Here is a 144,179-nt window from a genome sequence, read left to right on the forward strand (position 1 = left end):
GGCTATGGCTTGGGACCGTGACTCCTTAACTCACGTCTACGAGATAGGTGACATCCGGCTACGGCTTGGGACCGTGACTCCTTAACTCGCGTCGACGGGATAGGCGACATTCGGCTATGGCTTGGGACCGCGACTCCTTAACTCGCATCGATAGGATAGGTGACATCCGGCTATGGCTTGGGACCGTGACTCCTTAACTCGCATCGACAGGATAGGCGACATCCGGCTACGTCTTGGGTCCGCGACTCCTTAATTCGCGTTGACGGGATAGGCGACATCCGGCTACGGCTTGGGACCGCGACTCCTTAACTCACGTAACGGCTTCAGATGGCTTCACTAACTAAAACTAACTCTTTTGATCCACGGCGAGCACCGACGCCTGGGTCTACTCGCGACTTCACCTTACCCGATCCCACGGCGCGCACCGACACCAAAGATCGAACTCTGTTGCATCCGAAACTAAGTTATTTCCATTCACTGCGCGCACCGACGCCAAGGTTTGTTTCAAAAACTAAAAACTTCCTCGTCCAATCCCCAGCGCGCACCGACACCGGAATCATTAAGTTCTGTCTCAATCCAATCCCCGTGCTTAAAAACACCTCGGCTGCACAATGACGCCATGGTTAAACAAAATTCTGTCTCAAACTAAAAAACATGCATACACGCCTGCTGAGACAACACCCCCAACCGGTTCGGCCCAAACCGCCTGGGGCTCGGGGGCTACACCCACGGGTGCGCTCGCGCGCACCCGCCGGCAAGACAAAAATCCCCCAGACGATTCTGTCTGAATCGCCCGGGGGCTTGGGGGCTTCTGTCGGGTTCATAAACCCGGGGTCCCTCGAGGACCGGCTTCCACGCCAGGGCTCGGCCCAGAAGAACGGCCTTTTCTTCTTCTGGACCGGCCCAAGAATTTGAACTCAACAGACCAGAGTACTCGCTTCAGGCCCAGGCCGCCTTCGGCCCATCTCTCCGACCGGAGAACTAGCTCAGGCTCAGGCCAGCTCTGAACGGCCTCTCCGATCGGAGCGCTAGCGTTAGACCCTGGCCGCCTCCACACAGCCTCCACTCGGAAAGCCTGATCCGAGGACCGCCTCCGACTCTGACCCCGTGTCTCCGATCGGGATTCATAGAAAACCATGCTCATCGCTATTCTCCGACTGGGGACCATCCGACCGGGGACGCCCGCTCGGAAAGAACCAGAAGGCGTGCGAAGAAAGGCAAGGCATGGCTCACAAGTCAAAACCACTATACCAGGGACCATACCCTACATGAAGCAGTGCTCTGCAGCCACCCTGACACAAAGTATTGTAGGGGCCGCTAGAAACTCCCATATGGTAAGCCCCCTCCGCGTGTCTCTAGACACCGATTGCGGTATGGGCTCCAGGATCTGCCATACCGAGTGAACATAGCGCGGCTCCTCACATGCCACCAGGCATCTAGAAGTGTTTGCAGGTACCGGCGTCCATCCTTCCTGAAGAAGATATCTCGACCCCCCGTACATATCTGACATCCTACAGCGACATCGACAGTATTGGGAGGCTTCAACCATTATCTAGTTTTCATCACCGTGGCCGCAAGGCTTAGAAATATCTGTACTCTCCCCCTCTCACCTGTAAAGCATCCCCTTCATCTATAAAAGGGGATGCGCTCCCTCCAACCAAGAGAGATCGACTTCTTCAAGTTCAGACTCACTAGATCGACACCAACCCCTTACAACCGCAGTACCACCGAGTTCCGACCGCAACCCTTCCGGTCGGAGCCTTCCGAACCTCTTGTATACCCTCTCCTTTCTCCTTCTCGTTTGTAACCCCACTACAGACTTTGAGCACCTGGGCTCAGGAATAAAGTCGCCGATCGACCCCGACTAGACGTAGGGCACGTTGCCTGAACCAGTATAAATTATGTGTCATTGAGTGCTAGGACACCTCCGATCACAATGTACAGCAAAACTACAAATATTTACTAGTTGGTCACTTTCTGCACCGACAGGGCGGGATTGGACGCGTGCGTGCGTTGCGCGGCGTCAGCATAACGGAGGGAAAGAGAGAGAGAGAGAAAATCCATGTGTTTTTTTTTGCTAAAACACATGTGTGTTGTATAGCATTTCTGTTTTATTTTGTTGGTTTGCTTTGATGGAGTAGTGGTAGTTAAGTTGTCCGTTTACGCTCTTGCCAAATGTCATGCTGGGGTTGTCACCTATTGTGCAAAAGATTTGAGTTGTTGCTGTAAAATGCTTGCAAATTGAGCTATGCTGCTAAAAACTGCAGCAGCAGCAGCAGAATCCGTCATAACAGTAAGGCGTGTGCTACCTATCATTAACTAGGACTAGGGATGAAAACGGATCAGATACAGATGGATATCACCGATATTACATTTGTTTTCATATTTCTGTCCGGATTCGGATTCGAATACGGATAGTGTCAACTATGTCGGATAGGATACGATTGGATATCGACATCATAAATATGCGATTTGAGTATTCGGATACGGATACGGTATCGGATGTTGGATATCCGGACTCGAAGACGAACAGATCTCAACCCCTCTAAACGGATTCGGTTTCGAATACGGTTGAAAAATATCCATACCGTTTTCATCCCTAACTAGGACTGCCCATGCGCTGGTATAGGAGTTGAAAGGAGGGTTTGGCTGGATGCCTAGCGAGCGAGAGTTAGCTCAAGTGGTTCCGTCCCTGTCGTGGAAAGGCCCTGGTCGGGAGTTTAACTCCCGGCTGTCGCGGGCATAGCTGCGGTAATGTGTTGTTTGTATAGAAAAAAAAACCTCCTCGCCTGTCCTACGTCTCCAAGCACAGGTAAAAAGATTTCGGCCCACTCACAGGGTTACGGGCCCTTGTGTGAGGGCGGGGCATGCGGTTCGGGGGTTTTCTCGGCCTGCGTGAGAGGTTTTCTTCCTAACGCAAAAACTGCGGGGGCTGCCTGCCCACCGTAGGCCGAGTTTTTTTTTTGGCTGGATGCCTAGCTGTGGCCCCGCCGAAAGTTCGGGGCCGGAAAGGTCTGCCAGAACCACGGCAAGATTTGAAGTAAGAATGAACTCGACTGCCATGGGGAGGCGGGGAGGGGGTTGACGTCGACAGAGAGCTATGCGAAGAAGGGGAATCAAAGAAGATTTGGGAGACATGATGGCGGGATGGAAATAAAAATGGCAAAATTCACCTTGGGCTAAGTGCATAGATAGGGTTCGTGAATGTTCAAATTGCATTTCAGATCAAATTACGTTGTTCACTATAGATACAAATACAAGTTCAGGGCCGCTGGTATGTCAAGCTCAAGAAAAAATAAGACCACCAATCTAGGATAGGACTAAAAAACCTTTCTAGTTATATGCATAATCAATACCTACCAGTTGAATTGGAAACGTTTCCTTAAGGGTAGTGGTACTCCATCCATTCCTATCACAAATACTACCTCTTCAAGAAACTCTAGTCAAAATTTTGAAACTCGACCTTCAACAGCTTTCAAAATATTTTGTTTGAACAAATAAAAATCATAAGGTTTGTCTTAAAAAGTACATTTATTAGATATTACTCGGTGGACAAAATATAGCCGTCAAAATCAGACTTTGGTGAGCAAAGAATGTCAAAAGCGTAATTTTTTTTTTTTTTTGATCGGAGGCGATACTTCCTCGACCTCAAAGTGAACAAATAATGCCTTCAGTAAATACCAGACCGACTGGTAAGAGGATAGCATCATCAGTCATTGCCTCACTGGGGTAAGGAGCTCTACAACATGCTACCAAGTATTGCAACCAGTTTTTTCCCCTAGGAGGTACCTATGCTATGCTCGTATCATACAAAAAGTCGGCCAACTTTCCTATGCAGCAGAACAGTTCAACTTTAGCATGCGAACCTCCCATGCATCTATGCTATGTAACTCACCTAATAACCAAAATAAACAAACCTATAGCATTCTCTATCTACCTTCTACTGTTTTACCCTTTTAGCAGTTCAGCTTCTCGTCTTTCAAAAAGTACTTCGGTTTCTTTGGCAGTGGCGAGTGGCAATCAGTGCCTTCCATGTGCCGTTTTGCAGGGTTGCTGTGGCTGTGATTCATCAAATCATCCTTGGGTGGAGCCAACTTTTCATCTTCAATGTCATACCTGACGATGTTTGTTACAATTCCATGAATAGATGTCTCAGCTCTTGGCAGGCTCTCTCTTTCCAGAATTTCTTGTTGCCCAGCGCAAGACTCCTGCTCTGCAGCAGAGTGCAACTCCCGTAGGACTAGAGCTCTATCTCTGACGAAGCTGTCTTTTTGCTTCTGCATTGATAAGATTTCTCATTAAATATATGTGATGTAAAACAACAGATCGACATGGTGATAATCAACACCTTCAAAAGAGTCATAAAGAACGAGTCTAAAAGGTAAACCGAAGAAGGTACCATACTATCAAGGATGGAAGGAATAACAGAATTGCTACCCAAATAGGTCAAATTGCTACCCACATAACTATAGTTTGCCCCTGTGCCAGAATAACTAAGATATGCAGTCCTAATGAACGCACCCAGCCTATTTTATTTCATCTATTCTTATGCAAGTTGGGTCATTAAATTTGCACTACAATACAATTATTTGTTTTGCTGTGTAGTGTACACACTGGTCCTTCAAATCTGGACAGGGGTTTCACTAGCGGCACAGGAACGAGGCACTTTAGGTTTATCAAATGAAATAATGGTGCCAACACATATATAAGATGTCAAAGCACACACACACAAAAGAAAGAGGCACATCGTATACGGCAAGCACTTGGGGTACCTAGATTTCCAGTTAATGCCAGTAAGCAGAAACCTTGGGAAGAAAATCATCCAAATATTTTCCGTTTAAACAGGAATTCCAATTTTTCAACAAAATAATAAATGCTTCCACAAGCCACAAGCATTTTCTAATTGCAAAGAAACAGTGTCCAAGTACAAAAGGCCACATTCTTATGTTTGGATCCTTCAACCATAAGGGAAATGTTGTTTACAAAATCATTACAAAGGTGCACATGTTAAGAATCACAAGAGTGGCAGGAAAGATGGTGGGCAAACAGCAGACTCCCTTTCTTCCTGGCAGAAAAATTTTAGATGGGGTTGTCATCTTACACGAGGTCTTGCATGAGTTGAAAATATCCGAAGTCATTCTGAAATTGGACTTTGACAAGGCTTACGACAAGGTGAGCTGGAAGTTCTTAGAGGTAATGAAGAAAGGTTTTGACTCAAAATGGATTGAGTGGGTGATGAAAGTGGGTTTCAGGAGGAAGAGTGGCGGTGGATGTAAATGGAGAGAGAGAGGGAGGAGAGTTCTTTAGAAGTTACATAGGCTTAAGGCAAAGGGATCCCCTTTCCCCGATCTTGTTTAATCTAGTAGGGAAAGCTCTATCTACTATGCTGATAACTGCTCAGAGAAATTGTGAAATAACTGGTTTGGTGCCAAACCTAGTCCCCGGTGGAGTGACTCGTCTCCAATATGCAGATGACACTTTGTTGTTTCTAGCGTTGGAGGATGGTAATATCAGAGTGATCAAAACAATTTTGGTGTGCTATGAGGCTATGTCTGGCATGAAAATTAATTATGGGAAAAGCGAAGTTTTTGTCATGGAAGTTGATGTAGAGGAGAAGCAGAGATTAGTAGACCTACCACATTGTAAAATTGGTCAGCTCCCAATCAAGTACCTTGGTTTGCCCGTTAGCAACATCAAGCTTACAAAGGCTCAACTAAATTTTGTCAATGAAAAAATGGTCAGGAGGCTCAGAAGTCAGGACATGGAAAAGTGACACGCTATCTTCTGTTGGAAAGATGATTTTGATAGAATCTTGTCTCTAGTATATTCAATAGGAGTCTATATGCTCTATGAGGGAAATTATCAACAGCTGGACTCTGTTAGAGCCAGATTCTTTTGGCAAGGAAATGAAAAAAAAGGAAGTACCACATGGTCAGTGTGAAGGTTAGCCAAACCCAAAGATTTTGGTGGACTGGGGACTGGGGTTCACTGATGTGAGACAAATGAATATTTGTTTGCTTTGTAAATTGATACATAGACTTGTAACTGGTGAAGGCAGTCTAATCTGCAATTTGTTTAGGAAGAAGTATCTTGGGGACAAAAGTATTTTTCAGTTAAAATCAAGGAAAGGGTCTCAATTTTGGACTGGTGTTCTAGATGTGTGGGAGTATTACACAGTAGAGGAAGGAGAATGGTTGTTTCAAGTGGCAAGCAAACTAGATACTGGGAGGACACATGGCTAGATGATTGTCCACTGAAAGTCAGATTCTATGAGCTATACAATATCTGCAGCAAATCCTGAAATCTCCATTGAGGATGCCCTAGGGGGTGGTAAGGTTCACTTGCAGTTCAGAAGAAGCTTCAACTCAGCAGACATCGGAATAATGGAAGAACTGATTGAGAGGTTATCTACTGTTCAGCTTGCAGATGGGCAAGATAAAACAGTGTTGTGGACTCGTTTGTGGGCCGCCAGCATAGGCGTCGCCCCAAACAAGGCCTCAGCCCAGCCCGTGGCTAATAAGCTGCTGGCTGTTTAGATAAGGCAGGGTGGAGTTTTAGTAGATTGGTTTCTATTAGTAGATTGGTTTAATTATGGAAGTGCACCTGGACTATAAAGGGGCACCTTAGGAGATTGTAATAGGTATCAAAGAAGGAATAAACCTCCCTGTGCATCGGGGTGGGGTTTTACCCTTCGACGGTGGCGTCTGGCGTTTCAGCCGCCGTCACCGGAGAAGCTCCCACCGCCGAGGTTCCTCGCTACCCTCAGCGTTCCAATTCCCAGTCCAGCCTCCTCCACTCTCCTCTCCGCTCACCTCACCGCCGGCGCCATATCAATTTGGTATCGGAGACCACCACGAGTGCATCCACAGCCATGTCTGGCACTCCCTTCGATTATGCGGCCCTCGAGGCAAAGCTGGATCGCATCTTCGGCCAACTCACCACCATCACCAACCGCCTCAACTCCTACGATTCCAGGCTCGCACGCGTGGAGAAGGGCAAGCCCGATTCCGGCAAGGGCGGGGAAGACACGCACAGCGGCGAGGATGTCCACCGCGACGACGGGGGCGTCCACCGTGAGGACCGCGAGGACTACGACAGGCGCGACACCGAGCGGGATCGCGCCTAGGCCGAGTTCCGCGACCGGGCTCTACGCGATCGCGAGTGCTATCTACGCTCGCACGGTCGCTCTGATCGTCGCGACCACAGCGCTGACTGCGACTACGAGGCCTGCTACGACCGTGACTACGAGGCCCGCCACGACCGCGACTACGACACCCGCTACCGGTCGCGACTACGAAGGCCGCGGGGGTCGCGACTCTGACCGCGGCCGCGACTACCGGCGCGGTGGCCGCGATTCCGACTTCGGAGGCCACGCCTTCGTTCGTGGTGGCCGCTTCCGCGGTGAACCCGACGGCCAACGAGAGCCCCACCAGCCACCTAAGATCCCGTTTCCCACCTTCAACGGCGAAACAGACCCTCTGACTTGGCTCAACAAGTGCGACAACTACTTTCGAGGCCATCGCGTTCCAGAGGATGAGAAGGTGTGGATGGCTTCTCTACATCTGGACGGCACCGCTGCGGAGTGGTATTACCAGATGGAACGCGACTTCGGCATGGTCTCTTGGCCGCGCTTCGTCGAATTCGTTAACTTCCGCTTTGGGCCACCCATCTGTTCCAACTCCGTCGGGGAGATTAAGGCACTGTTTCGCACGGGCACGGTCGAGGAGTACTCGCGGCGCTACCTCGCCATGCTCTCTCGCTGCGACCACCTCAGTACGTGAACTAAGATCGATCTGTACACTGGTGGCTTGGGTCAGCCACTGGCTTCCGACGTGGAACTGCAGCATCCCGTCGACCTGCAACACGCTATGAGCTTGGCACGGGCTTATGAGCAGCGCCAAGTGGAGGCTTGCACCGTCAACAGTTCGGCGGCACCCGAGTCTTCTACACACCACGCCACTGCTTCATCTAGTGCTGCAGGCTCTGGTGCCAGTCTGCAGGACGGCAAGACGGACGTGGCGCGCTCTCGCTTTCGCCGCCTCACGCAACCTGAGATGCAAGAGAAGCGACAGAATGAGCAGTGTTTTTTTTCTGCCTGGAGCCTTATTCCAAAGATCACAAATGCGCCGCGAAGGGCGTCTTCCTCATGGAGCTTGCGAAGGCGAGGAGGACCCGCTCGGTGAAGACGTCACCAACCTGGAGATATCCTTACACGCCCTCACCGGCCTTGGGCCTACTAATTCCATGATGTTGCAGGTGGTGATCGGGGGTGTTCTGCTCAAAACTTTGGTTGACACGGGCTCAACTCACAGTTTCATCCACTCTGAGGTGGCTGCTCGTTTGGGATTGGTGGTCACCGAGCGCGCTGGGCTCTCAGTGATGGTGGCCAACGGCGATCGGTTGCACAGCTCCGGCGTATGTCTCGCTACGGACGTCTTCATCCATGATTTACGCTTCTCCATCGACTGCTTCGCTCTTGATTTGGGCGGGTTTGATCTCGTCCTCGGCGTCCACTGGCTACCAACCTTGGGGCCCATCGTCTGGGACTTCGACGCCCTTTCGATGGCCTTTTGGTTCAATGGTCGCTCCCATCACTGGAGCGGCTTGGGCAGCCGTGGCATGGCTGCAAACGCCGTTGCCGATCCCTGCACAGTCCTGGAAGAGTTGTTGCTGTCCTACAAGGACATCTTCGACGAGCCCCATGGTCTGCCACCAGTTCGGCGCCATGACCACCGCATACACTTGTTGCCGGGAGCCCCTCCAGTGGCGGTGTGGCCGTACTGGTATCCGCAGCTGCTCAAGGATGAAATTGAGCGCCAATGTGATGATATGCTGGCCCAGGGGATCATCCGGGAGTCGACATCGCCCTTTTCCTCCCCGGTGCTCCTGGTCCGCAAGCAGGACGACACTTGGCGTTTTTGTGTCGACTACCGGGCGCTCAACGATTGCACAATCAAGGACAAGTTCCCTATTCCAGTTGTTGATGAGCTTCTAGACGAACTTAAAGGTGCCCGCTTCTTCACCAAGATTGATCTCCGTAGCGGGTATCATCAGGTGCGCATGCACCCCGAGGACGTCGCCAAGACCGCGTTCCGGACGCATCGCGGCCACTTCGAGTTCTTGGTCATGCCGTTCGTCTCGTCCAACGCTCCAGCAACGTTTCAGGCCTTGATGAATGATGTGTTGAAGCCCTTCCTCCGGCGTTTCGTACTTGTTTTTCTTTGATGATATACTAATCTTTGGTCCCACGTGGGCTGAACATTTACAACATGTACGAACTGTGCTGCAGCAACTCTGTGATCACCACCTCTTCGCCAAGCGCTCCAAATGCTTCTTCGGTGAGCCGACGGTCGCGTACCTTGGCCATATCATATCGGCTGATGGAGTCTCCATGGACAGCGATAAAGTGGCTGCGGTGGAGGCCTGGCCACGTCCCCGTTCGGCTCGGGCCTTGCGCAGTTTTCTGGGGCTCACCGGCTACTACCGCAAGTTCATCACCGGTTATGGCGGTGTGGCTGCACCATTGACAGCCCTCCAAGAGGGAGGCCTTCTCCTGGACCGATGAGGCGGAGGCGGCCTTCCTCCAGCTCAAGGCGACGCTTGTGTCTGCTCCACTGCTGCAACTACCTGACTTCAGCAAGCGTTTCTTTGTCGATTGTGATGCTTCAGGGGCTAGGTTTGGCGCAGTACTTCATCAAGGAGATAGCGCAGTGGCCTTTTTCAGTAGGGCAGTGGCAGCCCATCATGCCAAGCTACCGGCTTACGAAAGGGAGCTCATTGGCTTGGTCAAAGCTATATGTCATTGGCGGCCATATTTATGGGGTCGTGCTTTCACGGTTTGCACGGACCATTGGAGTCTCAAGTACATCCTCAACCAGCGCCTTACAACCATTCCGCAGCACACATGGGTCACCAAACTCTTTGGTTATGATCTCACGGTCGAGTATCGTGCAGGGAAGCTGAATACAGTGGCGGATGCCTTGTCCCGCCGTGATTCGGATGCGCTTGCTGTCCGGGCGGTTTCAGGCCCAACATTCGCCCTCTACGATGACCTTCGGGTGGAGCACCAGCGTGATCCACAGGCACAGGAGCTGCGGGCACAGTTGGCTGCTGGTACAGCGCCTGATGGCTGGGTGCTAGTGGATGACATGCTGCTGCACCGCGGGCGTCTTTTCATTCCGGACGCCTCGGCCCTTTGGCCGCGTCTACTGCTGGAGGCGCATGGCAGCCATGAAGGAGCGCAGAAGACTCTTCACCGTTTTCGGGCATCCTTTTATAATGCTCGTGCACACCGACGGGTCCGTGATTCGTTCGTGGCTGTGCTATTTGTCGACGGAATAAGACGGAGCATCTACATCCGGCTGGGTTGCTGCAGCCTTTGCCCATTCCAGAACATGTGTGGAGTGACATCGCCATGGATTTTGTTGAGGGCTTCCCACGGGTTGGCGGGAAATCAGTGGTCCTTACTGTGGTGGATCGGTTTTCCAAGATGGCTCATTTCATTGCTTTAAGTCATCCATATTCAGCAAGTTCAGTGGCCTGTGCCTTTTTCGATAATATTGTGCGCCTTCATGGGAAGGGCGGGCCTGGTGCAAGCGGTAGAGTCTTACCGCCTGTGACCGGAAGGTCCCGGGTTCGAGTCGCGGTCTCCTCGCATCGCATAGGCGAGGGTAAGGCTTGCCACTAACACCCTTCCCCAGACCCCGCACAGAGCGGGAGCTCTCTGCACTGGGTACGCCCTTTTTTTATTGTGCACCTTCATGGATTTCCCTGCTCCATTGTTAGTGACCGTGACACAGTGTTTACCAGCAGTTTTTGGGAAGAACTCTTTAAGTTGGCCAATGTCCGATTACTGCACAGCTCGGCATTTCATCCCCAAACTGATGGACAGTCTGAGGTGACTAACCGCATCATCGTGATGTACTTGCGGTGTTTAGCAGGTGATCGACCGCGTTCTTGGCTTCAGTGGTTACCATGGGCAGAGTTCTGTTATGCCACTCCCTTTGAGGTCGTCTATGGCAGGCCACCGCCGCCTCTTGTGTCTTATATTCCTGGTTCGGCCAAGGTGGCCGCGGTGGATCAGCAGCTTTGTGATCGTGATGTTTTCTTGGCTGAGATCCGTGACAGGCTGCAGTTGGCTCAGGATGTGATGAAAGATCATCAAAACAAGACGCGTCGGTCAGTGGAATTTGCTGTGGGTGATTGGGTTTTGTTACGCCTTCATCACCGCACGGTTGTGGGCATTACTACTGCTTCGCCATCCAAGCTTGGGCCTCGCTTCTTCGGGCCATATCAGGTGCTTGAGCGCATTGGAGCAGTGGCATATCGTCTGCGCTTTCCTCCCAAGGCACGCATTCATGACGTCTTCCATGTTGCTCTCTTGAAGAAGTTCGTGGGGGAGCCGCTAACTGCGTTGGTTCCATTGCCTTCAATTCTTCATGGTCGGGTGGTTCCTACTCCAGCAGCTGTGATCCGTACTCGCCTCAACCGCGGACGCTGGCAGCTTCTGGTTCATTGGGATGGCCGCACTCATGCTGATGCTACTTGGGAAGCTGTAGAAGATTTCAAAGACCGCTATCCAGAGTTCCAGCTCGCGGACGAGCTGTTTGTCCGGGGGGAGGGAAGTGTTGTGGACTCGTTTGTGGGCCGCCAGTATAGGCGTCACCCCAAACAAGGCCTCAGCCCAGGCCGTGGCTAATAAGCTGCTGGCTGTTTAGATAAGGCAGGGAGGAGTTTTAGTAGATTGGTTTCTATTAGTAGATTGGTTTAATTATGGAAGTGCACCTGGACTATAAAGGGGCACCTTAGGAGATTGTAATAGGTATCGAAGAAGGAATAAACCTCCCTGTGCATCGGGGTGGGGTTTTACCCTTCGACGGTGGCGTCTGGCGTTTCAGCCGCCATCACCGGAGAAGCTCCCACCGCCAAGGTTCCTCGCTACCCTCTGCGTTCCAATTCCCAGTCCAGACTCCTCCACTCTCCTCTCCGCTCACCTCACCGCCGGCGCCGTATCAAACAGTTTGGGCCTAAGAAAGATAAGTCAATTTCTCAATGAGATCTTTGTACAGGGCTTTAACGTTTGGAGGAGCTATTGATCAGCAGATGGTAGAAATATGGAAAAGTAAAGTGCCTCTAAAGGTACAGGGCTTTAACATTTTTGTGTTGATGACTGTCTGAATGCAGAGAAGTTCAGTGTGTTCGTAGTTTTGCTGGAGTTAGCTTTTGAGTTTCGTTGATCCTCTTTTGTCTTTTCTAGCCTTTTTGGTTGGCTCGGGGTGGAGGTTGAGTTGCTCAGCAAGCTTGCTGCAGCAGAGTGCTTGAACTGTAAACTGGTCTCCCAAGTTGTAAGACTAAGTTAAGCTTTCAATAAAAGCTGGACCATAATGGCCTTGAGTCTTAATATACATCAGAGGGCCACACAGCAACAACTGAACAGAAAGGAACTTCAGGAGTGGGATTTACGGCTTAGTGTTCAAAAATCTTGGATCCTACTGGTAAGGCTGGTTGCAGGCAATAACTGCCATCTATGCAAGAGCCTTACCAATTAAGGTAAATCATACACTAATTACAAGGTAAATCATACACTAATTACAAGATCAAGTGTGGCCAATGAAAACTGGAAGGGTATCCAGTAGGTACTCACCTGAAAATCAACAGGCCATCCGATTGATGAGCTCAAGCAGCTGCAACCATCACTGAAATTTAATGTCAACAGCATGAAAAATGGTTTATTCATTGATGTTTCCCTACAAAAGTAGACAATTTGCCTCTGTTAATCACATTTTTTCCCTCGAACGCGCGAGAGAGTTGTGTATCACTATATTAATAAGATAAAAGGGGAAGAGCCACACCAGGAAAACTATAATATAAACAATACTAGATCAATAAATAGATTGGAAATCTTTCCCTTCTACTTTACCTCTGCAAAGAGAATGGTTGCTCTTTAAGCACTACAGATTTCATGTCAGGTCTTTCTGGAAAGGAAACCTGTTAATAGATTATTAGAATTTTTTAATCAGATATCTGTGGAAGTGTATTTCGTTAGAGCACATAAAGATATGTTGACAAATCCTATAGGACGAGGTCTCAAGAAACTTCATTTAAAGTATAACTTTTAAGTGGGTTGACCAGTAGCATCTCTATAGTTCCATCTTAATGCAATGACATGTAGTTCTCCTGTGTGTTCGTCTGTACGAGAAAAAGAAAAGTAGCATCTCCCTGACATTGCATAGAAAGCTATGGCAGTGCAGTTACACTATTAGTCACTAGTTCATATTCAATTTTTTGCTTCATATAACATTGTATGCAAGGACTCAATCTTTTAATGACAACAAAGCACACAAAGAACACGGTAACATAAGAATGTTCACAAATTGTATGTGTCATAATGGCACAACCTTGACAGATTGAAGAAATGGCAACGGTGCTCGGAGGCCATGAATACTTGTTACTCGAAGAGTCCATCTAACACATTTCTCTGAAAAAACAAAAGTGATAATACAATATAAGGGGGACTGGAACACATTTGCATAAGATAAAGGAAACAAACATTTAATTCTCACAGTACATTATTCAGAAGACATTGTTACATGAACAGCTGGTGAAACAAAAAATCATTTCGAAACATGGTTGAATAAATTATACAAGTTATTATTGCTTTTACAGCATAACTGTGACCATGTCACAATGTTTGCAAAATTATAAAAATCTTTTCCTGATAAAATCATATCGACAGGCAACTTTGATCATGCTAGCCATTTAATGTGATTCACTTAATTGATTTCTTTTTCTCAAACAACGCAGGACAGTAGCGTGTCATTTCATTTAAGAGAGAAAAAGTACACAAAGGGGTGCTAAAGAAGCTCCTCCCAAACACTCATGAACTTAACTGATTTCTTGCATGCAAAAGTATAAGAAATTTCGAAAGCTAGATAAGAACAATGTTATGAGAAATTGTAAAATGAGCTCACTTTTCACTGAGTGCCTGAGAGTGAGCTGAACAAAGTCAGTACGTATATATGGAGGAATTCGTAGACTCAACTTGCTCATGACTCCAGCAATGACCTGTTTTTAACACATTGTCAAATAGATCGCTGTCACATATATGAGTATGATTATAATAGCATTTGAGATGTTAGGATTAGTCAAGAATAAAATTTGGTCCAGATTTCTGAGGTTTACACCATACTGCTGAGGGGTGGTAGGCTATTATCATAAAGTAAAACAAGGGTTAGTCATTTTCTCGATCCAAAGGTTATATATCAAATATGGCCTCATTACTCTCTTAATGTGCATACTGCATCCCTTGGCCCTCAGTGTGGTGTTTACCCTCATGGAAGAAAAACAAAGATAACAGGAACAATGGAAACCTCAGGTCCTCAATGATTAAGTAATACTAGCTACCTTATCAACAAGTCCATGGATGACAAGGCTTGCCTTTTTATCCTTTGGAGTTGCCTGAAAGTGAAGGGGAAAACCGGAAAATTACAGATTTAAGCATTAGATTGCCAGGGTTTTCTTAATACATAAAGAAACAGCCAAAAGGAGCAACAATCAGAATTCAGAAATGAACAGTTTTAATGATAACAATTGATCAATGGTAAATAGGGGCATCTAAGAGTGATACAAAGAAATTATCTTACTTTAAGGCAAGTTTAAATTTGAGTATAATATATATTATATTTAGTTAGACATGTAATCTAGTGTTTATTTACAATATCCATGTACCGCAAGATAAGAAAGAATACACTTCTATTAAGCAGCATGTACCTGAAGATTTACAATAGCCACCCTCCCCCCATTCTTGATTGACATCAGAGGCATATTACATGCAGGAGTAATCTGCAAGCTGCGTAGTATTCGATATTAGGAATGAAAACAAGAACAAGGGGCATATTGGCATAAAGTAATTCAACAAATAAAAGCAAATCGGATATTTAGAAAGCTAAAAACGAAGCTAAAGTAACATAACGAATTGACGACTTGACGTGAGCAAAATTAATAAAATTGGCCGAAGAGTGATGATACATGATGCCTTCAATCAGATGCTAAAAAAAAGGGCCCGCGTACTTTTTAGTGGAAACAAACAGTTTTCTTACTCATAATGAAAACTTTAACAGTTCCCAAATCAATCCTTTTATAGTTACACAGTGTGTGTGGGTTGTATTCTTATGTTTTCTCCTTAATACAATGATATGCAGCTCTCCTGTGTGTTCGAGAAAAAAATGGAACCTAGTAAGTTATCAGGAGCAGTGTAGCTCCCAGTGAGAACTTATCATTTTTGGGCTGTTTTTAGCATAGTTGTTTACAGTTAGATATTCAAAAAATGGAGGAAAAGGAGAGAAATATCACATGAGAAAGATGGCCATTGGCTCCTGGCTAAGGGCCAGAATTTTAAAAAAACAAACGTATATACATTCTGAAACCTCAAGCAATAGAATTAGGATGCTGAAATTGGTATTAATCAACCAATCAGAGGTCCAACAGGAGCTTTCAGTCATCATCCTTTTCATGTTACCTAAGAAAAGACTTAGCACAGGTTCAGCTGCTTGCAGTTTCCCTAGGACGCTAGGAGACAGTAACTAGTACCAGAATTGCAAAATGCACATCCGCCCTATAGGCAAGCCTTTACAATGCCTCTCATGTAACCAGCTAGGATCATGCTGATTGAGTCGCTGTCCTCTTCTTACTTATCTTGTCAAAAGGGCAGACCCAGTGCCGGAGGCTCCCACATGAGTGGGGTCTGGGGAAGGGCAAAACCGAGGCAAGCCTTCCCCCCGCAAAATCTGCGGAGAGGCTGCTTCGAACCCGTGACCTGGTGACTCAGTGAGAGCTCTCACCACTGCACCACTTATTTAATAAAGTGACACCATAGCATTTTGGAAAATGTGACGTTGCCAGGTCCAACAATTAACTGACTTACCATTGACCAGGGAAATGGTCATTGTTCGCGTAAACAGCTGTTCAGACCAATCAAAGCTGCACACTGTTTGCCTTTTTTTTCTCGAACACACAGGTGAGCTGTGTATCATTTCATTATAAGAAGAAAGTCTGAAACATAGGGAAAGAAATCCCCAACAACATTGACACACACACACAAACATCCACAGCACTCTAGAAGACTAGAATAAAACTGAAAAATAAAGACTGCAAGAAAAACGACCAGAACAACCACACTACGGTCCTGTTTAGACAGTTTAAACAGCATTTAAACAATAAACGAAGGCCATCCATGTTGTTTAGGCCCTAAACGGTACATTAAATGATTGAACCATTTAAACCATCAAAGACGGCCTAAACAGAATGGAGTTAAATGTGATTAAACGGGCTAAACTGCCATTTAATTCACCATTTAGTTGATATAAGAGGATTACAACTACCACATTAGCACCCAACTAATTAACATCTTAAATATATGATGTGGAGTGGGATTTAGTTTCCATTCCAAAAATTTGTATTTGCTAGAATAATGAACTTTCCATGCATAAATATGTATATTTTCCAGCATATTTGGCTTTCATGTACACAAATATGTATATGTAGTAGTACTATACAAAACCGTTTAGGCCGTTTAACTCCGTTCAAACACTGTCTAAACGGTGAAAAAAGGGGGTGACTGACCTAGCATTGTAGCTTTGTAGGTGATTCTAAAATCATTCTTTTCCATATTTCTCTTGAAAATAATAAACGCTGAACATCTCATGTTTTCAGAAATTTCTTAGTTACTATGCTATCTGGAAACGGACATGCATGCATGTATTATTGTCCCTCAGATCTTGCACCAGCTTGACTAGCTTTAAATCCTGCATATATATAAAATATTTCTATTCTACCCTTGTACACTAGGAATTTCTATTGTCCACTGGTCAACTTCCTGACAATATGTCCAAAATCAGTAAAGAAAATACATCATTACAGCTTTGTTACCATCAACGGCTGCCTCGACAATGGCAATTACAACTCCAGATATCTCACCGTCCACAACTTTCTACCATAACTCCAGCAATCTCAATAATCCACAGAATAGCACTGCTGAAGACACCCCCTCACACCCACAGCTCATAACCAAACTTTGCCAACCCTACTCGCTGCCAGTGCCACCATCCGAAATCCGCTTCGTACCCCTTTGCCTAGGGTTAGCAAGCCGGTGGTAGAGATATCAAGACAGTAGCTTGGCAATGGATAACGCACAATCATGCAGCACAAATCACCAAGAGACACAAAATTAGGACTTTAGTTCAGTTAGTGCAGAAGAAAAGAGTTAGGCACTGGGGCTACGAAGGTAGGAGCCTACGCAGAGAAGGGAACAGGTTGAGGGAAAGGACATTCAAGAGGGGAGAGACCAGCTGTATCTAATGGTTGAGGTCTTGAGGAAACGAAGTGTGTGATGTTATGGGGGTCAGCAAGGCAGCATTGAATCCATATAGTATCAGAGGTCCACAGAGGTTTTCTTTCTTGCCAGCATGCAGTCTCAGAAATATGGCAATGGTCAGTTGAACACACTACAATGTTTCCTCATAATATCTGTGGACCCAAAGTTTGAGCAGTAGGTTTGCAAATGGTTCAAACTGAGTTGTATATGAACTTTTTCTCACGAATATGCAGGTGACATGTGTAACTTTATTAAAGAATAAGAAAATTTTCGATGTCCATTGACAAAAGCAATTGGACAGATATAGCACCCACCACTCTTTGTTTGCTTCTGGTTTAGACAGATATGAGAAATGTATCACCAAAGTATTAAAGGTCAAAAAAGTTTAAAATACTAATTTCAGTGAAGGAACTTGCAAAAACAATTCCCACTATAACAAGAGAATAATATGGCCAATACCTAGTTCCTAGACATAAGACAAGATCAGCTGATCGACAATGCTCCTTGGCCGAATTCATCTCCTCAGGGGGTAAAGCATCCTGAAAAAATGTGTTTAATAATCTGATATCATTGATGAAACTTGCATAACTTCAAATAATATACAAGATGGCATTCAGCAACCATCACTAAACTGATATAAGTCCATCTACTGCTAGGCGCAACATACCAGTTCTCACAAAAAGCATCGCTTCTTAAAAGGGAACATATACAGTGTCCTAAGAAAATAGATTGACACTTCTCAAAAAAAATATTTACTAAGCACACGGTATTCTAGGTTCTGATCCTTAAGGAGCAACATAGTCAACTACAAACAGAACTTATACTAATGCATAATCTTAAGCCACAGGAAAAACACTCAAGTAATGCTGCTACTCATCCCTGAAAACCATTAACACTTCTCAATAAATATTTTGCTATGCATGCCACTATTCTAGGATTCTGATCCTTAAGAAGCAATGGAGTCAATCAGTCAACGACAAGTAGAACTTAACAGTGATGCATAATCTTTTGCCACAGGAAAACACTAAAGTAGTGCTGCATTGCTGCTACGCATACATGAAAACCGAAAAAACAACCCCCAAAAACAGTACTTTTGAGCATTGGTGCAGTGGACTGTTCCAATTTAAGCCACCAACACCTTTTAGGCCCTGTTTTAATCAGTCCAAAACATCTGTAAATTACAGCCCGTAATTTTTTTCCAGCCCACAACAAAATTTGCTGTTTGGATGACCGGTCAGCCTACTAAAATTACAGATGTTTTGGGCTGAAACCGCCGGAAAAAAAAATAAACGTCCCTGGAGGCCCGAAAAGAAATACGACAGCTATCGGGCTCGCTCTCGCTTGAAGCGGCGGCGCAGCGAGCGCAACACCAAGCGGCGGCATCAGGGAGAGCGACGGGATCAGGGGAGAGCGGCGGCATCAGGGAGAATGGGCTCAACGACTGCATCAGGGAGACTGACGGTGGCATCCGCAGCGATGAGGAGCGAATCTGCGGCGATGGTGTCCAAATCCACGGCAGCGGCTGGGAAGAGAAGTGCATCTGCGGCGATGGCGACCATGGCAAGCACACCTGTTCCTCGATTCTCCGCAGGTGCCTTCCTCTCCTAATCCCCATCTCTTCTTACATTGGATGCTAAATGTGTGAAACCTATCTGAATGAGGAGCGAATTTGGATGTGTTGCACATGCTTCTTTGCCTGCACTTGCTGATTATGTGTGAAACCTATTTGAATGAGGAGTGAAATGGCACGGTTGAAATTGAGTAATTCAGCTCTGTATGTTTCCACGGCAGCTCTGTATGTTTCCCCAATGCACGGTTGAATAATTGGGACCAATCGATTTTGCTGATTATGCATTAGACATGTATGTTAGATATGTTTGGTAGATGATCTGTATGTTGAAGTTGCTCCCATGGCATTGTAGCCGTATGTTAGATTTGTAGCTGCTGCATTAAGAACATGTGAACTCCGATCAAACATTGTCGACTTCAGTAGGTATTCGCATGGATGCCAAGTATTTTGGTCCGGACAGAAGCATGCAGCTTCTCATGAGAAGAACAAATTGAAGCAACATGTGTGCAAGCCATCTGCAGTGTGCGTGCATGACTGCATATACGTATATGCGATTAGAAGAGGTGGAAGGGAAAGAAACTGAGCTAGAGTGCAAGTGCACACAGAGCAGAATATCTGTCCTTTGTGACAAATGCTTGGACTGCTTTGCTAAAATTCATTCTCGATGAGTAGCACCCCTGTCCCTCCTGTTGCTAAACAAACTAGAACACAAGTAGAATTGAGGCTGCCAGAGGGCAGCTTGGCCAACAGGCCGCTTGGATTGTATTGAATTGCAATGACAACTTAGATACAAGAAGATGCTAACCACTGCATATATAGGCAAGTGGTGTACCTACTCCTTAGCATATTCTAACTGCATAAAGCAGATGCTATGATTCCTACTTGGTTGCCAAGGCACCATGATCAACTTGGTTGCCAAGGAACCTGAAAATTACATGACAGTGAATAGTAAGTAGCTGTAGTAGGTAACTGGATACATTGAGGTTCAGTACTAGGCTAACACCCTCATTTCTTGCCCTCCATTTTCAGTTTCAGATATATATTATGAAGTAATTAGCTTGTTATAAATGTCATATATTTGAAAACGCAAACGGAGGGAGTACTTGTGCATTTTGTGTAAAGCCGCATTAGCCCAGGATAACAGTATAACACTGCAGCCTGCATTCTTGTTGTTTTTGCATTCACATGTATAACTTCAGAGGAAGTGTGCTACATATAGGCTGTTTGGTCATGCTTTGCTTTGCAATGTTCCCTTTTCTCGATTCTCATGGCCTGGTTCGTTAGGTAATTCAGATAGATATGTCCGGTCAGTGGATATGGATTACAATAAAAGGTTTGAAGAAACTGAATCTCAGGAAGAAGAAGAAGAAAATGAAATGATGATGCTTGTTTTTCCGGCGCTATATTTAGCTTATCAAAACCAAAACAAGAACTCCATGTTACACTTCAAAGCTTAGTGGTTCAGAATATACACTTGAACTTCTTGAGGGCCATCCACATCGTTCTTATCATAATTTGCGTATGGAGCCACGGATTTTCAAAGCACTTGCAGATTACCTTAGTTCAAGAGGGCTTTTGCAGAGTACAAGAGGGGTTACTGTAGAAGAACAACTAGCAATGTTCATGTACATGCTTGCGCGAAATGCAAGTTTTACTGCATTGTGTGATAGGTTTCAGCACAGTGGAGACAATACATAGGCATATCGCAGCAGCCTTTGATGCAATCTCTTCATTGGCTTTTGATTTTGTGAAGCCCCCATCATCTGAGACCCATTGGAAAATATCGACCAACCCACATTTTGCACCTTACTTTCAGGTACATGTAACAAATAGATGTACTGTTTCAAAATTCTTACCTTTTTCTTACGTATATACTAATTAGAAATACCACCTCTTCTCTCCCTTGCAGAACTGCTTAGGAGCGATAGATGGGACTCATGTTCCAATCACAATCAGTGCAAGTAAAGCAGCACCATATAGGAATAGAAAAGGAGCTCTTTCTCAAAATGTGATGCTCGCGTGTGACTTTGACCTGAACTTCGTTTATGTTTCCACTGACTTTGACCTGAACTTCGTTTCTGCGTTCTGCCATTAGGTCTAGGTTTCACGTACCTATTGGCAAGTATTATCTAGTTGATGGGGGATATGCAAACACAACATGCTTCCTTGCCCCTTATCGAGTTAAGATATCATCTTCAAGACCAAGGCCGAGCAAATTGCCGACCGAGGGACTATAAGGAATTGTTCAATCTTCGCCACACTCGCATCAAGAATCACATAGAGCGAGCCATTGGCATCTTAAAGATGAGATTTCCTATCTTAAAAGTAGCCACGCACTATCCCATTGAAACCCAAGTGAAAATTCCAGCAGCTGCAGTTGTGTTGCATAACGTTATCAGACTCCACAATGGTGATGATGAGTGGCTAAGCAGCCAAGAACCTCTAATTGACCCTCGTAAGTTTGTGGTTCTTCCTAGTGACAGTGAGGGGTACAGAGATGATGTTACACAACTAAACAGTCAAAGAAATGAGGCCAATGCTATGAGAGACGACATTGCGAAGAGGATGTGGACAGATTATGAAAGAAATAGGAGGCGAAGAGGATGAGGACAATTGTTTAGTTCATAGGGCATATTTATGTGCTGATGCTTCAGTGAGAGATGGAAATTTGAATATTTATGTTGTCTTGTTTTGTAGAATCACTGTAATAACACAGACATGCAAGTTTCTAAGTTAGATATTTATGTTCCTTGACTTGTTCCTGGTTTAATGGTGATATTTATGTTTATTTGTAGATGCATAATGTTTAACTTTCCATATTTTATTTCCATCTCAGATTTGATTTTCATCTCATTATTTATTTTGTAGCTATCATAATTGTTCTTTTCATCTCAGATTCGTTGACACAGAGCAAAATGGACCTCTAAATATGAAAAGGGGTTGGTTGATATACTTAATGAGTATAGAACTTCTCACTACCGTGGGCAAAATGGTTGGTGTACGGATGGATGGAATAGAATCGTGAAGGACTTCAATGACAAATTTCCTGAAGCAATGTTCAGTAAAACTAAGATTCAAGACAAAGAGACTCAGCTGAAGAAAGATTATAAAGCAATCAAAAGCATCCTGAAGCACAGTGGTGTCTCTTGGAATAATGATGCATCAATAATTAACACAACAGCTGAGATTTGGGATGAGATAATAGAAGTAAGTTGAATTAATGCAATTAATTCAGAAGTTGTTCTAACAACTAGTTTGGTACTGTACAGCTTGTGAGATGAGTTCTAAAATAGTTGCATTGTTAAATAAAGATTGTACTGTACAGCTTGTTAAAAACTGCAGTAAACAATCTGTTTAATGAGATTACTTAACCTGGCTGTAAATAAATTTATTATCACGAGGATTCAAAGTTAAGGAGGTATGAAAAGAAGAGCTTTCCGCTATTTGATTCCCTGGACCTGCTGTATGAAGGTAAAAGCTACACACATTTTCATATTATCATGAGAGAGATTTGTTAGGCTAACTTTGATGTCCTAATAGGACAACTTGCTGAAGGGAAGCTTTGCTTTACTTCTAGTAAGCCTAAACCTACACCATGTAAAAGTTCTGAAGTTGGATTATCAGAGAAGACAGTCATAGACTTCAGACAGAGAAATCCATGGACTGTACCAATGAATGTAGGAAGTCACTCTTATTCATCAGATGGTGAGAGAGAGTCTCCATTAAGATTTGATGAGACTGGACCTCATGGTTGGGAAATGAGTCAGTAGAAACTCAAGGAATGGAGAAACAATCTACTCATCACCAGAAGAAAAGATCATCAGATCATATGCTGAAAATTTTTGATAGGCAAGGTTTGGTCACTAAACAGCAACAACATGATCATGACAAGACAATTAATCTTTCAGACAATGATGACGATGAACAAGAGCAGCAGAGTGAAGACCGTACGAGCTCAAGATCAGGGACAACTGGACCAGCCAAAGGAAGACCAAAGAGAAAAACTGATGAAAAGGTGGTGCCACGCATCGAAGAAACCATGTCAGACTTCATGCGTTTCAAAAGAGAACAAGCTGCTGTGAAAGCACAAAACATAAGTCAAGGACAAGAGTTTTCAATTACAAGATGCTTAGCCGTGTTAAAGGAAATGGATGATGTGCCAGATGATGTCAAGATTCTTGCATCTGAGGTTTTTAAGGATTCCATGAACCGAGAGATATTTCTTGGTTATGAGTCAAGACTCCGTGCTATGTGGTTGATGAAGGAAGTCAGCAAACTTGGAACTCAATGAACTGTAAGTGTACTGACTGTTATTTATGTCTCTGTAGACTAGGACCTGTGGTTTCTTGACCAGTGTACCTCAGCTTTACTTATTGTGTTAATCGGCTTTGAGGTACACAATATACAATGAGATAACAAAGGCTGCACCTCTAGATCATGTGGTTAATGTACTTTAATTTTGTATCCATGAGATTATGCTTACTGCTCCACCTCATTTTGTTCACCAGAGAGTCCAATTTATTTTCAGAAAGTGTTGCATTTTAAAAACTCGACCTACGGGGGGTTATGACGGCCCCCGGGTTTCCCTTTAAGAAGATCTTCTCACACAGATCGAGAAAACCCCCGAACCCCCGTCCCACATCCTGACGCAGGAGGTGCCGTAACCCTGTGAGAACCGGGCCGGAGCCTACCACTGCGCTTTGGCACATGGGGACGGGCGAGGGGATTTTTTTTAACCTCAGCCTGAAATCCGCTCCCACGGGGAGTCGAACTCAGGACCTGAGGAGTGTCGCTGGGTCACCTAACCGTTAGGACTAGGCACCCTTTGGCGTGTTGCATTTTAATTTGTCCATATTTTTTAGAACAAGTAGACAAGCTCATTGCTTATATTTCTAAAAGCGCTTATTTCTTTGTAATTTTAACAATGTTTCATGCTCAAATTTATAACGTTGTGCTGCAGGTTAGAGGCTACAAATATGTGAAGATCTTGAAAGGTTATGGCCTAGTGTGAGTTCTGGAGAAGTTCTTTTTGTGTTAATCAGATTGGTATCTTGTTCGTATCTCTGCTAGTGCTTAAATTATGATGTTGGATGTATCTCGTCCTTTCTATGTGATCGCCGGAGGAGGTTTCATGCGAATGATTTTGTTCCTAGGATGATGTGTTAGTATCTATTGATATATTCTAGACCTTGATGTGTTTATTCTAGACACTGATGAGATACTCAAATTGCTGCATTGCTCTTCTTTTCCCAAGATGTGTTTGTTGGCTATACACTTGTATCTGAACTTCGAGGTTCAGTCTTGCAGCAGCTGTGAACAGTGAACTGATATGAGAAGTGTCACTTGGTTTGAAGAAATGGGGGATGGCTTGTATAATCATGTTTCTGAATTTGATCATCAGAATGGTGTGCCTAGTTACTGATGATAGAATCTTATATCGATCTTGTCCTTGTGGTTTATGTGATTGTGCATTTCCATATTTGTTAAATTTTTAAACTTGGTGAGATTTGCAATGTAATTTGCTGAGAAATTGCTATTTGTGCCTTTGAGATACAAAGCACATCAGAGAAGCAAGCGACTCGGTAGCTGACACAAGCCGGAAGCTAGCTGTTACCCAAACAGCGTTTTCCAAGTGTAAGAAAATTCGGTTGTATTCTTGTGCACAGTACATTACAGGCGGAAGTGATTTACATCTGAAAAACAATACGTTACTCCCAAACAGGGCCTTAGAGGCATAAAATTATAGAAGCTGAAGCACTACTAAAAAAATCTATTACAACACAAATGGTTTGCAAGAAAGAATAGCAAGTATGTCAAGAGTTCAAGTGACCTCATCAAATATTGTGTTGGCTATGGATTATTAAAATAACTTCTGAGGTACTAATGACTTCAGCGATAACTAGGGTTCAAAATGGGCATTAATCCAACTATACCATAAGGTACACAACAAAAAGGATATAAAATTTCTGTAGCAGGGACTAATAGGCGTGTTTGGTTTGATACCTGGCTGGCAGGTCAGCTGCCAGGCAGCAATCCTGACCACCAGGCGACCAAATCCGACAGCTTGGGAAAGCTGCCTGGCAGGCAATTCTGCTTGGCTCTTCAACAAACACGCCCACAACACTATAAAAGGGGGCATACCCAGTGCAGAGAGCTCCCGCTCTGTGCGGGTCTGGGGAAGGGTGTTAGTGGCAAGCCTTACCCTCGCCTGTGCAATGCGAGGAGACCGAGACTTGAACCCGGGACCTTCCGGTCACAGGCGGTAAGACTACCGCTTGCACCAGGCCCGCCCTTCACGCCCGCCCGCAACACTATGGAATATGAAAATCTGTAGTGTTTCATAGAACTTCCATTTGCCAAAGGTAATATTTCACAGTACTTCCTATTGCCAAATGAAAATATTTCGGAAAAAAAAAATTTGTAGCTTAACATGTTGAAGATGCAGGTACTTACATCCCAGTCAAGAACTGTATCTTTTAATCTAGCTCCACAATTCTTATCAGAACAACGCCTTGGAGTATCCTTCAGTCCTATTGTCTCAATCTCAAAATCACGAAGGTACCTTCAAACAGAGAACAGCCTCTTGAATAAACTAAGACGAGAAAAAGGAACTATATGGATAACTGATACATACTCCTGAATAAGATGTAATATAAGTAAATCATACTCAGTTTTACAGCATGGGCAGATCTCCTTGAAAGAATTGCCATGTAATTCAGCCAGCTTCTCCCTTGGGAAACCAGAACGGAGATGTAGGCTGTCAACATTCTGGAAAATACAGACTACTCAAATTAAATGGGTGTCAGAAGCAATCCATTAATCACACAGAAGAATACTGTAATAACTAATAATAAATAAAAGATTGCATTATGTATATTTTAATTTTACATATTTAAGATTTTGTACTTTGATAAATTATTTCATATTTTGATATGTTAAACTCCTTAGCAGTAAGATGAATAGAATGGAGAATATCTGCAGGTACTGCACCTAGAGCACACCTGGCTTATGACGAACTTTAGAAATCCTGCTCTTTCCAGTTCGACTAGTGCCATATGAGTCAAACTTGGAACAGCACGATGGAAGGGAAGTGATGCATTAGGAACACCTTTTCCTGCACGCTATATATAACATGTAAAATTATAAAACTGAAAGTGTTTATTCAAATAACTGTTCATCAGGAAAGTAGTTTCTTCCTACGGGGAATAGCAGGTATTGATTATTGAAAACTATTTTTTTCAAAAATAATAAAAAAAATGGAAGAATTTCATAATATCATCCTACAGTCAAAAATACCTGACACTTGGACATGACATGGTCTCCAATGTGAAAATTTGACCACTACCTTCTGTTAGGATATAGTTATAAAATCCAACAAACTTATAGAATGTACTTTTTTAAAAAATAAATCTATGAATGTAACTTTTTTGTTTCCAAACTAAATAGTTGGTAGTTACTGAAAAAAGTTTCTGAAGTTTGACTAGATCTTATCCAAAACATCAAGTATTTGTGAAGGAAAATAACTTTTTGGTGGGCCCCAAAGTCCAATATTATAACCGTATGGGAGCACATTTCTGTCATTATATCCCCCTTCTATCAAACATACACTCAAATGTGGATTGCATGCCATGCAAGTACATGCAAGGATGTCTAGCATGCAACCAAGCATCAAAAATCACTTAAAATAAATACATTCACGTGCTAAAGGGGTCCGTACTCAAGGCAAGTAACACAGACACCAGTACTACCTGCAAGGTCCAGACACCCTTGGGCCCTCGAAAATCAGGTATGCCTGACGAAGTTGATATCCCGGCCCCAGTAAACACCACCAAATGCTTGCTCTGCATTGTAAAGGCCAATTAATGCCATCAGTATAAGGAAATCATGATTAAGAGTTGAAATGGGTACCAACATGGTAGCACAACCTTTTGCACCATGGCAGCAAGCTCTTCTATCTGCATCAATAATCCAGGAAGAAAAAATAGAATGTCAAAATACAGAGATTATTTAATGTGCCTCTATTGGTCTACAAAACATTAACCACAACATGTTGCTTCAAAAAAACATTAACCACAACATGGATTTGCACAGCTATAAGTTTCATTTTAGTACATTTTCCAAAAAGGTACCATAATATGGCATATGAACAGAAGTGCTCTGGTTGTCACCATGACATTGTCATCACTGACGGGGATGGATCTTAGAGCCCGGGCTGGGGGGGCTGCAGCCCGGGTCCAGCCCAAGTAGAAGCCAAGACCCCATGTAGCAATACCAGCCCATAGAAGAAGCCAACAAGGTCCAGCCCAGGTTAACACAGTAAACTTGGCCCAGTACCAGCCAAACTCACACCATTCCGAGACTCCCATGCTCCGTTTCATCCTAGCGGGCTTGCAGCCGGCGTTCAACCAATCCCCATCACGAGTAGGCCGTCCTGCTGCTCCCAGCATCCTTGCACCCAACCATAGACAGCCGGCGCCTCCAGTAGATCCGCCGCAAGCCAGCTGGCCGGCCAACCAGCCGACCAAGCCCAGGCCCCAGGCATGCAGCCGCTGGTCCTCCATCCCAATCCGGCTGGCACGGCTGCAGCTGGCGGCCTGTAGGCATGGAGGCACCAGCATCGCTCCTGTTCATCAAACAGGCAGTGCTTGTGGCCAGACCGCCAGAGGCCTTGTACAAACTAGCCGACTAGCAGTACTCCGTACTCATATGCCTCAAGTATTAGTGTCGTGTTCTCTCTTTCTAAACTACTACTCCCTCCAGGTCTCAAAAACATGTCGTTTTGGACATAATCTCCAATACCAAGGAGTGTTTAATTAGGGTGCCTATTTCCTGCTTTGCCCATATTAAATAGGGTCTCGTTAGTACCTTGAAACAAAACAAGCTCTCCGCTCAGGTCGTAAAGGGCACTACTTTTCAAGTTGATGAGCTGAGTTCGACTCCTGGCAACCAGTTCTTTTGCTGCTGCGATTTTGTAATTTTTTTCGGCCAGCCGCGCATATGAAATTTTCACAGTCGCGTGCTGTAGCAAAGCACCATGCAAAGCTACCGCGCCAGTTTGCGGCTGCATGTGAATTTGGAAGTTGGAAGCGCATGCGGCCATATATGCGCACAGGAGAGGAAGAGAGCCGCCTGCGGTTAATGCAGTCCATGCGCAGTTAATGGGCAGCAGGGTTAGTTTAGTCCAAATTGATGCCACAACTACAAAACGACTAGTTTTAGGATCCTTTTGCTCCAAATTGATGCCACAACTACAAAACGACTAGTTTTAGGATCCTTTTGCTCTTCCCTCCCAGCGGCACGTTTTTAAGACCTGGAGGGAGTATGACTCTATGAGCACTATTATGTCTTGAAGATTAGCCCCAGCGTATGTTTTTTAGTACTAGAGACAATATTGTTATACGCCTTCAAGGCTTCAACCGTCAAAAATGAGTGTTACCGTAATTTCAAATGACAAAACATGTTCCGTACTCGGATGTTTTCCATGTTGTAGATGCGAGTCAGGCGAAGCAAGCTAAAGTTTCCCGCATGAAAGACTACTAGTATAGAGGCCTACATGCATTTTAAATTAATATTGTTACTTGTTACTTATTTTTCTTGTTATACCTATTGCACCATTTAGTTTAACTACAGTAAAATCTATAGTCTTCCGTTGTTAGCCCCCCTCGCACCCCGTTTCTGGATCCGCCACTGATCACTGATGGCAATATATGTTCCCCCAGCACCCTGGTGCATGGTCAACTACCTTACCAGAAATTCTCACATAGGAGGACTGAAGTTCCCTACTGTTCTTTCCAAATTTCAGTTCCCTTTAACAGCTAGCAGATCAGCCTCTGAACCAGGTTTCTATGTATAAGGAATTACTTGGTGTGAAGGACGTAATTTATGCCTCATGTTCCATCAATCAAACTGAGGATCAAGCTAGAACTCAGCCACACCAACTGTAACGCCCTAGAGTCCAAATCCAAACAGCTCAAATGAGTGCCCATCAACCCACTTAAGCCTTCATTCTCGCTTCGTGTATCCAGGGTTAGTGACATGTGCTCTATAAACCTTATATGATGGTCTAACCCACCCTCAACTAGCAAGGCGGGATTAAACCCCACAATCTCACATCAACACACACATGGGCCACCAAGTGTCTAATTCAAATTGGACGGGATGTCACACTGATCAAACTGTGAGCCAACAAAATCTCATGAAAGCACCAATGATACATCCCAAAAATTGTCTTTGCTTCATTTAATCTTTCCCACAGCTAATCTCACATCAACACGCACATGGGCCACCAAGTGCCTAATACAAATTGGACTTGGATGTCACACTGATCAAACCATGGGCCAACAAAATCTCATGATGATACATCCCAAAAAAAAAAATGCTCCATTTAATCTTCCCCAAAGCCAATATAACAGTAACACAGTAAATCTCCCTTTGTAGCATCGTTATTCTCGACTTAGGACATTCTTTGCTAGAACATATCTAACCTCACCATATCTCACAAAACTAATTTTATAAAAAGGACAGCAACTCTAAAGAGGAGGGGGACACACAACCTACCATTCATTTGTGTTATGAGCATCATCATTTTCCAAATATATTCCAAGCAACATGCACATGCTTGATCCAAAAAAAAACATCACATAATCTTAAGCAAGCACCTAAATACATGATTAAACCACGACCTGACACGACCAAAACACTTGTGTAGCTCATTTACAGCCTAAGGAAACAAATGTTTCAAAGTTAATATCATAATTAAGTGCAAACATCTCACAAGTATTTTGCTGGCTTCAAGGCATATTGAAGCATTTGTATCTAATAATAAATCCAAATAAATAGGCCAGAGAGATTAACCTTATTCTGGACTAGCTCAGGGGGCTCAAAGATCTCAGGCATTCCCACAGTACCCACATCCTCCCTGTAGGACAGCTTCTCAGCATAGCCCAGTGACATCTCTCAGACCTTTTCAAGCTTTCCTGAGATCTTCTTCAGTCTAAGACACCCTATAAATTGGTTCCATTAGTCAGTGGCAGATCTTGATAATTTGCAATAGGGAGTATGCTAGGTGAGAAACATAACACCAATGCCAAACTCATTGTGCCACAACTCCCAGTGGTGGACCCAGGATTTAAAACAAGGGTAGTCCTAATCAAAAAATTTAAAAACAATACGGTAGAATCCAAAAAATGAAGTTCAGTATACATGACTTAAATTAACCAAATTGTAATAATACATTTAAAAGGTTCAAAACTTGCATAAATAGGTCCGAAACTTACATAGATCATACATAAAATAAGGCCTTTACATAAATAAGAGACTACAATACTAGTTCTAGTTCGAGGATTTTGCTTTCTTCCTGAAAAATGACAAGAAATTTCATTCCATAAATTCACTGCCCAATAACAATGAATCACACACCAAATTCACATAAACACAATCCCCAAGCCCAAATTTACTGCCCAGTGCTCACTGCCCAAACCCTAGAGTATGAGATTTGGCCATTTGGGATAGCTCAGAACTTCAGAAATCAGAAGCACACTCACCGGTCTAGGGCGCTGGCGCGCTGCTCTGCAGCTTGGCGCACTAGGTGGGCGGCGGGCGGTGCCGGCGGCGTGCAGCTTGCTCGGCTGCTCGGCACCTCGGCCACGCGCACAGCCCGGCTCGGCGACCAGCGCCAGGCGCCCAGGCCGAGGCGGGGGCACGGGGTGGCGGCCGGCAGGGTGCCTCTCGGGCGGTCGGGCGGGCGAGCGGCTAGGCCTCGGGGACTCGCCGCTCGGGGCGGCGGCGTCTTGCGTCGCGGCCTCGGGGGCTCGAGGTGTGTGGGCTTCCGCAACGCTGCACTGCCCTCCGGCTGGGCTTGCTAATGTGCTGCCGAGCCAGGCCGGCGCGCCCTAGCACCGTGCTGGACTCCTTCTGTTGGAACGCACTGAGCCGGAGGGTGGCCGGCCGGTGGATCCGTAGATGTGAGGCCGACGGTGCGTTCGCAGTGCCAGCAGGTAGCGGCGGTGTAGGGAGTGCGGCCCATGAAAATGATCCATTATTATTTCTCGGTTTCCATTTCCATTTTCTTTTTTCTTCTTTCTTATTTCTTATTGTACCATGACACATTGGTTCTTTTTCTTCTCCTTATAAGTCTTTTCTCCTTTTTTCCATTAGCATAGGGTAAAAATTGTTACGATCTTTTGAAATTTGTGTTCTAATTATTTTTATAATATTTTATTTCATATAAACATCATGGGCCCTGTTCGCTCGAACTTATCAGTCATGGTACAGTGTTTTCCTCTCACAACAAATCAATCAATAGTATTTTTCAGTCTGGCTTTTCAGCGAAACGAATAAGGCCATGAATATTTGTCTCCCAAATCTAAACATTCTTCTTGTGATATGGGGACATTTTTTCCTCATGATGTTGGAATAAGTTCCTCATAAACATGACACTTTTTGGTCAAGAAATTTTTTTATTTACGGTGCTAGAACATGTTTTTAGTTTAAGAAAATTAGTTTTTTTTCCTTAATTTGAAACATTCTGTGGTAAACAATAAAATCTTTATGTTGTATCTGACGAAAGATGTTGTCCTCATGAAGGATAGTCTAACGAGAAGAAATTGGTTTGGAAGTAAAACATGTGTTTTTAATCAGAAAAAACATCCAATGCCTTTTAATTTCATCATACTAAATTTATTTAGCATGCCGTTTGTTCACTTTTGAAATTAGACCACCTATATGATTTATTTAACCAGTGGAATGTATCGGCGGGTCAAGATAATGTCCTAAAGTTAGTGACAGATGTTTTAGGCCTCCAAAAATTTTCACCCCAAACTATCACATCAAATCTTGCGGCACATACATGGAGTATTAAATATAGACAGAAAAAAACTAATTGCACGGTTTAGTTGGAAATCGCGAGACGAATGTTTTAAGACTAATTAGTCCATGATTAGCCATATGTGCTACAGTAACTAACATGCGCTAATGATGGATTAATTAGGCTTAATAAATTTGTCTCGCAGTTTCCAGACGAGTTATGTAATTAGTTTTTTTTATTAGTATCCGAAAACCCCTTCCGACATCCCAAAACATCCGATGTGACATCCAAAATTTTTCATTTCATGAACTAAACACACCCTTAGCAAATTTATTAGGTGCTATGCATGGCTATCAAGAAACAATATTGTTTTTGACTGACGTTGACCAAAAACTTTGTTGCAAGTTTATACAGGAGTGTGTACTGAGTATGGCTCTGGACACCATTACAGCAACCTGAGGATTAAGAGCCTCTTTGGCAGGGCTCCTGCAGGGGCTTCAGCTCCGGCTCCTGCAGAAGCTGTGCCAAACGCCTGTTTTGGAAAAGGGCTCTGCATGGGGAGCCGGTCAAGAGCCGGAGCCATTTTTTGTCTGCGCAGATGAAGCCTAAAAAACGAGCTTCGCGTGGCTCCTTGCTGTGGGTTCACGTCGTCTAGTGCGAAGGAACCGTTTTGCTAAACGTTTTCCAGAACGGCTTCAGCTAGGAGCTGCTCCTTTAGAGGAGCCAGAGCCGAAACCATTTTCAGAGAAGCCAGAGCCCTACCAAACAGGTCCTATCAAGAGCTGCAAGTTTTGGCCTATTAGAACTTGGAGTCAATAGCTAGGTAGTTTTTTGCATTCTACGATGGCCGCTTATATTCATAATTGGTCAATAATGTTAAACCCTTTTTCATGATGTTTTTAGAATTATTGCGAGTGAGTTTTGTAAAAATAAATTGTGACTTGAGTGAGTTTTGTAATTATGGGTATCTCGTCTTTCCTAAGGTTGAAACCGGAATAATTTTCTCTGTCTAAAACAAAAAAAAAAGCTTTGCCAAATTATTGTAAATCATATAAGGGTTGCTTTAATTCTGAAACACTAATCTGCATAATAAATACGAAACGTAGAACAAAGCTCTTCTGTTTGAATATACTCTCTGTACAAACAATAACACGTAAAGGCATGATTAGTTTCCCTAGAATCAGGCCTAGCATTACTCAGGCAATCATATAAGGGCATGTTTGGATGTCTAGTGATTTTTTTTCACCTGGAAGTGACTTCCGAATGTATTCTGGTGTGCACAACAAAACCCTTGTAAATCTTTTCCATTGGAAATTTGTGTTTGGTTTGCATAAATTATTTCTCAACCCTGAAAAAAAGAATGGAGAAGCAGTAGTATATTCTCTACTTTGCGAGAAGGGATCTGAGAAATCAAAATCCAAACGCAAGTAGTAGACGCCAAAAATCAGCCACCATTTGCTAGTATCTTGTGTCCAGATCTGAACATAATTCGAATGAGCAAAGCTGAGCTTCGTCAATGGATGCTCTTCTATTCGGTACCTCCTGGTCCCGTTGAGCCGGCGTTGGCCACGGGAGCTCCGTGGACTCGTCTTGGAGTTAATCAGCGGCGCGAACCAGAGTGGTGATTTTGCCGCCGCGCCGAGCAATCGACTACCCAGACTTGACTAGCTGGAGAAGTTGTTAGGGGCCATCCGGCCATGGCGCTGAGCACGTCAAGGAGTCGGCGACATGTCCACCACTCCGGAACTCCGAAGAAAGGCGGCGTTACCGTATCGCACCTGAAGTTGTGCGCACCAGAGGAGGCGAGGACCACGTCCCTGCAGCTCCGCACCTTGTCCTGGGCATCTCCACTGCCGCGACGCGCGATGCAAGCGGCGCAGTTCCACATCTCGGCACCTGAGAGGTATGTGACGAGGCCGTAGACAGTGTTCCCCCATCGGCAGTCGCTGGAGTGCCGACAGAGTCTCGGAGGCAGAGGAGGTTCGGCGGGACTCGGTTGCAGGGGCCGACAGGATCGAGCCCCCTACGGCGGCGTTGCGCCGTGTGGATGAGATCTCAACAGCCTTGGAAGAAGATGACGCATGGGTGAGATACGGATCGAGACCTCCGGCCCCATATTTGTCGGAAAAAAAAAGTGTGACCTGCTCACACATTTTTATTTCTCCGGTTGTAATGGCTCAAAACCGGTGTAATTTTATTAGGCTGACCAGACTTCCAAGAGAAAATCGAAATTTTGTCCATACCGGAAGGGGATTCGCCTAAATGCCATTAATTTTGTGGGCTTCGCTGAAATGCCCTTATAAAACGAGTACAACACGTTATAATGCCATTTTGAGTTTTAAGTCTACTTTAAAAAAAATCAGTAAAAATTTTAGTCTTCAGTGACCATTTTACCCCTGAGCTCGTTACCTATGCCCTGCGCTCTCATCTCTCCCCCTCTCGTTGTTCTCTCGCTCGAGTGAATGGCAGAGCGCCGCCGCCCTAGGCCGCCCCCCACCCCCGCGATGTGCCCCCGGGCCGAGCCTCCCCGCCTCCAAGACGGCTCCCTGCCCCAGGCGAAGGCTAGCCCGCCGGCGCCGCCACGAGCAGGTCCCCGCTCTCTCCGTCGCTGGATCTTCCCCTTCATCATCTTGCATTTCCTCAATCCGTAATTCATCCAAATTAACGACATGTCCCTGTGGTTGTTCTAGAGCACCCGGACAGCCAGGAGCAGCGGCCGCAGATCCAGCGACGAGGAGAGCGAGGACCTGCTCGTGGCGGCGCTAGCGGGCTAGCCTTCGCCTGGGGCAGGGAGCCGTCTTGGGGGCGGATGGCGGCGGTGAGGCTCGACCTGGGGGCGCGGCGCGGGGGTGGGGTGGCCTAGGGCGGCGGCGCTCTGCCTTTCACTCGAGCGAGAGAACAACGAGAGAGGGAGAGATGAGAGCACAGGGCATAGGTCAACGAGCTCAGGGGCAAAATGGTCACTGAAGGCTAAAATTTCGACTGATTTTTTTTAAAGTAGACTTAAAACTCAAAATGACGTTATAGCGTGTTGGACTCGTTTTATAAGGGCATTTCAGCGAAGCCCACAAAATTGATGGTATTTGGGCGAAGCCCACTCCCCGTAAGGACAAAAATATGATTTTCTCGACTTCCCAGCACCATTTCTTCTTTCAGCATCCCATAACCTATGTTGATGCAGTCCATACTTCTGTTGATGTAGTCCAGCTCCCGCGTGCTCAATACGTGGGCCTGCAGCACATACACTGTCGCCCTGCGTGCCAATCTAAGCATGCAGCCATGCCATCGGCATAATGATCGCGTCGGTTGTCTCCAAGATCTTCTCATAGAAGTGGAAGTATATCTAACGGCACCTACACACACATTTTTGCCGCATTCTGATTCATAATTCAAATTACACACACATGGCACCATTCACTGTCATGTATTCATAATTCAAATTACACACATACACATGGATCCATTTTGACCATCTAATTTGTAATTTGCAATAATATAAAAGTCAAAAAGAAGCCATAATTAATTCATTTACTTATATATACATTACAAAGCATTGATACATATACAAGGACCAGGAGTTACCATCATTGTTTGGTTTGTCAAGTCTTTAAAAGGTGTGCTGCAACCGTTATTTTTAACAGGTTCCATGTACCTAAGAATGACTAAAACATAAAAAGATGAATCATAAATGAAGCTTATAAAACAAGTTGATCAATGACTGGAACATAAAAGATGAATCATAAGTGAAGCTTATAAAACAAGGTTGTTCATATATAGTTTCGATGACTTCAACTTTATTTGTCTTTATAATCATAGAGGCCATACATTGGATCTTATGTGTTAAATGTTAAATAAAATAAATCAGCATCATCTCCTCCGGTGGCATTTGGATGGCAGGTTAGAAAGGAAAAAAATGATATCTGCTGGGTTATGGCTTGGTGGGTATGGGTAAAGGTTAGAGGCTTGTATCACGAGCCTTTTCCCTGTGTGCCATTATGAAAGATGCTCTAAGCCCACTGGCCACTAAAAAGTTTAAACGCACCATATTGCCATGACACTTTTTTTTTGCCTCCCAAGCCATTCCGTCCACCTTCCGTCTGGTTTTTGCCGTTTGTCAGCCCTGACACGTGGGCCCAACTAATGAAAACATCTAAAATGCCCTTCTCACGTAACCTCATCCTCTCTCTCCGCCGGGTGGGGCCAAGCTATCAGCGACTCCAACACCTTTTTCCTCCTCAAGACGAGCAGCGCGAGCTAAGGCCTGGCGCCCGCTGCTTCAGCCAACGCGAACGGAGCATGGGACGACGACGGGGACGGGTATGGCACCGAGGAACCGAAGGCGCTCGTCGTCTGACTCCTCGCCCTTGCTTGCGCTCGCTGAACCGAAGGCGCTCGCCGTCTGAGCGCACCCCTACCCACATGCCAGTCGCTAGCATGAGCCCTATCCTCAGACGCCTGCCTTGCTTGCATCTCTTGTCGGGTGCTCCGATGCCAACACGAGCGCGTGCTCACCGTTCTTGGGGCCGACCGAGAGCCGCGTCACGCCCTGCGGGACGACAGCCGCACGGCGCCCCTAAGCTGGCTGTGAGCCACGCCTGAGGTTCGGCCATGCCACGCCTGGGGTCGGCCATGCCATGTCCTGGAGGACGGCCACGCTGTGCCTAGAGGCTGGCTACGCGCCACCTTGGGGCCCACCGCGCCTCGCTGAATGTCGTGCGCACGGGCGGTGTGGTCGGAGGGGTAGGGCGCGGCTACACATAGGACGACGGGGCAGGGCACATCCATGCGTGCGGGTGGTGTGGCTAGCATGGCCATGCGCCTCCCCCGCCGGTGGAGCCATCTCCTACATGAGGGATACTGAGACGATGACCAAGAGAGGGATGGAAAAATCCTGAAAGTGCAATCAAGCCCTAATTGTGGGTTTTGGTTATAATGACCACACAATTAGAGAACTAATGAGATTTATCGAGATGACAAGCAGGGAATTCATGTTTGAGGATGCTACACGAAACGAAGGAGCCCCCAATTACAAATGTAGATGGCTTCAAACTCAAAGAAGGTTTAAATTCTTTTATATTTTGAATTTGAGTATAGAAAAAGCCGTACTATAAACGGGGACACAATGTTTAAGCTAATATATGCTACCAAGTGCTTAAACATACACATGCATCCTCAGATTCACAGCCAAGACAGTCTACACTTCACTCTTACCCTTGCTGTCTTGCGTGGTGCGGCACTGCCGCACTTAAAGAGAGGCACTGCCGCAGTACGGCATTGCCGCACTTGAGCCGCGGCACTACCACGACTAAAGTGACCGTTGGGGGCTAGGGGGTATTTATACCCTTCCCCTTCCTCCCCAACGACTCTCTGCCTCTTCTTCCTCACTCCATCTCGTCTAAAACATAAAGGAGCCTCTCTCTCTCTCTCTCCATTAGTGACCTTGAGCCCTTAAGCAAATCCATTGATTTTCCCATCAAAGAAAAGGGTCCAAAACTCGATTAGAGAGCAGCTCCATTGATTCCTCAACTCAAAAGAGCACTTGATTCATGTTTTGGCTAGCGGTTTTGTTTGTTACTCTTGGAGCTTGGCTCCTAGCCAGCTAGAGCGCCACTCGTGGAGCTTGCCAACTCGTGTGGCTGCCCTAGGAGGTTTGTAACCATCTCTTAAAGCTAGTAAACTCACCACTCATCACAAGAGTTAAGTCTCTCGACTTGAGAACGAGGAAGGGTTGGAAAGCCCTGTTGAGAGCAAAAGTGATTTCACCAAAGAGACACCACTGAGAGAATACGATGAAAGGAAAGAAGAGTGGCCAAAATGCATGTATGGTGAGGACTGCCTAGTGCAGATGTTCACTAAGGGAATAGATGGAGGTCGTCGTTTTTTCAAATACCCACAAGCATGGGTAATTGCTATTACTATTTGTTTCTTCAATATGTTTCTCTTGTATATAACTTACACGACATACTTATTGTAGTCTTCTTTGGCCAAAGAAAAATGTGGGTTTAGTAGGTGGGTCGATCCTCGACCTATTTATCCGCATGCAGAGTACATCTACTACCTACAGGACCATATCTTCGGTCTAGAAAGGGAAGTTAGCAGCGGTTACAAGGACGACGAGCATGACAACAACAACAATGGTGTCGATTCACAGGAGACACTCTACAATGATCCATATTGCACCTGCCCTAACCACAAGAACAAGGGGCCTCCCCCATCACCCCCGCCACCACCAACAACAACAACGGGAGGCTACTATGGAGAAGGTGCAACACAATTTGCTATGTGGCCACACTACTAGGATGACTTTATCTTTTTCACATGCCACATCTATGTGTTTTTCACACTCTGTACCCAGGTTCGGTACATGTTCTCACATGACATTTCATGTGTTTCGTGTGTTGAATTATATAATGTCGTATGTCATTAGGTTTTATTTGCAGCACGTGTTCACATTTCAATATGTCCGTAACATTAAGCGAAATATTGAGACCATAAATAATGAAAACAACCAGATAATTAAAAGTTCAATACTATGCCACATTAAACAACATAATAATACTAGAAGTATGTGCCGACAGTACACATAGGGGCAAATGCACATCTAAATCCTCAATCTGAAACATACTGAGTAAACAACTCATCATCCGAGTACCAGTCCTCTACTACAACCCTGTTGCTGTGGCTAGGCTCACCTACGTTGCTCTGACCTGCCTATCGCCTGTAGTAAGTGGCCTCCGCTTCATCTGCGGCCGCTATAGCCTGAGTAAAGAACACGTCATCATCATCCTCAGCATGTAAGGCCGCCTCTGCTAGACCGATGAGCTCGCTCAGTCTGCTAGTGTCTTCCTCAACCTCCTCCGCCTACAAGCCCATCTCTGTTAGAGCAATGAGCTCACTCAGTCTGCCAGTATCATCCTCAACCTCTTGTGCCTACAAGCCCGCCTCTGCTAGAGCAATGAGCTCACTCAGTCTGCTAGTGTCATCCTCATCCTTATCCCCCTCATCAGACAACACAATCGGTGATTGAACGGTGTGACCAACTCGCGATCTATGCTCATCTAACTTCTTCTCATACCTTGCACGAGCCAGCTCTGTAGCATGTTCCTCGTTGCAACCAATCCCTTCATGTATGAAATGCAATCAGTTAGCAACATGATTATATCACATTTAAAATCAGGCAACGAAAAAAATGCTTTCAAGCACTCACTGGCACATAATACAAAAACATGCTCGTTCAAGACCTGCATCTGTACTCTTGTCTCCTCCCTTGCCTCATTCCTTGCCCTCTCCTCCTCTAACATCATCCGTCTCTCTAATCCCCATTTGTTAAGCCCAACATCAATCGGGTTACAAATATCACGTTGTCTAGCAAACTCACGTATCTTTTCTTTGTGATGTTTAACGAATAGGTTGACGTAGTCATGTCCATATCCCCTCTTTCGTGCAATTACTTGCCTCTTCTTTAGTTCATCAAAGAACTTAGCTTGACCATTATAACATTCCCACCTGCATTTCCTAGTGCTCTGTTCAAATGAAAAATTATATCATATATGTCTTTGCAAAAGAAACAAAATACGATTTCATGTTTACCACAAAAATAACCAACCTCATCATACTCAACCATATGGCCACAATAATAGCCTATTCCAAGCTCCGAAGGGACTAGGCCATAGTTGGATTTAACACCACATCTGCACAAGATAGGAGGTGCTTTGTAAATTACCCTTTCTTTCTTCTTTTCCTTAACCTTTCACGGTTCTTCCGGCCATTGGTTCTTAGAACCATACAACCACTCCTTGAAATGACACTTCGCCATTGAAAACATCTAAATAAGTAGACATTACTACATAAACATATATAGCTCAACATTTCAACACATACACTTTGCACTTACTTCATGCTTGTTTGGACACACAAACTCCAACGTATTATCAGGGTTTATCATAGCTCGATCTCCGCAATGGCACAGAGGAGGTTCCTCGAGTCGTCTAACTGCGGCTAGGTGCTTCTCCTTAGCCGTCATTGGTGGAGGGTTAGGGGGTGGAACCCACCGCTTGAAGTGCTCATATGGATGTCTCCCTCTAAACCAATCGTCGAAAAGAAGGTACCTAAGATCAAACTTGTCTGCACCATCGATCCACTGAAAGAAAAAGCACCTCTCATGGTCCTACACAATGAGATTCCAACAAAATATTAGTACCATACTTACACAGATAAAGAAAAAGGATAGTGGAAATAATTTCTTACATTAAAACGACTGCATGTGTAGAAGCAACGTGCTGCTGTGTCTGGATGTTTCAATTAAAGACATGGGCCGGGAAACCACAGTCATAGTTAGGAACAGGGAGGTCAGGAGGGACGAGGGCATCTTTGCTAGACGCGTCAGGGTATAATTCTCGAGGACGACCCCATTTTCGCTAAAACTCCTCCCGAAACATTTCTTGCATCTAACAAAACGGATGTAATTTAACAAATATAAATTAAAACATCACAAGTAAATGTCAATGAGAAGCATAACTACAATACAACCAATTTCCTTCTAAAAACCAAAAGCAGTTAACATTAAACCCTAAACCTAGGGTTTCCCATTTGATGCACAACAATGAACCCATAATATAACTGCATCATCCTACGGTTGTATAATACATATATTGAGGGATAGAATAAAACCCTAAGTGATGATGATTATTACGTTAAAAAATCCGACTAATATATACCGAATCGATATGAAAAAAACTAGGAGGGGAGCGAGGATACCTTGCTCTCGAAGATCTACGAATCAAATCAAAGTTTTAAGGTCCAATATGCCGATTCGTGAGGTAGGGTGAAGTGGGGAGAGAAAAATCCGAGAGGGAGGAGAAAGAAGAGGAAGAACGCTCGGGCAGGAAGGTTGGGCTGAGGTTAAATGGCAGGGAGCTCGACGCCAGCCACTCTGGCGCCGAGCTTGGCACCAAGATCTACGGCGTCGAGCTCGGCGCCTACCATGTCACCTACCGAGCCTAGGAGCTCGACGCCAGGGATGCTGGCGCTGTGACGTGTTAGCTCGACGCCAGCATCAATGGCACCAAGCTAAGGGTCCATTTTCTAAAATCTTTCCTATAAGGGTCTATTTGTGAGAAACTTTCAAAAAAAAGGCCAAAATGTAAAAAATTCGGTCATTAAGATGACCAAAAATTTAATTGCATATTCAGACCTGAGGGTATTTTGGACTTTTCACAACCACGGTTTCACACCGTTAGAGCCAAATCTGATGAAAGTGGTGTGGAGGACAAAAGAGTTTGTGTCACATGTGAAAACTAACTTTTTTTATGACTTATAGATAATTACCAAGTGTCTAGAGTCTTCTCGGTTTATCCTTATCCTCTCCACTGCTTCGCTCGCAACGGCATGATGGTAGAGGTGCTTTCTGAACCTTGTTTGCCGGCCGCCTCCATCTTCACCTGTGGCGCCAATGACCCTCGTCCTCCCAACCCTTTCCTCGTGGTTCAACTGGGAAGCACCAGCTCTGAGCTCTGAGCTCCGCCGGCGTGACGCGCGCAAGACAAGTGCGGGGTCTTGCAGCCCCCACGCATCTGCGGTGAGGGTAGCTCCGACGAGCAGCATCCTCGGTGCTTGCAAGGCGAGTTCAGCTACAGGGACGGCGACCCAGCATCGAGCACCATAGGCGGCCATGATGTGCGGACGGGGTCTTGGGAAGAAGGCCTAGTGGGCAGGGGGGCACCGATGTGGAACCAGTCAGAGCAAGCCACCGTAGGAAAGAAGGCCAACCCACGCCGACCTCATCCCCTCCCGCATCTGCGTACCTCAGCGGAGGCGGAGGCCCAAGGTGCTGCAGCCGCCACGGCGCTAGATCCCCACGTCGCCACACCCGGCACCCTCACTTCGAGGTATCGCTTATCCTTCCTCCCAAGTCGGAATGAATTGTCATTACGTAGTTTAATTTTTGTTCACTGCTAGATTTTGTGTTGGTTAATGATACTAGTCTGGACCCCAGAAGTTTTATTTAATTCATTTGTGATAGTTAGTAGCTGCTATTTCTAGTAATGTTTTATTTTAGGGGAATATTTCCTGTTGCTGTTAGGCATTGCTCAAATTCCCTTTTGTTATTATAGATAATGCATCAACAATCCTGTTAGATAGGAGATGGCCGTAGTGAAATCATATATAGCTTTACAAGTAAGTTTAACCATCCTGCACCTTCTAATTCTTTATACTTGTCAGTGGATGGAAGATAATGGGGAGGGGGATTCAATTCAACTATGGTTTGTCATGAAAACATTTTTGCAGCATGGAACCGCACAGAATTGGCACTAATGGTTCCTGTCACAGCTCATGCGGGCCACTGATGGACTACTCCATCCCTAATTACATACTGAAGTCGGACTCTGAACAAGTCACTGTTGATAGTGCACCATTGTAAGGAAAATGGACCCTAGGCCCATTTACTTTGGATTTTGGTGTTTCATGACCAACACAACCAAATTGGACTAATAAATTTGCAAGTGATTATTTTATAGTTCAATAGGATGCAAGACGTGACTTGAACGAAGGCGACGTGATGATCCGATGATCAACACCATAAGCAAGACCTTAGAAGCACAAGAAAAGACCCAAGATATCAAGCAAAGTCCAAGCACGAAGATAGAAACCAAGTCGGACACAAGATCGTAAAGAAACAAGCTCACAGAGGTGACCGGACGCTGCACCGGACGCTCCGATGCACAGGACGCTGCATAGGACGCTGAGTGCCAGAGTTCGGTCAACATCAGTAAGGTTCTAGAGATCCGTTTTCGTGACCGAACGCTGGTCAAAGTCCGATCAGTAGCAGAAAAGCGGGATTTCATCCCCAACGGCTACTTTCTTAGTGGGGCTTATAAATAGACCCCCAACTGGCCATTTGAGTAGTGTGGAGCCAAGGAAACATACCAAGGGTGTTGATACACCATTTTAGTGATCTCTACTTGCATAGTGCTTAGTGTTTTATTAGGTGATTAGCGTAGGTGCTTAGGTTGATTAGACCACCGCTTATGCGCTTGCTCTAGGTTTAGGCCTAGTGTTTAGCAAGGTTTGCATACCTCTTACCACTCGGTCCTTGCGCGCACCATTGTTGTACATCGGAGGGGCTTGTAGTCTTGCGAGATCACACCAACCGCGTTTGTGGTGTGGCTGCCACCGTGTACCGGAAGGAACAAGGCCCACTACGTTTCGGCCAGAAGCTTGATAGTGAAGATGGTGGGGAGCATCTAGGAGAGGCTTGCCGGAAGGCACATTAGAAACCCACTTGCGCGTGGGGAAGGCCCGAGGCTATCCACGGAGTTACCCGACCGGGAGCTTGGCCCTTGTGAGGGATTCCTTGCGAGGGGCTCCAACGAGGACTATGGGGAAGCTTGCGTGCTTCTTGATACCTCAGTAAAAATACCAGAGTTGTTGATGGGAGTTTGCATATCTCTACCTTGCTCTTTAGCTTCCGCATTTATATTGATTACATTACTCCTTTTGCAGTAGAGATAGCAACATATTAGCAAAACCATAGTTGCACATTTAGATAGTTTATCTTTTGCATAGGTTTTGCTAAGGGTAGAAAAGGAAGCCATAGTTTAGAGTTAGAATTTTAAGTTGCCTAATTCACCCCCCCCTCTTAGGCGTCACGGTCCACTTCAATTGGTATCAGAGCCGGTTGGCTCATTTTGGACCTTTGACTTAACCGCCGTTGAGCCGACGCTATTTAGAGTGGTTGGGATGGATACCTCTAGGCCTCCGCACTTTGACAGCACTAACTTCTCTTATTATAAAGCTAGAATGGCTTGCTACCTTGAGGCGGTTGATTTGGGTGTTTGGAGAGTCACTCATAATGGGATGAAACCCATTAAGAATCCCGAAAAACCCATAAAGAGTGATGAAAAAGAAATGCATTTCAATGCTAGAGCTAAGAATTGCTTGTTTGAATCATTTAGTATGGATGTGTTTAACCAAGTGTTCACTTTAAATACGGCACATGAAATTTGGTTAAAACTCCAAGAGCTCCATGACGGCACAAGTAATGTCCGTGAGCAAAAATATTGTCTAGCTAAGCAAAATTATGATTCCTTTACAATGAATGATGATGAGCTTGTTCGTGATATGTATTCTCATTTTAATCTAATTATCAATGAGCTCCATTCTATAGGATTAACAAAGCTAGATGATGCGGACATCGTGAGGAAGATCATCTCCATGCTACCACAAAAGAAATATGTAAGCATCATCACCATCCTTCACAATATGGAGAACTTGATCACTATGACGCCGGGCATAGTCATTGGCAAGATAGTGGCATTTGAAATGTCATGTGAGATGGGTCAAGAAGAAGCCTCTTCATCAAGCAAAGGCAAAGCTCTCGCATGTAGCGAGAAAAAGAAGATGAAGGGCAAGCAAGTTGAGACAAGCTCAAGCTCAAGCTCCTCAAGTGAAGATGAAAAAGAAAATGAGGATGATGATGATGATGAAGGTTCAAGTGATGATGATCAATCTTCCTCCTCCACCTTTGACCTTGATGAAGAATCAATCAAACTTATCAACAAGGTGGAGAAGATGATCCAAAGGCTCAATGTCAAGGGTGTGCCCATCCAAATACAAGATCTCATTTTCACTAATCAAAGAAATGAGCAAAGAAAGAGAGGATGCTATGGATGCGGCGAGTTGGGGCACTTTGTGGAAGTTTGTCCAAACATGCCCACACCCAAGACAAAGAAGAAGGCATGCAAGAACCAAGCCCTCACATCAATAAGGTCATGTGATGATTCTTTAACTAAAGAAGAACACCATCACAAGAGACGAGGGCGCAAGCACTCATCATCAAACTTTTCTCGTATGTGCCTTATGGCACAAGGTAACGAAAGTCCATCCTCTAGTGAGAGTGATAGTGATGATGAAATATCTTCTTATGATGAAATTGTGCAATAAAATCTTAATTATGCTAAAGTTTACACTAGTCAACAAAAGAAGCTCAAAAAATTAAAAGGGAAGCTAGATAGTTCACAAGAAGCATATAAAACTTTGCTTGAACAATATGAGAACTTTGCTAATCTCAATGTTGAACTATCTACTAAAATTGAGCAACTTAAGGCTAGTGCAATAACAAATGCATGCACAATTAATGATGAGCAACTTGTGAAGAAAAATGAAAAATTAAAAGAAAAGTTAGCTAGCTCACAAGATGCTTATAAAATTTTCTTGCTAAAATGGAAACCATGTGCAAACATTGTGATGAGCTAACTAACAAAGTTGCTAAGCTTGAAGCCATTAGTACAACCCCCACCATGGCATCTAAAAAGAAAAGTTCTATCTTTAACATGTCTAAAAAGGATGCCTCTATTTCTTGTAATGATTTATGTTTAGACTCATCTTTGTGCAACCAAGTTTGTGTTGAGAAAGTTGTTGTAGATACATGCACACAAGAGGTTGCAAAGGAGAATGAGCAACTCAAGCAAGAAGTAGTTCGCTTCACCAAGGACTTGACTCAAGTAAAAGGCAAGACAAAGCAAGCCTAGCTTCATCAAGATAACACCATCAAGGGAGTGAAGAAGCTTGATGAAGGACAAACCATGGTTTGCTACGTGTGCCACAAGGAAGGCCACAAGTCCTATGAGTGTAAGGTGAAGAATGGAGGAGGAGTAAAGAAGAAAGAGAAGAAGCAAACAAGCAAGCTCTCCAACACCTACACCAACAAGGTGGACAAGAAGGCCTCCACACCATACTTGTTAAAGAAGAAGAAAAATGACAAGGTGGTGGCCATCAAGGTGAACAAGCAAGCTAACAATAGGGTCAAACGCTTTTGGGTGCCAAAGGAAATCATTTCCAACATGAAGAGCACCAAGAAGGTTTGGATCCCAAAAGGAAAGTGAGAAGTCCAATGGATTTTGGGGAATTTGGAGACTTGGCAAAGTATGGATGCATTTCATGGGGTGCATCATGATGGACAAAGTCATTGCCATTTGGGTAAGTGAATACTATGGACCCAAATTTCCCTTCCTATGTTAGGTAACTAGATGTTATTACTTTCAATTGGTATTTCCTACAAGTGGTATTTGTTACAAAATGGTATCCTTAAGCGTCTAGTTGTTTTTCATGCCTAGGTTTGCATTTGCATGCTTATATCTTTTGTCATGCATATACTAGGTATATCTTATGGTAGGCTTGCTCGGTTTCATTCTTAACCCTTGGAGCAAACCTACATGGTTTAAAATTGTTTAGGAGCACGACACATAGCTTGTCTTACAATTGTTCATCTAATATGTGCCAAAGTCCAAATTGTAGATAATCTCTCCTGAATATCATCTTCGAAAATGACTCTCACATTCATGTGATGTCATCTTTCAAGTGGTATTTTGATCCTAAAATCAATGTGTATGATTCTTACAAGTATTCCACACTTGTGTGTACAAATTTAGGGAGAGGTTACTCTACATGTTAGATGCCTTGAGACTAACGCCTTTTCAAGCTTATCATATGTGTAGTAGTCTCATTGCAAGGAAAATGGAGTCCCCAGAGTTAAGCATCATACTTCAAATATCCACCATCTATTGCAAGCGGTAGAAATCAAATTGGGTTCCACATGTGGTACTTCTAAACCAATATCATCATGTTGATTTCATTTTGATATTTATATGCTTTCTATATGCATTATATAGATTAAATTCCCTTGAGCAATAATTTGCCAATTATGCATATGTTTTGCCTTCTACCATATGTATGTATATATTTAGGGGGAGCTTAATCTATATAATGTGAGAGTCAAATTTGGTGACCTATTCCACTCTACACACAAAGGATCACAAAGTTTGACCCTCTCTTGTGCTACTAATGTCTTCCTTTTCGATGTTTGATTCCAAAGGGGGAGAATTTAGAGGACCAAAAACAAGCATTAATTTGTAGGAGCAAAAGCTAGACTATAATGGTCTACAAAGTGGTAATGATCCGAGAAAGGGAGAAGAGTGGATTATGGATTGCCTATGGAATGAGGAGAATTTATAGAAAGCAAGGCTTAAATCCATAATGCCACGTGGGAACATTTGCAAGAGCAAGATAAGTTTTTATGTGATATTCCTTAATTTTACAAGAAGTATCTTTTAGCATCATATAATCTTGCCCCTTGCATTGTATCCTAGCAAGTAGGTAGTTTTTAAATTTCAAAATTCTATTATTTGCTTGCTTTGGTCGTGTTGTCATCAATCACCAAAAATGGGGAGATTGTAAGGAAAATGGACCCTAGGCCCATTTACTTTGGATTTTGGTGTTTGATGACCAACACAACTAAATTGAATTAATGGATTTGCAAGTGATTATTTTGTAGTTCAATAGGATGCAAGACGTGACTTGAACGAAGGCGACGTGATGATCCGATGATCAATACCATAAGCAAGACCTCAGAAGCACAAGAGAAGACCCAAGATATTAAGCAAAGTCCAAGCACGAAGATAGAAACCAAACCAGACGCAAGATCGCGAAGAAACGAGCTCACAGAGGTGACCGGACGCTGCACCAGACGCTCCGATGCACAGGACGCTGCACTGAACGCTGCACAGGACGCTGAGTGCTAGAGTTCGGTCAACATTAGTAAGGTTCTAGAGAGCCGTTTTCGTGATCGGACGCTGGTCAGAGTCCGGTCAGTAGCAGAAAAGCGGGATTTCGTCCCCAACGGCTACTTTCTCAATGGGGCTTATAAATAGACCCCCAACCGGCCATTTGAGTATTGTGGAGCTGAGAAGACATACCAAGGGTGTTGATACAATATTTTAGTGATCTTCACTTGCATAGTGCTTAGTGTTTTATTAGGTGATTAGCGTAGGTGCTTTGCAAAGTGCTTAGGTTGATTAGACCACCGCTTATGCGCTTGCTCTAGGTTTAGGCCTAGTGTTTAGTGAGGTTTGCATACCTCTTACCACTCGGTGCCTGCGCGCACCATTATTGTACATCGGAGGGGCTTGTAGTCTTGCGAGATCACATCAACCGCGTTTGTGGTGTGGTCGCCACCGTGTACCGGAGGGAACAAGGCCCGCGACGTTTCGGCCGGAAGTTTGATAGTGAAGACGGCGGGGAGCATCCGGGAGAGGCTTGCCAGAAGGCACGTTGGAAACCCACTTGCGCGTTGAGAAGGCCCGAGGCTATCCACGGAGTTACCCGACCAGGAGCTTGGCCCTTGCGAGGGATTCCTTGCGAGGGGCTCCAACGAGGACTAAGGGGAAGCTTGCGCGCTTCTCGATACCTCGGTAAAAATACCGGAGTCGTCGACGGGAGTTTGCATATCTCTACCTTGCTCTTTAGCTTCCGCATTTACATTGATTACATTACTCCTTTTGCGGTAGAGATAGCAACATATTAGCAAAACCGTAGTTGCACATTTAGATAATTTATCTTTTGTATAGGTTTTGCTAAGGGTAGAAAATGAGACCATAGTTGAGAGTTAGAATTTTAAGCTGCCTAATTCACCTCCTCTTAGACGTCACGGTCCACTTCAGCCATGTTGCCCTGTTGTAGTCTTCGTCAACTTTAGAAGTGGTGGCCAACTGGGAAGCAGTCTGATCAAAACATACCGAGAACTTCTCAATGAAGTGCACGTAAATAGGCTAGCAGTTTGGCAATGCTGTAACAATGAAAATATGCATTCCTTGCATAGTTGCACTATACTATAGTAGTACTCCAATTCATCTTCTCATTGTTGTATCCACTCAAAAAAAAAATTTCAAAGGTTTTTGATCTCTCAGAAGAGGAGGCTCTTGATAAGGTTCTACTAAGATTATACTGCAACTTTGAAAAGCTCAAGTCTAACGGTGACCTTGTTGCTACTCAAATTCAGAATAGCTCAAGGCTAATTGTGAGAAACCTTTTGAATTTATGCATCCAAAAAGAATTTCTGGTTGGATATGTCCTTTTATTAGCCAGTGATCTTTGAAATATCTTGCTGGTGGTGATGGCACGGCAAGTTGGCTGCTTGGAGTAGTTAGTGACCTGAAGCTATGACATCCCCCTCTATACCTCCTCTTTCATTTGGATGGGTAAGTTAACGCCTCTTTCTTATTTTGAGCATACTGATTTCTTAATTATGATTATTAATCCTATTATGATTTTTGCAGGTCCTACATCAAGTCTAAAGCAGTGCTGAAAATAATGGAGTACCTCAACTTGCCCTTCCCACAAGTCACCATCTTCCTCAGGTTTGTCCCTCTAATCTCTCTCCTCTCCCTGTTCAACTTAATTTGTGTATGTGGTATGCATCTTATGTATACTATGATATGGTACTTAGGCTTTGGAATATATGTGTCATTAAGGTTTAAGAGAATTAAGGAACAAATATGAATTTTTTTCTGAAACAAAACCCAGTGATTGATGTTGTGATTTTGAGAAGAAACTCAGACTGGTGCCGTTTTGGTTCAGGATTGGTGCCAACCGCGCCACTTCTTGCTTTCTTGCAATGGGGAGGGAGGACCCACTTCATCCTGGCTGTTGTCCAGCAAATTCCCGAGGTGTGATGCTTGGATTGGGTTAAAAGCTATCAGAGGGATTCCTCTTGCGCATATATATAAAAGATTCAGGTTTTGCTAGGGTTTCTGTAACGTTGTTGTGTTTCGCCTCCTGGAGAGTTCAATCCTGTCTGATAAGTTTCAGTTAACGTTTGGCAACTGCAGGTTCAGAGCAGTCCATCTGTGTTCATAACATTTATAGCTTGGAGCATATCTGAGGTGTGACAGAAAGACATTCATTTCATTTTCTTTCTGTATTGTGTCTTATTCTCGCCAACAATTGCAAATAGTGTTTAAAGTTTAAACTAATTGCAGTTCATATAAAGGTAGAACCAGTTCATATTTAGGGCAAAAATTGCAGTTGTATTATTAGTTCATATAAAGGTCATTAGAACTGCAATCACTACAGACTATATTGATAGGATTAGGGCAATTTGTTGATCATCACTTACCCGTGACTTGTCCTCCCTTTTGTACAGTCAGACCGAGAAGCAGATTGTCGTCGATGTCGGGTGGCCACTTTGACGGCACCAGACTTGGCGTCGACGGCTTGGAGTAGTAGATAGCTGCTGACGTCAAATGGACACTTCAATAGGAGTACGGTACTTAGTTTTTTTTTTCTGAAACAAAACCCATTTTGTTTCCAAAGTAAATCATGATTAACACAATTTTCTGTTCTTGGAGCCAAATGCAGGGTTCTATTATTAGTTCATATAAAGGTTAAATCGTGCGTTAGAACTGCAATCACTACAGGATTAGGGCAATTTTTTGAGCATCACTTACCCGTGACTTGTCGTGCCCTGTGTACAGTCTGACCAAGGAGCAGATCGTGAGGGAGACGGCGGGAACAGGAGAAGCAGCTTGTCGTCGATGTCGAGTGGCCACGGTGACGGCACCAGACAGGCGTCGTCTGACCGGGAAGCAGATCGTGAAGGAGGTGGGGAGGAAAGGAGAAGCAGTTTATCGTCGATGAACGCTGGTCGCGGCGACGGACAGGCGTCGACGGCCTGGAGTAGTAGATCGCTGCAGACGTCTAGTGGCCACGGGGCGATCTGTTGATGTCAAGTTGCCACGGGGCGTCGGAGGATTGGGGTAGCAGATCGTGGCTGACGTCGCGGTGCCACGGCGACGGCACCAGACTTCGCGGCGGCGGCGGCGGCTTGGCGGAGATCGCTGTCGATGTCGACGTCGAGTGGTCATGGCGAAGGCAGTTTTATTTTCGAGGTCTTTATTTTCACGCGTGCTGGGGTCGAGGGAGGCACTAATAGCGATCCATGAGATCAGACGCTGATTGTTTGCTTCCTTTTGTTTTGCTTGGAACAGATTGCGGGGTGGCATTCAGCGAACAGGGATCCCGTGGGGCTGTCGAATAGTGGCATTTTGAGGGAAGTTTCTATTGGATGTCGGGCTTTCCTTGTGTGCGTGATGTGGGATGCGGGAGATGTCGTGGACGTCGGGCTTTCCTTGTGTGTGCGATGCGGGATGCGGGATCGCACATCGTAGGTAGAAAGCGACCCGATAGAATGTCGCACAAAACGATAGAATGTCGCACGAAACGGTGGTCTTACTTTCTTTCTTTTTAGTTGTAACAAGAGATATGCTATCTAATCTATTTGATTAATTTACTGCACAGAGTTATGTATCTAACTTATGTTGTCATGTGTACGCTATCTAACTTATTTGATTAACTTGTTATACTTAGTTTCATGTTTATCATACTATGTTAGATAATCGTCTTAGTTTTGCTATTAACTTGTGTGTTTCTTGTTGTCTACTTTGTTATTTTTATTTATTATTTTAAATATTAAATATTTTTGCAGATCTTAGTGAAGACACAGAGATGCTGATGGTTATAGAGATACTGATTAGCTGCTGATAAGTTATGAAAGTTTATTATGGAACTTGTTATGCAAGTTTGCATTATCTTATGGAATTCGCTGTGTACTTAGGGTGTAAAAGTTACTTATATTTTGCTTCCCACCCTTTTTGAACCCTTTTTCATGTTTCTGAATGATTAGTTTCTGAAATAAAAAAAATGCTGATAAATCCTAAAGAGAATGTTATTCTTGCAGTTGTTCTCAAAATTTAAATTATGTGCAGGTCTCAATTCGTGAAAAAAGGAAAAGTAATGTTGTATAACTTAGTATGTTTAACTTGTTCTTTGAAGTTATGTTGTGTAACTCAGTTACTATAACGCACTTTTCAAAAAGAAAGAAAAAGTTACCAGTGAATGATAAAATAAAATGCTACGCGCTTTTCAAAAAAATGTGGCGCTATTCGTGCCAGAGCGTGCAAAAGAGAAGGAGAGGCGCGCGCGTCCGTCCTCCCAAAAAGTGACAGTCTGCACGCATGCACTAGGCTATCGAAAAAGAAAATAGGCGGGAATGAATCTATTGCCGAAAAAGGAAAGCCTGCAGCGGGTGAACGTTCGCTGATCCACAGGCGGGTGAATGTTCGCTGATTAGTGGCGTCGGTTACCACCAAATATTATCCTATGGTAAACGAGCTATTGTCATAGTGAATTGGTATTCGGTGTTTGAAATTATCAAGGAGTTTAGCCACAAGATCTCTAGTGGATTACTCCTATATTACTAACCGTAGCTGCCATTGGTACTTGATCTTGATGGGTTCAGCAGAGGTCGCTTAGGCTTGATGGAAGGCTGGCCTCCGGACAACACAGTGCCTTTCTTAGGATCAGAGTTTAGTGGGAAAATTAACTCCTGTGCTCCCACTTAGTGTTGGCTAGGCAGTCCTACATACATGAGTAATGAATATGCAGCTGTTTTCAATACCGCAACTTCCACAAACTGATTGGCAATAAAATTATTAAGCATGTGAACCACATACATAAGGGCACAATCACGTTCCCCAGCGCTATATTATGTTAAGGATCGCTATGAGTCATATTTGGTAGCTACCAGGGGATCATTCATTCTCCATAATGCCCCCCTTCTTAATATGAACTTATGCACTTAATATATTAAAGTCATGTTTGGATCCACCTAACTAAAAACTAGTTAGTCCATAAGGATCTGAGTTAATGGGATGGCTAATCTTTAGCTAACCCCCAACTAGTTGTTAATCCACTCATTGGCAAAACATAACTAATTGAGTCTAATAGGGGCAACCAATCTCGAAGAAGTCAAACAATAGTATTTGCGTGGAAATAATATTATACATTAGTCCTAGGATCCAAACAACATTGGACTAATTTGTAGCTAGCTAACTATTAGCCAACTAATAACTCCTTGTAGTCCTAGTCCTGGTCCGGACTAACAACTTCTTTTTTTTGAAAACAAAGACAAGTCCGGACTAACAACTAGTCCTAATCCATACAAATAGGGCTTAAGTTATGTTAATTTCCTATACCCGCCTTTATAAAGTGCTTCGGATCATCTGTGGTAGGAGAGATTTAGAGATATATACATAACCAGAGTCAAAAGTTATTAAGGTAGTGGAAGAACTAGAAGTCTACCAATGTCACAAAAAAGAACTACATGTAGCATCGAAGCTTACAATTTCTAAAAGACTCGAGCTCTTTGAGGCTCCTCTCTCAATTGTTTGACATAATTTTCCTTGATACAAGATACGAATAAGAGAAGTATTTACCATTAGTTACAGTCTCATTAGTTATACTTCTCTTATATTTACCATTAGCTTAACACGTAATCATCATAGAAGAATCATTCATAGGCAATATGTACATACCTATTGTTCCCAAACATACAAATCAACTAATAAAGAAACTCAATTAACGTTCCTTTGTGCAGGGACATAAATTACATTATTTGACAAAACATAGCAATGGGAGAGTGTAGCGGCCACATCTTCAAACTTGGCAATTCAACACTCCAATCATGTGTTCCCCCATTGCTAACCTCTAGATAGTAAGGATACCCTGTAAAGAATTAGTAATATGCACATAGCACCTGAATTAATCCTCCAATATCAACATAAAGTATTCACAATTGAAATTACATCAAAACTCATAATTACCCCTTTTTTATCAAGCCAATCCATAAAGCCATCATTGTCCTGCACATGCCCATCTTCCCAGTACCTGCAAAAGGCACACAAATGCAGATCAACAAGTTGTTTCAAAGTTCATGCAACGACGCCCAACTGAGGCACAAAAATCTTGTGCACTTCTGACGTCCACCATTGGTGCAAGAATGCTCCACAGTGTGAACGTGTGGCACAGTCTTTATTTCAGAGAGGGCCCTGCAGTACTATTCCAGCTCAAAAATTACAATTTCATTGTCTTCTATGTAGCAACGAAGCTTGAGAAGTGAAAAAACTGTAAAACGGGGCCAATTCAAAAGAATGTCCTATTTTATCATGTAAGTGTGTACAGGAAAGATGGCACAAATATTAAAAGGCTGATCTGCGCTCAGTATCATGCTACTAGCCTTGCCTTATGGAGAATAGATTGATGATAGAGGTATTTTTCAAGTAATACAGCTTTCCACCAACCAGGACTACAGCCCATCCCTTAAAAATCCTATGGCTATTGTCTTCAACCTGAATCTGAGTTTTCAAGCTAGCTCCCTATATCACCAGAATTGAAGGCAGCATATTTAATATGAATATTGAACATTGAGCTTTGTAGGCTTGCAAGATTTGACCAAACCTTCACTACTGAAAGATCTATCATGCCAGCATATCCAAAGAGTTGGCTCATTTAGAATCTGAGGTAGTTGCGGGATCATCAGCAGTGGTATCTTCATTGCTGATTTTCTCATAAGCAACTCCCTCACGGTTCTTGAATAAAGCAACATGCTTCTTGTAATCTTCAAGCTCCTTCTCCAGCTTCTCAATAAACTGGCTGGTATGCTCAAGCGATTGTAGATATCTATATTTCTCTAAAGCCTATGGTGAACAAAAAAATATCATCATTACATAAAGGCCTTAAATAAAACTGAGTAAATTAGATTGATGTATATATACAAAAAAAAACAGGTATATTTGGACATCAAGCTGCATAGGCCACTGTAGCACAAAAAACTGGTTTTAGTTACCTTCTGCTTTGAAAGAGTATCAGCAGGTGACATCACCTTTGGTTGCACATAGTTCTTCCCCCGATAAAAGATAATTGTATTATTGGGTTTAATATCAATGACTGTGCCTTTGCTGAGCCTTGTCAATTCCTCAGCATACTCGTAAACTTGGCCAGGCCGACAAGGCTTGCAAACCACCTTCACGGTCTCATGATTCTTCCAATGGAGGTGCATGTTGAGAACCACACCACCAAAAACCCCTCTCCTCCCAACAGGAACATAATTCTTCTTCTCCCCAATTCGCTTGAGATAAAACTTCTCCTCCTCAGTAAGAATCTCAGGGTCATGAACTGGCTCCAGTGTCCTCAGGACCTCATACTTCCTCAGCTTCTCAATCAGCCATTCCTCCTTCCTCTTAGCCTAAATTTCCACAAAACAACTTGTCAATGCAGCTATTAATCCTAGTAAATCAACAAATCCATTGGCGAGCTAGCACAAACAATGCACCAGAATTGAGTGAAGTTCAGACCTTTTCAAGCTTGTATCTGATCCTAACTTCGGGGTTGGGTGACTTCATCTTCTTCTTGGCCTTGAGACGGTACCACTTGAGTTGGTTGACCTTGGCCTTCCTCGACATCTTCTTCTTTGGAGGCGACTGCTGCCTCCCCTTCTGCTTGGCGACGCCCGTGTCGCCCACCCCAAACCTCGCAAACCTGCCGTCCGTATCGAGCGTAATTGCCGTGCTCCCGCACCTCACGGGCTGCTGGAACCACGGCCTCCACCTCCACCCGTGTGCCTCTGGCCCAAACCATCCCCACAAACACTCGAACGACGCTGCAGGAGATGAGGAAGAGGAGCCCCACATTCGATGCCATGAATCACTGAAAAGTAAACAGCCAGATCGGCGGAGATTAGACCGAGCACGAAAACGGCGATTGAGCTGGAGAGGGGGCGAGGGGACTAACCGAATCCTAATGGAGGCCAGAAACGCGACGGAGCCGAAGGGTCGCTGCCGTAGGATCCGCGGCGCGAGGGTCGCCATGGCGACAGGCACTAACCCGGCGGCCCCGAGGAGGATGGGGCCCGCTGGCCACCGGCCGCTGATGGTTTTAGGCCTCGAAATGTGAGGTTTGCGTGCGCTAGGTCGGCAGCGAGGTCACGAGCGGCCGCGGCGGCGGAGGGCCAGGCAGCAGGTGGCGCGGCGGCCGCCGGGGCGCAAAGAATTAGATTTTTTTTAATCTATACCATTATAATTTTTAAAGTTTAAAGATACGCTATTACAATTAGTTTATTTGAAAAATTGCTATTAGTTTATTTGAAAAATTGCCATTATAATTTCATCCCTGTTCCTACCATTTTGTACGCTTGCCGTGTACATGGGCCCGTATAGGAACGCGTATGGACGTTAAATCCTCCGTCTCCTCCATAAGAACGAGCCTGCCCGCAGCAGAGGAGCGCTCGCCGGCGGCGGCCTGCGCGCGAGGTGGGTCTGCAAGTGATGCGCATCCCAAGATGGTATCCGTCGGGTGCCAGAACCTGTCCAGAGGTGGTGTTGGAGGAACAGAGCAGCGACGCCGGCGTCCTGGAGCCTCTCGCTGCGCCCCTCGAGGCTGTCGGTGTCCGGCACCGCCGAGTAGCCTTGCGGGCCCGCCCGCGAGGTGGGGTTGGAGGATGAGAGCAGGGGCGCCACGACGACTGCGTTGAGGACGCGGAGCTCGCCGGTAACTGTGAGCGTCGAGGACAACGGCAAGGTCGAGGTGGCCGGCGCAACGCTGCTCGCTCGCCGCCGCAAACACATACCCTCTTCAAATCCCAGAGTCTCAGTGCCAGGAGGGAATATCAATCAGACATGAATCATGAATGTTGTCCGCGACGACCTCATGCTGCAACGCCTCACCCAATCGCCGAAGAGCAAACTTGCTCGCTGAGTACGCGGCCCGACCCGCACGTCGGCCGCATGGACGCCAACATCGTCGCAGCCCGAGTCGCGCTGGATGGCGGCGCGCGCCTCCTCGAGGTGGATGAGGTTGCGGGCCAGGATGGAGACCCGCGTGCCCTCCCGCGCCGCGGCCGTGGCCATGGCGAGCGTGCCGCTGGACCCGCCCGTGATGAAGACAACGGGATCTTGCACCCGGCATACGTACGTCAGCAAGCCTGCACCGGCGAGGAGGCCGAAGCAGCAGTCACGGAGGGGGAGTAGTCGAAGGAGAGGCGAGACAGGCTGGCTTTGGGCGTGGCCGTCGACGACGCCGTCGTGTCGGCGTCCGACAGCCGCTCCTCCCCCGGTGGCGCCTTGCGAACTCCGCGACGAGACCGGCGCCACCATCCAGCACGTAGCCGTGGCCGGGCACGCGTTGGCCGTGGTGGAGCGCGACGACAGGAGCGACCCAGCCATCGGCCGCGTCCTCCCCACCGGCTCCTGGCTGAAGGACTACTCCCTGGTGCTGGCCGCCCACCTCGCCGCGGACTGCCGCGCTGGGCGCCGCCTCCGTGGCGCCACCGTCGTGGAGCTCGGCGCCGGCGGCACGGCTCTTCCGGGCGTCGCGCCCGTGGCCTGCCTCGGCGCCGCGCGCTGCGTGCTCACGGACGTCGCCACGCTGCTGCCGGGCCTCAGGGCCAACGCGGACGCCAAAGGGATGAGCGCCGCACAGGCCGACGTGCGCGAACTCCGGTGGGGCGACCGGCTCCAGCTCGAGGACGACAACGAGAGGGTAGCGCGCGGCGTCGATCATGGCGAAGGGGCGCGGTGTCCGTGGCCATGGTAGCCGGAGCAGTGCCGACGCCGCTGAGAGTGGAGGTCCGGGGCACGGCGAGGCGAGGCGTCCGTGGGCAGTCGGTCTGACGGAGAGGCGAGACTTGACGTCCGTATACGTTCCTAGATGGATAGGTAGCTGACAGTGGGTCCCTACGTGCGGCAAGTGTAGAAAATGGCATAGATAAGATATAGATAGAATTATAATGGTAGATCTCTAAATAGATGAATTGTGATGGCGTTTATATAGACTCGTAGAATTACAATGGCTTCGGGAAAAAAAACCCCAAAGAATTAGGCCTGTAAACATTCTTTTCTAGTCACCACCAATCTCTCAATCGCCAATTTTAGGCATACAGAAACCTTCGTCTCTAGTCTCTACTACCGTCTACCAACTACCGAATCACGTTTCACAATCGATCGATCACCAATTTCAAGCGTATAAATATAAATAAATCTATAACTAAGTTATACATGATCCAATGAGTATAAATTTTTTACTACAGTTCAATCAAACAATAATTAGCCAACCATAAAAAATTCATCATAATTGGACCATAGAACTGCAGATATGAATTATTCCAATTAATTACACAAAAGCATAGATATAAAGCCACAACAAAAACTTTATACTAAAGCATACTATATTATATGTTCACTGTGTAGATCTACTCATGTGGAGTCTAATAAAATTGGATTTTTCATTTTATAATTTTTTATGATTTATTATGATTTTTCAAAGATTCAACCGAAATCAATAAAAAAGAAAAAGACAAAACTGCCTTCAAACCGCTTATAACCGGGCCAGTGAGGTAAGATGAACGGTTTTAAAAGTTGAATGATGTGTTTTGCCCGGTTTTGGAGTTCAAAGATGAAAAGCGGACTTTCACGAAAGTTAAGGAGGTAATGAGAACTTTTTCCCTTAATTATTGCACAAGTTAGATTTATACTTATGTATCTCTTAACTAGGAACCTAGATTATTAGACTCCCCCAACTTTTAACTATCCAATTTACCTATAACAATTCTGAAAGCGATTTTAGCTAATGTGACCCTATATTAGCCGTCCCATGTAGCGCCACGTCAGCCATGAGGAAAGTAAATCAGATTTTCGTGATAGTTCATGGAGGTTAATTAAACTTTATTAAAAATTATAGAAATATTTAAAAAAAATATCCAAATATTTTTAGGAAAAAGTATAAACTGAAAAATACTAAAACCCCTTCTTGCTTTATCATGTGCTTCCGGTGCATGCACAGACCAATGAAGGTGACAACAAACGAGGAAGCGGTCGCATCTGTTCAGATTTGAGTATATATGGTCATAATTTTTTCCTTAGTTAAATGTTTTCATGCATAATGAGTTAAGCATTTCCATGCTTTCTATGAAACCCGCTAAATTAAATAGCCACTGCTATAGCTTCCTATAGCTTTTAGAGGAAGAAATCGCTAAATGTGATGGCCCGCTAAATGAGTCAAGTATTTTTTTTATTTGGAATTTCTCGTACATGTCTCCGGTGGTCAAGCAAAGATATGTCGCTGAGGATACCTTGTTTGCAGATTGCACGACAGGTTGTAGGGCGATTCACACTGCGGTCTACAACGATTTGTCCTAGCGTTCATCCTCCTTTTCATATTTGACCTTGTTTTAGATTTTAGGAGACAATATAAGATTCGAATAATTCTAAGCAAGGAGCAAAAACATCTAGCATGATTTTATAATATATATATATATATATATATATATATATATATATATATATATATATATATATATATATATAACTAGTTTCATATTGTTTAAGTTAAAATAAATTTTCTACGAATTTTCTAAGGTTAAATAATACATGTTTTTCCTGAAAACAATATTTGGATAGATTTTTAAAAAAATGTTCTACATATTTTTGGTAAAGTTTAATTGTCTCCCTCAACTATCATGGAAGTTCGATTTACCTCCACCCTCGTGGTTGACGTAACGATGTAGGACGGCTGATGTGGCGACATGTTAGTAAAAATCACTCGGGAAGGTAAATTGAACGGTTTCTAAAGTTAGGAGAATCTAAAAAATCTACTTTTATAGTTAAGGGAGGCAAATCAAATTTGCACAATAATTGAGGGAGGTCAGATGAACTTTTATCTATCCAAGGTACCAAAAACATTAGATGTTGTTTGGTTACACATCAATCCACCCTAGCCTACGTGGGTTAGGACAGATTAGTGTGCAGCTAAATAAGCCCTAACCTACTAGAAGTAGGTTTATTCAACCTTTTGAGACTTGCGAAAGCTAGCTTATGAAGTTAATGTATGTTTAGATACCATCCCAACTTCCACAAGCTAGACAGCGGAATCTAATAATCACCCTCAGATGCATGGATGGAAAACCGCTTTCAAAGTTAGAATACGCGGTCATTGCTAGATGTTTCAAAAACAAAGGACAGTTCATCTACCCAACAAACCGTTCAAGCAGCTATCCAAAACGAATTTGTAAGTGCATCTATTAGTGGGTTTTGGTGAATAGACGACGATGCATATAAAGAGGCAAGGACGTTTCATGAGATTTTCAACTATATATTAATGTCTCAAATCTTACTCGAAACAAAGATGCGGCATTATGTTTCAAAGTAAAAGAAGTTCAATTTTATTTTAAATTTGTTTGAACTTCACTTGAGTATAGGACCCCGTACGACTAAGAGGGATGAAGTCCCATTACTTGCAGGTGTCCTAAGTGCTCAATGGATCGCTAACTTAAAACCTTAGATGATATAAAATAGCAACCTTGAACTAAGTTAGCCTAGGGCTGTTTTCACAAAGCTGCCCGCATATCCCGGACATGGCACGGAATTTCCGGACCTTGGCAATATCTGGGCTAAAGACATAGCTTTTTTCGACTGAATTTGCCCTGAATTCTTAGGGAGTATTTACCAGATATTCCAAGCCCCACCTCAAAAATATCTGGGCTAACCCTAGATCTGAGAAAAGAGTTGTTTCATACTCTAGGGCTAGTATATTGATTAAACTTCAAATTGTTTGGCTTCACGAAAACTCAGAACTACGTTTTTTTATAGATTGATATGGTTTTTACTATGTATAATGGTATATAGAAGGGTGTACAGCATATATCAGTGCACGTGTTTGGTTCATGGCTTTCCGAACAGTGCAGCTGTGAGGCAGCAATCTTCAATGGGTGTTACTGGCGCCTGGACGTCTGGAGCTACCCAAAATATCGGATGCCTCTATCCATTGCGTGGGAGGGGGTGCCGCACACGAAAAGAAGCCCACGCCATTTGTTTTTGCGTGACCAACCGCGTGGACCACACACTGCTATTTTGCCTGACCACCATGCCCACACGTAGAAACCCACATGGATCCCAGTCACCTACTCCCGCTTGTGGATGCTGTGCTACGGATGTGTCTGCCGGCCTCAGGCTCCCCCTTTGTCATCTTTTCACTATCTTTGTGCATTACTTCTCCCCCTTTGTCATCAATGACCACAAGGTTCAATTTTAGATAGGTTAAGATTATCAATGTCAATCAATGGGGTGAGGATCATTTTTCTAAATTTGGTCTAATCTAGAACACTTGCCAAAGATATTTAACTCAGTTTAATCCAAGGACAAGCTTCTTCACACCTCATTTCAAGGGTTATCTTATACCATGTTGAGTTAAATACTTATAACTCATTTTCTAGATCAAACACTAAGTTCACAAGCCCACAAATATGTCATATGCTACCACTAGATCATTTCAAACATAGAAGCAATAGTGGTACCGTACAAGCATCAAATTTATTTGATTTTTATGAATGAGCCTATAAGACATGAGGAATGACTAGATGCACTAAACATGTCCTTAGCAAAGGATGTATGCATGCCAAGCAACTTTTACCTTGGTTGCTCGAAGAAGAGGCATGTCATATAAGTGGGGGATGCATCAACACATATTTGAGAAATCCAATATGTTCAACTCATTCCTTAGCTTACAAAACCTTTTCTCATCTAGTGGCTTGGTGAATATGTCAACAAGTTGATCTTCGGTGCCTACACTCTCAATGTAAATGTCCCCTTTTTGTTAATGATCTCTAATGAAATGGTGGTAGACATCAATGTGCTTTGTTCTTACATGTTGAACCAGATTGTTGGTAAGCTTGATAGCACTCTCATTGTCACATAGCAATGGCACTTTCTTGAACTTGATTCCAAAGTCATTCAAGGTGGCCTTCATCCAAAGAATTTATGCACAACAACTACTGGCAGATATGTATTCGGCTTTGGTGGTTGATAATGCAATACTATTTTGCTTCTTTGATGACCATGAGACAAGTGATCTTCCTAATAGTTGACAAGTACCCGAAGTGCTTTTCCTTTCAACCTTGCATCCCGTATAATCCGAGTCAGAGTAACCAACTAGCTCAAACTTTGCTCCTATGGGATACCATAAACCAACATTTTGTGTATGCTTCAAGTACCTCAATATACTCTTTGTAGACTTCAAATGACTTTCTCTTGGTGAGGCTTGGAATCTTGCACACGTGCACACACTAAACATGACATCCGGCCTTGATGCGTTCACATAGAGTAGCCTTCCAATCATAGACCGATATAACTTTTGATCCACCATGTTACCACTTGCATCACTATCCAAATTGCCATTTGTTCCCATTGGTGTACTAATTGCATTTGCTTCATTCATACCAAACTTCTTGAGCATATCTTTGATGTACTTGCCTTGACTCACAAATATACCATTCTTCAATTGTTTGATTTGAAGACCAAGAAAGTAACTCAACTCTTAAATCATGGGCATCTCAAATTTATTAGCTATCATCTTCATAAACTCTTCACAAAAGTCTTGATTGGTTGATCCAAATATGATGTCATCAACATAGATTTGCAACATAAACAAGTCTTTGCCAATCTTCTTGGTGAAAAGAGTGATGTCAACCTTACCCATAATGAACCCTTTAGAGAGTAGAAAGTCACTCAACCTCTCATACCATGCTCTAGGTAATTGCTTCAAGCCATACAATGTCTTCTTCAACTTGTACACATGGTCGGGCTTCTTTGCAACACCCTTGGTGTTACACTGTACAATTTTTGCTAAAACATTGCATATGCATCATGTTTTATATGATAGTGTATGAAATATAACGTGTAAATATATTCCTGTGACTTGAAACGTTTATCAGAAATGCGAAATGAATCTTATATTTCATGTCGCGTTTTATCGCTTAGAGTTCTAGACAAATTTTTAGTGAAAGAAAATGCTATAGAACGCATAGGCAAAACTTTAATAAAGTTGGTAGTATGAACTTCGTAGGTGGCGATGAAATACTCATGGTCGAGAGTGGCATTCGCTAGCTAGCTTATTTGGTAGCCTGGAAATCAAAGTTGACTCAAAATCGATCGAAACTTAGTCACTTTTCTTAAGTCTGAAAATGGGTCGACGAAGCTAAGTTCGACAATGTTTATAGGAAGATCGGGTTAACTAGTGGCATGGTTTGAGGGTTTGTTTTAGTAGCTTGATACACCATCTTGAACGTAAAATAGTGCGTGTAGCAACTGGATCATTGAGTTGGAGTTTTGAGCAGCTTTAAAAAGCGTGCATGGCACTTTTCCCGGTCGAGTGTAGCATCTGGCCGTGGTCACCAGGTTCTATTTGGCTTGGCACGCGGCACTGGCCTGCCCCTGGTGTACACACGTGCGCTGCCGCGCTCATGCACGCGCTCGCGCACCCACACCGCCGTTGTCACGCACGCACCCACACAAACGCGCACGCCATGTCGGCATCCTAGCCGCTCAGCCAGCACCGCCATCGTCGTAGGCCCATTGCCCTAGCTTGGCCACTGGCACCATTTCACCATGTCGCTAACCCCGCATGTCATGCCACTGCGCTGCTACTGGCCGTGGCTGCTTGTGCGAGGTCACCTGCGCGCTCTGCCATGCCATCGCGTTCACCTGTTGCCCTGCTGCCTCACACTTGTCTGTGTGGTGCCGTGAGAGCATGGCCATGTTTGGCCCTGCCCGCACATCACCTTGTCGTGCATGGCCTTGCCATGTCTATATTGCCAGCGCATTTGCCATGATGCGACTCTTGCGCTGACCGGCGCCATGCCACTGCGGCGTAGGACAAAGCCATCGTCGTTGGTTGCGATTTATGGCCGTGCAGCCCACCGTCCTAAGCATGTTTCGTCGATTCCCCGTTGTCCTATAGTCATACTTGTTTGTACACCGATTGACACCTGCGTCACGCCACGGCAGCAACGAGCCAAGCCTCGCCTATCCTCCCTTGTCTCCGCTGTCGCTATGGTCGACGGACCCACGTTTTCAAATTCACCCTGGTGGAGCCACCTCAATCCAATTAGCTTGGTCCATGGCTCCGTTGCGTAGTCCGCCAGCCACCTGACCCTAGAGCGCTATGAGCCTTGCTGCGCCGTGCTCTAATTTGGAGTTTTCCTCTCGTCGGGTCGTTAAGACCGTCATGGCGCGCGTCGTCGGCAAAGTCTCTATTTCAGTGCTGCTCAAGTTCAATTAGTTACACCGCCAGCTTCGCCTCTACCCACTCATTCCCCTATGCACCATTGCCTAATCGCTACCGCCGCCTAGCCATCCCTGACGCTGCCTTGCCACCGTCGTGCGCCACCGCACCATCCATGCGCACACGGCCAGCTCGGCTCAGTCTGCCTCCGGTCAATCTGCCACGTCTGGTAGGTTCGGGGTGAGTGGTTGATGCCCATTCTAGAGCTTATTTACATTGTCTGTGCCTTGGCTCACGGGAATGTGGTCGCCACCGCAGGGAGGAGTCTGTCGTCGTGGAGGGAGCTCAGGACAGCAACTCCGTTCGCTGCTTCGCTGCCCATTACTTTAGGTTTATGCCTAGGTGAGCATTGGCTCGAGATTGGGGGCGGGGAGGGGCTGGTCTGGGCGGCCTAACCGCTCGGCGCCAGCGCCGCCACGCTGGTGCACGCGCCGATGGCCGAGGGTGTCGCCGTTGTGAAGACGGATTATTTCGAGGGCTTGTCTGCAAAGTAGTTGTATGTAGAAATAGTGCTGTGGGTCTTAGGGTGGTTCGTTAGTAGGTCAGGGGCGTTTTTGCAAAATGTCCGTCGCTTGCAGGCCTTCCCGTCGTGGGCCGACGTCGCTCGGCTGGGCCGCGCCCCCGCATGGGCCGCGCCGATGGAGCGCAAGCACGCGCGCGCCGATGGGCCGTTTTGAAGTTTGGTTTTATATTTCCAACGAATTAATAAATGCTTATTCAATTTCGTTTTGGGCTGAACTTTGATAAATTGTAGTAAATCTTATAGATGTCCAAAAATAGTGAAACCAAGTTTGTGAGAGTCACAAAAATGCCATCTATCTGTTAGTGTAGTTAGAGTACAGTTAGCTGTGATAATGATAGGTTCATAAATTCAAATTAGAGAGCTTAGTATTACATAGATTAATATTTATAGGAATTTTTGTGGCAAATTGATGATAGCTTTAGCCATAAAATTTTTACAGTAAGACCATTAGATTATTATGTACTCACTGTAATTTTTGTAGCCCTAGAATAAGTTGATAAATAGAGCAGCTAGTACCCCTCATTTTATCATATATAAAATAAATCAGTATTAGGAGTAGGAATGCGTTAGTTGCTAAGATAATATGTGGCATGCTTCATACTTGTTAATGGTAACAGTAGGTAACTTAGCACCTTAGTCGATAGGACTCACTTAGTAGCTTGATAGATGTATTTTATTTTAGGAGCTGTTGTTGTCGTATTACTAAGTGTTGCATCATCATTTCATGCATGTAGATCACGAGTTGGTAGAGTTCATGCCCATGGACGAACAAGATTATGAAGAGGTCGTTTAGGAGTACGAGGAGGAGATCCTCGTGCAGGAGGGAGCCTCGAAGTCTTTTGGTGCTGACTTTACTGACCCGTCGCCCGCCCAAGGCAAGCCCCAGTGCATAACCCCTATTTTATGACCACTATATATATATATATATATATATATATATATATATATATATATATATATATATATATATATATGATGTGCATTTAAGTTACAAACATTTTATGGAAACTACATGCATAAATATATCTACCCACGAGTCCTACTAGTATAGGTCGAGTAGTTGCTATGCTCATCATATCGGTAGTATGAGTAACCTACCGTTACTCGCAAATAGGTGATAAATATGACCACTCATGATAAAATGATGGAAAGGAAAATGGTGACTGAGCAGGGATATGGTTTGGGTACTGGTGGGTGTAAAGGGTTGTGTCCTGTGGCCAATAGGGCATAGCTCGGTTATACTTTTTCTCTGTCTATGTCAATTAAGGACCGATCGTTGCATATGGCTCTAGGCAAGTCATAGACTTATTATCCTGAGCACATACTTAGGTATGGGCGCAGTGAAGACTTGTTGCTCTCTTGTCGTGGATCCGGCTCTTTCCGAACCGACTGATTAGAGGCGGGGATGGTGGAGGTCCTTAAACTACACTGAGTCCGGGACTCAAGAGTGGGGGCTAGGAGTCCAAGTTTGGATGGGGACCTAGACACCTAGGACAGGAGGGTGATGGGTTAGTCCTACTTATACCAGGGGTACAAGCCAGACGTGTGTTTTTGGGGTACCCAGCTGGGGGCATTGATTCGCGAATCGCCGGGTAATCCGGTACGGCTTGTCTATGGTTTAGCACCATAGTAAGGACTAAAAGATGAAAGATGATGAAATGGAACTGATTGCTCAACACTTGCTTAAAAGTAGAATAGGTGCTTATATAGACTGGATAGATAATAACTTAATACGGCTGATAATAATAACATAAATAAGGACTCACTATTAGTTTTGCTTTCTGCTAAAAGAAAACCAGCAAACCATAAAGTTTCTCATATTCGTTGGAGTCGGAAAATTATTCCCACTAGTCAGATAAGCCTTACGAGTACATTATGTACTCAGGGTTTATTTACCCCTGTTGCAGGTGATGCTTGAGAAGTACCGTTGTGTGGAGGATTCTTCTGGTGGGCTCAGACGGATCCTCGTTCTTATCGTTAGATGCTTATTTTAAAATTCGTTGTTTATCATTCCGCACTCTGACATTTGGTATTGTAATAATGTAATTTTTAAGAAACTCTGATGTATGAAATGGACAAGTATTGTAACTCGTTCTCATTATTGGATCCTTGGGAAAAATGTGGATCTTTCGGATTCTCCCTTGGGGTGTGCCCGACGGATACCGTCTGTTGTTGCTCGCTTTTGGGGTGTTTAGTGTCTGGTGGAAGACAAGCACCTCCATAAGTGTGTTATTTCGGGCGGTTCAGCCACAATTGGTACCAGAGCCAATAATGGTTATGAGTTTCATCACTCTTTTTCAAAACTTAAAAATTTGACCAATAAAAGTTTTGCGAAAAGTAGGATGCGATTAAGTTAGTTAAATAAGTATAAGCCCTAGCAATATGGTCTATCTAGGATAGCGGCACTGGTTTTATCTAATCAGTTTTCTACAGGTACACTGACTTATGTTGCGTAAGAAATTATCTAACATACGAAAAGTGAGTGTGCGATGTGTCGAAAATTTTTGTGAATGCCGCTATATTCTGGCTTGAGTGAACGTATAGGATGATACATGCATCATGCTAATAGCATTTTGCTTAAACTAAAATCCCCCCTACACGTATAAATGGATTAGTAAAGTGATAGGATAAATTAAAAGAATACTTTAATTAAATGTGCTGTCATTTCTCTAAGCCCTTGCTTCTGATTGGGAAGGTTGTTCTAAATGGATGGTTCCTCTCTCTTATAAATGAATCTAAGGTTTGAACATGGGAGCACCAGCGCTGGGGCGGCTCACGGTCTTGGCGAGGGCCAAGCCGAGAGTGGCCAGGCCAATGAGCATAACGGGGAGAGCCATGGGGCTCCACTTCTGGCTCCTCCTCCGCTGCCATCACTACCTCTGATAACTCAGGCTGAGATGATGGTAGAACTATTGGCTGCTCATCGTGAGTCAGCCCGTGCCATGGAGCTAATGGCACAAGCTATCGCTGGCTTCGCCCGCGGAGGCCACGGGGGCAATGGTGGGAATGGTGGTGGTGCCCACCGTCCTGAGGGACCCTCCTCTTACCAGGATTTCCTCAAGACCCACCCACCCACTTTCACACCAATAGATGAGCCCCTGGATGCAGAGCATTAGCTTCGCATTCTAGAGCAGAAGTTTCTATTGCTCAATGTGGCCGACGAGCAAAAGGTGCGCTTTGCAGCGCAGCAGCTATTGGGGTATGTAAGTGCATGGTGGGATACCTTCCATGCCATGTAGTAGCTAGATCATCTAGCAACCTAGTAGGAGTTCACCACAGCATTCAGAGAGTTCTATATTCCTGTAGGTATCATCAACCAGAAGCTGACTGGGTTCCTAGAGCTGCAATAGGGGAGTACGATAGTGATGGACTATGTTAATAAGTTCAATCACTTGTTCCAGTATGCTGGTATTCATGTGGATACTGATGAGAAGAAGAAGGACCGGTTCTTTTGCTGCCTCTCTTATATCCTTCAGGAGAAGCTGTACACTGCAAACTATCAGACTTCCGGGGCAATGATGAACGTTGCCATCACCATGGAAGGCTTACAACGGGATTCCCAGGCAGAGTGGAAGAGGAAGCGGGTGGCTACGGGGTCTTCTAGCCACCCTTATACTCAGAAGGTATAGGTTGTCCAGCAGGGGCCCTATCAATCATCAGGCGGGCCTTCGTTTCGATAGCCCCAGCAAACTTCTCAGACTTCTTCCACACAGTATCATGCTCCCATGCAGCAGGTGCAGCCCCAGCAGCCTCAGAGACAGCAGGTCCCACCTCGTCAGGGATTTGGGAACAAGCCTGGCGCTTGCTTCAAATGTAGCAAAGATGGCCACTATGCCCAAGCATGTCCCCAGAACCAGCCAGCTCAGTCTGCTCAACCATCGGCAAACTCCAGTCTAGTCAAGCAGACCATAGTCAAGAGGAAGGTGCCAGCTAGTCGATCTAGACAGGTGAATTTCATGGATGCTGAGCAGATATTGCAGCAGGAACCGGTGATAGCTGGTATGTTTACCATCGATTCCCATCCAGCTTATGTGTTGTTTGATTCTGGTGCATCACATTCCTTTATGAGCATGGGATTTATAGACCGGCACAACTTACCCCTTATGGCTATACCGTATGCCTATAGAATCCATACTGCGGGTTTGCAAATGTTCATCAATACCCGAACGAACACAGTAAGCTTGGTATTAGCCACCCACACTTATCGCCTATAGTTCATGGTAATGCCTAGGCAAGGCATTGATGCTATTCTTGGAATGAACTGGTTGTGGGTGTATGGGGTAGTCTTGGATTTGAAGCGAAGAAGTGTTGAGTTACAGCTTCCTTCTTCTGAGGATAGGATGTCTCTGCTTGTACCCTCAGACCTAGTCTTACCTGTTGTTGTCCATGCTGAAGCCTCTCCTGATCTTACCCCCATCCCGGTGGTATGTGAGTTTCTGGATGTTTTTCCTAAAGATCTTCCTAGGTTGCCACCGGACAGAGAGGTAGAATTCTCTATTGAGCTAGAGCCTAGTACTGCCTCTATCTCTAGATGCCCATACCGCATGGCTCTAAGGGAATTAGCTGAGATGAAGAAGCAGTTAGAAGAGTTGTTGGAAAAAGGTTTCATACGTCCTAGTTCTTCACCATGGGGTTGCCCAGCCATTTTTGTGAAAAAGAAGGATGGTACTCTGTGGACGTGTGTGGATTACCACCCTCTTAACATGGTAATAGTTAAGAACAAGTATCCTTTGTGCCGCATAGATACTTTGTTCGATCAACTAGCCGGTGACAAGGAGTTCTCAAAGATTGACCTCCGATCAGGCTATCATTAGATCAAGATCAGACCACATGATATACCAAAGACGACCTTTTCTACTAGGTATGGGTTGTATGAGTACCTAGTGATGTCTTTTGGTCTCACCAATGCTCCTGCCTTCTTCATGTACCTGATGAATCCAGTCTTTATGCCAGAGCTGGACAAGTTTGTGGTAGTATTCATTGATGATATCCTGATATATTCCAAGAATGATGAAGAGCATGCCCAACACCTTCGAATAGTACTGGCTCGACTTAGGGAGCACAAGTTGTATGCCAAGTTTAGCAAGGGTGAATTTTGGTTAGATCGAGTGCAGTTTTTTGGGCATGTGTTGACACCTAACGATGTTTCGGTAGATCCCAACAAGGTACAAGATGTGTTGGATTGGAAGTCTCCCAAGTCTATGCATCAAATTCGTCAGTTCCTTGGTCTCGCTGGGTACTATTGGCGTTTCATTCTAGATTTCTCCAAGATAGCCCAGCCAATGACCAAACTGCTCTAAAAAGAAGTAAAGTTTGACTAGAGCCCAGCCTATGAAGAAGCCTTCCAAGCTCTGAAGACATTTCTGACCACTGCCCCTGTGTTGGCCCAACTAGATATTAACTGACCCTTTAATGTATATTGTGATGCCTCGAAGACGGGGCTAAGGTGTGTGCTTATGTAGAATGGGCGTGTGATAGCTTATGCTTCACGTTAACTTAAAAAGCACGAGGTAAATTACCCCACCCATGACTTAGAGCTGGCTGCTGTGATCCATGCTCTGAAGAATTGGAGACACTATCTGTTGGGCAATAAAGTGCATATCTTTACTGATCACAAGAGCCTCAAGTATATTTTCACTCAGTCTGAGCTGAATATGAGGCAAAGGAGATGGTTAGAATTGATAAAGGATTACAACTTGAAAGTCAATTATCACCCAAGAAAGGCCAATGTAGTGGCTGATGCTTTGAGCCGAAAGTTACACCAGATTGAGGAAACACCTTTGTCTCTCAACCATGCAGAGGTGTTGGCTCACATTGCATTGACCTCAGAATTACTAGAACAGATTATTCGGGAGCAAAGGGAAGACTCCAGAGAAATTCCCCACATCAGAAAATTGATTGCCGAAGGATGTGGCCCTCACTTTAGTATTGATGAGCATGGTGTAGTGAGATACAAAGATAGACTGGTGGTTCTATTTAGTAAGGAGCTGAGAAAGAAGATTTTGAGTGAGGCCCATCATTCAAAGATGTCTATTCATCCCGGTAGCAACAAGATGTATCATGATCTACGCCACTCGTACTGGTGGTCCAACATAAATCAAGACATCACCCGGCACGTCGCGGAGTGCGACACTTGTGGTAGGGTTAAAGCAGATCATATGCATACCCTAGGATATTTGCAACCCTTTCCCATTCCTGTTTGAAAATGGGAAGATATCTCCATGGACTTTGTGGTGGGTTTGCCCTGCACATCCAAGGGCTATGATTCCATTTGGGTCATTGTGGATCGCCTAACTAAGTCTGCTCATTTTATTCCAGTGGACACTAGATATATAGCTAGGAAGTATGCCAAAATATATTTTGATCTGATTGTGACCCTGCACGGAGTTCCCCTTACTATCATATCTGATAGAGGGTCAATTTTTGTCTCTCGTTTCTGGGGGCAACTCTAGGAATGTCTTGGTACTCGTCTTCTTAGGAGCTCAGCATATCATCTACAAACTGATGGTCAAACTGAAAGGGTGAACCAGGTGCTTGAAGACATGTTGAGAGCTTGTGCTATTTCTTTTCCTGAGAAGTGGGACGGATGCCTGAAGTTAGCAGAATTTTCTTACAATAATAGCTACCAAGAAAGCATCCGCATGGCACCATTTGAAGCTCTATATGGAAGAAAGTGTAGGACACCACTCAACTAGATTGAAGTGGGAGACCGCGGGTACTTTGGGCCTGAGTTCATCAAAGAGGCTCGAGAGCAAGTAAGCATTATTCGGAGTCACTTGAAGGCAGCTCAAAGCCGATAGAAAGCTTATGCAGACAAGCGGAGAAGGCCCTTAGAGTTTGTAGCTGGAGAGTATGTGTATCTCAAGGTGTCTCCTATGAGAGGAGTGCATCGGTTTGGTATCCATGGCAAGCTAGCCCCTTGATATGTGGGTCCTTATCAGGTGTTGGAGCAGTGTGGCCCAGTTGCTTATTGTCTCCAACTTTCTGGTGTTTTATCTATGATACACAATGCGTTCCATGTATCGCAATTGAAGAGATGTTTACGGGTTCCAAATGAAGCTGTGGAAATTGAAAGGCTTCCACTCCAGCCAGATTTGACTTATGTTGAGCACCCTATCAAAATTTTGGATGAGAAAGAAAGAGTAACCAGGAATAGTGTGGTAAAGTTCTACAAAGTGCAATGGCAAAACTATTCAGAGGATGAGGCCACGTGGGAGCAGGAGAGTTACCTATTGAAGCATTACCCCCACCTCCTTGGTGGTTCTGATAGTTAGTTGCTGCGTCAAAATGTATTTCATATCTCCTTCTCACACTAGGCACATGAAATCTCGGGGCGAGATTTTGTTTTAGGGGGATAGATTTGTAACACTCTCGGTGTTACAATGTACAATTTTTGCTAAAACATTGTATGTGTATCATGTTTATATGATAGTGTATAAAATATAATATGTAAATAAATTCCTGTGACTTGAAATGTTTATTGGAAACATGAAACGAATCTTATATTTCATGTCGCGTTTTATCGCTTAGAGTTCTAGATGAATTTTTAGTGAAAGAAAATGCTATAGAATGCATAGACAAAACTTTAATAAAGTTGGTAGTACGAACTTCGTAGGTGGCGATGAAATACTCGCGGTCAAGAGTGGCATTTGCTAGCTAGCTTATTTGGTAGCCTGGAAATCAAAGTTGACTCAAAACCGATCGAAACTTAGTCACTTTTCTTAAGTTTGAAAATGGGTCGACGAAGCTAAGTTCGACAATGTTTATAGAAAGATTGGGTTAAGTAGTGGCATGGTTTGAGGGTTTGTTTTAGTAGCTTGATACACCATCTCGAACGTAAAATAGTGGGTGTAGCAACTGGATCATCGAGTTGGAGTTTTGAGCAGCTTTAAAAAGCGTGCAGGGCACTTTTCCCGGCCGAGTGCAGCGTCTGGCCACGATTACCAGGTTTCGTTTGGCTTGGTGCGCGGCACTGGCTTGCCCCTGGTGCACACATGCGCGCTGCTACGTGGGCTTCGCGCCCCTCTACCGCGCTCGTGCACGAGCTCATGCACCCGCACCGCCATTGCCACACACGCACGCACACGCACGCACACACCATGTCGGCATCCTGGCCACTCAGCCAACACCGCCATCATCGTGGGCCCGTTGCCCTGGCTCAGCCACTGGCGTCGTTTCACCGCGTCGCTGACCCCGCACGTCATGCCACTGCATTGTGCTGGCCGTGGCTGCTTGTGCGAGGCCGCCTACGTGCGCTCTGCCACGCCATCACGTTCGCCTACCGCCCTACCACCTCACGCTCATCTATGTAGTGCCATGAGAGTGTGGCCATGTTTGGCCCTTCCGACATGTCACCTTGTCGCACATGGCCTTGCCCTGTCTGTATTGCCAGCGCATTCACCTTGATGCAACGCTTGCGCTGACTAGCGCCATGCCACTACGGCACAGGACGGAGCCACCATCGTCAGTTGTGATTTATGGCCGTGCAGCCCACCGTCCTGAGCGTGTTTGGTCGATTTATAGTCCGCCAGCCACCCGACCCATAGCACCGTGAGCCTTGCCGCGCCGTGCTCCAATTAGGAGTTTTCCTCTCATCGGGTCGTTAAGACCGTCATGGCGCATGTCGTCGGCAAAGTCTCTATTTCAGTGCCCCTCAAGTTCAATTAGTTACACCACCAGCTTCACCTCCACCCACTCATTCCCCTACACACCTTTGCCTAATCACAACCGCCGCCTAGCCATTCCTGACGCCGCCTTGCCACCGTCGTGCGCTACCGCACCGTCCGTGCGCACACGGCCAGCTCAGCTCGGTCAGCCTCTGGTCAATCCGCCATGTCTGGTAGGTTCGGGGTGAGTCGTTGATGCCCATTCTAGAGCTCGTTTATGTTGTATGTGCCTTGGCTCACAGGAACATGGTCGTCGTCGCTGGGAGGAGTCCGCCGTCATGGAGGGAGCTCGGGACAGCAACTCCGTTCGCCACTTCGCCGCCCATCGCTTCAAGTTTACGCCTAGGTGAGCATCGGCTCGAGATTGGGGGCGGGGAGGGGCTGGTCTGGCCAGCGTAACCGCTCGGCGCCAGCGCCGCCACGCCGGTGCCGCGCGGGTGGCCGAGGGTGTCGCCGTTGCAAAGATGGATTATTTCGAGGGCTTGTCTACAAATTAGCTGTCTATAGAAATAGTGCCATGGGTCTCAAGGTGGTTCGTCGGTAGGTCAGGGGCGCTTTCGCAAAACGGCCATCGCGCGCAAGCCTTCTCGTCGTGGGTCGGCGTCGCTCGGCTAGGCCACGCCCCCGCGTGGGCCATGCTGGTCGAGCGTGAGCACGCACGTGTCACGTGGACGTGGGCCGCATCCCTAGCAGTGGGTCGTGTTTTGAAGTTTGGTTTTCTATTTCTAGCGAATTAATAAACGCTTATTCAATTTAGTTTTGGGCTAAACTTTGATAAATTGTAGTAAATCTTGGAGATGTCCAAAAATAGTGAAACAAGTTTGTGAGAGTCATAAAAATATCATCTATCTGTTAGTGTAGTTAGAGTACAGTTAGATGTGATAATGATAGGTTCATAAATTCAAATTAGAGAGCTTAGTATCACATAGATTAATATTTGTAGGATTTTTTGTGGCAAATTGATGATAGCTTTAGCCATGAAATTTTTATAGTAAGACCATTAGATTATTATGTACTCACTGTAATTTTTGTAGCCCTAGAATAAGTTGATAAATAGAGTAGCTAGTACCCCTCGTTTTATCATATATAAAATAAATTGGTATTAGGAGTAGGAATGCGTTAGTTGCTAAGATAATATATGGCATGCTTCATACTTGTTAATGGTAATAGTAGGTAACTTAGCATCTTAGTAGATAGGACTCACTTAGTAGCTTGATAGATGTACTTTATTTTTGGAGCTGCTGTTGTCGTATTACTAAGTGTTGCATCATCATTTCATGCATGTAGATCATGAGTTGGTAGAGTTCATGCCCATGGACGAACAAGATTATGAAGAGGTCATTGAGGAGTACGCGGAGGAGATCCTCATGCAGGAGAGAGCTCTAGAGTCTTTTGGTGCTGAGTTTGCTGACCCGTCGCCTACCCAAGACAAGCCCCGGTGCATAACCCCTATTTTATGATCACTATATATATATATGATGTGCATTTAAGTTACAGGCATTTTATAGAAACTACATGCATAAATATATCTACCCACGAGTCCTACTAGTATAGGTCGAGTAGTTTCTATGCTCAGGATATCGGTAGTATGAGTAACCTGCCGTTACTCGTAAATAGGTGATAAATATGACCACTCATGATAAAATGATGGAAAGGAAAATAGTGACCGGGTAGGGATATGGTTTGGGTACTGGTGGGTGTATAGGGTTGTGTCCTGCGGCCAATAGGGCATAGCTTGGTTACACTTTTTCTCTGTCTGTGTCAATTAAGGACAGGTCGTTGCATATGGCTCTAGGCAAGTCACAAACTTATTATCCCGAGCACATACTTGGGTATGAACATAGGGAAGACTTGTTGCTCTCTTGTCATAGATCCGGCTCTTTTCGAACCGACTAATTAGAGGCGGGGATGGTGGAGGTCCTTAAACCGCACTGAGTTCGGGACTCAAGAGTGGGGGCTAGGAGTCTAAGTTTGGACGGGGACCTGGACACCCAGGACGAGAGGGTGATGGGTTAGTCCTGCTTGTGCCAGGGGTACAAGCAGGACATGTGTTTTTGAGGTACCCAGCTGGGGTATTGATTCACGAATCGTCAGGCGATCCGGTATGGCTTGTCTACGATTTAGCACCGTAGTAAGGACTGAAAGATGAAAGATGATGAAATGGAACTGATTGCTCAACACTTGCTTGAAAGTAGAACAGGTGCTTATATAGACTGGATAGATAATAACTTAATACGGCTGATAATAATAACATAAATAAGGACTCACTATTAGTATTGTTTTCTGCTAAAAGAAAACCAGCAAACCATAAAGTTTCTCATATTCCTTGGAGTCAGAAAATTATTCCCACTAGTCGGATAAGCCTTGCGAGTACATTGTGTACTCAGGGTTTATTTACCCCTATTGTAGGTGATGCTTGAGAAGTACCATTGTCTGGAGGATTCTTTTGGTGGGCTCAGACGGATCCTCGTTCTTATCGTTAGATGCTTATTTTAAATTCCGTTGTTTATCATTCCGCACTCTGACATTTGGTATTGTAATAATGTAATTTTTAAGAAACACTGATGTATGAAATGGACAAGTATTGTAACTCATTCTCACTATTGGATCCTTGGGAAAAATGTGTATCTTTTGGGTTCTCCCTTGGAGTGTGCCCGACGGATACCGTTCGCTGTAGCTCGCTTTCGGGGTGTTTAGTGTCTGGTGGAAGACAAGTACCTCTGTAAGCGTGTTATCTCAGGCGGTTCTGCCACATTCTTATCATCTTCAAAACCGAGAGATTGCTCAACATAAACTTCTTCATTGATGTAGCCATTAAGAAATGCACTCTTGACATCCATTTGATAGAGCTTGATGTTGTGGGCACAAGCATAGGCTAGCAAGATTCTAATTACTTTCAATCTAGCAACTAGGGTATATATTTCTCCAAAGTCAAGACCTTCAACTTGTATATAGCCTTGTGCTACCAATCTTGCTTTGTTCCTTACTACTATCACATCTTAATCCTTCTTATTTCTATAGATCCATTTGGTTCCAATCACATTATGGTTCTTTGGACTTTCTACTAACTCCCATACTTGATTTCTTATGAAGTTGTTCAATTATTCATGCATAACATTCACCCAATCAATATCCTTCAATATTCCATCTATCTTCTTTGGTTTGATGGATGACACAAATGAGAAATGCTCACAAAATAAAGCCAATCTTGATCTAGTTTGTACACCTCTAGAAATATCTCCAATTATAGTGTCCAATGGATGATCTCTTATAATATTGGTTGGTTAGAGTATTGGAACATTGTTGCTTGCACTTGCTTTATCATTGGGTTGAGATGATGTGCTAGCCACATGATTTTGCACATTATCATGAGAGCTACTTGTGCTAGCTTGATTTGTATCATCCTGTATATTTGAGTTAGAGAGCACTTGCACTTGATCATCTTCATCATCATTCAATTGCCTAGGCCTTAATTTATCAACATCTATGTTCTTCATGGCATTTGAAAGTTGAATGCCTCTTACATCATCCAAGTTCTCATTCTCATCTTGAAAAACCCTTGGTTTCATCAAATTCAACATCGTGCACTTCTTCAAGAGTACCACTTGCCAAATTCCAAACTCTAAATGCTTTGATAGTGGTTGAGTATCAAATTAAGAATCCTTCATCACATTTCTTGTCAAACTTGTCCAATCTAGTGCCTTTCTTCAAGATATAGCATTTGCAACCAAAGACCAAAAAATATGCAATGTTGGGCTTTCTACCATTCAAGAGCTCATTTGTTGTCTTCTCTTTCAATGAGTGACAATATAGGCGGTTGCTACAATAGCAAGCCGTGTTGATAGCTTTGGTCCAAAAAGATTGACTCACATTGTACTCACTTAGTATAGACCTTGCCATATCAATGAGTGTTTTATTTTTCCTCTCAACAAGGCCATTTGATTGTGGAGTATACTTGGATGAGAATTGATGTCTAATTCCAAATTCATCACATAACTCATCAATTCTTGTATTCTTGAACTCACTATCATTGTCACTTCTAACTCTCTTGATGGTTGTTTCAAATTCATTGTGTATTCCCATGACAAATGATTTGAATATTACAAACACATCACTCTTGTCCACTAAAAAGAATACCCACGTGTATCTTGTCTAGTCATCCACTATCACAAAGCCATATTTGTTTTCACCGATGCTAGTGTATTATGTTGGCCCAAACAAATCCATGTGCAATAACTCAAATGCCTTCCTAGTGCTCATAATACTCTTCTTAGGATGTGTGTTTCCAGCTTGTTTGTCGGCTTGATAAGAGCTACAAAGCTTATCTTTCTCAAACACAACATCTTTCAAGCCTTTGACCAAGTCATGCTTAACCAATCTATTCAATTGTTTGATTCGAACATGACCAAGCCTTCTATGCCATAACCAACCCATACTAGTCTTAGTGAACAAGCATGCTATCAATTGAGCTTCACTAGCATTGAAATCAACCAAGTATAGATTCTCATATCTAAAGCCTATGAAGATCAAGTTAGTGACATCTACACTTATGATCTCTACATCATCTACCCCAAATATGCATTTGAATCAAAGATCACACAATTAAGCCATGGATAGCAAATTAAAGTTCAAACTCTCTACTAGCAACACATTAGAAATACTCATGTCATTGGATATTACAATCTTACCAAGCCATTTGACCTTGCCTTTGCCATTGTCACCAAATGTGATACTCTCATAACCATCATTACCATTGGTATTGATTGAGTTGAACATTCTTGTATCACCGGTCATGTGTTGAGTGCATCCACTATCAAGTACTCAATGCCTTCCTCCGGCTTTGTCAATGACCTACAAAAGAAAATCAATTCTTTTAGGTATCCAAACTTGCCTGAGTCCTTGAAGGTTAGTGACCAAGCTCTTTGGTACCCAAATAGCTTTCTTCCTTCAGCCCATCCATGGTGCACGAATGAACTTAGCCTTCACACCATTTATACCCTTAGTAAGCACATAGAAAGAATCAAGCTTAATTGAGGATACAATGGATTGAGGCTTCTTTTTCATGCACTTTTGCTCTATATGACTAACTTGCTTGCAACTAGTGTAAAACTGACTATTATTTTTCACAAAACTAGTCTTCTGAGGAGCAAAGGCCGTCTTGCCTTTCTTGGGGGTATAGCCTAATCTCTCTTTATATAGACAAGCTCTTTGGCTACCCAAGTAGATAAGCAAGCGGTCCTCACCAGCATAGGCTTTGCCTAAGGCACGAGTGAGCTCATTGACCTCCTTCTTGAGGGTCTCATTCTCAACCATTAATGAGGCATCACAAGTGAAACCATCACTACTAGATGAGGTAGATGTGAAAGTGCTATAAGAAAGGTTAGTGGGAGCAACAATGATAGGCTTATAGAAAGATTCATCAATTATGTCACAAGTTAAGCCTTTGTCACATGTTACAACATGCTCCATCTTATTTTGCTCATCAAGTAGAGAGGGATGAGCTTTTTCAAGCTTCTTGTGAGCCATTCTAAGTTTCTCATGGGTTTCCTCTAGCCTCTCATGAGATGCATTGAGCTCATCAGAGGCTTGCTTAAGAGCTTTTAGTTCCTTTCGCAAGTCTTTGTATTCCCTTCTCTTAATGTCAAAATGTTCTTTAGCATCTTCTAACATGTCAATTAGTTCATCTTTAGTGGGTTCATCATCATTGTAACTTTTACTTTTACTTTCATTATCATGTTCCTCATCACATCCATCATCATAAGTTTGTACCTTAGTGGCCTTAGCCATGAAGCATAATGGAGTGTCAAACAGAGAAGGCTTCTCATTGATAGCAATGCTTGCAAGAGCCTTTTCTTGGTGGTCTTGTCATCATCACTGTCATCATCATCACTTGAGAAAGCATCACTATCCTAAGTGATCACATATGAATCACCCTTCTTCTTCTTGAAGGTCATCTTGTCTTTCTTCTCTTTTTTTCCTTCTTCTTGTTCTTCTTGTCATCATCATCATTGTCGCTATTGTATGGGCATTGAGCAACAAGATGATCCATGCTTCCACAGTTGAAGCACCTTCTTGACTCTTCCTTGTTTTGTACGAATACTTCTTCCTTCTAGCACGATAGCCTTTTTTCACCATGAACTTGCCAAATCTCTTCACAAAGAGAGCCATATTCTCATCATCCAACTCATCAAAGCTCAAATCTTCATCTTCACTTGATGATTCTTGCTTTGCCTTGCCCTTGGATGATGTGGCTTTGAATGTCACACTCTTCTTCTTGTCATCCTTCTTCTCATGTTTCTTCTCCTTCTTTTCTTCCTTCTCATCATCATCCCTATGTGTCATCAGTCATCACATCTCTCAACACTGGGTTTGGTGTCATGGTGTCCAAACCACTCCTCACTAGAATAGTGACCAATGTGCCAAATCTTGATGGTAATCATCTTAAGAACTTGTGAGAGAAGTCATTTTCCTTCACTTCTTCTTTAAGTGCTTTGAGATCATTGACAAGCACTTGAAGCCTATGGAACATTTCTAGCACACTCTCATCTTCTTCTATCTTGAAGCTCGCAAACTTCTCCTTAAGAATATATGCCTTTGCACCCTTCACGGCTTGAGTGCCCTCAAAGAATTCCTCCAACTTCTTCCATGCCTCATGAGTCATCTCGATGTTTTTGAATTGCTCAAATGTTCTCTCATCCAATGCATTATGAATGACACTAAGAGCAATGTCATTTTTTGGAGCAATACTTCTTCGGCGGCAGTGGGAGCCTCCTCATTGGCAATTTCAATCTTGGTGTCCACCACCTTCTAAACCTTCCTATTAATTGACTTGATATATATTGTCATTTTAGCCTTCCAATAGGGATAGTTGGAGCCATCAAATTGGGGTGGCATCTTCGTGTTATTGATTTGAGTCATTTTAACACTGAAGGTTGTTAAGCTTCAAATCAAGGTGACCATGGCTCCGACACCACTTGAAAGGTACTATTGGCTAAAGGGAGGTGAATATCCTATTGAAACTTTCTACAACAACACTTAGCAAAGATGTTAGACAATTAAACGACGAAGCGAGTGTTGCGCTAACCTACTAAAAATACAAGCCACCTACCACGATTCTAGTGACTATGATCCCTAAGCACATAATTGGCTAAGTTGTTACACTAAGTTAGTGAGCTCTCAAAGACTAACTAAAGAGCCTCACTAACCACTAGACCCGACATGAGCTAGCTCTCAAAACTAATTACACTAAAGAGCATAGCAACACTAAGAATGTAATACAAGAGATGGCGGTGATGATTATACCGACGTGTCGAGGAGTGAGCCAATCACAAGATGATCACAATCAATCACAAGATAACCAATGAAATTCATGGACAATGATGACACAAGATTTTTTACCAAGGTTCACTTGCTTGTCGGGAAGCTAGTCCTTATTATGGCGATTCACTCACTTGGAGGTTCACGCACTAACTAGCATCACACGCCAAATCCACAATCGGGTGCTACACAACCAATATAAGATGAGAATCACACAAGCCACGAGTAATCCACTAGAGTACCTTTTGGCTCTCCACTAGAGAAAGGTTAAGAACCCCTCACAATCACCACGATCAGAGCCAGAGACAAGCACCTTCCTCCGTTCGACGATCCTCGCTGCACCAAGCCGTCTAGGTGACGGCAACCACCAAGAGTAACAAGTGAATTCCATAGCAAAATATGAACACCAAGTGTCTCTAGATGCAATCACTCAAGCAATGCACTTGGATTCTCTCCTAATCTTACAAGGATGATGAATCAATGATGGAGATGAGCGAGAGGGCTTTAGCTAATCTCATAAGGTTGTTATGTCAATTCAAATGACCAAGAGAATGAGCTTAAGCCGGCCAAACACCTTATATAGAGGCTCCATCAAAATAGAGTCGTTGGGCTCACAGAGCAGCCCAACTCAAAGCAACGTGACGCGCTGGTCATCGTGACCGGACGCATGGCCCCCAGCGTCTGGTCAATTGATGTCGTCCTCGTATCCCCTGTTTAAACCACGATCGTTGATCTCCAACGGTCAAAACCAGCTGTGCCAGCGCCAAAGTGGCAATCGGACGTGCAGTCACAAGGACCGGACAGGCCGATCGCGTCAGTTCTCCTCCACGTGCACCAAGGACCGGACGTGCTGCTCCCTACGGCTTTCCAGCGTTAGATCAGTTCTAGAGAGGGTCTAGAGCTGAATTTCTTTACCGTCGTGTCAGGTCAGCACTGCCTCGTCTCAATGCTTGCGTCAGCGTACGTCATAGCCTGGCCGGACGCAGGCCCTGTGCGTTCGGTCACAATGATTGTGCAGTGTCTGGTCACAATGATCTATTTTTAGAACATTCAGATAAAACACTGCAACATACGTTCAAAACAGCTAAAACACTTGCAACATACATCTGAAACACTTGCAAAACACACACAAAAAACTTGAAAACATGTGTGTAGCCATTGCGAATATATACAAACATCTAGCTGAAACACTTACAACATAAATATGAAAACACATGAAATATTTGCATATATATGCAACATCCTGATACACTTTTGCAACATACAAATGAAACACTTGCAACATACATCTGAAACGGATAAAATATTTGGAACATACACTTGAAACATACATGTATAGCCATTTTAACATGTGCCACATCCCGATATATTTTTGCAACATCGATATAAAACACTTATAACATACCTCTGAAACATTTGAACACATTTGGAACATACGCTTTCAACATGCGCTTTTAGTACAATATCACCTTGCAGCTTGGACGAATCAGCTAGTCATCTCACAGAGCTCGATGCCGATGCAGAGATCGACGCCGGCGCAGAGTGGGGGAGGATGCAGCGGGTGGGCGGGTGTCGTGCCCGCAACGAGCGACCCCACGCTAGAGAAGGCCGTGTTAGGCGGACGGTCGGGTGCGGTGCTCGCGGCGTGGCGCCCTTGCGCTAGAGAAAGGTTGTAGAGGAAGGGGATTGGGCGTTGCTGGCGCGAGTGAGCGTCGTGGGCGAGGCGCTGCGTCATGGGCGCAGACGGGAGCGAGCGTCGTGGTCGGAGCGCACGACGAGGGAGCGAGCGGCGTAGACTGAAAAGCGCGGCGTCAGGAGAGCATTACTGATCTTCAATTCTCCTCCCAGTCGCCAACAACGCCTAACAAGCTTCCAAACAGCCTGTCAGCCTCCATGGTCCGATGGCGACGTGCACGGTAAATGGGACGCATTACCGATCTTCAATTGGAAAAAGTCTACTTAACCCCCACCTTTCATACGTGGTCTCCTTCACCCCAAACTATGAAACCGTCTGTTTTACCCCCTGAACTTTCTAAAACCGTCTATTTTACCCCCTGGGTGGGTTTTGACAGCGGTTTTGCTACAGCAACAGCGGGTCTGCTACAGTAACTGTGGTTGCTGCAGTATCGTTGTTTTGAATTTTTTTATTTTCGGTGAATTTTTTTAAAATCATAGTAAATCATAGAAAAATTATAAAATAAAAAATTTAATTTTGTTGGACTCCACATGAGTAGATCTACATAGTGAATATATAATACGGTATGCTTTAGTACAAAATTTTTACTGTAGCCTTAGATTAATTGAAAAATCTAATTTTGTCTGTAATTAATTAGAATAATTCATAGCTGCAGCTTATATGGTCTAATTATGGTGAAATTTTTATGGTACGCTAATTATTGTATGCTTGAACTATAGTAAAAATTTCGTACTCATTGGACTATGTATAACTTAGTTATAGATAAATTCTAATTAATTACAGACAAAATTGAATTTTCCAATTAATCTAAAGCTACAAAAAAAATTGTACTAAAGCATACCGTGTTATATATTCACTGTGTAGATCTACTCATGTGGAGTCCAATAAAATTAGATTTTTCATTTTATGATTTTTCTATGATTTATTATGATTTTTAAAAAATGCACCGAAAATAAATAAATAAAAAAGAAAATTCAAAAGCACCGGAACCGTAGCAACCCACCGCTACTGTAGCAGGATCGCTGTTACTGTAGCAAAACCGCTGTCAAAAAACCACCCAGGGGGTAAAACTGACGGTTTTAGAAAGTTCAGGAGGTAAAACAGACGGTTTCATAGTTGGGGGTGAAGTAGACCAAGTATGAAAGGTGAGAGATTAAGTAGACTTTTTCCATCTTCAATTCTCCACCCAGTCGCCAACAAAGCCTAACAAGCTTCCAAACAGCCTCCATGGTCCGATGGCGACGTGCACGGTAAATGGAACGCTGAACCGCGTGAGCGAGCCTCAGCCGTCGGTTTTCCCGGCCATTGAGGTGAGAGAGCCTCAGTCATCACTAAAGATAGCAACAGGGAATTCCCCGTCGGAGGTTGCCTCCCCATCCCCGTCCCCGTCCCCGCCAAAGCTCACGGGGACGATTTCTCCCCCATCCCCGCCCCCGCGAGGGGAAAAATCCCCGTCGGGGATCCCCGTCCCCGCATTTGTTCATCACCATTTAGGTTAATTCATCATCATTCACATGAGTTCATCGACACAATATTAGAGTACACCACGAATCACAATCCAAAAATAGCTAAATAGCAAGAAGCAGAATATTAATCATCACAAAGGTGTAGAACTAGGGTTATTGCTGTTATATATACTCAGAAGACATTGGGCCTTCGTGGGCTAGTTGGGCCATCAGGAAAGAGAGCAAAGCCTGTATATAAACGGGGCGGGGATGCGGGTATCGGGGACGGGGAATGCTCCCCCAGACCCGTCCCCGCCAAACCCGACGGGGGACGTTTTCTCTCCGTTTAGATCCCCGTGGGAGCATATTTGACTCCATCCCCGTCCCCTAATAGGAGAATTCCCCGCGGGGAATCGGGGATCGGGTCCCCGTTGCCATCTTTAGTCATCACCTAGGCCCGCCTAGCCGACCGATGCGAGGTTGGTTTTCCATTCGCTTTTCGCGATATATACAGAGCATGTACCCGCTGAAACTGATAGCCTACCGCGCCTATCTGTTACGTCTCCGTGATTGGCTATCAAAGAGACAAATACAGCCAATATGTTGTACGATTTATCTAATCCTCTGTATCGTCCGTCTAGAGAGGAATACAACTATGTAGTCTGTGCCTTTTAAACTAGTTTGAGTTTTATTAAGTTTATTATAAAAATAAATTCATCGATCTATCTGATGGTATTAATTATATATCATAAATATTAATATTTTCTTATATATTTTAGTTAAAGTTAAATATGATTGATTTTTTTGAAAAGTGAGAAGGATAGATAAAAAGGACAGATGAAGTAGGTGAAACTTCACCCATCAGCTGCGATCCACACGATTAATAGTACATAGTTTCTGAAAGAGAAAGGATCACCAATCTAAACGTGTTTTTAGGATGCACGTTTCGAATGGACCAAAGTGAATTGTTATATATTAAACTATATTATATGATAAAGAGAAGACACTTAAATTTTGTTTGGTAAAGCTTTTCATCGTGTTCGCTTGAATTTATCAGCCTGGCTTATGAGTCATAGTACAGTGTTTTTCTCTCACAACAAAACAGTATCAGCCGCAAAAATCATCAGCCAGTTTATCAGATTCAACTCTGGTTTTTTATGAACTATAGGAAGGAATTTTTTTTATCTCTTTTAAATTGAATTAGGAGCCGATGAAGCTACTGCCTTTTGCTTCACCAGTTTTGTCTAGCGTATAGTCAGAGCTGTTTAGAATCGTGCCAAAGAGGCCTTGTTTTAGTAGCGTAGTTAAAAGTGTACTCTTCCTCGAACTAAGGTGAGTATGAAATGATTTTTTTTTTGAAGGGAGTATGAAATGAAATGAAATTTGTTTATAGTAGTACTACTCCTCGTCCGGATATGCATCCAGCGCAGGTGATTATTAACGCGCATTGCCGAGTCAGCGACACCCGTGCCAAAAGAACCAACAACTCAGAATCAAGGCCCTGTTTAGTTCCACTCTAAAATGACAAATTTTGCAAGATTCTTTATCACATCGAATCTTTGAACGCATGCATAAAGCATTATAATATAAATAAAAAAATAAAACTAATTACACAGTTTAAACGAAATTCACGAGACGAATTTTTTAAGCCTAATTAGACTATGATTGAACACTAATTATCAAATAACAACGAAAGTGCTATAATGGCATTTTGCCAAAAATTTTGCCACCTAAACGGTACCCAAATCTCCGTCGCCGAACTGTGGCCTGCGCTTGCGCTGACGTGTTGTCCCCGTCCAGTCCCTCGAAGCCTCTGCCTGCGGGCCCAGCCGCGGCCTTACCCGCCGTTGGCCTGCTGACTCGGATCCTACGGCCTGTTCGACACCCTGTTTCTTGCTTATAAATCTTAACTTATCAGTAAACGGATCGTATTTTTCTTTCACACGAATCAGCCAGCGGTACTACCATGCCTTATAATCCAGCCGAAACGAACAGCCTCCCGCTAGCGCGAACGGTCACCGACGCGTCTCCAGACGGCAGGCTGCTCCCCAAATCGCCTGCCTTCTCGTTTCAACCCGCGTCTGGCGTAAAGCTGTATCTTCTGCAGATATCTCCCCCCACCCGCGTCTGGCGTAAAGCTGTATCTTCTGCAGATATCTAGCTGTCGCTGAGCTTTGAGCTGCTCCATTCCCGCGCCCCCCTTCTGTTCCAACAACGCTGCGAGATCCATTCCTGCACCAGTTCGTTAGGTTAGTTTAGATCACATTCCCAGGTTCGTTGTAGCCTACACCCCTGCTGCCTCAATTTAATTCGGTGGAGGGGGAAGATCCGGAGGCATCAGCAGAAGGGAAATCCATGGCGCTGTACGCGGATCTCGACGCGCTCAGGGCGTCGGCGGCCGACGTGCGGATCGTCACGTCGGACGGCCAGACCATCGCCGCGCACTCCTACGTTCTTGTAAGGCACTTCATCTTTCCCCTCCTTCTGCCTGGGTTAGTTCCGGTCGACTCGATCGCCGTGTGTGGTTTCTGATTTTGTGGTTTGGAATAATCCCAGGCGTTGGCGTCGCCAGTGCTGGAGAGGATGATCGACAGGGCGCGCTGCCGCGGGTGGGGCGCCGCCGCCGACTGCACCGTCGCCGTCCTCGGCGTCCCCTCCGACGCCGTCCTCGCCTTCCTCCACCTCCTCTACTCCTCCGACGCCGCCGTCGTCCTCGCCCGAAGCTGCAGGCTGGTGGCGCCCGGGACGGAGGAGCTAGTGGCCGCGCACGGCCCGCAGCTGCTGGCGCTGGCGCACGTGTACCGCGTCGGGTGGCTGAAGCGCGCCGCCGAGGCCGCCGTGTCGGCGCGCCTCACCGCGGACCGCGCCGTGGACATGCTCAAGCTGGCAAGGCTCTGCGACGCGCCGCGGCTGTACACGCGGTGCGCGCGCCTGGCCGCCAAGGACTTCGCCGCCGTCGAGGCGTCCGACGGGTGGCGCTTCGCGCGGCGCCACGACCCGGCGCTGGAGCTGGAGCTCCTCCAGCTGCTGGAGGACGCGGACAGCCGGCGCGCGCGGTGGGCGCGGGCGCGGGCGTCGCAGGAGGCCTACCGGCAGCTCGGCCAGGCCATGGGCTCCCTCGACCGCATCTTCGCCGCCACCGGCGGCGGCACCGACGATGACGCGCCGTCCCCGTCGTCCGCAGGCCCTGCTGGTACGTGCGCGGGGGACGGCGACGACGATGCCACGTGCCAGGCCTGCGGCTGCTGATGCGGCACTTCGCGACATGCGCGCGCAAGGTCGCGCCGGGCGGCTGCGCGCGGTGCAAGCGCATGCTGCAGCTCTTCCGCCTCCACGCCTCCGTCTGCGACCGGCCGGAGCAGGACCAGCCGTGCCGCGTGCCGCTCTGCTGGTGAGATGAATCGCACGGATCGGAGGAAAAGACATTTTTTTACGCAGTAGTAAAATGGTGAATCGATCTCTCTCCGACAGCACGATCGCGAAATATCTGTGCTCCAGATTTTCTTTTCACGGCTTCACGAGCGTCCAAACAAAATAGTCCGGCGATCGTACGACGCCAATGCGATCGCCAGCCAAGAATCTGGTTGGCAAGATGCCCTCTCGGCGAATTGGAATGGTTCGATCGTACTGAGCTAGCTTTCAATCATTTCCGTGATAATGACACGAACGGCCGGCATGGCACTGCCTCTGAAAATCACCACCAAAAAGATCTGATCGACCCATGCATATACTAGCAGTCTAGCAGGAGTAGGACTGTAGTAGTACATGCATTCTCAATTGAGGACTCAGATTCTGACTTGGTTTTTTAATTTTGCGCAGCCATTTCACGGCGAAAATGCAGACTGAGAAGGCGGACAAGACATGGCGGCTCCTGGTGAAGAAGGTGACGAGGGCTAGAGCGATGGCCGGCTTGGCCGACAGGCAGGTGCCGGAGGTTGTGGCCATGTCATGGGCGAGGTACAGCACCAGCAACAAATGGGCGCGAAACTGAGATGAAGCATGGTTTTGCTGTAGCCTGTAATCCTTCTGCAATTATTTTTCGCTGTTGGACTACGGCAAAATGCAATCTCACATAGATGGGGTCTGTCTGAGACAAATTGTAGGCGGAGTCGATCTATACCGGATAGATTTAGTGTTTATTTTTAGAGAGATATATAAAGAGAATATAGTGCTGTTGTAGTCCCTGTATATGTTCCTTTAATAAATTTTGTGGATCATTTTGGTAAACGTTTTCTCTTCCTGAAAAGGAGGCTCACTAGGGACGCCGGATGCAGAGTCACCATGTCTGTTTTTCTCTGTGTTAGTTGTCACCCTGTACTTTCCCACTTCCGAAATGATATGTCACGGGTGTCTGTCCCGTCCGCGTACCACCCGAGTCACCCGCACCTACTCGGCACGCCCCGCCTGCGTCGCCCGGGCTGCTGCTCCGCACGCCCTTGCTCGCTCCCGCCCGTGCCCTCATCAGCCTCGCCCGTCGTGGAAGAGGAGGCAGGGAGGATTGCGCCTACGCCTGGGGAGGCCTGCGCCTGCGCCCCCATCCACCTCATGCCGTCGGCAGGAAGGGGAGACCTGTGCTTCTACAGTTCCTCACCAGGTAGGCCTTGACCACCGGCGACAATGTGTCTCAGACGTTTTCGGACATGTTGCAATCCTATGTTTCAAGTGTTTCTGTTGGTTCAGACGTATGTTTTAAGTGTTCTATCTGGATGTTGCATAGGTTGTTGTGGCTATATATGCATGTTTCAAGCGTATGTTTCAAATGTTTTCAGACTTATGTTGCAAGTTTTTCATCGGGATATTGCAAAAGTAGATCTAGATGTTGCATATGTTGCTATTTGTCGGGGTTATGATCCCCGGGTGTCTCAAGGCACCGATTAACTAGCAGGTCGAGCGGCCCACGACACATCAGCTAGCGAAGGCCCGAGCGACCGAGGCCCAGCTAAGCCAAGCAGAACAGGCTAGGGTCGGGCGCGACCAATCCTTCTGTCTTAGCCGCACGACGCGCAAGAGACTCACGACCACTCCGCCGTCCTGATCCTCGGGAGGAACGGGGAGAGTTCACACCCAGCCAAACCTGCCCGTTCTGACAAGAGTAGGCATGCCACACTGACCTCGTAAGGACCGAGGGGACAGCGGTCACCTCGGTCCGGTCAGACGCCACCCCTGCACCACGCAGCGTGGACAAGACAACACCTCCTAAGGCGGTGATAGCCGGTACGGAGCCCACCATCCAGATACGACCCGACAAGACGTCTATATGATTCTACCAACTACGGGATGGGATCCACGATGAGGGCCTTAACTTAGAGGCCATCCAGACTGGCGGGAGCTACGACCCCAACGGTCGAGATCGTAGCCCTCAGCACTTCAAGCCCACAAGGCGACCGATGATCCGGAGGCGGCTACCAACTCCTGTATGATGCCCCCGGAAACCAGGAGGCAATGACGAAGACCACGGCGGAGACCACATCGCACAGGACGGCAGGTGAATCACCACCGTGCCTACAGTGCTGCCACGCCGGCACAGTAGCACCACGTCACACCATGCCGCAACGTGGCCACAAGACCATGACGACAACCACGCCTAGACATGCTCCACAAGATGGGGTAGCTTGCAAGCCAAGTCAGGTAGGACCTCCCTCAGGCTCACGACCCTTCGGCCAAGAGAACCTCCTTCTTTGTATACGCCCTACCCCGAACTCTATATAAGGGCAGCCAGGGCACTCATCTTGGGGATCCAAAACCATTCGATCCAACTTTCATTCTCTCATTCTTACACCGTAGAAGGGCTCCTGAAGCTTCCCTTCGAGCAGCTTGTCTCCTAGCTCTAGATCTCCTACCTCTTCCACCATTCTTGCACCCCTTTTGTAAGAACTTCAGAGCATTCAAGCGAGGAACATGAACTCGATCATCTCTGAGACTAGACGTAGGGCTCCAGCCTAAAACCAGTATAAATACGCATGTTTTTTGAAAGCTACCATCGTCTTCCTAGAGCAGCGCGGTGATCGTATAAGTTTACTAGTCTGGTTTACAAAACACCGATAGTTGGCGTGCTAGGTAGGGGACCATCGCGCACTCACGATTGTTAAGTAGGAAGTGATGGCTCCACGCACCGTTGGAGGACTCGCTGGTGGAATGGCCCATGATGGCCACATCCGCCATGAAAACTATGAGTTCACCGGCGTTGGAAGGCCAGCGCCCGCGTCCACCTTCAGCCACGCTCCAGACCTCTGCTTCAGGGATATAGACCCCGTGGTCTATGGTGGACGCACTCTCAGAACTACCCTCAGTGGCAACATCCCAGAGTCCACCTACATAGGGGGCCCGTACCCTCACTCACCACCAACCATGGCCAGGTCTTCCATGCAGGAAGCTAGAAGACCATGGCTTAAGACGAACTCACCTAGAGAATGGCCTCAATCGACCACGTCCTTTTAGGAAACCACGAGGTTATCCCCGCTAATGGGTCAGTGTCCATCACCAGCTTTTGCCCCGTCCCGGCAAGCCGCATGGGAAGCCTAGGATCGGCGGCAGAACCATGCCCCAAGCAGCGTCTCCGCTACCAGCAAAACGCAGTGCGTCAGGGCGCGCATGTGGCAGAACCACCCAATTTAACCTAATCCCAACTGTAATTGTCAGCCCTTTGACACTAAGTACACAAGAGACCAAGTTAAACCTAGTAGTATGTCGAGTACACCCCATGGGAGAACTCGACAGACTACCAGGTTTAACTTGGTCTCTTTGTGTACTTAGTGTCAAAGGGCTGACAAGTACGGTTGGGATTAGGTTAAATTGGGTGGTTCTACCACAGCGCACGAGCGACGAAATTACTCGCCGCCACACGGCGTCATCGTTAGTAATCAAGTGGCTACCCGACGCTATGCCTCACAAGGCCAAGCCCAGAACCAAGACCAGGACCTGTGCGGTAGACAAACCGTCCGTCATGTCTCAATGAACCGTCAGTCTTCATTCGAAGGCACATGCATCCAAGGAAGCAGGCTCCCTGAGTGCACCACGTGCTGCACCGAGCGGACTAACTCGCATTGCCCTTAGAACCCACACCTGTTGTGATAGCTCGCATCGGCTTTTCTTCAAGAGCGACAGCCAAACCCACAAGCAAAGACACAACGACCGTGACATCGTCGCACCATGAAGACTCAAGCACCAGGACGCACGAGCCCTCCTGACCAGAAGCCATGGCAAGCTAGACCACAAAGAAGCCATCCTCGGGGGCTCAAGAGCCCGCCAAGGACGTTGAGCCAGCAAGGGCTGGCCCAAGGTAGCCCAGAAGGACGATCCACACCAGTTACGACCACCCCGGATGGTAAATAAGCATCATCACCAGCTTGTAGCCCAGGGACCATGAGAACTCCACCACAAGCGAGCGCTCAGAAGTTCACCTCAGCACGAGCAGCAGCGGCAGGGTGAGCGTCCGCTACCTGAACAAGCATCGGTGATATCAATCATGTCCCTCTCTTCGTTGTTTGATCGCATTCACATATGCGCATAGATGCAATGACGAACCTGACTAGCTGAAATGAAGCATATAATCAATTTAGGGACACAGAACCCATGCGTCTCGTCTCGGAGGCATTTCACCTTCCAGACGTCCTGACCCGCCTCTCACGGGCGGCCAATACCGCATTTTGCGGGGGAGCATACGCAAGGTCCCCCACCAACACTCACTCTCGCCACCTACGACATGCAGCACTATAGAGACATAGCTTGGCACGCAGCCACTAACCAGCATCCGCACATCACGAGAGATCAATCCGTAAGCAGAAATCGAAAGCCCACTTGTGTCGGGCTAAAACAAAAGTAATATAAAAACAATAAGAGCGATATGACAGCATGAGTGAACAAGAAGTAAAAACCACCAACAAATCACACGCACGGATAGTTTGGGTATTACAGCTTCGCCCGTCGGTGAAGCACACGGGTGAACTGGGAACACCCAATGCCACATAGGAAACCTAACTACATCCGCGAAGACTGCCCCTCATCTTCACGATCGCCGCAGCGGCGGCCGAGTCACCCATCAAAGCCAACCCCCACCGAGTTCTAGGGACCATGCCTTGGTGGCGACTCTCGCCCGAGGGGCCTTCCTAGGGATGTGCCCCCTCCATCTTAAGGCAGGATGCTGTGAGCTACTACTCTAGCACTACAGTCTGAAGAGTCTCGTTAGAATATGAGAACGAAAACTCGGCAGTAGGAATTAGCGGCGCTAGGAAACTCACCATACGCCCGCATCCACGCGGTGGTAGCCACCGCCTGCACCTCGGCGACCTCTTCCTCCGCCACCTGGAGGGCCGCCTGGAGATAGTCCACGTGGGCCTTCAATTGGGCCACCTCGTGGATAGAACTTGAGTGCAACCGGCGAGCCTATTCCCTCTCGAGCACAAAGCTCCATATCTCCTATCGCCTGATGGTAAGGGATAGGGGATAGGGGCTCACCAGCCCTGGAATGGGCCGAGGATCGATGGTGCCAGAAGGGCCCCTGACCTCAGATGCCATCGCCGGAGAGATGATCCTGAACACACCCACAATTAACAACGAACATAGTTGAGTCCAAAGAGCAACGCGAAATCACTTACCTTTGCTCTCGCAGGGAAGACAGAAGAAGTAACGGCAGCTCGTCAACCTCGGGTGACTCCTCGTGAAGGCACTTCCCGTGATCTATCACCAGGAGAAGCAACTACAAGTGCACAAGCAGAAAAGGAGAAGAAGGCAACGTAGGGGATGAGAGAACAATACCTCCCACTACGCACCACCCCAGTGGATTTATAGCCGCAAAGATAACCTCGGCAAGAAAAATAAGCCCACAACCATTACTAACCACTTCGATAATCTCGTAGAGCAGGGGCGGTGACTAGGCGAAAGGCAGAGTGGTGGCCTCCCACGCGAAAACCCAAACCAGGTAGGCCCTGCATGTTTTCATTTCTCCGTACCGTTTAGATCTACGCGCCTTCATTCAGAAGATGCCTCGCTGCTCACGAGCGGGCACTATCAATGCAACATGATTAAGGAGGTCACACACCCCTGGATCTGCGGGCAAGAGTGACCCACTGTAGCCACGACCCTGAGTCATACTTAGGAAATTTGCTCTTAGGCCGATCCTTAGATGGGCTTGAGGCCACAAAGGGATATGGGCAGGATGAGACGGGCCCCTGCGGCTCTTATCGATGGTGCAGAACCACACGACCACCTCACCCTGTGTTCGAGTTATCCGCTTCAAAGTCATCTAGGTTGACCCCCTCTGGGGGAGGCATCTTGCCCTCTAACCGTTGCAAAGGCGGTCAGGGACCGACAGGCTTGATGGCCAATGATTTATGGGACGTCTCTCGATGAGGCACAACCGAACTCCACATCAATTTGGGATTATATCGTCTCCCGCTCGAATTACCCATCGACCCCAACGAGGCGCACAGCTTCGACCATGTGGTTACGGTGGACAAGCCTCTCCCCCGCATGGGGCGAAAACTAAAATCTGCCTACAACAAGGTAGTATGACTCCTCAGGGTCGGGAAGGACAGCGGGAGGAAGCCAGAGCTAGGCCTGAGCAATCCTAATAGCCAGGGCCAGGCCACGACTAGTTCGTCCCTACATCCCGACACCGTGACTTAAAGCCAGCTCCCAAAGCCTCGCACACCCATGAGGACCAGCGACCATTTCAAGAGGGACCATCACCACAGATGGCTAAATGTCATGCAATAGTCACAGACACTTGGGAAGAGAGGTCTAAGGTCGCTCGACGACCTCACCACCCCACGCGATGAGAGGCCAATGACTCACCCGAAGACTGCACCCTTGAGCTCGCAGACACTCAGGAGGAGAGGTCCAAGGTCGCTCGACGACCTCGCCGCCCCACGTGGCGAGAGGACAATGACTCACCCGAAGCCTACATCCTCGAGCTCGTAGACACTCAGGAGGAGAGGTCCAAGGTCGCTCGATGACCTCATTGCCCCACGCAGCGAGAGGCCAATGACTCAATTGAAGCCTGCATCCTTGATCTCGTAGACACTTAGGAGGAGAGGTCCAAGGTCACTCCACAACCTCGCCGCCCCGCGCAGCAAGAGGCCAATGACTCACCTAAAGTCTACACCCTTGAGCTCACAGACACTCGAGAGGAGAGGTCCAAGGTCGCTCGATGACCTCGCCGCCCCATACGGCGAGAGGCCAATGACTCACCCGAAGCCTACATCCTCGAGCTCACAGACACTCGAAAGGAGAGGGCCAAGGTCGCTCAACAACCTCGCCGCCCCATGCAGTGAGAAGCCAATGACTCACTTCAAAGCCTACATCCTTGAGCTCACAAACACTCGAGAGGAGAGGTCCAAGGTCACTCGATGACCTCGCTACCCCGCGCGGCAAAAGGCTAATGACTCACCTAAAGCCTACACCCTCGAGCTCGCAGGCACTCGGGAGGAGAGGTCCAAGGTCGCTCAACGACCTCGTCGCCCCGCACGGCGAGAGGCCAATGACTCACTCAAAACCTGCATCCTCGAGCTCACAAATACTTGGGAGGAGAGGTCCAAGGTCGCTCGATGACCTCGCCACCCCGCGCGGTGAGAGGCCAATGACTCACCCGAAGCCTGCACCCTCAAGCTCACAGACACTCGGGAGGAGAGGTCCAAGGTCGCTCGATGACCTCGCCATACCACGCGGCGAGAGGCCAATGACTCACCCAAAGCCTGCATCCTCGAGCTCACAAACACTCAGGAGAAGATGTCCAAGGTTGCTCGATGACCTCGCCGCCCCGCGCTACTAGAGGCTAGTAACTCACTTGAGGTCCGCATCCTCGGACATGCAAATCTAATCCCAACCAAATGGTTCAGGACTCAACACGAACCCACTCAAATAACATACCCACAAAACACGTGCGATCAAACCGCATATATCAAACACAAAAGCAAGAGCCACACAAATCACAAGATCAGTGCGGCCCCGGCTGTATGCAAAGAAGGACCTAGTACCCGATCAACCTCAACCAAGGGAATCTAGCGGAAAGGCCCAATGTTGCCCCGCAACCTGCTACCCTGCGTACCGAAAGGTCAATAACCCACTCAGAGAACCTTGGTTCGATGCCAACAAGCCCGAATCCGGTCAAACGGCCTGGGGGCTCACCACAGCCTCGCAAAGAGCCACAACAACTCTAGAAGGAGGATTCCTTGAGCTTTTATTCATGTTTCATGATTACAAAGCGATGTGCGGTCGATCCACACACAAAGAATATGAAAATTGATACCACCACACCCTAGTGGTGGTACCACTGAAAAACCCTCGGGGAGTGAAGTCATGGGGGGAGGCAAGACGAAGCAAAAAATGAACTCGCAAGCCCTCCCGCAGAGTCACAGCCCCTAGGGAACGAAGCGCGGGGAGGAAGAGAGCGACAGGACTGCCTAGCTCCAACAAGCACCTTGGCAACCGCTCTAGTGCCAAGATGGAGCAAAAGGGAGGCCAAAGTGCAGCCATGTCACAAAGGATACACTACCCCATACACGGCAGCCACGCCACTATCTCCTTCCCCGCTCGCAAGTCCCCTTCTAGCACCAGTTGACGAAGAGGTGCCATCAGCCTCTGGGCACCACTAGTGACCCCTAGTGGGATGCAAAACAAGAACCACGTGGTTCTCCTCAGGCCCTTTTCCTCACAACTCCTAGCCGCTCAGAGAGGCGAAAGAGCAGTTCATGGTTATAGCCACGAGTGCTTCAAATGGTAGAAAGGTCTCCATTTATAGGCTAGGGACGGATAAGCATCTTGAAACCCATGCACCACGTGGCAAACCATAGGAGGCCACAGCCAATGTTAGATGCCCATATGAGGTTGAGGAAATCGAGACCTTCTCAAAGGCACGACCGATACAGCGTCAACGAGACCACTCAGACCCACCTGGGTCACGAACCCTGGTACGCAACACACTGACATGGCAGTGCTCAGTGGTTACATACCGCATCACTAGGGCGTCCTTACGGGACAGAGCACAACAACCACCTACCGCATTCAACGCACCAGCCCATGAGGGGTCAAGTGACGAAGCTCGAACAAGCCACAACTACAAACCCACGCTCAACGCACATGCATCTCAGTGCTTTCACGATCACTTCGTAATCACAAAAACGCTTGGGGGCTACTGTCGGGGTTATGATCCCCGAGTGTATCAAGGCACCGATTAACTAACAGGCCAGCGGCCCATGACGCATCAGCTAGCGAAGGCTCGAGCGACCGAGGCCTATCTAAGCCAAGCAGAACAGGCCTGACACCAAGGCCAGGGTCGGCCGTGACCCCTACTTTTGTCTTAGCCGCCTGATGCGTGAGAGACTTTTGACCTCTCCTCCATCCTGACCCTCGGGAGGAACGGGGAGAGTTTATCCCTAGTCAAATCTACCCACTCTAACAAGAGTAGGCACGTTGCACTAACCTTGCAAGGACCGAGGGGACAATGGTCACCTTGGTCTGGTCAGACGCCACCCCTGCACCCCGCAGCGCGTACAAGACAACACCGCCCAAGGCGATGGCAGCTGATATAGAGCCCACGTCTAGATACGGCCTGACAAGATACCTGTACGATTCTACCCACGACGAGATGGGATCCACGATGAGGGCCTTGACATAGAGGCCATCTAGACTGGCGGGAGCCACGACTCCAATGATCGGGATCGTAGCCCTCAGCTCCTCAAGCCCATAGGGCGATCGACGACCCAAGGGCAGCTACCAACTCCTGTACGAAGCCCCTGGAAACCAAGAGGCGATGACGAAGACCGTGGCGGAGACCACGTTGCACAGGATGGTAGGCGAATCACTACCGTGCCTACAGTGCCACGACGGTGGACACAGTAGCACCACGTCACACCATGACATGATGTGCCCACAAGACTATGACGACAACCACGCCCAGACGTGCTCCACAAGACGGCGTAGCTCGCAAGCCAAGTTAGCTAGGACCTCCCTCAGGCTCACGACCGTTCGGTTAGGAGAACCTCCTTCTTTGTATACGTCCTGGCCCTGAACTCTATATAAGGGCAGCCAGTGCACACATCTTGGGGATCCGAAACCATTCGATCCAGCTTTCATTCTTTCATTCTGACACCATAGAAGGGCTCCTAAAGCTTCCCTTCAGACCAGCCTGTCTCCTAGCTCTAGATCTCCTACCTGTTCCACCATTCTTGTACCCCCATTGTAAGAACTTCAGAGCATTCAAGCGAAAAACACGCGCTTACCATCTTTGAGACTGGATATAGGGCTCCGGCCTGAACCAGTATAAATTCTCATATCTTTTGGATGCTACCCTCGTCTTCCTAGAACAGCGCAGCAATCATATAAGTTTTACTAGTTCGGTTTATAAAACACCGACACTATGGCTATACACACATGTGTTCAAGAGCATGTTTCAAGTGTTTCATCTATTTTTATACGTATGTTGCAAGTGTTTTATCTGGATGTTGCATATGTTGCAAATGGCTATGTTGCAAGTGTATGCTCTGAATGTTTCATCTATTTTTAGGCATATGCTATAATTGTTTCATCTAAGTGTTGCAAAAGTAGATCTAGATATAGGTGTGGAAAAAGTTTAAGCCTTCGGTGGTCCTGTTGCTGCGACTCTCTGGTGTGGCAAAGATGGAGGACACGAACATGAGAGCGACAGGGAGGGGATGTCGCGGCAGATCGGTCGGGATGGGCACGGGCTGGACACGTTTGGTGGGATGGGACGCGGGCCTCCATTCTGCGTGCGTCAGGCGCAGGCACGGGAAGGTCGGTCCGAACGTTTGCTGCCTTCGGAGCGGGGATGAGCACGGGGCGTGCGTCGGGCGCGGGGTGTGTGTAGAGCGCGGGCACGAGAGCAGCGTTCGGACGAACGCTGCGTCCGAACGTCCGGACGCTAGTCGCCCCGTTCCCACTTTGCTCATCGTGGACGGCCGCCCTTGCGAGGACAGGAGGATGGTGGGCTAGGGTGAGACTCGAGAGATGGCTGCTGTACGGTAAGAGGGCCAAAGGCCTAATATGATGCGAACAAGCTCTTTAATAGGGCTGCTAAGACGGACTCCTTTCATTCTGAAGCTGGATCTTACCATTACTAAATATTTAAAACCATTTGCTTTTCACGCTAGGAAGTTTTGGAAGGTGATTTTATCTTACATAGCGTCATATCACCGTCCTACGTGGTGCCAAATCAGTTGCGAGGGAATAAATTGGACTTTTTTATTAAAAAAATCAAAATATCTTTTCCCTAAAAAATGGACAATTAAAAATCCTAAAATATGATTTAATCTTAGAAAAGTCATTGAAAATTTTAGCTTAAAAACTATGAGACTAGTTTCAGATTTTCCCTAAATCATGCTCTATCGTACGATTCCTAGAATTAATTTATTTGAATCTTCTATGGACTTCTTTTACTTTTTATTTGCTAGCAAATGTTCTGGATATCTATTATGATTAGTCGATGTTGACCAATTGGACTATGTAGAAGGCCATGTCACATAGACTACTCTTGATGGTAGATACTATCCTTATCTTTTTTCTTGTTTTTTTTTTGTATTGCTGGTGTTTTCGGTGTGATACCTATGAGTTATATCATTCACACTTTAAAGACAAGACTCCATGCTTTTCTGCACTAACATTCAGGGGCGGATCCAGGGCCCGGGCTGCGGCCCGGGGCGAGTCCATGTAGCCCCTGTAACATATGTGGTGTTTAGCCTAAAAAACTATGATCTTAATTAGACAAAAGGAGGCCTAGGAAGCAAGATCAGACTGTTTTGAATGTGAATCAGCAGCTCAGCTCGGGGCACAGCCCCGTTCTGGATCCGCCCCTGCTAACATTGTCATCGATAGAATCAAGTGGCACTAACATGATCAAGTGATACTTTTGTTCTTATTAAAGATATCGTTACATGATATTTGTGTTGCTATCAAAGTCACTTGAACTTTTATATAGTTAAGATCATGCATCGATGTAAACAATAATTACGATAGACATGAGAGCATCTACTAGCAAATGAAAACTAAATAAGTCCATAGAAGACCCAATTTGTCCCAAGTTAGTCACCATAAGATAGAACTGATTTTAGCAAAAAATATTAAACCGGTTTCAAATTTTTCTAAGCTAAAACAAAATTTCTAAGGCTAAAGCATATTTTATGGTTTTTAATTGCATACATTTTGAAAGAAAAATAAAAAAACAGTTGTCCAATTTACCTTCCTAAAGTATCAATGAAAACCCCCAGCAGTTAATGCGACATCATACTAACCAAAACCATAATCCAAAATCGTTTAAGGTGCAATAATAAATGGTTTTAAAAATTGAGTAAAATAAAAACTAGAAATCTGATTTTATAAATACGGAAAGAGAACCGAACAATCGCCACACTTTAGGGTCAAAAGAAAATTTTCCTTCCCTACTTAGGCCTTCTGTGGAATAGAGAAAAAAAATCGGTTTCCATTTTGTTCTTGTAAAAATGTACTGACTTTTACAAAAATCGTATACAATTTCAGTAAGGGCCTGTTCGGTTAGGTAGATTCGTGGCCACGAATCGTTCCACTCATTCACGGTTATATAAATTTGACTGCAGAATGGTTCTGTGGCACTGTTTCTCCGTAACCGAAAGCTGCCTAATATTTCTGCGTTCCAAGGAATCTTGGTCCAACATCCGAGTAGGTACAATGGGCTGGTGGTCGCCCGACGATCTTGGCCCAACGATCGGAGTTAGAAAAATGGGCCGGTGGTCGGTGGTCCTAAGAAGCAGATTAACTTCGGAGGCCGGAGCTTACTGAAATGAAACAGTAATGCTCTCCTAACGGCGTCCGACGCTTCGCACGTGTCCTTTGTGGGTCTACGGAGTCCAATACAAAGTCTGCTCACGTCTTCTCCAAGAAAAGAAAACAATTCTGTCATCTCCTTCTCCAATACAACCACCTGCTGTTGGCTGGTCCTGGCGGCATCGAGCTCAGCGCGGAGGCGCACGTTCTGGGTCTGAAACCGCGACGTCGGTCTTGAGGAACAACACGATGGTGACGGTCTCATCTTGTGCTCCAGTAGCTCAATGCGGAGGCGGGACTCGTGCTCCCGGAGCTCCACGACGTGGCAGATGAGGTCCGCAGCGGCGGGGCCTGGCGGCGGCTCGGGCGACCTAGTCGCGCGGACGACCACGGGAACTAGCGCGAGAATGGCTCGTTGGGCCGCGCAGCCGTCCGCCCGCTGGTATCTCCTCCCCCGCTCCGTGGCATCGAGCTGTGCGTCGACGAGCCTCCACTCATTCAAGCAGTAAGTAGATGCTACACTGAAAGCGGTGTTGAAAGAGTATGTTTCAAGTGTTTCTGTTTTAGATGTATGTTGCAAGTATTTTATCTGGACGTTGTAAAAGTACATCTGGATGTTGCAAAAGTAGATTATGTACATGCATATTGCAAGTATATGTTTCAAGTGTTTCAGGTTTTTTTATATACATATTTGCAAGTGTTTCATCTCGATGTTGCATACGTTTACAATGATTTTCAAGTGTTTTTCAGGCGTTTTCCACAAGCGTTTTAGATGCTTGTTTCAAGTGTTTCATCCGTCTTCAGACATATATTGCAAGTGTTGTATCTGAATGTTTCAAAAAATAGATCGAATGTTGTATCTCCTCGTCGTTTTCTGCTCTCTCGTCTCGGTGTTTTCTCCTCCTCCCAACACTGTCTGGGCATCCGCCGTCCCCTCTCCCTCTTTCTTGATGCTGGTGACTTTTGGGGTGGGATGGACCTCGCTTGGACGCGTGAAACGGCGTGGCTGTCCGGATGTACGAGCGCGCTGGCAAGCCCGTTACTGAAAGGCTATAAAAGGGGTGTTTGATTCCACGGACTAAATTTTAGTCCCTATCACATCGGATATTTGAACACTAATTTTGAATATTGAATATAGAATAGTTACAACACTAACTGTATAGATTGAGACTAATTTACGAGACGAATCTATTAAGCCTAATTAGTCCATGATTTGACAATGTGGTGCTACAGTAAATATATGCTAATGATGGATTAATTAGGCTTAATAAATTCATCTCGTAAATTAGTCTCCGTCTATATAATTAGTTTTATAATTAACTAATGTTTAGTCCTCATAATTAGCATATGAACGTCCGATATGAGAGGGACTGAACTTTAGTCTCTTCAACCAAACACACACGAACGACGTGTTCGCTGGTTGGTTTCTGAACTAGTTTGGGTTGACTGATGCTAGTTTATTGTGAGAGAAAAATATTGGCTGAAAAACAGGTGAAAGCAAGCCTGAAAGCGCCGAGCAGCAGACCGCCGCCTCTGTGTTTGCAAGCTCTGCAAAGCCACGCACCAGCGTACCAGTGAACATGTGTACGAACGAATGGAACGACTAACGACTGCAAGCAAAGCAACAGCGGCGGGCAGGCCACACAGGCGGGCATCTCTTGGGGCGAGGGGAGTGAGAGTGCCGTGCATTGGCGGGCGCGGCGCACCAGACCTCGTGTCGAGGGCTCTGCCAGCCCGTTCTCGTCCGGCTCCGTAGTCCGGACACCCCGGCCCCGATCTCAAGGCGCGCCCGTGCGTCACCTCGGTCTCCACGGCGCCCGGCGCGTACGTACCACGCGCGGCGCGACCAACCGCACACGTCCCTGGCTCCCTTCCTCGGCGAGGCTGCCGCCACCGTGCCACGTCACCACGTCTCGCCCAGCGGCCAGCCTCGGCAAGGCCGCCACCGCCAGCGTCCGGCTCGCGGGTTCGGTGCATTTCGGGGCTGGCTCATCTCGTCGGGACCCGACGTCTCGGTTGCGTTTCTTTAACCGCGCGATGTACGGCCGCTCGTGGAGGCCCTCGGGTGACGGCCTGACCTGACGGGGTCCAGGCAAGTCTTGGGTTTTTCACTTGCCTGCGCTGCGCCTCGTCCTCCGAGTCTGACCGGGTTGGAGCTCGGCCTGTTACGGGGTCCATCCATCGGCGAATGGGCTTCCACGACGATCTGTTAGCTGAGTCGTATTTAGCGGTGAGTGAACAGTATTTTTCACTCACGTCAAATCAGTTTATAGTACTTTTAGTCATGGTTTATAAGTCAAATCAGCCTAAAACAGTCTGGATGTGGAGTCTGCATGTCGATCTCCACTTCGTGCTGCTCGGTACCGACGTAACGTTACGACGCGCGCCCATTTTGCGTGCTCCAAACTGCGCGCAAACTCGCTGGCTTTTCCCCCGCTTTCACGCCCCGGGCAATCACCGATGCCCAGCACGCCGAGCTGCCCCTGGCACTGCCCGTCTGATGAGAATTTTTTTTAATTTTAACATTTTTTTTAAACTAATTTTAAATCTAACACGGCTGGTTTCTTTTAAACTAATATTTTTTGCCGCGTCTATTATCCTGGCGTGGCCAAATGCCTGTACCACGCTATGTATGGTGGCACAGCACAAGGCTGACATGGCGGTAACCTGGTCCGCTGACCGCTAACGGGGCAGGTCGTGCCGCGCCACCGATCTTATTGATTTAGGATAATTAGTAATTTAGGATAGTTAGGGTTATATGATTGTTATTGATTTATGATAGTTTGTCAAATTTAGGATACTTACTGATTTATGATAATTAGGTTAGTGAATTTGTTTGTGATTTACGTAGGTAGTTTTTAGATTCGAGGTTGTGTTCTAGTATAGTTAGGAATTTAGGTTTAGGGATTGATTATGTATTTATTAATTAGTTTATAGTTAGTTATTTAGTTAGGGATTTTAGGCATACATACTAGTTTACAAACATCGGTACTTACTAGTGCGTGATACGTCGATTTTGATGACTTCATAAAGTTTTATCAAATGCTTATATTTCTAGTGAAGTTGTTTATGTTATAAGTGTGTGATATGTCTGTTAATGTTACTTTGAATATATACATGTGCTTTCATATTGTGTTCGTATTGCATAACAAGTAGTTCAAATTTTACAATGCTACATAATGTTAATTTGAATTTTGTTAATTTGAATACTCTAACATTTTTTTATCAATTTGTAACAGGATGGCCCCACCCACGCAGCACCCGTTGTACCATATTCTTGAGGTGGAGTACGACGACCAGCACCGAGCACATATCTTGAGCGACAACGACGTAGAGGTGGTCTTGGCTCCTTTGAGATCCCGGACGCACACCAGGGCGCACCAGTGGGACGAGCGTTACGTGTCGTACATACGGCGTGCCGGCTTTCTCAAGCTTATCCGTGTTGTCAACCACGGTCTTCCGCCCCTTGACCCAGTACTACTTACTGCAGCTATAGACAGGTGCGAGTGCATTCTTTGTACGTAAACTTTCTTGTAACAAATTTGAGGCAAGTAACAGTCGTTCTATTCTTATATCAGGTGGAGGCCTGAGACCCACACGTTCCACCTATCTTGTGGCGAGATGATCTTGACCATGCAGGACGTGAAGGCTATTTTTGGCCTTCGGTTTAGGGACTTCCAGTGATAGGGATAGTTGACAACGATCACTGGAGGGAGTTGGTGGCTCAGTTTACTGGCTTTCTTTCACTGGATGACAAGGCTTCCAAGAAAAATAAGTGAGAAATTGAAGCTTATTTAATACTTGCATTGTTTTCATACAGCCATCGGGTCTCATTTTATTTGGTAAATTTCAGGAAAACTTTGATTACTTGGACCCATAGGCTGAGGAGGCTCAGATCGACAGGTTCGCTCGAGTTTGACTCTGACACTTTCTTAGTGCTTTTCTCTTCCTAGACGCCTCGGGCAACACCATCAGCTGGATCTTCCTTGACATACTATGCCAGCCGTGGGAGAATATAGCCGCGTACAGCTGGGGCAGCGCAGTCCTGGCATGGACGTATCGACAGCTATGCGTTGCCTACCGTCGCACCTCAGTGTACGCGAACCTTGGAGGGTGCTCGTACCTACTCCAGGTTTGGTGTTGGGAACGATAGCCCGTTGGGAGGTCACTTAGTACTGGTTTACCGATAAGTACTTCGGTTCATTATATTCTTCGATATGGTTGTATATGATGAGTTTATTAATGGCTAATTAATTATTATGTTCAATGCAGTAATGGAACGGGCAGGATACACTCCCTACAGCTCTGTTTATCTGGACGGAATCAGAGTTAGTTAGAGGGATTGCGAGGCGCAAGTACAGGGAGTACACGGACGGTCTCGACGTCCAGACACAGCACCAGGTTACCCTCTCTTTACTATCATACCTGTGTCTTGTTCGATCTACACTATATCACAACCTAACTTAATTATAAAATTTCAGGTGTATTAGTGTCCTTGGGATGCTCCGGAGCTCCAGTACTATCTCAGTCCTGTCATTAGGGATGAGTCAGACGAGTATCGCTGCAACGTCCCTCTTATTTTCTTCCATGTGGTCGAGATTCACTTGCCCATCAGGGTCTGCAGACAGTTTGAAAGAATGACAGGCTGCCCACCACCGTTTTACTCCACCAACTAAGGATTGCATGAGTGAGTTATCGGTTAATAACAGAGCTATAATTCAGAGGTGTGTGTGGTATAACTAATATCGTTTTATTGCAGGTATGACCATAGGAAGAGGTACAAGATCAAGGATTGGCGCGTGACACACAACACGCACATCCACTTGTGGGAGACCAAGGAACGGCAGCCGGTCCTTGCGGGTCCTCCACACGACCAGCACACCTTCGATGAGTACCTGCGCTGGCTTCACAGGTCTACGAGGACACATATTAAGCCCCCGTACACTGAGGAAGCGATTGACGAGGACTCGAAGGAAGATGTGATCGAAGATGTGTATGACGTTGCCACTAGAGAGGACACACACCTACAGAGAGCCCCGCTATAAAGATACGTGGTAAGATACTTGAATGGTACAATTTGTTATCCATTTGGTATTAAGTATGTGTACTAAAACTGTTCAACCGCGTTTCTGTACCTAGACGACACAATTGTTGAGGCTGTCCAACAAAGCAGCGTACCGGCTTCACGAGTCTAGAGGGCTGAGGCCAGGCGTTCTCGTGGCTTTTGTGGAGGTAAACATAAACTTGTCTGTTTCGAAAATGTTTGTTCAGTGTATATGCGTTTAGGAAATGCACTAACTTTAACGTTTATTTATGCAGAAGGTGAAGAAGAGCTGCAGAAAGCTAGCTCAGCAGCTGAGCTACATGGACACTCCTTATGAGGAGCCGCCACTCCCGGCGTGGTCGGGTGCCACGTCTTCAGCCTTTTTGAGGACACCAGCCGGCTCTTCTCAGCAGATGACCGGTGCCACTTCCGCGGTGTGTACACCACCACATCATAGCGCTGGCAAAGACCATGCAACCGAAGACGAGGAGGACGACGATGACGACGACGACCAATGGGAAGATTGGCCGCAGAACGAGATCGGCATGTCTTAGCTAGGTGGTGTCCCGCTTGGTACCCAAAGAGCCTCACAGGTACTAACAAAGGTAGTTTCTTTAAATACGTAGGCTACATGAACTAACGATCCTAAAGAATTCTAAGTAATCGTGCATATCACATACTTGCAGGGTACGAGCCGTACGCACCGGCAACGCGACCACACCGATGTTGGCTACACTCTCAATGTGTTGCCAACAAATTCAAAGAGACAAAGACGTCCAAGGGATCCTTACACTCCTGGATCTTAGTTTGTTAGGTCGAACTATTATTAGCGTCCGAAACTTATAGGCTTAGTTGGTTATGTTATGTCGAACTTATGTCAAACCAATTAAAATGTTAGATGGTAGCTTGTCAACTTATGTTATTTGTTTCATATCCGTTTCAATGCGTCGCGTCATCACTGCTTGCGAGATTAAGTAGCAACTAGTTTGAAAACCAGCAGTTCCGGGGTATCTCGACGCCGGTGGCCGGCGTCTTGTGCGAGGGGTCGAGAAAGCCAGGGTCCATGGTCGCGTCGCCTCCGATCCTACAATATGGGACCAAAAATATCATTGGCTTATCAAATTCTCTATTCGGCCGTGAAAAAAATTTAACAAAATATAGAAACAAATTCATTATTGACTTTACGTTAAGCAATACTTATAATAACTCCTACTATCGGCGCGATGCGTTCCGGGATGGCGGCGGGCGCGACGGCCAGGCTTGCTTGCTGCTCGGGCAGGCATGACTGGCAGTGGGGTTTTATTTGGCACAGCCACGCCATGCTCCGTGACGCGGCACTACCGCGCCAAGATCGGTGGCGCGGCAGGACCTACCCTGTCAGCGGTCAGTAGATCCGGTTACCGTCACGTCAGTCCTGTGACGCGCCACCATGCATGGCGCGGCACAGTCATTTGACCACGCCAGGACAATAGGTGCGGCCAAAAGTGTTAGTTTAAAAAAATCCGGTTGTGTTAGATTTAAAATTAGTTTAAAAAAGTGTTAAAATTAAAAAAAAAATCTCTGATAGTACGTATGTAGGCGCGCGGTCCACTGCCCGGCAGCCCGGTGCACTTCGCCGGCCGTGCGACTGTGCTATAGATGCGGCGCAGCACACATGCAAATGGCTGGACGGCGGACTCCGGACGGGAACGGATCCGGCCGACCACCATTCACCTGAAGATGTATGTTGGGCATTCATCGCCGTACGACGACACGTCTGAAACTGGAACGGCTCCGGAAAGGCAACGTCTCCGTTGCCGAAGCTGCGGCCGCGCCATGCCATGCCATAGCACACCACGCGCCCACGCCGCGGGCGCGGGGTGGGTCAAAGCGCGGCGGAACAGGTGGCCAGTCAAAAGTCTAATCGCCGTTCTGCCGGGGGCCTCCGCGGCGCCCCAGGCGATCCATGTGATCGCACTGCCCGCTCGCTTTCCGGAGGACGATCAGGGCGGTCGGAGCAACCTTTTGGTCTGGTGACTGGTGGTACGGCTGCCGCCCCGCCGATGTGAACAGGAGGACGAGCGGCCGTAACATGAACAACGCGGTATTTGTATTTGCCCGTCGATTTCGCGGTCCATTCAGTAAAAGTTGGGTTGGAGCGTGCCTATCCTCTCTCCTGCCAAAAGGGACATCACCATATTTACCGGGCTTAAGATCTGAATATTCTAAGCTCTTCTCTTCTGGTTCTGTGCTCTTGCACTTGCACCGCTGCATGTATCCGTATATGAGTTACAGCTCCCAAAAGTACAGTTTCAGGCTACAAGAGCTGTGAATTACGGTCTGTGCCAAATAACTAGGTACTGGTAGCATATTTTGATCTAAAACACAAGGGTGCGCGGTATAGTATTTGTCGACTAAACTTAGATGATATCGTAAAATATGCTCCTTTCTATAAACTGGGTTAAACGTTCAGAAATGAGCAATATTATTTTATCTTAAGATAAACTCAGAAATCCTTATATTTTAGGACCGAGAGATAGTACTAGAATAGCAAAGTGTCCATGACTTGTAACGGCTGAAATCAGTTTCATGACTTGTAACTTAAGATAAACTCAGAAATCCTTACATTTTTTAGTTGTCTAGCAAGTAAAACTTAGATTGAAATGCATGCTAGCCATATGGGCTGTGGGTGTAACAGTTCCAATGGCATCTCATTTCTCTTTCTCTGAATCCATCTTCTGAAACCTGGCAGCCGCGTCGTCGTAGCATTAGTTCTGAATATCTAACAAATTTAAGCAACAACTATTACATGGCTTCGTTCATGAAGTATGATCGTTAGAGAGGAGACAGAATGCAGGAAAAATGAATAGTTAGTGAATAATACTAGCTATTAGAGTCTACCATGAGGGGAAAAAAAGAAAGAAAAAATAAGCTGACCGACTTCCTCCAATTGAAGGAAAATAAAGAACTGATGAAAATGGCAGAGCGACAATGTTGCAAATGCTCCTTCGATGTACTTATTCCATTATGGCCACCATGTTCAGTACATATGCATTTCCGAGTCTGAACTTTCCACTCTAGTACCTCCTGTTGCACTTACAGAAGAAGCAGAAACTTTACCTAACCAAACTACAAGACCTCAACACACCTTATTACAGAAACTGAGTAGACACTGATCAGTAACTAGTAGTACTATAGCTGCGTATATATTTATCCTAGAAATACCATTAGGTCAGGGGGGCAAAATTTGCGTGCATATATCTGCACGCTGTGGACACATAGATACACATACGGCTACAACGAAAAGAATCGCACCTACTATCAACTTCTCCTGCCTGTCATCATGCTTCGGCAGATGCTGCTAATGTTGGAGCCTGAAGAACGTACACTCTGACAGTGAGATGAGAGCATCAGAAAGATTGATCTCTCAATGTTTTCATGCTTCGATGGATGCTCTGCTGGTGTTGTTGTTGGTGCTGGAGCCTGAATAATGGACTTTGAGCTCAAAGCATCTTCTGGCTTTCTGAAATCTGCCTGCGCCCTATACTAGCTGAATCAGTTGTGCTTGGGCACGCGGCGGTGCCATGGGGCGTAGTCCATGGTCATGTATGATCTCAGCTGATTCCTCTCCTCCGCCCACTGCTGCGCGTGTTGCCTTCTGTCGTGCAGCCTAATAGCACCTTCAGAACCGAAATGAAAAAAACTTTCAGGACTCAGTCATCACTAAACAGTGAGCATTCACATGGAAGAGGTTACAGCAGTGAAAGATGAAAGACTAACATAGTAGCAGCAGCATTTAATTTGCAGCAAATGTATGAACAAAGCCATAACAACTAGATGACTCACCAACGCCTGCTTGTTGATGCAGTGATGAACTGAAGACTACCAAGAGCACCAGAGCGACCAGCCTCACAATCCCAAGCGACACCATGCTGCTGCTCTCTCACCACCTCACCTGTGTTCGTTTCGTTCTCACGGTCTCGCTACTCTCACCTACCTCCTTGCATCTGCGAGCGTACGTGTGTGCATATATAGAGGCAAGGGCTCGTCAAAGACAGTTGGGCACGCAGCTCGCAAGTCAAAGACACAGGAGATTTGGCTCTAGGCAGTGCAGGGTTCCGAGTTTTAATACCTCCGTCCTGTCCCCCTCCCCGGCCTCGGCCTTCGGAAGAGGGACGCATCCCATGAGAAGAATCTGTAGTTTCTGGAGCTCGCGACTTTTGTTTAAGCCCGCGGCCCTGCCATGGCTTTTTGGGGCCGAGAGCTGCTGAGCTAGTTTAATGGCGGCTCATGTGAGCTCCACTCGCCCGAGCGAACCACGCACGCGAATACCGAGGCCGATATTAAGTAGTGCTAGTAGTAAAACAGTGTGGTTTTGAATTCACAAAAGGTACCACTAAGCATGGTTTTTGTTAAATTGTTTCTAGGTTCTTCAGTAGGCTCATGGTCTCTGAGCGTAGCCTGGATTTGCTTATTACTAGTAATATTCACGTGCTATTGTTGTGCAGAAAGTGCTAGAATAGTGAACAATTTGCGGTGCCATTGGGCTGCAGCCAGTGGCCTCTGAAGCGCTACTCCTAGCCGCCAGTGGCCTCTGAAGATTAGTTGTCCTCAGGACAGTTTTTAAGCTGAAAAGGAGGCTGCAGCGCTAGAACGGCAGTCCTACTGCCACTTTAAGTACCCTGATAGTTTGTGAAAGTAGATAGCCTGCTAGTGATCGTCGGGATGATCATACTTTGAATCTTTGTTAGTGCTCTTTTCTGTCAGAACAAACACACCAGGATCTCTTTTGTGCACACAATATTTTGGAGCTCGTCGAGATCAGCCTGCAACCTGCATATATACAGATGAATGGAGAATCATTTTGTAGCTACTGATGACTAGTGCACATGTAGCTTCATAAGCTGTACCATGCTATTTTGAGTTGCCTTTAGCTGGAACATACAGTAATATCTTAGTGCCCTAATGCTTTGTGAAAGTTGATTGGTGATATCGCTAAAGATTGTGGGGGTACATATAAACATGATACTGTCGCCACTCACCATATCAGGATCTCCAGCTTCGGATACCATCAAGTTAGCTTGAGTTGGATCAGCAATACCAATACAAAGGTTTTGCATGTACATTTTCAGGATACCATACATAATGCTGTTCATGGCTCGCTAGATCATTCGTTAGTCGCGGTTTGGGTTGTCCGGCTGTTCTTAACAGACATCGGAGCTCAGCTCTTGACGCTCCCTTCATTCAGAAATGGAGCAAATGCCACTGCAGATAGAATTCAATTAGGCAACTGTTTAACTGGAAAAGGCATGCATGCTCCTGAAGCTAGAAATTCCAATAACATTAGTGGTTCTCTATGCTTGACCATTGCAATCATCTATTCTGGTGGTGACAAAAGCTAGATAGAACAGGAAATATTCATAAGTAGAAACATGTTTGAATATAGGGTAAAGTATACTTTAGGACCTCCAACTATCGTAGAAGTATGAATTTCAACCTCCAACTTCAAAACCGGATAACATTGGCCCTCCAACTCTCGAAAAAGTTCACTTTAGGACCCTGGCCGGTTTTCCAGCGGTTTTGCATGGCACTGTAGCAGTGCTGACGTCAGCGATGACGTCAGCACTTCTTTTTAATTTGCAAAATTGATATCTTTTTATTCGGAGCTCCAAATATAGCAAATAATATATCAATTTTGATCGTCTCGACGAGCTCTTTGCAATGGTGTACTCCGTTTTGTTGTTTGAGATAATTTTATTTCATGAAAAAATAAATATTTCTACAAAACAAGTTACCGATGCCGCACAAGATTCTGCTTCGTGTGCTGCCACCTCGCGTCGGGCGGGCGCGAGGGCGACGAGGCGCACCGCAACGCCGACGCCACGGAGATCCTCGCCCGGACGACCTTCCCGCGGGGGCACGCGCTCAACTTACCGATGCCGCACAAGATTCTAGACCACGAGTAAGCCACTCACTATTGCTGCTACCTGCTCCCTCAATTCAATCTAGCTATCCACTGCCACTTCATGCGGTCATACTCATGCCATGCCAGCCAGGAAACAGATACGTATAGGTCGGCCGAATGGTCATCCAGTTCCTGTGTGCTGCAATAGTAGCCGTAGGAAAGGAAAAAGGACAGGTGTACACGAATCGTATACTGTATCGGATTTGGGTACAAGATAAATATAATACTACTACTACCACTAGCTACTTAATTTCACCACAAAAACAGGAAAAAACTGCACTAGGAGCAGTAAACATATCGTTTGATCGTGTCATATGTTGACAATTAGTTAACCGCAGCTAGGGAAGGTTAATTCAAAAATATCTAAACGATCGTGGCAGGTCTGATTGACCGTCCAACTCCCTGTTTTATATACTGACTACGTTGGTGTTGTACATATACAAATATACAAAGTATATAAAATACTTGCATACGTCAGCTTAATTGCATAACTTGTTTTGTAGAAATATTTATTTTTTCATGAAATAAAATTATCTCAAACAACAAAACGGAGTACACCATTGCAAAGAGCTCGTCGAGACGATCAAAATTGATATATTATTTGCTATATTTGGAGCTCCGAATAAAAAGATATCAATTTTGCAAATTAAAAAGAAGTGCTGACGTCATCGCTGACGTCAGCACTGCTACAGTGCCATGCAAAACCGCCTGGAAAACCGGCCAGGGTCCTAAAGTGAACTTTTTCGAGAGTTGGAGGGCCAATGTTATCCGGTTTTGAAGTTGGAGGTTGAAATCCATACTTCTACGATAGTTGGAGGTCCTAAAGTATACTTTACCCTTGAATATAATATAGAAAAATAAAGAAAATAAAAGAACGCGAACCATTATATGGGCTCAATGGAAAGTCGGCATAAGGGCTTGTTCATAATCCCCAAATCGAGGGGATTGGACAAGGCCTAAAAGAAGCATGGTGATATGGCACATGGCTGGAGGAAGAGAGGGAAGCCGGTGCTGGCTCACAGGCAGACGCAGGTTGGTGCTGTACTGCTGTGCCACTGATGTGCGGGGTCGTTTGTCACGCATGTTGGGTTAATTGGGGAGTGGCTGGCGGCCTATTCGGCCTAAAGAGAAATAAGGAGAGAAAAGGCCGCAGGTCAGATTGGGCTCGGGTGCGGGAGAAAGGAATGGGACGACAAAGAAGCAGCCCAAACCGAGTTTGGAATTAATATTGACCTGATATTCTTTTGAACTCCATCAATTCGAATTTGAATATGATATTAAACTTGCTCTAAGCATTTAGGTTTGTGATAAGTTCTAAAAATTTATTTTAGTGCCTCGTGGAAAAGTTTTGGGGATCTATTGAGTGGTCATGTGCCCACATTGATTTATTTATGCACAAGGAGAGTTGGTTAATGAAATTTCAGTATGAGAAAAACCAAGGAATAGCAAGTGTTAATTTCTTTTATTATTGAATCAGTTTTACCAGTAAATTTATTTTTATTTTGTTACAATTAAATAATTAATATACTTCTATATACAAGTGCGTGTATTTTCTTATATTTAATTGAAGATGAAATTATGTATTGTTTTTTGTAAAAGTTGATGTGCCTCCGACAGCAGGCCACCTATAGTGACTTTATCATTCTCAAGATCTACTAATTCAATCCGTCAGTGGTGCTTATAGAGGTAAGGCACATATGCGCTCATATGAGTATTATGAAAAAAAAAAAAAGTTCCACCATGCAGTTTTTGGGGAGTCTTGACATTTCAGACATGTTTAAATTGATAGAGTCAAATAAAGCACTGGTATATTATGAATTTGTCTCTCTTTCGACATTCAGACTGTCTTTCGATATGAAAGGGCCGGATCATTCCCACCCGTACATTTGCTTAAACCAACCTACCCGGAAAAGAATACTAGGCTGATAAGCACCTTGAATCCAAATAGCTAGTTGATCAACCATTCTACATTGCCACTCCATTTTCATAGGAGGGAGCTCCGGGGAACCTTTCTTTCAAGCTCAAGTTGAGTTATTCCGACTATTATGAATTTGTCTCTGGAAAACTTGTTCCAGAGAACCAAGTAATTCCGTCCACGAACATAGCTCTAGTTAACTAGGTAGAGTACTCCTTATATATAGACTATTTATCTCTTGAGGATCAAACTGGTCTAGAACAAAGAGTTTTCAAGAGATGGTTCAAACTTCAAATTTCCATATCATCTCAGCTTCCCCTAAGAAGCTTCTAACTTATTCTCCTACTGTTCTTTTAGTTCCTGGTGGGTAATTTAATGGTTTGAGATGGTTGAGTTGAGACTTGAGAACTTCAGTAGGCACTCGCGGTGGATGCATTTCCACATGTTGATGCTAACAAATATAATGGCACAACACACCAACATCTACAGCAATTTCCTTCTGAAGAGTATGCACGCTACCGACAAACCTTATGTTTATAACTTATTGAACTGTCGGGATGTCGCACAAAAGAATTGAATTACTCGAACTAAATCGTTACAATGTGCGCAGACTCATCACGGATGCAGCACGGCTTGGCTACAGCAGGGGGAAAAAAAGCTGTACTTTGCTGTCACAGTTTGCTGAAATACAGTTTTCTGTAGGGCGTCAGAATATCAAAACAGGTTGCACAAAATAGCTAGTGTATCCCAGTCCTGAAAAGATTTCATGGAGCTCTATCAAATGGGCGTGTGTCATTGTAGCATATATCCCATACAGCTTCAATTGCATCTTTTGAAGCAGTCTCTGAGCAGTATGGGTTGTTTTTCAGAGACACCAGAGCCCGCCTTTTGACACAGTCCTTTAAGAAATAAACAGAAATGATACAGTAGATGAAATTCAATTAGGCAAAAAATACAATTAGAGGATATTAGTTGAAACTAAAAAAATGAACTCAAGAGAGCCATCGAAAGCACAAGAAAAATCTCAGTATCCTCAGATGCATTTTATATTTGGCAATAGTAACTGAGTATTTTATTGCTAACACACATAAATTAAATTTTGATAGTTCATACCCCCTCCATTACAAATTATAGTTCATTTTGTGTTTATCCTAAGTCAAATTTCTCTAACTTTGACCATGCTTTTAGAAAATATACTGGCATTTACAAGTTCAAATAAATTCTCTATCAAAATATATTGCATAAAGAATCTAATGAAACTCATCTGATATTCTAGATGTTTGAGTGTTTTTCTACAAACTTGGACAAAGTTAAAGAAGTTGACTCAGAACAAAGCCAAAATTAACTATTGTGACAAAAGGGTACCACAGAAGCTAAAATGCAAGTTTTATAGGACGGCGATTAGACCTGCTATGTTGTATGGTGCAGAATGTTGGCCTACGAAAAGACGACATGTTCAACAGATAAATGTCGCGGAAATGCGTATGTTGCGTTGGATTTGTGGTCATACAAGAAGGGATCGAGTTCGGAACAATGATATACGTGATAGATTAGGAGTAGCATCAATTGAAGAAAAGCTTGTCCAACACCGGTTGAGATGATTTGGACATGTCCAACGGAGACCTCCAGAGGCACCGGTGCATAGTGGAATCCTAAGCCAGGATATTAACGTGAAGAGAGGCAGAGGAAGACCGAAGTTGACTTGGGTAGAGGCAATAAAAGGAGACTTGAAAGGATGGAATATACCCAAAGACTTAGCCTTATATAGGAGTGCTTGGAAAACAACTATTCACGTGCCTGAACCTTGATTGCTTCTGCTGGGTTTCAACTCTAGCCTACCCCAACTTGTTTGGGACTTAAAGGCTTTGTTGTTGTTGTTGTTGTTGTGGAGGAGGAAGCAAGTAGATATACAATTATGTTATGCGAGTAGAGAACAGAGAAAAAACAGCTAGGTAACAGAGGCACATGTGGTTTGTACTTTGTAGCTCGAATATGAGTCACAAGGTTAGAAAAGAGACTTACTTGTTCATGACCCCTTATCTTCATGAAACCACGCAACAATTCACGTTTGTAATGGCAATCACCACTAAGGTGATTGGCTCGAATCTAAGAATGTGCAGGCATTAAAGCAAGCATAAGTTTTCATGCAACAATACATGACATTGTAAAAGGAGAGAGCTTTCTTGCCTCAGAGCAAGCATGGTGAGCACAATTCTTCCAGTCCAGATTTTTGGCAACACAGTCGTCATAAGCGTGTATCAGTTCATGAATAAGGACCTGGGTAATCTGATCTTGAAAAGCCATGTGATTGCAGCAAACTTTTATCTGGACACAATCATTGCAAAATTAAGCCTATTCTGCCATTAGTAGTCGACTAGGAAAATAGAGTACTAGATGACAAATGAATCAAAGCATTAAAGAATTCAGTGTTTTTTGACAAACACATAAGCACATAGTTATTACGATTTACGATATTACTGAGAAAAAAAGGTGCCATATCCACGTGAACCATGAGATTAGCTGATGTGTTGCAAGTAGGAGACCCATACATTCCACAGTAACTTTATGCTGTCCAAATACCCAAGTGTTCATCAAAGCAGTGTCCCAGGAACGAACAATAGCATAGAAATCTACACTGCCAACTTGTAGCCCCATCCAACACAAAAGGTGAAAGGGTCTTTAGTTTCTAACTATACGCAATAAGTTACCAATTGATATACAATGAACTACATCTACCTAAAGGGAACAGGCAATCAAGCTCATAAGCCAGTCCAACATACTTCATCACTAGCTCTGACACCCCTTTTTATTTTGAGAGGAGATATCACACTTTTGGCATATCACAGTTTCAGGTGCCCTGAGATGGCGAATCTTGAGCACTATGGTAGCCAATTCTGAGCCAAATTAGCATGTAGTAGTCATATCAAAAACAGCTAAAGGACTGTCATTTGCCAAATGAAGAATAGATCGTTCGTAGCATGTTGCACTGAATCATTCCTAACTGTGAGCAGACTGATAGGAGCACATTCCAAGCGGATTATACAGCAGCGCTATTGGTCAAGATAAGTTTCTAGCCTTCTACTTGCACCCTATCTACCAATGGGCAATGGCGACGATCCTTTGGAAGCCAAAAGATGGGGAAAGGGAAGCAAAGAAGAGCATACCCCATGCCCGCTGGCGTAGCCGCCGGCACTGGAGCAGGTTGCCGCCTGGATGAGGCGCGGCCACACCTGGCATCCGGCCTTCTCCATCCGCTCCCTCAGGAACCGCACCGTCGGATCTGCGCACCGGATTGACATGACAGCACGGGGTCAGCACACGGAAGAACCAGGAGCGGGCGGCCGTGGTGGTGCCGGGCGCGTACTTTTGAGCGCGGAGCGGATGCCCTCGACGCATTCTTCGTGCGGCATGGCGCGGAGGGAGGCGCGCTTCGGCTCGGAGGACTCGGCCCCGACGCGGACGCCCGCCGCGGCGCCGCTGCCGCTGCCGCCGTTCCCCTCCGCCATTTTCTGTCCCTGAGCCCCTCCCCTCCGCCGGCGGCTGCGTCGAGGGGTTTAGTTAGGTTTAGCCGTCGGCCCGTCGCCGCCTTGGTTGGGAGTTGGTTTGGGCCAGTCGGCTGCGCGATTCGTCACGCGGCGCAGGGCTTCATGGGCTGGGAAGTAGTTGGGCCGAAAACTTAGCGGAATACAATGGACTGCCACAGGCCCCTGCAACTTGCAACACAGGATGATGTAGACGTTGCTGTTGGAAAAAGTCTACATTACCTTTCTCAACTTTTGCGAAAGTCTGTTTTTCCTCTCTGAACTCTAAAACCGGGTAAACCATCTCCCTGAACTTTTAAAACCGTTCGTTTTACCTCCCTGACCGATTATAAGCGCTTTTCAAAGGCGGTTTTGTCTTTTTCTTTTTTATTTATTTCGATTGAATATTTGAAAAATCATAGTAAATCACAGAAAAAATAGAAAATAGAAAATCCAATTTTGTTGGACTCCACATGAGTAGATCTACACAGTGAACATATAATATGGTATGCTTTAGTACAAATTTTTGTTATAGCTTTAGATCTATGCTTTTCTGTAATTAATTTATAGCTACAGTTTCTACGGTCTAATTGTGGTGAAATTTTTATGGTAGGCTAACTATTGTATACTTGAATTGTAGTAAAAAATTCATACTCATTGGATTATGTATAACTTAGTTATAAAATAAATCTATAACTAAGTTATACATGATCCAATGAGTATGAAATTTTTACTACAGTTCAAATATACAATAATTAACCCATCAAAAAAGTTCTTCATAATTGGACCATAGATACTGCAGCTATGAATTAATTATAGAAAAACATAGATCTAAAGCTATAGCAAAAAATTTGTACTAAAGCATACCATATTATATGGTCACTGTGTAGATCTAATCATGTGAAGTCTAACGAAATTGGATTTTTTCTATTTTATGATTTTTCTGTGATTTACTATGATTTTACAAATATCCAGCCGAAATAAATAAAAAAGACAAAACCGCCTTTGAAAACCGCTTATAACCGGTCAGGGAGGTAAAACGAACGGTTTTAAAAGTTCAAGAGGTGGTTTATCCGGTTTTAGAGTTTAGAGAGGAAAAGCAGACTTTCGCAAAAGTTAAAGGAGGTAACGTGAACTTTCTCCGTTGCGGTTTGATCAGGCAGCAAAGCAATTTCTTTTTTTTTCTTCCTAAAAAACAACGAGATTAGGAGAACGAAGAGGCACCGCGCCAAGCTGCGTTTGCATGTGTGCGTTTTTTTCTTTTTTGGCTAGCAACCTCGTGAAAGGATCGGTTGGAAAAGGTGATGAGGAAGCAGCTTGCACTTGTTTTTGCGAACGCCGATCGATGCACGAGGCACGGAGCAGCCAGGCAGGCGGGGACGAGGGAGCCATGGATGACAAGCCGCACCGGGACAAATAAACCTATCGGGCGGGGCACCGGCGTAGCAGCAGCACTTTTGTTTATCTGCGTCTTCTGCCGCGCCGATCTGGAACACCGGAAACGGGCGGCGTGTGCGCCAGTGCCACGCACGATGGGCGCATGCATGCACGTGGCGCCAAACAGACGCGAATCCGGCCCTTCTCGTCGTCGTCGTTCAAGAATCCAAGGGAGGCCGTGCAAGAGCTGCATGCTCAAGGCCACCGGTTTCCGGTCACGCCAGTGAGGCGCACGAGACTGTCTGTACTCTCTACACTCTACAGTACAACGTGTAGACTTGCACTTGTTTGCCCCCGCTGTCTTGTCTAGTTGTCTGATCGATCCTCGCTTAAGCTGTAGATCATCCGCTGAGTGTCCCGGCCCAAAGCAAGTTTTTTTTTCCTAGATACATATTTTTTTTTGGGTGGACCACGTACGCGTCGAAGCCCTTGCAGCACGCACGACGATGGGAGAACATCAAGGACATGCACCGTTGCCACGGCCTGTTGGGGCATAAAATTCGCGCTGGGTTTTTATCAGAGTGGCAGCAGGAAACTTAATTTCAGCATTTTCAGTTCAGGACTTCAGGTTACCACACCCGAACCTGATCCACCGCATGCTGCTGCGTACTCTTATAGTGGTCCTATGTAGAGAGCTTGCACGTACCGCACCTGCTACGAGCGATGAAATGAACTGAAGCTTCACATCTTCTGAGATGATCATCCATATGCATGCATGTTGTACAGCAAGAAGAGAAACACCGCTACAACAAAGAGCAGTGTACTACTGATGAGTGATGAGTACACACACCGAGTAGTAGTACCGATCGCCACTCACAGGCTAGGAGCTGAGAATCTATTGGGAGCGAGGCTTTCGGCACGTGCCCAGGACCCAATCATCGATGCTCTCTACAGGGCACAGGCGGCGGCAGCGGCAGCCGGCATCAGTGATTGCATGTGGGAGTACAGTACAGTAGTACGTTTAGGCTCTCCCCTTCGATCCATCGCTTAAAACTGTGTTAAGCGCTCGGCTTAGAGAGCAAAGTAAAAGAAAGCTGGCCATGGTTAATGATGGCGCATCATGTCTGGAAGACCACGGATGTCTCCTGCACTCAGCGGTGCACTCCTGCTAATACTACTGCAATGTCAAGAGGCCATAGTATATCACAGCAGCTACTCGTCTAGCTCATCTATGCCCGGCCTGTTCAGGCAAGTGTTTAGTTTTCGGGCTAGGCGTCGTACGTGTAGAGTCTGTAGACCCTAAGTTCTGCTACTACTACACAGGGCTTAGTACCGGTACAAAACCTAGAAGAACCAGCAAGCACACACTACTGTACTCCCTCCGTACTCAAAAATAAAGTTGTCTTGGACAACGATACGGTCTTCAAAGCATAACTTTGACTACTTATTTTTATAAAGATATTTATCAAAAAATGATATATGTATTTTTTTGTGAAAGTATTTTTTAAGACAAATCTATACATATGGTTTTCATATTTTCAAACTTAACAACTTAAAAGTTATTCGTGATTTATATTCTCAATATTTGACACAATCCTTGTCTAAAACGACTTCATTTTTTTTTAGTACGGAGGGAATATGCACGAAGACAGGGAGCAGACATTTGATTGCACATGTCGAAGACAGGGAGCAGAGACCATTTGGCTTCCAGCCACATACCGCAATGCCACAGCGGTGGCAAGCTTATTACGTGGTTGAGGCAGCCATAGAATCTTGCAATAATGGAAAACTCGCCATGAAGTGTGGCGCTGGCACTAGAAAACTATGCCTCAGGTGCGGCGCCGAAAAACTCTACGCCACACCATGCCGCACTTTAGGCGTGGCCAACAGTGACCGGCACCCAAACACTCTCTAAATAAAAGGAAATGATAAGAGCACGGACTATGGAATACGTTGTTCATACACAAGATATATTTCTAAATGATGTGTCTTCCCTCCAACTTTCCATACACAAGACAAACGACTTAATTAATTCCACCTGGGCCACAGGAAATGAAAAGTCCCGACATGTTTTGTACAAAAGTATAACTATAAATTTGATGCAAGTCAATTTATTTTTAAGTTTAACTAAATTTATAAAAAAAATATCATATTTATATCAAAACATATATGCTACAAAAATATATTTTGTGGCCAATTCAATATTAGTACTGGTTCGATGTTACTATAATACTATTAATATTTTTTATAGACAGGGTTAAAATTAAAAAAAAGCTAAAATTACGCTGTTTTTTTTTAAAAAAAAATTGGCCGGAGGAATAACAGAGAAGAACGTTCATTCCGGTCAAAGGGTGGGCACCATGTGTTTGCGCGACGCAAGGCTGGATTTCGATTGGACGTGCGATGATTCTCGCTGTGTTTAGTTTCCAAAAAATTTCTCAAAAAGTACTATAGTAGTCATCACATCAAATCTTGCGATACGTGTATGAAGCATTAAATATAGATGAAAAAAACTAATTACACAGTTTAGTTGAAAATCGCGAGACGAACGTTTTGAGTCTAATTAGTCCATGATTGAACATTAATTATCAAATAAAAATAAAAATACTACCATAGCTAAATTTCCAAATTTCGCGAACTAAACACAGCCTCTCGGTAGTGCACGGCGCAACTGGAGGCATGCAGCAGAGATGCTTGCCCCTATTGCATAGCCTTTCACGTTCTGTAACGGTAGGGGTAGTACTCCGTACAGTAGGTTTCTGGCGATGATACCCATTGGCATGCTCCTCGCGCATCGTCAGACGCGCACGGCACACATCCAAAGAAAATTTTCTCTCTCTTTCGTCCTTCTCGAAGAAAATTTCCTGCTAGTATTTCACGGCACGTCTTTTTTGCGTTTCTGGGACATTGGGCATAGGCATTGACATGACGCGAACGTGTGTGTGTGTTTTTTCTCTCCATTTTGTCATCCTGTCTTTTCATGCCATTCAAGGCGCTATTTGTTGGAATTCCTTGACTCTCATATTTGCAGTTCAAACCCTACAATAAAAGATATTTATTTGAGGAAGCGGACAAGGAATTCTTTTTTTTTTGAGATGATGAGATGGAGTTCTGTTGAACTAGTTTGAGGGGCTTGATCTACGAAAGTAAGTTATTAGGGCGTGTTCGGCTGTTAGGTTGCACAGTAGATTTCGGATGATTTCGGATGATTCAATAGTGTTCTATGAGAGAGAATAAGCTGAAACAATCTGAAACATGAGCAAATTTTTGAAGAGATGGTTTACTAGTTTAGAAGGGGCAGAGGCTTTATGCAATTATGCTCCAAATAACAATAATGGGGGCTCGAGCGAGGTCATCACGTCCAATGCACTTGTTCGAAGCATGAAACGGTAGAGTAATAACTAAATTTTCAAAAACACATATTAACATGTTTTAGATGTTAGTGTATTTTTTCTATAAATTTGATCAAAAATAGATAAGTCTGACTTTGGACAAAACAAAAGTGAACTATAATTTGGTACCAATGTTTGCAGTCATTAGAAAAGAGAGGAAAAGGAGTATACATAGTTTGTGGTGCAGTAGTATATATATGTTCTGTACCAAGTCTCCAAGAGCTATCTATACAAAATATTTTACTTAGCAACAAAATTGTCGTTGTTGTTGCTGCCGTAACTTTTTCTCTCTATACAGTGTCTGTGAGGATTTTCCTGCTTTTTAAGATAACAGGTAGCTTCCCTGCTGATTCGTTACAAAAAAAAGTGTCAGAGAAAGTAGTGATGTACTTCCTCCAATCAAGGTCACCTACGAAAAACGATCTGAAGCTAGTTCATTTGTCCTACACCGTGCGCTTCTTGTGCTACAGCACAAAAACCGGACTTAAAGAGGACCCTTGTGTAATTTCAAGCAAGACGGAGGTGCCGTGTGCACGTGAAAGGCTCACTTCTTCGTTCCTCTCTCTTCTGGTTCGGAGACAGCCACCGCAACGAACAAAAAGCCTAGCGGCCTTTCCCTCACTCACACACACCCTCTCTGCTGCGCACGGCCGGCACCACCCTCCGGCCTCTGGCAAAACTACAGAAACGCCATCGCTACGGCACGATCGCCGAGACTGCAGCGGCCCCACCGCCCAGGACTGTGGGGTGTGCTGCCGCTGCACCCGTCGCCATGACCACTGGTCCACTGCACTTGTTTAATCACCCCCCAAACCTGCCCTTTTCCGTGCCGTTCTGCCACTGAGCACATGGCCACACCCAAGCTGCCGCTGGCTGGTGCTGCTCACACTCCCCGCTCTCCTCCCCCCTCCAGGCTCCAGCCGCGCGAGCTCAGCTGAGTGAGGTGAGGTGGTGAGGTGCTGGGCCGACCGGCTGATTAGCAAGCTGACTGTACCCGCCGCTACCATTACCACGCTGCACCGTACCAGAGCAGGCCTCACGCGGCGCTGTCCCGACCCCGTCGAGGCAAAAGCCCTGGCCGTTCCCTGGGCCCGTGCCGCCGCCGCCGCCGCCTCCTCCGCCGGGTTTCCTTCTGGTGAGAAGGCGTCCTCCATTGTTCCTCGCGCATTCATCGCTTTAATCCCGACGGGTTCCCTTCCCCTCCGTTCCGGACGGGGTCTCCTGCCTCCCTCGCCGCGCGTCTCGTTGTTTGCTTGCCCCGTCGCTGGATCTCGTGGTTCTTTCGCAATGCCGCGGCACTGATTTGTGATTTTGTGGGGTTTTTGAATTGTGCTTCTGATCCGTGTTCTTGCGAGGAGCTAAACGACAAGGAATGCACCGGTCGCTGCATCTCTATGCGGTAGCAGGAAGAGGGCCATTGCTGGTTGGGAGATGGGGGAGATGGGCCCAAAGATTTTTGCAATCTTCAGTGATTTCATTTGAGGTTCTGAGAGGGGTTCTTCGCTGTCCTTTGAGTAGTTTTTATTTGGATTTTTTTTTTGGTTTGCTGTGCCAATGTGCCATGTCATATTTCTACGAGAGGTTGGTGGTGATTGGTACTTGCAATTGTGCAAATCTCTTCTACTTTTAAGTGCAGGCTACTGGGGGTCTGGGGCTGAGGCTAGGGGCAGGATTTGACTTTTTGATTGTTTTCTCCACACTTGCTGTTTGTTTTTTCCTAGGAGCCCCACGTTCGTTAGAAAAGGAGAGAACGTGTGGATTATCTGCACTGTTTTTACCTTTCATTTCTGTTAGAAAAGGGGGAAGTGACGCCTCATTCCTGATTCCTTTGTACAGCAAAAATGAGGCATTTCATTTTTACTGCCTTGATCTGTGCTTATTGAATGATTCTGGGACCTCGAGATTTCATACTTCGTTTCTATGGGCCTGTTCCGGTATACAAAATAAATGCTCCAATACTGCACTAAGATAGCCTTAAACATTACTTCTTTTTTAAAAATCTGCTCCTCCTCTTTTATGCTTATATATATGTCTCAAGTTCTGGCCTGGATTTAATATATACTGGAGATACGGAACATGCAGCATTTTCTGTTTGAGCTCAAAAGCCATGCAAATGATTCACTTTAGTACCGTTTTATCAGACTTGATGATGTGTCCAGCTACGATCTTGACCTGATCTCTCATCTGAGTTGAAGCTCCTTGTTGGCTGTACAAGGGGAGAATCAGGGCATGTACGGAAACCTGTGTTCTTATGGTTCTTTTGTCTGATCTTCTGCAGTGACTTTGCTACAATGGGTCATGTCCTAATCAAAAGAAGGACCACATTTCCATGTCAACATTGAAGATACTATCTTTCATTATTGCTGGGTAAGTTGGAACGGAGAAGTGCATATTCAAGATGATGGACATGAGGCGTCACTCTGTGTCTGTGGATGTCCCACTGTCAAGAACCTTGGTGCAGCTCAAGCGAGTGAGATCGCTGCGGGATCCAGCGACAAACTCGATGAGCAAGTACGCATCTCCTTCTGATCACATGATCTGGGAGACTGCTTCTAGCAATGGGGTGACTCTGGAGCTTGGCAGGTCAGCGCATCATCATCTGGTTGAAGAAGACGAAGATGTGGGAGCTGAGCCTACAATGGGGTCAGAGCGGAGTTTTCGGGGACCAAATGCAAGGACTGCATCATATAGGAAATCTTCTGCTGTCAGGATCAGAGGCTTGAACCCACCGAGAAACAAGCAGGTTCATCGTGTCCGCCAAGATGGTCACCGCAAGTCATTGGATTCTAACCACTCAAATCATAGTTCTATCCGTCAGTTGTCAAACAATATGGTCAACAATGTGGATGCAGATAAGGAAGAGGAGGAAGTGAATTCTTATGAAAGACCAAAATTTGCAATGCCAGATAAGGCTGATGAAGAAGTGAAAATGCCAGACTACTCCAAATTCAGGAGCAAGTCTTCTGCTGCAATGAGCCGTGTTGGGAGCCCCTGTATGTCAGCCAGTGAGGTACGCTCCGTTGGGTCAAGAAGAAGCACTTTAGGGCATGGAACTGAGGATACACGATTGAGGTCAAATGATGTCGTGGGATCGAATTTTAGTGGCTGTGGTATAAGCTACTGCTGGTCAGGAGCGTCAAAGTACCGAGAACTTTATTCTGATAGTGATGGTCCAGATCAACCTCTCTTGTCTACAGATGGGACTGAGGCAGCATTCCAAGGCAATGTACCATACACTGAGACACCGAGGTGTTTAAGCCAGAAATTCCGCCCTCGTTCTTTCAGTGAATTGATTGGCCTAAATGTTGTTGCCCAGTCCCTCTTATATTCCTCTTGCAAAGGAAAAGTTGCTCCAATGTACTTGTTTCATGGCCCCCGGGGTACAGGCAAGACATCCACGGCAAGGATTTTTGCCGCGGCACTAAATTGTGTATCTCTTGAAGAGCAAAGGCCATGTGGGTTCTGTAAAGAGTGTGTCATTCTTTTCTCTGGGAAGAGTAGAGATGTGAAAGAACTTGATGCGGCGAAAATGGATCGTTTAGGTCGAGTAAAGGCACTTCTCAAGAGTGCATCTCTCGTTCCATATTCTTCGCGCTTCAAGGTTTTCATAATAGATGAATGCCATCTCTTGCAAGAAGATGCATGGTCAGCAATTCTGAAGAGTCTTGACGAGCCATACCGGCATACAGTATACATTATGATTACTTCTGACATAGAAAGCCTGCCTCGCACTTCCATCACACATTGCCAGAAGTTCCATTTTCCGAAGATAAAGGTGGCGGATATTGTATACAGGTTGGAGAAAATCTGTATAGAGGAAGGATTGGAATTTGACCATGATGGGTTGTACTTCATTGCTGCAAAGTCTAATGGTTCTCTTAGAGATTCAGAAATAATGCTTGATCAACTCAGTTTGCTTGGGAAGATCACAATTTCTCTTGTGCATGAACTTGTGAGTTATCTACTGTCATCTGTCATGCTCTAAGTAGTATATCATAAAGTCAGTATTGTCATGTTTATATATCTGTTATTTGCAGGTAGGATCTGTGTCTGATGACGAGTTGATTGAATTGCTTGACCTAGCATTGTCATCCGACACAACCAATACTGTAAGACGAGCTCGAGAACTTATGGGGTCAGCAATTGATCCTCTGCAGCTGGTGTCTCAGTTGGCCAACCTTATTATGGACATTCTCTCAGGGCGATGTCAATCTGCACTTACTGAAGTCAGCAAAAGTTTCTTGGGTAGATATGCATGTACGTGTCCTTTCCTTGCCATGTTTCTTTCTTATTTGCCACATGAGCATTCTCCTATTGTTCAAAATTGCGTGCTGATATTTCAAGATGCTTGAATTGAACCAACTACAGGATCATACATATATTGTTGGAAAATTGTCATGATCTTTCTTTTATCTTGATTTTTGAAACTGTGTCTATCTACATCCCTGTTTGTTCCACAAAGGTTTTCGTCTCAAGTCTGGTCTTTTTTGTCACGATTATGCAGTATCAGAGGTTGGAATAAAGAAATTAAGACATGCACTGAAGATACTATCAGAAACTGAAAAACAATTGAGGACATCAAGGAATCAGGCTACTTGGGTTACAGTTGCGCTTTTGCAGTTTAGCACCAATGAACCTAACCTTGCTGCTGAACCTAATGATATGCATGCACATTCAGTAACTGGATATACAGGTAAACATACTAATTCGCAGTATCCCATGTATTTCCGATTTCCATACAGAATGGAATGATAACCATTTTTGATATCCCATTGTGTAGATGACTGGGTTTCCAAGGTGCACTCAAGTGCCAATTTTTGTCAGGCATGTAACAGCAGCAAGTCCAACTGTTCTGAGAGACACTGTAGGCGGCTTAAGCTTGAGAACATATGGAGGAGAGCCATTGGAAAGTGTCGATCAAGGTCAGCCAAAAGTTTCCTCAGGAAAGAAGGCTTCTTATCATCGGTTCACGTTACTGAAGGTAAAAACAAACGTGCCATCTCAATTGAATTTTAATTTTCATATATGGATTGTGCTGAAAATGATACACTATGTACAAATTCTCAGAGCTGGCCATAGCAGAAGTTGGTTTTGGACACCCAGATCACCTATCAAGAGCAGAGAAAATGCAAAGCCTAATAGAATGCTCTTTACAACATGTTCTTGGGTGCAATGTGGAGATCAGATTCAAACTTGTACAGTGTCCGGTGAGAAAAGATGCTAGGTTGAAGAGACAGTCGTTCAGTTTTCTCAACTGCTCTGGCCGGAAGCAAGAGCTGTCAGATTCAGTTGTGACTGATGAAGATGAAGCTGTGAGGCCTGGGGCAAGGGAGACACCGCTTAAAGGCTACACCTCTAGTCAGCAGGAATCACCATATACCATGCAACGTGTTGATTCAAAACCAACAGTCCATGGTTGTGAGGATGATGCTCGGAGTACCTTGACATCAAACAGATCCATGACAGATGACCTGACAAGGACATGCAGGTCGGAGACTAACTACTCAAAGGGTATAAGTGAGCAGGGCCACTTTGATAGCATCCAGGAGCCTGACCTACAGCCGAATTGCTTCTCACGAACACTCAAGCCGAATTGCTTCTCACGAACACTCAAGCTTCAAAAGAAGCTATTGTCTTCTGGCGCAGCACACACAATCTGTTTGAGGATCCAGCCACATAACAAGATGGACTTCCTTCCTAAGAAAGAATTCGATACATACTTCTGTGCGTACGAACCTTATGAGCAGTGTTCAAGATCAAATTCAAGAGCTACTTACAGTTCAAGAGATGATGATTTGTAAGCAGTCTGAACTTGGCACTATTCCAGTGTACTTTGATTGATAGCCTCGATTATTGCTTCTTCACGGGCAACTATTTAGCCATACAATCTCATGCAACGATATATTCAGTTACATTACTGCGACGTGACAAACGAGTGCTGAACTATCTTGTTTCTTCTACAGGTGGAGCAAGAATTCACGCTTTGGTTCGAATCTACTCTGCTGGAGGGCCCCAAAACAATCCATGTAACAGAGGTACATTACTCTGTATTTTTCACATTACTTGGTCGGAATAGCCATATGGATTCAGTGTTTTGGCCTGCTCGGTTGCTATTTGCTAGTGTTCACGTGACATGTTGACCCCAGTTCTGCCAGAGCATCCCCCACACCAGCAAGTTGCTTTCTTACAAGCGTAACTGCAACAACCAGCACAAGCATTGCTGCTGGGGAAAACTGAATCATGATAGCAGAACACTGACATGCTGAAAGCTGGGGAAAAGTGAATCATGATAGCAGAACATTGACATGCTGAAAAACAGTGTCAAATCATTCAGCTTACCTTTTGCATCTCTCTGAATTTGCAGGAAGGGAAGAGCATCCTAGATGGAAGACAGCAATTCTGCTATGACATTTACCAATTTTGCCCGAAGCTGGAGACATGGACACCACCTGCGGGGACAATTTTTGAAGGAAAATCCAGGAGGGGTCTGTGTTATTCTTGTTCTTGGTAGGCAGCTGAGAAACTATTTAGTGATATTTTCTTGGAAATGCAGGTCCTTTATAATGCTACTAGTGGGCAGTTGTACAGCACGCCAATGATGAAACCCTGTGTATACTGAATAGTTCTGTTATCTGAATTTTGCAGGACGATTTGAAGCTCTCCCATTTATATCATCTTTTTGTTAGCTGAATGATTAACATCGTCTAAACTCCTCACGACTCATAGATTGATCTTCCTTTCAATCAAAAGATAAATCGATCAGCATTTGAGTCGCATTTGGCACGTGCGCAGAAGCATCAGCGTCAGCATGTGAAGTTTGTTTCAGCGCAACCGGTTGCATTTACCAGAGAATGGCCATCGCAATCCAACACAAACTGAAACCAACCAGAAGCCATGGCTGTCCAATGTTCAGAAAAGAAGCCACCACGAAACCTAATAGTCCATCCAGAATCTAAGTCGAGCTAAAATGTTTGTAAATCAATGTTTATACACCAGCAGCTACCATGGGGGCATGGGAGATGGTTGAGGTCGATGCTGGTGAAAGAAACTAGGCGAGATCAATGGCGACACGATCTGGGGCCGGTCTAGTTTTCTGTCCCTCAGCAAGCTTCACACCAAGCTGCCCCTTGCTACCTGCACCGAGGGAGTAGAGCCTGCCGGACTCGGTGAGGACGAACGTATGAGAGTGATCCGGAACGTAACTGTCGCCAGCCCAGTCCAAGGTGTTAGTCGCGCTAATCTGCACAGCCTTTTCATCCAGCGCAGCAATCTGAGTGGCTAGCTTGGGAATCCGTTCACCCGCGTCTCCCACGCCGGCTGCCTGAAACAACGAGAGACGATGAAACGGCGAGGTCAGGAATTCGGAACATCAAATCTAATAACTTTATCTGGATTTGTCCGAGACTCCAGTACAAACCTGAAAACCCAGATTATGCGAAAGATGGCACCCAAAGGAGTAGACATCGCCATTCTCTGCGACGACGAAGGTGGAGCAATAGCCAGCCGAGACGTACCGAGCCTTCACCGACCCCAAGCCTGCCACTGCCGTGGGGAGGTCAATACTTTTTTGTTCATCATCGTGTCCCAGACAGCCATAGTAGTGCCACCCCCAGGTGAACACACGTCCATCACTCACCAGGACAGCACAATGGAAAGCGCCCGCTGCAATCGATACCGGTTTTACGTTCAGTGCCTGCAAATGCTCGATCATTCTTGGGACCGTTAGGTTTGTCGTGCATCCATGCCCAAGCTTGCCTCCTAAACCGCACCCTACCGAGTAAACCGACCTGCAAATTGAATATTGATACAAATTCAATCTTATTGCATGAAAAAGAGGTAAATAATTCAAAGAAAGCTCATGCCCGTCCAATGTATATGAACGGTGATGCTTGTTTAATACTGTAAGAAGAAGGCCAGCAATGAATGAATAATGGGCAACAATGAATGACACCTACATTATTCCAGTCGGTTGGTAGGCCAACATAAGGAGATAGCAATTGCCAGCGGCAATCTGGACGACAAGAGCATCCTCAAGCGGTTCAGAGAGAAGGCGAGGCTTTTGAGATCAGTTCGTGAGGATGATCTCCACCGGTTGGCCCAACGGCCAATTGGATCATTGATCCACGTCCTGATCGGAGGCGCTCAGCCGGTTTTTCTGGCTGATGGGCCCCGTCGCGTAACGTTATAAAAGGACGGTGGATGCTGGGGCACAATATATGAGGTTCACCGCAACCGCCAGCCCCTCACCGATGTCCTATCCCTCGACCGATCGAGAGGGGCGCTGTGAGCGACGGGAAGCTCCATCACCTTCACCGCCGCCACAACACCGCGCCTGCACTGCTGCTACCTACGACGACCTAGCGGGCGCCTGCACGGCTACCTCTACTCCGACCCGCTATGGCTACTACGTCACCGGCGCCTCGGCCGCGACACGATTTAGTGAGATACATCAGCAAGTCATCCCATCTAAATCAAGTTTTACCCACTAGATCTGCACATAGAGGTCCAATAAATCCTATCACAGTTGGGTCTGAATCATGACCAAGCCTCTCATCACGCCCCCAACAGAAAGTATAAACCTGACCCTCTCTAGATAGAACAGCAGAGAGGTAGCCTCCTACAGATGCTTGGACTACAAATACATCTTTCAGTGATTCCACGACCTTAGGGCTGCTAGTGTAAGTACCACGTGAAGACAAACCCGTGTAACTATCCTGTCCAAACGCGTACACGCTTCCTGTGTCACTCACGAGCATTGTCCGCCTCGAGCCAACTGCGGCTTGTGTGATTCCGATGCCCTGCAGAGACCTACAAGGCATGGTTTGAGAGTTGTGACATTAATTGTGCATATATAGTTCTACTAGTTATCGACAAAATAAGCATATGTTATGTTACCTAATAAGGCATGGTTCGCACTGTTCTTCTGTATCCCCAAGCCCAAGTTGCCCCGAAGAATTCGCGCCGAATGAGTACACATCCCCCTTCGATGTCACAGCGATAGTGTGCCCTGGTCCAGCTACAACCTGAGATTTCCCACGGTGGTAATTCTTCTCGCCGATCAACGAGCTTCCAAGAGCCGCCGCACCGCTGCTTCAAGCTGTCTTTTTCCTCTTGCTTCATTGTCTTAAAGATGGCCTTTTGGCAGCAAGTATCATATGCTGCAAGTTCAGGGAGAGACAACGTGGCATCTGGCTCAAAGTATGCAGGGGCTCTGAAGAATTGACATGCAGCCTGAACAACGTACGTTGTATTATATCTCAATCGTCAATTCGTAATAGACATGATAAGCAACATTTCAATCAAAATACTGAAAACATTTTATATATTGTTGTACAAATTAAAGTTGCCTCCAAAGCAGCAATATCCTTGGGTTCCAGCCCGTAGGAAGAGAGCACATGGAGGAGAATGGACGGGTTTGCAGCGAGGGGGATTTGCTGCAGTGATAGACTAGAGTGGGAGGTGCTCTCATTCACAATGTTGTGGACCTTTATAAAGACGGAGGCTTTGCTGTCTGTGGCATCCATTGGGAACCTGCAGTTCATCACGACCTTGAGGTGCCTTAATTGTGAGCTCAAAACCTTCAAGGACTAGAGCTGCTGAGGAAAAAAGAAACAAATCATCACATAATCTGGATAGACATCTGGACCAATAATATAATTTACCAACGAGGTAGTGTCATGTTTATACTTATGGATTTCAAACAGACTAGTCAAATGCATTTTTCTATACTAAACTGTTAGTCACACAAGAGCATTGTAGTTTATACAAAGATACAAATCAGTAGCTGTCAATGAGTAAGAAAACAATTATTAATAAATGACATTGAGGTCAGATCTTACTAGTCAGCAATTCTGACGATGAAATTAGCTGATGAAGCACAAGACCATTAATCAACATCAGTGTTCAAGACCCCTCCCCACCCCTCACACAATACGTCAATACTACTACCGACCATTATCAACACAAACTGCAACGTAAGTGCACATGTTGTTTTTTCCCTAAATAAGGGTACATGCATGCTTCAAAAGAAGGAAAGGCACCACCATCTATATTGATCAACGAACGAGTGGCAACATGATCTTCACAAGATCAATATCCAAAAGACCGAAACCATCAAAACTACAGTTAAGCATCATCACCAAATTAGAAAATGATTAAGAAGATCATCTAATCTAATACTCCTACTAATAATGGTCCTTTTCCTATATATATATTAATATATATATAGTACTTATTTTATATATTAATATAAATCGTCTCCCCCGGCTTCCCTTCCATTCCGTGCCCTCTGCTCGGCGCCGACAGGTGGGCCTCACGCCCTCGCCGCACCTGTGCGCATGCACGTCGCCCCTTTCACCGATGGCGGCGGCCACCTAGCCTCGCGCCACCACGCACGTCCTCCCGTGATCGCGTCGCGCGCCGTACTTCCACCGCCTCCGGCGACACTGACAGGACCGAGCGCTGCGCCTCGTCCACCGTGCGTGGGTCGCATGCCGCCCACGCCCTCCCCCGGCGCGGCCCGCCTCTCGAATCAGGGCCTCGCCGACGGCCGACCCCTCTCCGCTGTCGTCGCATCAGATGGGAGTGACAACTGACAAAGCTTCAAGTTGCTCTCATCTACGTGAAAAACGGTGTCTAGCAATGCCTTCTTTTGTTTAGGAGCGGCTCTATATTGAGCCGCCCCTACAAATGGTTGCCAAATGAGCCGCCCTTACAAATGGATTTGTAGGGGCGGCTCTATATCCAATCGCCCCTACAAATAGACGCCGAGTATTAAAAATTAAGCACTAAAATTTAAATTTTGTAAATGACCTCGGATGGAAAAAACAATCAAAATGAAAGTCGTAGATCTCGAAAAGTTATGAAACTTTGTAGTTGACAACATTTCAGTTGAGATCATTTACTACTTGAAAATACTATTTGAAATTAAAATTTGAAATTGTTGAAGAACTCTTATTTCTCTTTTTAATCTCTGACTAAAACTTGTAACTAGTCTTTCACCCTCGTACTAACTTCAAATTTGATGATTTTTTTTTCTAAAAATTTCTAAAATCATGCCTTATCAATTTATTGTGTTCTTACCACTATTATTTTATCCATCTTTTCATATGACTGTGTTTTATCTATTTGAATTTTGAATTTCAAAAAATGACAACTTCAAACGTTATTTTGGAACACTAATTGATTTCAGATGAAAAAATCATGAACATAGAAGTTGCAGAACTTATCAAGATCTACAAGTTTTATTTTGGTCATTTCTTCATCCGATAAAGTGGTAATAACATTGTTCACAAAATTTACATATCTCTCCTGTAGTTTCATAAACAATAAGAGGGATATGTAACATTTGTGAACAATGTTAATACCACTATGTCGGATGAAAAAATTATCAAAATAGAAGTTGTAGATCTCGAAAAGTTATGAAACTCTGTAGTTGACAAATTTTTAATTTGAAATCATCTTGTCAAGAAAAATTACGTTTGAATTTCTAAAATTTGAAATTCAAATTTTGTAAACGACCTCGGATAGAGAAACAACCAAAATAAAACTTGTAGATCTCGAAAAGTTATGAAACTTTATAGTTGACAACTTTTTGATTTGAAATCATCTTGTCAAGGAAAAATACGTTTGAATTTCCAAAAATTTAAAATTTGAATTTTTTAAACGACCTCGGATGGACAAACAGTAAAAATGAAAGTTGTAGATCTTGAAAAGTTATGGAACTTTGTAGTTGATAACTTTCTCATTTGAAATCATTTTGTCATGGAAAACTACGTTCGAATTTCTCAAATTTAAAATTCAAATTTTATAAGTGACCTCGGATGGAGAAACTACCAAAATAAAAGTTGTAGATCTCGAAAAGTTATAAAACTTTGTAGTTGATAACTTTTTCATTTGAATTAGTTTAGGGCCTAAAACAATCAATTTATGCTTCGTTTTGTATAATATGTGGGGAACCAAAATGGATTGTAGACACAAGTGAACGTGAGGTGTAGTGGTAGAGGAGATGGCACGCGAGGGACGCAAAGTGTGCAAAAATCTTGAAAAAATACTACAGTCATAGAGTGGGGTGTGTGGCTACTGGTGGGGTCCTCCTCAGATTAAAAAAATTGCTATTTTTTTTTGCCCTTTTTCGTGATTTCTGGAAATTGATTTGTAGAGGCGGCTCAATATCCAACCGCCCCTACAAATCGATTTGTAGGGACGGTCTGAGAATCGCCCCTACAAATACATGATTTGTAGAGACCCTTGCATAGGGGCGGCTGGGGAAACCGCCCCTACAAACGATCTTCACCCGCCCCTGCAAATCCTTTTTTTACGTAGTGAAGCTCTTGCTCCCGCCTACTGCACCACACCTACGCCGGTGGCTTTGAGCGAAGGAGCAAAAGCGCCACCGTACCATGGATGCCGGCCCAAGCACCGGCCGGGTTGAAGGTACACCGCCGCCGCATGTTTAGGGCGATGTGTCCGTGCTGTCCGCTCACTCTAAGGTAGTGTTTGGTTGGTGGCATGGGGTGGGATGGGAGTGGGACGATCCTACTTTGGAGCTGTTTGGTTGAGAGGTGAGGCTGTCCTACCTTCGTCCTACCTAGGAATATTCTCAGTTGATGCCGTGACTCCCGTCCCTGTTTTTTGGACGGACAGAGTCGTCCTCCCTGGGATGAGCCACGACGGGGAAGACGAGCGCGGGCAGCGAGAGGTGGCACATGTGGGTGAGCTCTGGCGCCGGCCATGCCGCGTGGTTCATCTCTGCCGCCAGCCTTGCCGCGCGGGCGAGGAAGAGGCGGCGGCGCGCGTAGGCCCGACAGAGCAGGGGGAGGAAGAGGAAGAGTGAGCGAGGTTCGGTGCCACCGCGTGGGCCAACCCTGCGAGCGCGCGGGCGGGATCCGGCCTTGTGCCGTGTGGCTGAGCTCGACGGCGGAGGAAGCGCTCAGTGGCTCGTTGCCGAGCTTGGGGCGGAGGACGGAAGAGGCACGGGGCGGGCGGAGGAGTCCCCAGGCGAGCCACGGACGTGCTTGTCGGGGAAGAAACGAGGGGCGACGCGCGACCAAGGTATGGAGCAGGCGTCGGGAGGAAGAGATAAGGAGAGAGAGAGAGAGGAAGAGATAAGGACAAGAGAAGAAAAAAGAAAAAAAACTTACAAATGGGTCCCACTTGTCGGTAGCTCATCCCACTTTTTATGTCTCTGAACCAAACACAAAATGGGTCGATCCTGTCCCTCGTCAACCAAACTAAAAATGGAGCCATCCCGTCCCCGTCCTGTCCCATAAATCAGAGACAGGACCGTCCCACTCAACCTTGACTCCCAACCAAACGCTACCTAAGTTGCCGAACCAAGAAAAGGCTATATTTTAGTTCTTATATAATTTACCTTCTTACTTCTCTCTTTTTCAATTTTTAGTGGCACAATACGAAGAAGGGATGGAAAAGAAGTATGGAGCAAACTAAAAAGATTGAAAATCATGGTTTGGAATTTGGATGGAGCTGCCATTTATGAGTGTGGGTAGAGAATGCCACATGTGGCAAGGTAAGAATTGGTGATGAGGCCAGTTAGCATTACATACAGAGAAGGAAGAAATTAAGATAATGAAGAGAAGTGCACAACCATATGTTTATGCTAGAGAGAAGCGACTTGAAAGGGTAATGAGAAGCTGCGAAAGGAAAATAGTGTTCTTCATCAAGTTCAGCGTGTTCTCAGGGTAATATATATTTATTGCTATACCCATATGTGTGAAAAAAAATACCAGATGCTAATCTTAAAGGGTTATAACACTTAACAGACAGTTGTTGCTAAAGGAGGCATGGAGTATGATGCATTAGCTCAGGAAACTGGGTGAGTTTACCTCTGAATTTGACTGGTATCACATACTTAATTAGAACTCTACTAGATAATAAGATAATTAGCAATTAAGGAGATGCCTTTTTCAAGCTCTTTTAATTATGAAAATAAAATGAACTAAATTTATCTAAGATTGTTCACATGCATGATCCTAGAGTAGCTAGCTAGTAGTTTAAGCAATATTTCAGGTTACTGGCGTTTACAATAGCACAAACAAACGGTAACATTTATAGAGAAAAGAAAATCGTAGTAAATGGTCAAACAGAAAAGAATTAGATAAGGACAGATTGTAGAGCAACTACAAGTAGACTGCCTTCATCAAATTTTTGAAAGCTCACAACTCAGTTGTCCAACGTAAGACAAAACAAAGCTAACTTACTTTTGCTGATGAGCTAAAACTTTCCTCCTACACCATTTCATAGTCCTTGTTGTCTAAATCTGAACCTAGTTAGTACATAGCGAGAATTACGTCATGTACCTCCCCATGAAGTGTGTTGATATCCATGCGATAGTTTCAAGCACTTCCCAGATCGGCAATAAATTATTTTAAGAATATGGTACCACTAGGGACAAAGAGAAGCTATACTATATGTATTTTGTATTTATAGATGATATATTCAACAAGTAATTATCCTACCATGTGGATGCAAAAATACCCTTCCATCTAGACTTAGGCCTTATTTTGGATGTAGTCCGATTCACATCAATCCACATGTATTTTGGAGTGGATTGGAACGAAATTTAAACTAAATTTCACCCCAATTCACTCCAACACATGTGGAAAGAGATGAATCCGATAATATCCAAACAAGGCCTTAATGTAGTTGCAATAGGTGCCCTCTTGCAGGCACATGAGAGCAATATTTGGGAAACCACTAATGCAAGGAATGTGATTCAGCCTTGTTTAAGTAAAGTGAAAATTGAATACATATCATTTAGATGAAAAAATAGTAGTTTTTTATACAAAGAATTTATAAGTATTCATCACAGCAATCGTTTAGCATCAATTTTATCTATGCCTACAGCAGTGTGATTTTTTTCCATATCACTTCTCTTGATGATCGCTAAACATACCTAATGCAGGCTACATCTGAATCAGAGGTTGGGTTCGCAAGGGAGCATTGACAATGTTGTTGGTGGAAATGAAGTTAAACAGGTTAATATCAACTATATCTATCAATGATTTCGATGGGACCATTGAAAGCCCTAATTTAGTTTTAGATAATTGATGAAACCTATGGACTAATCCTTGAGCTAAGTGTGTAGACAAGAGATAATGGTCCAAAGCCTAGTGGTAGAGCTAGATAATGGTCATGGTGATGGTGGTGACCAAACTTGAAGATCAAGTGCTCCAACTTAGAAAAGAAGAAAGAGAAAAACAAAAACAAGGTTGATCAAGGTAAAGGTATCAAATAGGTTTTTTTTGCACTCAAGGCACTATAGAGGGTGTGAGTGTGTTTAGGATCGATAGTCGTACTATAAAAAAGGAAAATCTTTGGCTAAGCGGTTATAGAGTGCCACTAGGTGACATGATTCTTGCATATGCATTAGGGACCTAGTGTACTAACAATTAACCCTTGAAAAATACTTGGAAAATGTTAACACATGTCACACAAGTTCTACACTTTGTGGTTAGCAACTTGGAAGCAAGGGTGAAGTATTTGAGGAGGTAGAAAAAGAAAAGGAGGCGAAGGGTGCTGACCGGATGTTGGTATCGGCATGACTGGATGCGTCCGGTACTAAACCCTAGGTGGCGCAGCCCTTGGCCGAGAGGGCTGCAGTGTGATCGGACGCTAGACCGGACACTAGAGCTTAGTCCGGTCACTCGGTCTAGAGAAGGCGCGGCTCGGCTTCGCGATCGGACGTAGGGACGAGCACACGACCGGACACGCAGGGGGTGCGTCATGTCGCGGCTGACGTACGCTGACGTTGGGGCAGTGTGGAGGCTCAGAGAGGATCGGACGCACCGGCGAGTCCGGTCGCACGCGACATGATGCGTTCGGTTGCTCGAAATCCTCTCTGGTGCCTTTTTGTACTCGATCGGACGCCACGCTGTGGTGAGTCTGGTGGTTTCAAGAGGCGAGTCCGGTCATGACTTAATCGCGTGAGTGAACATTAAGTGACCGTTGAGATCCGACACGTGAGATTCAAAGGGTGCCATGTGGACGCCATCCGTGGACCAGACGCTGGCGATCGAACATAGGGGTGCGTCCGGTCAAACGAGTCCGGTCGGCCCTTGACTGAGCAACGACTCTATTTTCTTGGGGCGCCTATTTAAGGTTCTTGGTCGGCCTTGGGCTCACACTCTTGGCACTTTGACATTCTTGACATCCTTGTGAGTGTAAGTGTCGGGGACCAATACTAGGGTATCCGAAGAGGAGGAGCTAATGACCATCAATATTGATTCATCCGAGCAGTCAAGAGCGCGACTACATCTCCAACCGACCCCTAGGTGCGCAAGCTCTGCCTCGCCGGACCTCTAGGGGTGGGCTCCGCCTCTCCCGACCCTGAGGTCGCGGGCTCTGCCTCGCCTGACCCTTGGGTTCGTGCTCCACCTCGCTCGACCCTAAGGCCATGGGCTCTACCTCGCCCGACCCCAAGGCCACGGGCTTCGTCTCGCCTGACCCCAAGGCCGCGGGCTCTGTCTCACCCGACCCTTGGGTTCGTGCTCTGCTTTGCCCGACCCCGAGGCCACGTGCTCCACCTTGCTCGACCCCAAGGCCACGGGCTCCGCCTCATCAGACCCTTAGGTTTGCGCTTCTCCTCGCCCGACCTCTGGGGGCGGGCTCTGCCTCGCCCGACCCTTGGGTTCATGCTCCGCCTTGCCTGACCTCTAGGGGTGGGCTCCGCCTCGCCCGACCCCAAGGTCGCGGGCTATGTCTCGCCCGATGGAGACCCATGCCGCCGCCAACCACTCTAGGTCCAAGTGTATGGGCCTGGTGAAAGGTCCTAATATGGCTAGAGGGGGGGTGAATAGCCTATTTAAAAATCTACAAATCAACTAGAGCAATTTGATTAGTATGACAAATAGCGTAATGCAAACTTGCTCTAGCTCTACAAGGGTTGCAAGCCACCTATCCAACAATTCTAGTTGCAATGAATACTTAGGCACACAAACTAGCTATGTAATTACTCACTAAGAGCTCTCAACCTTGCTACTCTAAAGAGCTCAACTAGATGAATGTAAATAATAAAGCAAGCTCTCAGTTCTAATTACACTAAAGAGCTTGTATTAACTAGTTTGCAAGAATGTAAATGAGTGAGTAGAGTGATTATACCGACGTGTAGGGGATGAACCAATCACAAGATGAATATATAGCCAATCACCGGGAGAATGACAAAGAAGAGAGACAATCGATTTTCTCCCGAGGTTCACGTGCTTGCCAACACGCTACGTCCCCGTTGTGTCGACCAACACTTGGTGGTTCGGCGGCTAAGAGGTGTTTCACAAACCTCGTCCACACGATTGGACACCGCAAGAACCGACCCACAAGTGAGGTAACTCAATGACACGAGCAATTTACTAGAGTTACCTTTTGGCGCTCCGCCGGGGAAGGTACAACTCCCCTCACAATCACCGAAGGCGGCCACGAACAATCACCAACTCGTGCCGATCCTTCACCACTGCTCCAACCGTCTAGGTGGTGGCAACCATCAAGAGAAACAAGCGAAATCCGCAGCGCAACACGAATACCAAGTGCCACTAGATGCAATCACTCAAGCAATGCACTTGGATTCTCTCCCAATCTCACAATGATGATGGATCAATGATAGAGATGAGTGGGAGGACTTTGGCTAAGCTCACAAGGTTGCTATGTCAATGAAAATGTGCAAGAGTTATCCCTTGAGCCGGCCATGGGGCTATAAATAGAGCCCCCATCAAATAGAGCCGTTGTACCCCTTCACTGGGCAAAACACGCTCTGACCGGACACTCCGGTCATACCGACCGGACGCTGGCCCTCAACGTCCGGTCGCCCAATGGACGCCACGCGTCACCAGCTTCAAACGCTGTTCGTCAGATTTCAACGGCTACGAAGCTGACCGGACGCTCCGGTCAAAACTGACCGGACGCTGAAGCCCCAGCGTCTGGTCGTTTCCAGTAAGCTCCCCAAGGCATGTTTTTTCGACCAGACGCGTCCGGTCCACCTTGACCGGACACAGACCAGCGTCCGGTGCTCAACCCTGCCCACTGTGCCATCTGACAGCTCGACCGGACGCAGCCTTTCAGCGTCCGGTCGCTGAGTGACCCAGCGTCCGGTCAGTAGACCGACGCCAGCATCATTTCGACCAACTCCATTTCAACTCTAACTTCTTCACCCTTGCTCAAATGTGCCAACCACCAAGAATTTTGCATCCGGCGCAATAGAAAATAGACATTTCATTTTTCCAAAAGCGCCGAATCCCGTCGAGCTTGCGAGGCGGGAGGGAGAGAGGGACCCAAACCCATCTCAACCCTGCAAACACCTTGTGCACATGTGTTAGCATATTTTCACAAATATTTTCAAGGGTGTTAGCACTCCACTAGATCCTAAATGCATATGCAATGAGTTAGAGCATCTAGTGGCACTTTGATAACCGCATTTCGATACGAGTTACACTCCTCTTAATAGTACGGCTATCTATCCTAAATGTGATCACACTCACTAAGTGTCTTGATCACTAAAACAAAATGGCTCCTACATTTTATACCTTTGCCTTGAGCCTTTTGTTTTTCTCTTTCTTCTTTTCCAAGTTCAAGCATTTGATCATCACCATGCTATCACCATTGTCATGATCTTCGTCATTGCTTCATTACTTGGAGTAGTGCTACCTATCTCATAATCATCTTGATAAACTAGGTTAGCACTTAGGGTTTCATCAATTAACCAAAACCAAACTAGAGCTTTCACCTGGGTTAAAACTCTGACACCAAGGAAGAGACCGGCATGCCTACTTAAAGATTCACATCAGGAACAATGTCGGGCGTATCGGTGCTGTTTTGCCTAACCCTCGTAAGAACGCAAACAGGCGCGTCAGCTCACCACGACGTTCGCTGCGACAGAATGGAACGCCATGACCGGTAGACGACATCTGTGCATGGCGCCAGTGACAGACAGGGTTGCAATGTGGAGCTATCCCTATTGACATTTACAAGGTCGGCATGACCCGCATGAAGGATAAGAAGGACTCGGCGATCCTGAAGGACTCTCTCTCTCTCTCTCTCTCTGGCTCTTCTCTTTTCCTCCGCTGTAACCCATGCTTTCCCTTGGCCTATAAAAGGGAAATCAAGGCATCCCATGAAGGGGATCATGATCCAACCCCAAATCGATCAGATCCAGATACACACAAGAGCAAAAACCGAGTTCTTGGCACCTATGCACTCCTTTCACTAGGACCTGTCCCTCTCTCGCCCATTTGTAACCCCTACTATAAACTTTTAGTGCTAGTAACATGAGCAGCAGCGATGAACTAGACGTAGGGATTTTTTGCCCGAACTAGTATAAACCTTGTGTCCTCTAAGCACACCATCCGAGCCACTGTATGCGGCTTTTAGTGCTAGGCACCTATTCACTCCTTTCAATATTAGAAATTTACTCATCGGTGGTAACTTGAAACATCGACAGTTGGTGCGCCAGGTAGGGGCCTTTTGCGTGTCTGGACATCCACTTCAGGTCTCAGATGGCCAGTCATGGTGTTAGCTGGGTCTTAGGCGCACACGTGCGCTTCAGGGATGTAAGGGACCGTGACACCTAAGAGGGGGTGAATTAGGCAACTTAAAACTCTAACTCTAAACTATGACCTCTTTTTCTAGCCTTAGCAAAAACCTATGCAAAAGATAAACTATCTAAATGTGCAACTACGGTTTTGCTAGTGAGTTGCTATCTCTACCGCAAAAAGAAGTTATACAACCTAGGTTCCAAACCTATCAACTAGGCTATCACTAAGCTAGGAAAGTAAAGCACAAACCAAGATTGCAATGTAAATGCGGAAGCTAAAGAGTAAGGTAGAGATATGCAAACTCCCATCGATGACTCTGATATTTTTACCGAGGTATCAAGAAGCATGCAAGCTTCTCCCTAGTCCTCGTTGGAGCCCCTCGTAAGGAATCCCTCACAAGGGCCAAGCTTCCGGTCGGGTAACTCTGTGTATAGCCCCGGGCCTTCCCCATGTGCAAGTGGGTCTCCGATGTGCCTTTCGGCAAGCCTCTCCTGGATCTCTCCCTGCTGTCTTCACTATCAAGCTTCCGACCAAACCGTCGCGGGCCTTGTTGAAAGGTCCTAATGGCTAGAGGGGGGGTGAATAGCCTAATAAAATTCTACAACAACACTTAACAAAATGTGTTAGACAATTTTGCGGCGAAGCGAGTGTTGCGCTAGCCTACTAAAATGCAAGGCACCTACCACAATTCTATTTCAAATAGTGTATGTCCACACAATAGCTATGACACTTAGCTAAAATAGTGTGCTCTCAAAGACTAACTAAAGAGCAACACTTAATCAAACAAACAAGCTCTCACAACTAGCTATACTAAAGAGCTTGATAACTAGTTTGCGGTAATGTAAGAGAGAGCAAGAGAGTTATACCGCCGTGTAGTGGTAGGAACCAATCAATCACAATAATGAATACCAATGTAGACCAATCACCTCGGAATCAAATGATGAACACAATGATTTTTACCGAGGTTCACTTGCTTGCCGGCAAGCTAGTCCTCGTTGTGGCGATTCACTCACTTGGAGGTTCACGCGCTGATTGGCATCACTCGCCAAACCCTCAATAGGGTGCCGCACAACCAACACAAGATGAGGATCACACAAGCCACAAGCAATTTACTAGAGTACCTTTTGGTGCTCCGCTGGGGAAAGGTCAAGAACCCCTCACAATCACCACGATCGGAGTCGGAGACAATCACCTCCTCCACTCAACGATCCTTGCTGCTCCAAGCCGTCTAGGTGGCGGCAACCACCAAGAGTAACAAGCGAAATCCGCAGCGAAACACGATCACTAAGTGCCTCTAGATGCAATCATTCAAGCAATGCACTTGGATCACTCCCAATCTCACTATGATGATGAGTCAATGATGTAGATGAGTGGGAGTCCTTTAGCTAGGCTCACAAGGTTGCTATGTCAATGAAAATGTGCAAGAGTTGGCCCTTGAGCTGGCCATGGGGCTATAAATAGAGCCCCCATCAAATAGAGCCGTTATACCCCTTCACTGGGCAAAACGCGCTCTGACCGGACGCTCCGGTCATACTGACCGGATGCTGGCCCTCAGCGTCCGGTCACTCGATGGACGCCACGTGTCATCGCCTTCAAACGCTGTTCATCAGATTTCAATGGCTGCGAAGCTGACCGGACGCGGCAGCTTCAACTGATCGGACGCTGAACCCCCAGCGTCCGGTCGTTTCCAGTAAGGTACCGACCTCGATCAGACGCGTCCGGTTAAAACTGACCGGACGCTGGAACCTTAGCGTCCGGTCGAGTACAGTAAGGGTCGAATCTTGGTTTTCCTCGACCGGACGCGTCCGGTCCACCTCGACCGGACACAGCCAGCGTCCGGTGGTAAACCCTAGCCATTGTACCGACAGTCAACGCGACCGGACGCAGGCAGTCAGCGTCCGGTGCTTCTGGATCCAGCGTCCGGTCACTGGACCGACGCTGGCATCAGCTCTGTTCTCACTTCTATCTTCTCCACCCTTGCTCCAATGTGCCAACCACCAAGAATTTTGCATCCGGCGCAATAGAAAATAGACATTTCATTTTTCCAAAAGCGCCGAATCCCGCCGAGCTTGCGAGGCGGGAGGGAGAGAGGGACCCAAACCCATCTCAACCCTACAAACACCTTGTGCACATGTGGTAGCATATTTACACAAATATTATCAAGGGTGTTAGCACTCCACTAGATCCTAAATGCATATGCAATGAGTTAGAGCATCTAGTGGCACTTTGATAACCGTATTCCGATACGAGTTTCACCCCTCTTAATAGTACGGCTATCAAACCTAAATGTGATCACACTCTCTAAGTGTCTTGATCACCAAAACAAAATAGCTCCTACAAGTTATACCTTTGCCTTGAGCTTTTTGTTTTTCTCTTTCTTCTCTTCAAGTGTAAGCCCTTGATCATCTCCATGCTATCACCATTGTCATGTTATGATCTTCATTTGCTTCTCTACTTGAAGTGTGCTACCTATCTCATGATCACTTGATGAACTAGGTTAGCACTTAGGGTTTCATCAATTCACCAAAACCAAACTAGAGCTTTCACTTGTTCCTTTCGGTACACGGTGGTGGCCACACCACAAACGCAGTTGGTGTGATCTCGCAAGACTATAAGCCCCTCTGATGTACAACAATGGTGCGCGCAAGCACCGAGTGGAAAGAGGTATGCAAACCTCACTAAACACTAGGCCTAAACCTAGAGCAAGCGCATAAGCGGTGGTCTAACTAACTTAAGCACTTCATAAAAGCACCTAAGCTAATCACCGAATGTATCACTAAGCACTATGCAAGTGAAGATCACTAAAGTAGTGTATCAACACCCTTGGTATGTTTCCTTAGCTCTCCACACTTATCTTGGCCTGTTGGAGGCATATTTATAGCCCCAAATGAGAGAACTAGCCATTGGAATCAAAACCAACGTTTCTGCTAGTGACCGGACGCTGATCACATCACGATCAGACGCGTCTGGTCCTGCCGATTGTTGGAGTGTGTGCATTGATCAAACTATGGACCGAGTCTGGTCTCACTCGATCGGACGCGTCTGGTCGCGCTGGCACCACTCTGGAACCTTTCTGGACATGATCGGACGCTACTTCTTGGTGCGTCCGGTTGTCCTGCCGTTGCGTCCGGTTACGCTGAGAACGTTGCTGTTGATGATGAACAGCGAAGTCCATGCGTCCAGTCACTACCTTGCTCAGTGTCTGGTTGCTGCTGCTGACGCCTGCTATTGTCGAGCAACTGATTGGACGCGTCCGGTCCTCATAGGGCCGCGTTCGGTCATCTCTGCCGAGTTCGTTTCTTCGTGATTGTGTTTGGTTTGGTTCCCATCTTCGTGCTTGGACTTTGCTTGATATCTTGGGTCTTCTCTTGTGCTTCTAGGGTCTTGCTTATGGTGTTGATTGTGGGATCATCATGTCGCCTTTGTCCAAGTCACGTCTTGCACCCTATTGAACTACAAAATAATCACTTGCAAATTCATTAGTGCAATTTGGTTGTGTTGGTCATCAAACACCAAAATCAAAAGTAAATGGGGCTAGGGTCCATTTCTTACAATCTCCCCCTTTTTGGTGATTGATGACAACACGACCAAAACAAGTAAATAATAAAAATTTTGGATTTTAAAAACTATTTACTTGCTTGGATGCAATGCAAAGGGCAAGGTTATATGATGCTAAAAGATACTACATGTAAACATCTTTGGAAACTTATCTTGCCCTTGCAAATGTCCCCATGTGGCATTATGGATTTAAGCCTCCCCCTAACTCCATAATCAACTATCCTCTATTTCTCGGACCATTACCACTTGTAAATTATTATAATCGGGCTTGCTTTTGGTCCTATAAATTCTCCCCCTTTGGAATCAAACACCGAAAAGGAAGACATTAGTAGCACAAGGGAGCGTCAAAATTTGTGATCCATTGTATATGGAGTGGAATAGGTCATAAAATTTGACTCTCACATTACATAGACTAAGCTTCCCCTAAATATATGCATACATATGATGGAGAATGTAGTTTATGCATAATTGGTAAATTAATGCTCAAGGGAGTTTAATCTATATAATGCATGGAGAAAGCATATAAATACCAAAGTGAAATCAACATGATGATACCGGTTTAGAAATACCACATGTGGAAACCAATTTGATTTATACCACTTGCAATAGGTGGTGGATATTTGAAGTGTGATGCCTAACTCCGGGGACTCCATTTTCCTTGCAATGAGACTACTACACACATGATAAGCTTGAAAAGGTGTTAGTCTCAAAGCATCCAACTTGTAGAGTAACCTCCCCCTAAATTTGTGCACACAAGTATGAAATACTTGTAGGAGACATGCACATTGATTTTAGAATAAAAAATACCACTTAAAAGATGATATCACATGAATGTGAGAATCATTTTCAAAAGTGATATTCGGAAGAAATTATCTAGAATTATGGACTTTGGCACATATTAGATGAACAATTGTAAAACAAGCTATGTGCTGCACGCACCGAAGGCCCATGCCCCTAGGGGCGACCAG

The 144,179-nt window shown here is 45.5% G+C and overlaps 5 protein-coding genes and 2 pseudogenes across 9 annotated transcripts; 3 read left to right on the forward strand and 4 right to left on the reverse strand.

The window, feature by feature from the left end:
- Positions 1-3,591: 3,591 nt before the first annotated feature.
- LOC136490807 (NAD-dependent protein deacetylase SRT1-like) lies at positions 3,592-30,830 on the reverse strand. 3 transcript variants are annotated; one of them, XM_066486996.1, is made up of 15 exons: positions 30,485-30,828; positions 29,796-29,934; positions 26,867-26,896; positions 26,690-26,782; positions 25,943-26,062; positions 25,609-25,709; positions 25,395-25,503; positions 17,831-17,910; positions 14,770-14,848; positions 14,404-14,457; positions 13,971-14,064; positions 13,398-13,477; positions 12,920-12,987; positions 12,644-12,746; positions 3,592-4,277 (listed from the first exon to the last, which is right to left on the reverse strand). In XM_066486996.1, exons 2-15 carry the CDS (start codon positions 29,892-29,894, stop codon positions 3,957-3,959), a joined length of 1,431 nt encoding a protein of 476 aa, XP_066343093.1. In that variant the 5' UTR covers positions 29,895-29,934; positions 30,485-30,828; the 3' UTR covers positions 3,592-3,956. The 3 variants fall into 3 exon arrangements, with proteins under 3 accessions (XP_066343093.1, XP_066343092.1, XP_066343094.1); XM_066486995.1 differs by having other exon boundaries at positions 29,796-29,944; positions 30,485-30,827; XM_066486997.1 differs by lacking the exon at positions 26,690-26,782 and having other exon boundaries at positions 29,796-29,944; positions 30,485-30,830.
- A 22,060-nt stretch (positions 30,831-52,890) lies between these two features.
- On the reverse strand, positions 52,891-55,470 carry LOC136494084 (uncharacterized CRM domain-containing protein At3g25440, chloroplastic-like). Of its 3 annotated transcripts, XR_010768483.1 has the most exons (6): positions 55,207-55,470; positions 54,771-55,122; positions 54,263-54,661; positions 53,875-54,113; positions 53,241-53,304; positions 52,891-53,142 (listed from the first exon to the last, which is right to left on the reverse strand). XR_010768483.1 is itself a non-coding variant. In XM_066490229.1 (5 exons), the coding sequence occupies exons 1-4, from the start codon at positions 55,281-55,283 to the stop codon at positions 53,272-53,274; spliced, it is 861 nt and encodes a 286-aa protein (XP_066346326.1). In that variant the 5' UTR covers positions 55,284-55,470; the 3' UTR covers positions 52,891-53,142; positions 53,241-53,271. The 3 variants fall into 3 exon arrangements, 2 of the variants coding, with proteins under 2 accessions (XP_066346326.1, XP_066346325.1); XM_066490229.1 differs by lacking the exon at positions 53,875-54,113; XM_066490228.1 differs by lacking the exons at positions 52,891-53,142; positions 53,241-53,304 and having other exon boundaries at positions 53,314-54,113.
- Positions 55,471-56,129: 659 nt separating this feature from the next.
- LOC136491117 (uncharacterized) lies at positions 56,130-57,038 on the forward strand. The gene has a single exon (XM_066487344.1). It carries the CDS (start codon positions 56,236-56,238, stop codon positions 57,004-57,006), a length of 771 nt encoding a protein of 256 aa, XP_066343441.1. The 5' UTR covers positions 56,130-56,235; the 3' UTR covers positions 57,007-57,038.
- A 27,769-nt stretch (positions 57,039-84,807) lies between these two features.
- LOC136493150 (BTB/POZ and TAZ domain-containing protein 2-like) lies at positions 84,808-87,419 on the forward strand (annotated as a pseudogene).
- A 24,919-nt stretch (positions 87,420-112,338) lies between these two features.
- Positions 112,339-115,388, reverse strand: LOC136493647 (mitochondrial inner membrane protease ATP23-like). The gene is made up of 5 exons (XM_066489747.1): positions 115,190-115,388; positions 114,990-115,105; positions 114,013-114,150; positions 113,848-113,931; positions 112,339-112,724 (listed from the first exon to the last, which is right to left on the reverse strand). The coding sequence occupies exons 1-5, from the start codon at positions 115,329-115,331 to the stop codon at positions 112,590-112,592; spliced, it is 615 nt and encodes a 204-aa protein (XP_066345844.1). The 5' UTR covers positions 115,332-115,388; the 3' UTR covers positions 112,339-112,589.
- Positions 115,389-120,970: 5,582 nt separating this feature from the next.
- On the forward strand, positions 120,971-126,772 carry LOC136493397 (protein STICHEL-like 2). Its single transcript, XM_066489477.1, has 8 exons — positions 120,971-121,250; positions 122,394-124,067; positions 124,153-124,372; positions 124,620-124,808; positions 124,896-125,096; positions 125,183-125,912; positions 126,079-126,150; positions 126,480-126,772. Exons 2-7 carry the CDS (start codon positions 122,514-122,516, stop codon positions 126,143-126,145), a joined length of 2,961 nt encoding a protein of 986 aa, XP_066345574.1. The 5' UTR covers positions 120,971-121,250; positions 122,394-122,513; the 3' UTR covers positions 126,146-126,150; positions 126,480-126,772.
- Positions 126,773-127,163: 391 nt separating this feature from the next.
- LOC136491990 (ultraviolet-B receptor UVR8-like) lies at positions 127,164-129,657 on the reverse strand (annotated as a pseudogene).
- Between the last annotated feature and the right edge of the window lie 14,522 nt (positions 129,658-144,179).

The sequence above is a fragment of the Miscanthus floridulus genome, chromosome 11, assembly GCF_019320115.1.
Source record: "Miscanthus floridulus cultivar M001 chromosome 11, ASM1932011v1, whole genome shotgun sequence".
Taxonomy (NCBI): domain Eukaryota; kingdom Viridiplantae; phylum Streptophyta; class Magnoliopsida; order Poales; family Poaceae; genus Miscanthus; species Miscanthus floridulus.

Bases quoted from the DNA above. Each gene is read 5' to 3' on its own strand.
- LOC136490807 (XM_066486996.1), bottom strand. From the start codon at position 29,894: ATGTCACTGGGCTATGCTGAGAAGCTGTCCTACAGGGAGGATGTGGGT. The intron at 26,783-26,866 runs GTTGTGCTACCA...TTTACAATGCAG, and splicing joins TTGCTGCCATGGTGCAAAAG to AGCAAGCATTTGGTGGTGTT. The intron at 13,478-13,970 runs GTGAGCTCATTT...TTGTTTTTTCAG, and splicing joins TCTCAGGCACTCAGTGAAAA to AGAAATGTGTTAGATGGACT.
- LOC136494084 (XM_066490228.1), bottom strand. From the start codon at position 55,283: ATGGCGACCCTCGCGCCGCGGATCCTACGGCAGCGACCCTTCGGCTCC. The intron at 55,123-55,206 runs GTTAGTCCCCTC...TTTACTTTTCAG, and splicing joins CTGGCCTCCATTAGGATTCG to TGATTCATGGCATCGAATGT. The intron at 54,114-54,262 runs GTAACTAAAACC...TGTTCACCATAG, and splicing joins ATACTCTTTCAAAGCAGAAG to GCTTTAGAGAAATATAGATA.
- LOC136491117 (XM_066487344.1), top strand. From the start codon at position 56,236: ATGGCGGCGCGCGCCTCCTCGAGGTGGATGAGGTTGCGGGCCAGGATG.
- LOC136493647 (XM_066489747.1), bottom strand. From the start codon at position 115,331: ATGGCGGAGGGGAACGGCGGCAGCGGCAGCGGCGCCGCGGCGGGCGTC. The intron at 115,106-115,189 runs GTACGCGCCCGG...TCCGGTGCGCAG, and splicing joins CATCCGCTCCGCGCTCAAAA to ATCCGACGGTGCGGTTCCTG. The intron at 112,725-113,847 runs GTAAGTCTCTTT...TATTTCTTAAAG, and splicing joins AGATAAGGGGTCATGAACAA to GACTGTGTCAAAAGGCGGGC.
- LOC136493397 (XM_066489477.1), top strand. From the start codon at position 122,514: ATGATGGACATGAGGCGTCACTCTGTGTCTGTGGATGTCCCACTGTCA. The intron at 124,809-124,895 runs GTAAACATACTA...CCCATTGTGTAG, and splicing joins TTCAGTAACTGGATATACAG to ATGACTGGGTTTCCAAGGTG. The intron at 125,097-125,182 runs GTAAAAACAAAC...ACAAATTCTCAG, and splicing joins ATCGGTTCACGTTACTGAAG to AGCTGGCCATAGCAGAAGTT.